A 138,274-nucleotide genomic window follows, 5' to 3' on the forward strand; every position below is an offset into this window, starting at 1 on the left:
TCCCTCCTGGGGATCCCAGGCCCAGGTGGGCAGCAGAGGCACAGGAGGGAATCTGAGGGCAGAGTTCCTCTGGGCTCCTGCCAGGACCACCATACACAGCATCCAACTGTCCTCATCTGTCATGGCTTTGGACATTTTTTCAGCAACCCTCAAAATATTCTTCCAGCAACCCAAACCCCTCCAACCCCCCCAAACCAGCAGCCCTTGCAGGGGAATCTTGCAAAAGGCAAAACTTCCCTGCAGCTCTGCTGCGGGATCACATAAACCAGAGCTGGCAGTGCTGCAGCATCCCTGTGCCATGCCAAAATCCCATCTGGGACATCCCTGGGAACAGGGAGAGGGTGAGAGGGGTGGGAGACCCAGCACACCAGCAGCGCTCTGGTTGTTTTATCAAAGCAGGAGCGATCCCCAAACCCGGCAGACACTGATGTCTGAGCCCCTGGATGCACATCAGAGGGGGTTTGGGAGGGGGCACAGCTGGCAGGAGCCCCGGGAGGGGCTGCAGGAGCTGCTCTGTGAGGTTTTCCTCCAGCAAACAGACCTCTGGGCTTAATAAGCTATTTGTAAAACTGGCTGTGGATAAACAAGAGGCCGTGTGTCAGGCTGAAGGCGGCCTCGCAGGGCTGCGCCGCGCGGGGTGGGACCTCAGCACAGAAATATTTTCAAGATAAACAGAGGAAAATGAGTCCTGGAGGAGGCTGGAGCCACTGGCAGCAGCACGCTGCTCCTCTCCAAGATTATTTCGGGGCAGGAACTTGGCTTTCTGCACACTGCAGCTTTTTTTTTATCCTGCCTCTGAAGGGAACCTCGCGTGCTGCTGATTCAGAGATGAACCCGAGGAGCGGTGGGCACTGCAGGCAGCAGTGAGGAGATGTGCAGAGCCCGGGGCTTGCAGGGCAGCTCTGGGCTGAGGGCGAGGAGCTGGGATGCACAGCTGCTGCTGCAGATCCCCCTGGTCAGAGCTGCCTTCCCTGGAGAACCCTTGGGCTCAGGTAACAATATTGGGTTGGGGGTGTTCAGCTCGGAGAGGAGAAGGCTCCAGGCAGATTTTAGGGCCCCTTCCAGTGCCTTAAAGGGGCTCCAAGAGAGCTGGAGAGGGACTTTGGATAAGGGCCTGGAGTAACAGGACAAAGGGGAATGGCTTCCCACTGATAAAGGGCAGGGTTAGATTGAATATATTGAATATAAGGAAGAAATTCCTCTCTGTGAGGGTGGGGAGGCCCTGGCACAGGGTGCCCACAGAAGCTGTGGCTGCCCCTGGATCCCTGGAAGTGTCCAAGGCCAGGCTGGAGGGGCTTGGAGCAACCTGGAATAGGGGAAGGTGTCCCTGCCCGGGGCAGGAGGTGGAACAAGATGGTCTTGAAGATTCCCTTCAACCCAAACCATCCCGGGATTCTGTGACTCCAGTGTGAGCAGCAGAGCTGCCCTGCCTGGCTGCCGGTGCCTCCTGCCCTCCATCAGCTCCTCTGTTTCCCAGCAAAGGTAAAGGAAACTCCGTGGTGCCCCAGGGCAGGATCTGGGCACTGCCCTGCCCTCTGTCAGACTGGGAAATGAGGTGGGCTCCATCCTTCCACCCCTCTTCATCCTCCCCATCCCCTCCATCCCACCATCCCTGGGGTTTGGTGCTGGTTTCCTTCTCTGTTCTGTTCTGGTCTTTAAACTCCACGAGCGTGGATTGACACCCAGCCTGGGGCAAAGCCGGGCTTGGGGCACCAAGGCTGGGACCAGCACAGCCTCAGCAGCTGAGATCTCCCAGTGTATCTCTCCTTCTCCTCCCCACCCCCAGCAAATTTAATTAAAAGTCATTCAGATTCCTTTGAAAGAAAATGTCATCCGTCGACACAATTACACTTTAACTAACCAAAGCTGTTACAGTTCCTATATATATTGGAATCAGGCTGTCGTTATTAGTTCTAAGTAAGTAATTTATTCCCATTATTGTGTTCAAATTACAGGATATTACCCCCTGGGGAAATAATCCTGTTATTTGAAATGTAAAAAAGAATTCACATGGACAACAATGGATTCCTAAATGAACCCAACAACAGCCCCCAATCCCAGTGTGGCATCACTTGCCTCAGATAGGGAAAATATTAAGTTTCTTTTAAAAAGGTTCTTGTCTCCTCTTTTTCTCTTCTCCTGCCCCAGGTAAGAGAAATTCTCCTCTTCTTCAAGTGCATCAATTTATTGAGGGAATCCTGGATGTGAAGGAATTTGGCGGGGAGCGTGGGGGAGGCAGATATATGTGTGTAAATATATATAAATTTTTAGTATATATTTATGGGTGTCTCCCCTGAATTTGGTGGTGGGAAGGGAGCCCTGGGAGGGTGGGATGTGAGTGCCCAGCACAGCCCCACGGGTTTCTGCTGGAGCTGGGAGCCTTTGCCTTCCTTCGGGAAAGAGCTGCCGAGGTTCTTTGGAAACGCTGTTCCCTAGATCAAGATCTTCACTGAAGACAAATAACAGCTCGTCTCTGCAACACCCAAACATAAGCAACTAATTTGGACCACCGAAAGGAAAAAGGGGGAGGAAAAAAAAAATAAAAAGAAAAAAAGAAAAGAAAGAGAAAGAGGAGGAAGAGGGAGGGGAGGGAAGAAAATCAGATACACTTGTAACCTGATTACAACAGCCAGCTATGTGTGCAAAATCACAATGCAGCTCTATAATTAAATCTCTCTTTCCCCCTCCTGCCGAGCTCTTTCCTCTAACAGGCGCGGTACAAAAACAGTCGTTAGGACATCAAATTCCAGCTCCGACAAGAGGGGACTTTTTTGTCTATAGCTGCTCGGCTCGTCTTTAAGGAAATAATAATTATAAGCCCAGTGCTGCTGGCTGACGAGCTTTGTGGAGCAGAAAGGGCTCGTCTTGTCCAATCCCCCCTTCCCCCCATGCAGAGGGCTGGGAGATGGGAACAGAGATGGGAACAGAGATGGGATAGCCCTGGGAGCCAGCCCTGGACACCCCCTCCTTGTGCTGGATCCAGGGGACAGCAAAGCCTGGGGTCTGACAATGGGCTCAGAGTCACCGAGCCCTGCTGAATCACCTCGTGGGTTTTAGCACCTGCAGTTTGGTGGCACAGGGCACTCCCGGGTGGGTCTGGATGCTTGGGAGTGCACAAAGCACCTGTGAGGGATGTGAGGAGCCAGTGGCTTCAGGGACAGCAGGAGAATTCCTGCCACTGGAGTTTCCCCCTGCCAGATCTGGGCTGGAGGGCGATGAGGGGATGCCATGGAAGGGATCAGGTGAATGAATCCCAAAAGCAGCAGGGAAGGGACCCCAGCACGGTGAATGGAGCAGGGGAGCAGTGCTGGCAGCCTTTCCCCAGCCCAGCCTGTTGATTTACTCCACGTTGGTCACAGAGAGCTATTCCCATCCCTGTGACACCCAGCACGTGCTTTTGCTGGCAGCTGCGGGCTGGATTCAGCCTCAGGGACCCAGTTCCTCGAGGGCAGGCTCCTGCTTGCTTCCTCGGGGTATTTCTGGGAACAAGTCTTGCATCCCATCCTCCTTCCCAGTGCCAGTCGAGGGCAGGTGTGTTGAGCTCCTTGGAACTGGTGCAGCGACTCACAGGCCAGCGAAGGAAGAAACCTGGCACCAGGAAACCCTCCAAAAGGCCCCAGAGTGCAAGGTAACCACCGGTGGGACAGGATTTATCCACCACAGCTCGTCCTGGCAGCCAGCACGTGCAGGAGGGCACGACCGAGGGCGGACGCGGGCTTTGCGACGCACGGCGTGCGACACGGAAACTCAGATGCTGCTCCAATAAAGCTGTGCAGGTTTGGTTTTAATGGCAATTAACAGCTGTTAAAAGGTGAAGGATCTATTCTGCTAACACCCGGTGCTTCTCGTGCCTTTCATGAAGGGATTTGAAAATACGTTTGTGAGTGTTAATTTTAAGCCACCCTAACGTACCCCGGGGAGGTGGATGGGTTTACCCTGCTTTCAGGCAGGGAAGCTGAAGCAGGCCAGGGCACAGCGTGGGGATGAGCACTCAGTGCTGGCAGAGGTGGTGAAATCCATGTCTGGCTCTGGAACAGGGATGGGAGCAAGCCCGGGACCAGTTTTCACCAGCACTTCCCCAGTCTTTTATTTTGTGGGGAGATTAACTTGGTGCAAAACCAAAGGCACTCACGAGTTTAACCTTCAGCAGGACCCTCACGCTGGGGGGGGCACGTAGGAAATCGTCTTTCCCTGGGAGATGCTGCAAATCTGGATTTTCCAGTTCCTGGAGGGCTCTGCTTGTTTAAATTAGAAGCAGATAGGAGAGGTGAATTTTAAGAAGGACAGAGCAAAGGCACACAAGTATGCAGTTAACTTCTAAACTTCTTTCTCTGGCTCTCCTGCTGAGTAAATGCTTTAGGAGCTTCAAACCACAGCTTTTAATATCTCCTTAACATGCCCCGCGATTCCTTCCCCCCTGTCAAAACAGCGAGAGCAGCTGTGAATATTTTCCATTTTAGAATGTTTTGTATGCATACGAAAGTACCTGCAGCTCCAGCGGGCTGGGCTAGGGAGAAATGCTGGAGCCAAGGGTATCTATTTTATATCAAACCTTAAAATAGCACATGCTCCTGCCTCTCTCTTGCTCGTGTCCTGCATCCAGGAGGGTATTTTTGATTTAACTGACAGATCAAGGGAAAAATCCCCAATTTGCTCTGTTGGTGCAGAAGGTCTTGTCATTCCAAGCTCAGCTCACCTGGATGGAGGGTTGTTTTAAACTCCCAAATGCAGAACCTGTAATAGAGGGGTGTTGTATGGGGACTGCAGTTTTGGGGAGGTTTCCCATGCACGTTTCTCCACTAAACCACATTTTTTCCTCTGAAAGGTGTAACTGCCGTTTCCGTGCCTTACAACCAATTTAGCAGCTGATCCGTAGCCAAAAAATGCAGGCAGTAATTACAGCTTTGGGGTTGGTGCTCTTCTCAAAGCTCTCTATGGGTTGTGAATGTCAGCCCTCCTCCTTGCCTATTTTTTCCCCCTGATCTTGGATGAAAAAAACTTGTTATTGGGTAAAAGGGAAAAAAAATAAATCCAGCCTGATGTATCCAAGAAGAGCCAGTCTAGCTGTGAAAAAAGCCCAGTACAAGGGCTTGGTGGAGGTCGTGGAAAGCAAAGGGAACCCAGCATAGGGCAGGTCCCAGCACTGGGGGTCCCGGCTCAGGATTTAGGGTGGAAGTGAGTGCACAGGTGGCAGGGCAGGAAAACAGGGTGAGATTGTGCATAAATACCCACCCTCCTGTGCTAGGCAAGGAAAAAAGTCAGTACTTGGACTGTGTTTGGACTCAAAACCAGCCTGGTTTGGGATATGTTTGGCTTTACGAACCCCAGAGCTGAGGGATCAGAACTGCTGTGAACTGGGGGGAGGGCACCAACCACATCCCTGTGCAGCCCCTGGCCCCTCTCCCCCTGCTCTGGCTGGGATGCTGAGGATGCTGCAGCCCCCAGCTGCTGCCAGGCACTGGCTCCAGCCCCTGGTGGGGGCCGTTGCTTGGGCCCCCCCCTCCATGCAAAGCCCGCTGCCAGGCTGAGCACAAGGGTTATAATCAGCCAGGATTTATGGAGAAAACCGAAATCCTGAGCTGTTCTGGTCATTAATCAGAAATTCTTTGCTCAGTTCCCAAACCGTTTCCCTGGGGATCTCCTCATTGGGACCCCCCCCCCCCCACTCCACAGCCCCCTCCCCAGGGGTGGCAGCTCCTTCACTAGGCACAGGGGCTGGGGTGGGGAGAGATCCTGGGCTTTGGAATTATCCAAGCCCCCCCATGGATAAATAAATCACCATGGATGCATCGGAATAAACCCCCCTTGCCTTCAAATCCCACCTCTGTCCCTACAGGGTTTTATTTGGGGGGGATGGGACCTTGCTGTCAGACTCGGTTCTGCTTTTAAGATGGGGGGGGGGGGAAGGAATGAAATCAGGGCAAAGCTTTGCCGACGCGTTGGGATTGTCGCCGTCCACGTTTTAATGTGATTTATGACTGGATTTCTAAATCCAGCCACTGACTGCACGCTTTAAATATAGCTCCAAAAACACCCTGAAAACGTGTAGTAAGCACGTTAGAAACAGCGGGCGGGAAGGATGCACAGCACCCCCCGGCTAAGGATGGGGAACACAGAGGGGCATTTGTGGGGGGAAAAAAAGGGTATTTCGGGGGTGCCCAGCAGATGGGGATGGGGGTCCAGCAGGGCCTGTGGGTGCAGAATCGAGAGCTGGGTTGGCAGCGAAGGGGTGAGTGTCCCCCATCCCCCACGCCTTGGCAGCCCCCCAGAACGGGGGAGATGCATCGGGAGTGGGGGGCTCGGTTTGCTTTGCCTCCCACGTCTCCAGAGAGCCTCCCCAGCTCCCCCCAGCCCCAGATGCCGCTCCCCCCCGTCCTACCTGCATCCCGGGAGCGGGGGCAGTGCCCGGTGTGGGGCTGGGGGCTGCGAGCCCCGCACCGCTCCGCTGCCTCCTGCCCGCTGCCCTCCGCCTCCGCGGGCACCGGGAATGCCGTGCTCGTCCGGGGAGGGGAGAGAAGGCAAGAATAGAAAAAAGAAAAAAAAAAGAAGAAAAACAAAACAAACCAAACCAGGAAGCCAAAACAGCCAAAACAAAACAAAATGGAGAATAAATAGGTGGGGGCGGGGGAGGGAAGGGAAAATAAAAGAAATTTAAGGAAAAAGCGCAAGGGCAGAGTCGGAGGGAGCGGAGCCGGGCGCGCAGGGCGGGAGGGGGGTGCCCCCTCCCGGGGGGGGCGGGGGGCGGCCCGGGGGCGGGCGGCACCGTGGGAACCTGCCGGGAGCCCGGGGCACCGGGATCGGGACGGGGATGGGATCGGGACGGGAATGGGATCGGGATGGGAATGGGAATTGGGGGCATAACGCGGTGCGGCTGCTCGCGGGACATCCCACCCCCCCCCCCCCCCCTTCCCCGCCCCGATGTTATTTTTAATAAAAATAGGTATTTTTTGCAGAAAGAGCTGTTTGCGGCAAAGCTTTGGCGCGGGGCGAAATGCGGGAGCGGCCGCCGCCCCCCGAAATTGCGCGGGGTACTCGCAGCCCCCCCATTTGCGGTGCTGCAGGGGTGGGGGGATTATTGGGGGAAATAATAGGGAAAAAAGCAATGGTGGCTGGGATTTCATGGGGAAAACGCTGGGAAAACAGGCGCGCCCGAAAGGGAAAAATAATAATAATAACAATAATAATAACAATAACAATAATAATTAGAAAAAAGCGTGTGTTACATCGGAAGGGAGCATTTTTTTTCCCTTTTTTATTTTGTTTTCCGAGGGTGTTTTGCAGCAGCGATGCCCCAGCCGGGAGCTGCTGTACAAGATGGCTCCCGGCCGGGGGAAGGGGAGGAGGAGGAGGAGGAGGAGGAGGAGGAAGGGCTGGAGTTGCAGGGAGGGGGGGGCCCGTCCCCTCCCGCCCCGCCCGAGCCTGCTTTTTCTATTTTTTATTAGCATTTCCCTGATTTATGACATGCCAACCCCCCGGCCCGGGGACAGCGGCGGGGAGGTCCGGGCGTGAAGGCATTAAACATTTATAAAATATGCTTTTAAAGCCACATAAAAGCGATCAAACCATTAATATTTTTTTTTTACCCCTCACCCCCAATTCCCCCGGTTTTTTTGTTTTTTTTTTTTGGTTTACTAAAGGAGACTGGGAAAAGAAGCGCCCTCCCCTTGGAGGCAGCGGGGTTTGAGCCCTCGCCTCTGACGCAGTTTTGCTCTTAAATATAAATAAAAACATAAATATATATTATTGTTACTTATTATTATTATTTTCGCGTTAAACCAGGGCCTTGAGCAGCGTGAGAGCTTTTCGACGAACTCGATTTTGCTTGGAACGTTTAAAAATAAGCAGATTTTTGGGGCAGTTTATCTTCTTTTTTGGCCGATGTCCCGGTGGGCGCCTCGAAACTCCTGTCCGGGGGCTGGGGGGGGGACGCTTTATTATTATTATTACTTTTAATTTAAACCGGATTAAATTAGATTTTTTTCCCCTCCTCCCCTTTTTCGTTATAAAAGCAGATTTTTGTTTAATTAAGTAAAGACGCGGGGAAGGAGGGGGGGTTTTGGCAGCGATGGGGTGTCGTCCCCCCCCCCCACTTCTCCCCGAGGAATGCTGTGCTGCGCAAAGGGAAAAACACATCAAAAATGGGGGGGGGGAGAAAAATAAATTAAAAATAGAAAGAAAAAAAAAAAGGAAAGAAAAGTAAAAGTTGGTGTGGCAGTGCTGGGGGGGCCGCCCCGCTCACAACCCAGAGGGGGGGAGTGTGTGTGTGTCTCCTCCCCCAGCGTCCCTTTTCACCCTATTTTTGAATTTTTGGGGAGGCGGGGCCCGCAGGGAGGGCAGGGGACCCTCCCCCGCTCCCCCCGGCCCTGAAAGGCCGCTTTGTCCGCGGCGGGGCCGTGGGAGAGGGCCCGGCGGCACTTCCCCCTCAGGCCTGCCCGGGCGGGATGAAGGATTTCAGCCGCACAGATAATGAAGGGGTCGCGGGGCGCTCCCCCCTCACGGCCCCGCTCGGCGCGGGGCGCCCGCGGCCGCTCCCCGCCAACCGCCCGCCCGCTCCGGGGGCAGCCTGGAAACAGCAGCGGGAGCGCCGGGGGCGGGGCGAGCGGGGGGCCTGGAAACAGCCGCCTGTTTACCCGCCGCTGAGTGACAGCCCGGCCGGCCAATGGGAAGGCGCAGGGAGGCCGCGGGCCGGTCCCCGCCGCGCCGAGAACAATGCGTGTTTCATAGCCCCGCCGCCGCCGTTTTTCCCTCCCCCATTCCCCCGTTTTTTCCCTCCCTCCCTCCCGCCCCGCGCTCGCGCTCCCCTTTTTTTTTTTTAAATAATTTTTTTTTTCCTCCCTAATTTTTTTTGTATTCCTCTCTCTCTTTTTTTTTTTTTCTTTTTTTTTTTTTTTCCCTCCTCTTCCCTTAAGCGCCGCCGAGCCGCGCGCGCGGGGCCGGCCCGGGAAGGGGGGGGTGTGGAGGCGATGCTGCAGCTCGGCGGGGCCCCGCCGCTCCATGGCGCGGCCGCCACCGCGTCGCTCCCGCGCTGCTGCCCCTGAGGAGCGGAGCGGAGCAGCGGAGGAGCCGGGCGGCGGGCAGGGCGGCGAGCCGGCACCCCCCGCCCCAGCCCCGCACCGCCGCCATGCCCCGCGACCAGGCGGCCTGACCGTGCCGAGGTAGGACCCGCACCCGGATCCGCACCCCGAGCCCGGGGCGGCGGTCCCATCTCCCTCCACCCCCCCGGACCCCCCTCTTCCGCCACATCCCTCCCGCTTTTTGCCCCTTTTTAGCCCTTTCCCCCTTTATTGATGACTTTCCAGCCGGGATCTGGCCGCTCCCGCAGCCCCCGGGGTGAGGCTCGCCCCGAGCAGCCACGCAGGCAGGGTTTAATTAATTTTAAAATCCATTCGAAAATAATTTTTTAAAAGCCCCAACAAAGCAAAGCAGTGAGATTTTTTGGGGTATAATTTTACATTTCTCCTCTTTTTCTCTCTTTTTTTTTCTTCTTGTTTTTTTTTTTTTTTTTTTAATCATCCCTCCCCCGCGCTGGAGCACCCGCCCGGGAGCCGGGACGGGCGGCGGGGCCGGAGCGGCGGCTCCCGGGGCTCCGGTAGCGCTTGGAGAGGGTTGGAAGGGGAGAATCTCCACTTTATCCCCGCAGTGTTTATTACTTCTCGCTATCCCGGTGCCAAATACGGCGGGCGAGTGGAGCCTTTCATCAGGCTGCGAGTACAAATATAGATAGTTTTATATATATGGTTGGGTTGGGGTTTTTTGGTTTTTTTTTTTTTTTTTTCGCTGTGCCGGGAAGTGATAATACGGGTTTTGTTTTCCCGAGTGAAAGCTGCGCTGCGAAAAGGAAAAATAAAAAACCCCAGCCCAAACAACAATCCCAGTCGGTGGTTTAGAGCCGTGGGAATGAGCTCCAAAAGAAGCGAGAAACGGGGCTGCCGGAGAGATGCCGCCGCCGGAGCCCGCGGCGGGGAGAAATAAAGAAAAGGGCGGAAAATAAAAAAAAATAAAGAACTGGAAAAAAAAAGGGGGGAAAGAAAGACAGAAAAAAAAGAGAAATATTTGAGTGGGTGTTGGTTTAGTTGTTTTTTTTTTGGTTGTTATTTTGGGATTTATGTGTTTGCTTTCCGGGGCGAAGTGCAGTGCCGCGTCCCCGCTGGTCGGTCCCGCCGGAGCCGGGCTGCGGGCGGGCGCTGCCCGGCCCGGCCGGGGCTGCGGCCGTGACAAATGTAACTACTCTTGGGAAAAAAAGTTTAAATTCTTCAAATACTATTTTTAAATACTTAGGGGGTTTTTTGTTTTTTGTCCCTGCCTTTTGCCACAAGTTTTCCTTAGATTTTTAAATTTTTTTCTCCCCGCTTCTTCCCCGTTCTCAACCCTCCACTCCGGGAAGGTGCGGGTGGGTTTGGGGGGGTATTTTTGGGGGTGGCTGTGAGCAGGGGGGTATCGGGGCATGTCGTCTCACCGCACCTCCCCCTTCTTTTTCTCCTTTGCAGGCAGCGCCGAGACCGCCGCGCCGGGGCTGGCTCCCTGCACCGCGCCATGGGACGCTTGGACGCCTTATTTTTGAAAACCATCTGATTTTTTGGGGGAGGAGGAGAAGGGGGGTGGGGGGCGGGGGGGGGGGGGGGGCGGGAAGGCGGTGGCGGGCATCGACAGCGATCCGGGAGACTCCGTGAAGCCGGCGAGTGGATGATGGATGGCCGAGATTTCGGGCCCCCCCGCTCGGTGCACGGCCCCCCTCCGCTGCTCTCCGGGCTGGCCATGGAGAGCCACCGCCTGGGAGCCGCCGGCCGCCTGGCCCCCGCCGCCGGGCCCATGGCTGCCGGGCTCCCCGCCGCCCTCCAGCCCGGAAAATTCCTCGCATCGGGCATCAGCCTCCACTCCCACCCGGGTAAGGCTCCGCGGAACCCCCGCGCCTTCCCTGCCTTCCCTCCGCGGCAAACTCGGGATCGGGCTTTACACCCCCCCCACCCCACCACCCCCCCCCCCAAAAAAAATATAAACATCGTCGTGATAATTCTATATTTATACGCTCGGTGCTTTTTTGCTTGTTTTGCCCAAGTGTTTTCTGCTTCGCGTGGTTTTGATTTGGCGAAAAAAAAAATAGGGGAATGGGGGAGAAGTACGAAAACAAATAGGGTGATGGTGGAGAAATAAGGGAATGGAGTAAAAAATAGGGGAATACAGGGAAAAAATCGCGCCTATCCGATAGAAGTACCCCCTTTCCCCTCTTGCATCGTACGGTTTTGTTGGCACTGAGGAAAATCCCCGCCGCGGCGGCTGCGGAATAAATCCGGGGAATAAATCCGATTTTCGGGAAAGCTGGGAGAGGCGCAGATCGGGTTGCGGAGGACGGGACTGCGCTGCCCGGTGCTGCGCTTCCCGAACAGCCAAATAAAACATCCCTGGGCTGGGAAAAAGGGGTGAAATGGGCTCTTTTGGTGATTTCTTGCCCGGTGCAGCCCGAGCCCCGCTGAGGTCCCGCTGCCCCCGGGTAGCGCTGCCGGCACCGCTGGTTTTGATGTTTTTTTTCCTTTTTTTTTTTTTTTTTTTTTTTCTCCGCAATTCTTATTTTTTAAACCCGCGAACAAAGCTTGCATGCAGTGTACAGTGACTGCTCCCTCCTTGAATTTTTAAATTTTTTCCCCCTTCTCGACGCATTTCATCCTCGGGCAGCCCCACGGCTGCATATCCATTATATAAAAAAAAAAAAAAAGAGTAGACGCTGAAATATAAGCAGTTTATTTTTTCCCCACAGTCAGTTTTTAATTTATTTGTTTAAATTACTTCTGGATTTTGGAGGCTTTTCATTTTTTTCCCCTTTTCCGAGCTCCCTTTCCCAGCGGCTCGCAGAGTCCGGCGCTGCTGGGAGGACGCTGCCGCACTCTCCTGCCCACGGTCCTGTAGGAGGACACAAGGGATTTCTGACCGTTTGATTTCCCTCCCTGGCTCTATTTTAATTTTTTTTTTCCGCTTTCTTTCCCCTGGGCGTGGAGAGGTGACTCGGAGTTTACTTTAGGCGTTGGGAGGGTGACAGGTTTTGCAATAATAAACCTGCTTTTCTCCCAGCCGCCCGGGATGAATGACTTTGAAATTTGCAAACCTGATTGCCAACATCTGCAGAGAAGGAAGCAGCCTGAATCGAGGGAAAAAGATTTATTAGTTTTAGACTAGGTGGCAGTGCCAATTTCCCAGGTGCTAAGAGGAGAGGTGTAAAGCGAGCGGGGCTATGAAGCCAAGCACATGGGCAAACACCTTATTTTTTCCTTACCTTTTGTCTTTTTTTTCCCTCCTTTTTTTTCCCCCCCGGTTATTTTTTTCCCCCTCTCCTCCACCTCCTACTGCAGCAGAATATGATCTTTGCAAAAATTCATCTGGACAATCTCAAGCCAATCTGAGTGGGGGTTCTTGGTATTTTTTAAATTATTCTTATTTTTTATTGGGTAATTTTTTTCTTTTTTTTTTTTTTTTTAAGTTTTATTTCCCCTCCCAAAGTTTCCTTTTCTGAAATCCAGGCAGGTCAGGAGGGAGGCACAGAGCTCTGGTCTCTCCAAGCTGACCAAGCTCCGTGATGCCGTCTGGAAGCTTTCCTACCACACTGGGAGAAAGCCTCAGATTTGGGTCCCCTCACAGAGGGAGTGGGGTGTATGATACCTCCAATTCTTTCTTACCGCGTTCTTATTTTATTTTTAAAATTATTTTTATTTTCCTTTTCCTGGGAATTGCTTGAAATCCCCTGTCCCTGCACCTCAGTGGTGCCCGGTCTCCCCGTCCACTCCCCGGCACGATCCTCGCAAAGCTCGGCTTTGTCACGGCAATTCCCAGTCAGGCTAAACTCCATTAAAAAGATCTGTACAATTAACAGCTGAAACTCCCATTAAACCACAGCAGCGGGATAGGCAGGGATATTTTTTTGTTGTTGTTGTTTTTTTACGGCTTTAACAATATCGCCTGAAATGATGATTGCTTCCTGCTACCGAGGGGCCCTTTGTAGGTTTGCGTTCGCAGTGCTGTTGGTGTGTGGTTTTGGTGGGTTTTTTTGTTGTTGTTGTGTTTTTTGGGGGGTTTGTTTTGTTTTTAGGAGGGGTGGAACGCAAAGGCTTGTGCAAGGGGTTAAGAAAAGTGGGCAGGAGGCGAAGCCTTTAAATAGAGCCAGTTCAAACCGATCCTTAAATACCGCCGGGCTGAAGAAAGAGACTCTTGAATCCGTCCCAGCGTCCTCCGAAAATAAATACGCCCCTGTAAAAATAGCACGATTGGCCATATTTGAGAATCCAGTTATGGCCGGCACCGACTCCTTGTTTTTCCCGTACCTTCTGCTCATTCCGGCAGCCGGGCTCTGCCCCAGCGCCAAAGCACGGGCGCCTGGGCTGTGTCCAGTGACCCCTGGACCCTCGGCTCCTCCCGGGGGGATTCCTGCTCCATGGTGGGGATTTCTGCTCCATGTCCCGCTGCCGTGCGGGCGGGGGGGACACAGGCACAGAAGCCCCTTTGTTGGAAGCGCAAGGAGGGAGGAGTGAGCTGGAGGCCAAGGCGGGAGCTGAGCCGGGGATGCCGTTCCCTGTCCCCCCTGTACTGTTGAGCATCGCCATCTCCCCATCCCCGAGGAGGGCAGGGGGTGCTCCCCCGATGGGCTTTGCAGAGGGATAGCGGAGGAAAGGGACTGTTTGCATTGGAATTTCATGCCTGGAGCTTGCTGGAAGGCTTAAAAAAAGGCTGCAATTGATGGAATGAGGTAGCCGAGTCCATTAAAGCAAGGGCTCGCTCTGCTCTGCAGCAGCTCAAAATAGGGAGGTTTATCGTTTTGTTCCTTCCCTATGCCACTGTCTTTGGGTCCTGGTCTGTGCTCCATCCCGGAGGAGCGTGTTGTTCTTGGCAGGCTCTGTGTTTTGGGGAAGGTGGAAAAGGCTCCCTTGGACACAATTGTGAAGGGCTGCTCTGGTACCGTGTCCCTGCCAGGCAGCAGCGGGGCTGTGTGTGAGCAAGGATCACCCATACCCAAAAAAAGACTCTCAGAGTTTAAAATAATATTAATAGTAATTAATAAAAATGTGCTTTTCGCTCTGTGCTGAGGCATCTTTTCTTGAGTGGGGGGGCTGCAGGAACAGATCTGTGTTTGTATAAAAGGATGCTCAGTCTCTTCCATTGAAGTATGCTTCAAAAACACTTTTCAGTGCTCAGGAAAAGGGACACACCACTATGAGCAGGGCTGACTAAATCCAGCTCCAAAGCAGTGGCTGGACGGAAAGCGGGCAGACAGAGGGGAGAGATTTTGGTTTCCCTGCTTTTCTACTTCACATTAGCAAGTGCATTCAAATGCAGGGATTTAAGGCAGATTGGAGACCGTCCTTGCTTCCAGGCCTGCTGTGCCCAGGGAGAAGTTTTCCAGACAGCTGGGCCAGGTAGGAGAATAGGAAAATAAATAAAAATACCCTTCCATCCCCCAGGACAGCGCTGCTGTGCCAGCAAAATCCCGCTGTAGCCATCCTTATAATGGCAAAATGGTGCTTCTGCTGAGCCCGCAGATTTTGCAGGAGGCCTTGCTGTCGGCAATGCCAGTGGAAGCACAATTCACTCATCAAACTGCATCCATGCTAAACTTGCTTTGCTGATAGAGAGGCTGGGATAGCGTGGATTGGTCACTGGAGCAATCCTTACCCCGCTGCTCCGTGTTTCTCTGAGCGGGATGGCTCCCGGACCCACGGCGGGATTTTGCCTCTGGTTTGGCACAGCTCTTTTTGGTCCTGTTTTGATGCTGCAAGGAAAATACCATCGGTGTTTAATGGCCCTTGAAATCGTGGTTCCCCCTCCCTGCCTGCCCAAGGGGTGGTGCAGGGGGTTCCTTGGGGCAGGGGCTCGGTGTAACACCGGGAGGAATGCGGCCAGCCCGCAGACCTGCCTGGGAGGATGCCTCCCCTCCCTTGGGGCCCTGGTGAAACGAGATGCTTTTTGAGACCTGTTTTCAGGCAGAGCAGGGAGTGTGCCTGTCCCGGTGGGGCTCGGGGAGGTGGTGCTGGGCAGTGATGTTGTGCTGGGTCCCGTCACACTCCGCTCTTCACACCCGGCATCCCCGGGGGTGGAGGAAGTGCTCGGCCATGGAGTGATGTCCCTGCAGCTCCCTCGGGCTGGCGGCCAACTCGTAGGCTGTGAGGCAGGCAGGAGCGGTGTTTGGGCTGAAATGGTGGTGGATTTGTGCATTTTTGGGAGTCTCCCACCCTGAGCTGCTGTGTTTCTCTGATGTCCCAGTGATTTTTCCCAAGGTCCTGGTGGGCTGTGGGGTTGCATTTCCATCCTTCAGGAGCAGTGGGAAGGAATGTCCAGCCTGTGCTGCACGCTCCATTGAAGTGCCCATCCCAAGCAGTGGTAGCTGGTAGGGATGTTGGGCTCAGAATGTGGACAAGAGCCCAAGGGCCAATGTGGTGATGTAAACTTGCTCGGAGCAAGGTCCTGTGGGATCCTCTGCAGTGTGAGGATTTCCAACACCTTCCCAGGTGAATGGGCAGGAGTCTGTCCCTGCCTCTGGTAACACAAGGCTGGTGTCATTTATTAGTGTGGTTTCTAGCAGCCTTTCTCCCACTTGGAGCAAGCCTTGCCTCCTACCCTGTACAGAGTCTCCTTGGTAGGGTTGGAAAACCACGGGTCCCATCCCTGACTGATGGTGTGCCAGAGAAAATCTGATCTGGAGGAAGAGCCGGCACTAGAAATCCTAGCCGGGGGTGGCACGGGGCACTGGGCAGGTCCCTGGTGTTGGGGACAAGCTCCTGCTCTTTCCCAGCAGAACAGCTGTTGGAGAAATGGAAATCGCTGGGAATTAATCTCACTGCAGACGCGGTTAGCAGAGCAGGGCTTTCGTAAGGGAAATTTTAGATCTCCTTCCTAGGATAACCCAGGGTAAAGCTGAAATTAGTTTATAATTATATAGTAAATAATCCCCCATCTTGTCATTTCACCATCTTCTGATGAATATGGAAATGAACATTGTTAATGGGAATTAACGTCATTATGGCAGCCTGCCAGGTGAGCGCCTCGCGGTTCGGCCGCGGCTGCGACCGGCGCGAGGGTGTCGGATCACCTCCCCGAGCTGGGGTTAGCGCCCGACGAGTCCAAACAAGGCCCCGTGTGTTTTCACCGTGTACTAAACTGGTCCAGTTAAAGCTCCAGGCAGGAGGTGGTGCAGGGAATCGGGGCCAGCCTGGCATGTGCTGACACGAAAGCTGCCGTGCCGGGACGAGGAGATGTTGGTCTGGGTTAGGTAACGCGATCCAGCATCGCCTGCTCAAGGTGCCGAGGACAAGGGAGTGCTTTGTTCAGCCTCGCTGCTGAAACGGAGAGCACGCTGCGCCCTGAACAACCTGAAAATACAGGCATGATGGAGGAGCTGAGCCCTGAGCTCCCTGCCCGCTGGAGCCGTGGTGAGGGAGCAGTGCCGTGTCCAGCTGCAGAGCCTCTCGCTGGCTTTTCCAGCTGGGGATGCTCTTTGAAATCCAAAGTTTGGGAGGGGACCGCTCCGGTGTGGCTGCCTCACCCTCGCCACCAGGATTTGGCGGTTTCCTCCCATCCCTGTGTCTCTGGCTGGCTTCGCTCCGGGATGCCACAGCTGGATGTCTGCAGGCATCGCCACTCACCCACCGCTACCGTCCCTCTCTGTTGTTTATTTGCTTTGCTTATTGTTTGCTTCTCCCCAGCTCTTAAACACCAGGGGGACGGCAACCACGCAGCCCCTTTAGCTCGGTCCCCACGGTGGGCGCTGGCTGGGGCCGCGTGGCAGGAGCCCCCGGTGCGGCAGTGACAGTTGGGCTCGCTCCCCACGCCGCCAGGATCAACTGCTGGGTGCACAATATGCTCCCGTTTTCCTCTCCAGCTGTTGCTGCTGACGGTTATGGGAAGCGAAAGGTAGTTGAGAGTTTGGCAGCGCTAAATCAGGGAAGTGATGGGCAGAAAGGAGGGGTTGAGCAGGGGGGGTTCAGTGTGTCTGAAGCTGGGTTTTGTTTAAATCCAGCCAGATTGAAATAGTGGCAAAAGGATTGAAGTGACCTTGGGAATAAATTTTATTGCCGGCGTAGCAGTGGCCAAAGAGCCATTTTGAGGGAGCTGGATGCAGGCAGGCAAGCCAAACATGGTGGGCTTGGAGCAAGGGAAGGAGCAGTATTCAGGAGGGATTATGTCTTTTTAGAGGAATAACAGAAATTTTAAGGCACTCAGCTCTGTCTCTCTGGAGCTGTATCCCCGGCAACTTCTGCAAAGGTTGCTGCTGCTTCTGCCTCCATCCATCTTATCCTGATGCATCCCTGCCAGCAAAGACCAACATCCCTTCGGTAGTTGGATGTATTGCCCCTCATTCCCTTCATGCCCCCATCCCTTCTCAGCAGAATTCCCTGTGACTTGAATATGCTTTTAACACATTTGGTTTAATTGCTTTTAATTAAAAAAAATATTTAAAATATTAACAGCAGTGGCCATTGTGCTGGGGAGGAAGGGTTTTGGAGGGGTTGGGCTGCGTGCTGCTCGCAGGCAGCGTGTGTGTGGATGAAGCAGCTCCCGTGTTATCGCCAGGCAGTGTGTGTCATCCCGGTGTTTGTGTCCTGCTTTGCTGGGCGTGGGGACATCCCACACGCCGTGTCACACACAAGCCAGGCAGGCAGTGCTCCAGAGAGGAGAGACCCGGGCGGGTGAGTAAGGAAGGGTGCAGGCGCCTTGCCGGGTGCCTGTGGAGCCCGGCTCCGCTCGGGTGGGCAGGGCACGCTGTGCCAGGCTCCTGGAGTGTGCGGCGTGCCGGGGTTTCCCTTTGCAATCCCGAGCTGCAGCAGGGCTTTCTCCCTAATGAGATTAGTGACACAAAGCAGTAATTCTTCTGCTACTTTTAATGGATGTTCGGGGTTTGTGTGGGATCGGAAATTCCGACTTTCATCAGATGAGTCCTCTCTGTGACTATTTTGTGGACACATCTTCCTTTCCTTGGCTTCAAGGCTGACAGTCATATTGGCACAAGTGTTTCAGGCTTTCCTCTCCTGTCCCCTGGACATGGTGGATTTTATCTGTCCTGCTTTGAATCTCGCCATCATCCCAAGCTGCTTCCATCTTGTAGAGGACACAAAAGCTTGGTGGCCTTCTTTGGATACACTAAATGCAGCTGGGAGGAGGGAGAAGTGCAAAAGTCACTCTTGGACCATTTTTGCAGGTACTCCTTGGTCTCCCTGGTTGACATGTGCAAGCACATACGTGTGTGTATGTGCATATATAGGGCATCCATGTAGTGCCTCACCTGATGGAGGGCTGGCCTTCCTTGCCTGGTGTCATCGGGGCCAGCTTGGCAATTTGTCAAGAGCCCAAGGGCTTCACTTCAATTTGAATGCAGATTTGCATAATTCATCAGGAATTAAACCACACTGCCATAATATTTGCCCATGCATTTATCTCCCGTTATCAGCAGTGGGGAGGTGTGGGGTCCTGGGCGATTGCTGGCCACAGATACACCTTTGCTTCATGGTTCACTGCTTTTTTGGTGCAGAAAAGGTGACATGGCCCAATGTTCAAGAGAGTGTGGGAAGGGCAGGAGCATCTGGAAGGGAAAAAGCTGAGTGTGGGGTCAAGAGGAGAAGCTTGGCAGAGGCTGAGATTTTGAGCCTGGTTTCCCAAGGAAAAGATTATTACGAGATTGTGATCTGTGTGTGGATCCCTTTCTTCCACCCCCAAATACCTGCAGCCCGTCGCTGAATTTTTCCCAGGGTGGTTTCAGTCCCTGCAGGTGCTGTTTAAGTAAGTGCTGGGCTTTGGGAGAGGGATGCATTCACTCCTGTGGCACACAGAGCAGCACATCCTGATCTGGGAGCATCCAGCTTTACCATGCACTCACTGTGTCCTGGCTAGGCTTGTATCCAAGGGGAATCACGAAGCCAGAGCTGATGAGTTCGTTTGGGTCATTGGCAATGTCCTTGCTGCAGCCCTGGGCTGTTTCTCGGAGCTGATCCCCTCTTGCTGCTGGCCCCCTGTGTTGAGCTCAGCGACTGCTGAGCACACAGGCAGTGGTGATGTGGTGCCCAGGTCTGATTGTGGGGCTGTGCCTCAGTTTTGCCTCGCAGTGCCACCCCCTTTGCCAAGCACCCCGAGAGGTGCTGAGCCGCAGCAGCCGCTTTGCAGACGAGAGGGTTTAAAATAAGCAGCGGCGGAGGCTGCGTCTCCCGGGCTTTGAGTCATCCCGGCTCGTGCTGACTGCGCCTGGCAGGAGCCTGGGAGGCAAAACAAACCCACATCCAGCTGCCACCTCCCCACCAGATGTTCGTGGTGGGGTGGCTGGTTGGGTTTCGGTGGTGGGATCCACCAGCGGAGCAGATGGAGCTGCTGCAGGGAGATGCCACCTCGCTGGTGGCTGTGGTGAAACCCTGGTGGAACCCTGGTGAAGTCCCCAGCTTGGGGACTTGCAGTTGGGCCACGGGGAGGAAGGGGTGAGATGAGCAGCACTGGCCTGGGTTTGCAGGATGGAGGGTGCTGAGGCTCCTTCCAGCACTCCTGACCTTGGGTGTGGTGGGACTGTTCTGGCTGTGAGCTGTCGCTGTGCTGGGCAGGAGGACAGGCAGGGAGGAACCCAGGGGGGATCCTGCTGTGAACCCCCTCTCACCACCCCAGGCAGAGGTAGGGCAGCAGTGGGTGTCTGTGGCCAGTGATGGGAAGCAGAGGAGAGGAGCAGGCAGGTGGCATTTACCTTTCCGTGGGCACCTGGTGTGTGTCCAGGGCTGGTGCTGCCCATCACACAGCAGTTTAATTTCTCAATGGGAGGGCAGGGAGATGATGCTGCACAGTCCCATTTAACCTGCTAGTGACCTGATCTTAAGTCATTGTGGCTGAAAATAGACCGTGTTCCCTCCAGGGCACGGCTAATGGTGCTGGGAAAGCTGGGATCTCTCTTTGAAGGCTGATTTAATTGCTTCTGGCAGGCACTCGGTGCAGGTGATGTGGGGACCAGCGCTGGTGCCATCCCACAATAACCTCCCCCACCGAGCTCCTGAAGCTTGCCTGGCTCTGGCAGGGAAGGGTAACAAGCTCTTTTCTAATGAAGGCACGGACAGTGCGTGGGTGGTGCCTGGTTAAATAAGCGGGCAGGGCTCAGGGAGGGGGGGCTCACTTGTTTGTATCATCTTCTGCACTGAGTTTGGGTGATAAAAAAAAAAAATGAAAATGGGATGGGTTAAATTTCTGTGCTTAGGAAGGAGGGGGGAGCACCTGTAATAAAAGTGTGCATCCAGTGCCAGGAGCAGAGTCAGCCTTAGGGCCCCTGTGCTGGACACCAGTGGGTAAAGAATCTTCAATGTGATGGAAGGATGAACCAGAGCAAAGGCATTTTCATGCTGTCCTAGAAAATCAGGAGAAAGGCAAGGCTGCAATCTAGCAGCCAGGTTCTGCATTCCTGGGGATTCTGCTAATCAGTTTGAGAGTTAAAATTATTATTTTTTTCAATTTCCATACGGCATTTGAGTAAATGTGCTGCTGAAGACTCCATGGTGTCACTCCTTTCTGTTTAAGGAGAGCTGTGTGGTTGTGTAGTGAGGACCTGGAGGTTTTGGTGGACCCCTGTTGGGGTGTCAGGTTTAATTATGCCAGTGGAAAAGGAGAGACATCCGATGTGGTGGGGGATTTCAGGCTGGGGGCATGTGGGAGAGGCTTCTGCTGTAGCAGCTGGCAGTGACCCAGGATTGTTGACACTGGTTTGAGTGTCAGGATTAGCGTGGGACCAGATCGCTGCTTCCCAGACCTCGTGTTTCAGGCTGGGTGGACTGGCTGCACATCATGTCGAGAATCTCACTGGGATGGTTTCCATCCTGACCCCTCCAGTGTGAGGAAAGGCCACCTTCACTTTGCCAGAGTGATTTGTGTCCCCACCTGGGTGGCTTCTTGCTGTCCCCATGGAGATGCTGTTAATGGGGAGATGGTGGGTGACCTTTTGGGGGATCTTCAGAGTGTCCTGTTGGTGTCCTTTTCCTGAGGCATTGGCATACCTTGGATTGCCTTTAGTTGGTTGCATGGTGGAAACTAAGTCTCCCGGACATTGGAGCAGAACCAGGCATGAGCACCAGTCCCTTGAGCCACTTCCCATTTTCTCCTCCCCTGCCATCTCCAGGCTGTTGGGGCTGTTCCAGCTCCTGGGTGAGGAGGTGAGCGGCAGAGCTCACCCTGATGTTATTTATTTCCATGGAAGCAGGAAACCCTCCCATGCCCTGTGCTGACACCCTGCCCTTCAGTATCCTGTGGCTGTGGGGGGCTGGTGGTTCACCAGGAGGGTGACACGGCAGGAGAATCATGGCATGGCACGGGCACGGGGGGAATGGCTGCGGGAGGGCTGGTCGGAAAGCTGGCGCGAGCGCACAGTGTTCCTGCGCTGACGCAGCTGCGAGCGATAGTAAATATTGAGCAAGAGCCACTTAAAAATAAAGCAGCCTGGACACAGATTCCCACGTGGAATAAAATAAAATTAAAAGAAACAATAGAGGGATGTGCTGAGCTGGAGGGAGAATTCGCCTTGGCTTTTAAGGTAGTGATTTTTGCAGCTGAAGGAAAGCGGCGCGGTGCTGTTCAAGCCAGCAGAGTCTGGGAGTGTGGACCCCCCGCCTGAGGATGCTGTCTCCGAGCTCACCAGGGCCCTTAGAAGATTAAATGGGGAGTTAAATTGCCCTGGCTGTTCTGGATCCCAGGGATGGGATCGAAGGCTTTCAGGGGATGCAGAGAATTGAGGCTGTAAATTAGGGCTTTGAAGCTACTGCCAGTCCCGTGGCATGGGGCGTAAATACGGCTTTTGGGGCGGTTTTTGGCGCGGAGAGTGGTGGGTTGTGACAGCAGCTTGTGGCTGCTGGGGACAGGGATAGGGACCAGCCACCGCTGGAGTCCAGGCACATCTGATCCCGGAGCTTTGGTTTCAGCCCGGCATGTTCAGGGGCTCGTATCGCTGGTGTCTCGTGCATGGCACAGAGTCAAAGCGGCTCCGGTGCCTCTGGTGTCACTGGAGCTGCCCCGGCAGGCAGGGGAGGAGGTGGCAAAGATTTACACTGTCAGCACTCCAGCTCGCAGCTGTTTGCAGCCATAAATGTGTGCATGCGGAATTGCTGCGGCTGTGCCTCACCGAGCTGCACGGGGCAGAGATGGGGAGGTGTGTGCTGCTGGAGGGGGAGCCCGGAAAGTCTTTCCTGGGAATCTGCTGCTTGTGCAGGGAGAGGATAAGGGATGCACCGATAGCGGTAAGCACAGGCAGCTGTGTGGTGTCCGTCCTGCTGGTGGTGGGAAGGTACTCACTGTGCTTGGACCTTCCCTGCTTTCCTCCCTCCCTCCCTGCTGGGGAGGACGTAAGCGTTTATCCAGCTGTTTGTGGTGTGGACTGTTGTCCCAGTTGGCTGCCTGTGAGGCACTGCGGGCCGGACTGGGGAAGAGGTGATTGTGTTCCTGGCCAAGGGCGGCTGCAGCTCCTGCTCTGTGCTGTGCCCAGCATCCCGCTGAGAACTGGCTGCAGCCGGGCTGCAAATCTCCCTTGAGTGCCCAGAGTTCAAAACATCCCATGGAAATAAACCCAAATTCTCACCGCTGTGTTTCCCAGCCCTGCTGCGCTCATATTGGAGGGTCCAAGGGGGTCAGGCTTTGTAAAAGCTCAGGCTCTTTGGTGGCCATAGCCCCTTGCAGAGCACTGCGTGGTGCCAGCCTGAGTCCTGGCAATGTGTTCATCCATCATGGCCCAGGGAGGATGGGGAGAGATGCTGGCAGTTGGAAATATTTCATAAGTGGCAGAAATGTATAACGGGCAGATGGGGCTGATGGGGGAGAATTACTTCACTTCTCCCGGGGTGCTGGAGGCTACTGGTCTTCCGGTGCCAGGGCTGTGGCTTCTCAGACAAGGATGGCTTGTGCCCAGGGCTCAGCTTCAGGGTGTGCTTTGCAGCCAGCAGTGCACGTGGCCACCTGTTATCCCACACCAGCCAACAGGACTTGATTAAAGGTCTTTTCCAACTGGAAAGCTGTCCCGAGGCATGAGCAGTGGCTTTGTGGATGCTGCTTCTCTCTGGTGTGCTGGTGCTCTTGGTTAGTTTGGAAACATGGAACCAGACTGGGAGAGTGAATTCCCCATTGAGTGGTGTCTCCGTGTTGCTCCCACTTGCTGCCCTTCACCCTTTGTGGGTGTCCAAGTGAGCTGTCCCCTCTATAGCATGTTGGCAGCATGGGGATGCTGAAGGTGCCAGCCAGTCACCTACAGCTGAGGAGGGGTGGAGCAGCTTTCCCAGTGCTGGCACACACTCGAGTCACCTCAGGCGTGTAGCCTGGCTCATTGGCCAGAGCTATGTCCATGGGGGAGGTATGTTCAGTTCCAGCATGTTGCTTCCAGCATGCCCTCCTCCTGTCTGGCTCTTTCACAACCCGGGCTTGACTGACTTGTCCAGCTGGGACTGAATTTTAGGCTTGAAGTGTGAGGGGCCAAGTTGGAGAAAGCCCCACAGGTTTAAAACTCCTGGTGACCAGTGGCAGCCCCTTCTGCTGCAGGCATGGCCACCCGCCTTCTTCCCCCAGCTCTGCCTGGCGGTGCTTTCTGTCAGCTCCCTCCTCACAGGGACCTTTGGCAACCCCAAGCGGGCTGAGCACGTGGGGTCTGTTTCCCTCCCACTTCCCCCAGCGTGACCTCCAGCCTCCAGACGTTTGGTGTGTGGTTTGTGCGGTCACTGCTATCTCATCTCCCCATCGGTCACGTCCCCTCTCGGTGGTGACTCACCCGAGGCCGTACCTCTTCCCCCGAACCCGTGCCGTTTTGGAGAGCTGAGCAAAGATGAAGAAGATGTTTTCAAGTGGGCTGACACATCTGCACCCGCCAAGTTCCTCTAATAACAGCCCTTAGTGATTTATGTCTCAATTGTGCAAAACAGATATGTTTTATAATCTTGGAGCTGGAAGGGAGGAGGGCAGGTGTGCTCATCCACTGCAGCAACTGGAGCATCACAGGGGTTGCATTTTGGCTGCCGGCTATAGGGATAAAGTGGTTTGAGGGACCATCTCTGTGCCCTGAACCCTTTTACCCCCAGCGCTGGGCTGCTTAGGATCGTGTGTGTCCCTGCTGGCATGACAAAAGTTTTGGTGGTGCTTTTCCCAGGCGGTCAGAGGCCGAGCTAATGGGCACACGCATGTGTTTGGCGTGGTGTAACTTGGCAGGGCAGTGGGGGCACAGCCAGTCTGGGCTTGGCAGCGTTGCCAACTCGCACCTCCCTGCCTGTGCTGCGGTGCCAGACTGCCTCTGGGCAAGCGCTCGGCTGGAGGAGCGTGGCTCAGCCTGCCGAGACCTGTTGGCGTGTCCGTGGGCAAAGCGGATCTTGTGCTGCTTCAGCAAACACTCTGGCCCCAGGCAGATGGAGATGGTTGTGGTTTCCCCTTTTCCCCTCCCTTTCTCCTGGCAGATGCCCATGGTTGGGGTGAGCTGTGCATTGCTCACTGCGGTAGAATTTCTCCCCTTGGCATCGCTTTCTGGCACAGAGATCCAAGGAGGCAGCGACTCACCCGCGGCCGCCTCCTGCGAGCGCAGCTCCTCAGCACATGGAGGAGCAGCTTCACCTCCAGGTCCTGCCCAGGGCACTGGGGCAGCAGGTTCTGGGCTCCGTGTGAGTCGTACGCCAGCAGCCTGTCAGCGTGGCTGCTGGAGGGCTCTACGGAGGAAGGGATGTTCTGGCAGTGCCTCAAGGTTGGATTTGCATTGGGTTCATCCCCAGGAAAGCTGTGGGTCGGATTCCTCCTCCCTACTCCAGCTCTGATTCCTGGCAGGGAAGAAGCCAGGTAAATACAGCCTGTGCAGCTTCTTCAGGCACTTTGCAAGGGGAAAAACAGTGTCACTGGTAGACCCGAGGCTGGAGTTCGAGCAGTTCTTTGGTTTTGTTGCTGGTCAGCTGCACGGGGCACCAAGTCATTGCACCTGCCTGTGCCTCAGTTTCTCAACCTGCAGAGCTTTGGAATGTGCTTTGAGCTCCTGTGCTGGGCTTATGCCTCTCCAAGGAACAGCAGCTGTGGGCTTCTGGGTGTTACTGGGAAGAGCTGCCAGGTGTGAGGTGGCTTTGGCGGTTGGCTGGTGGCATCAGCTCAGTTCTGCTGCTGTTTCCCAGCTGGCATGGTGGCACTGCCCTGCTAGCTTCCCAACCTGTCCGTCTAAACCAAGTGTTCCCATCCTGGACACTTTGCATTCCTTCTCCTCCTCCTGCAGCCCCGAGCTGAGGCTGGGTCACTGTCGCAGGATGTGATGATGCTGACTGGGGAGGAAGCCCCAGAACGTTTGGGGCTGGGACTGAGCCTGGACAGGATATGATGCTGAAAGCAGGGAGATGCCCTCATAGGACCAGGGATGTAACTGGTACCAAAATGCCTCTTTGGGTATCAGTAACTTAAGCTCTGTGCAGGTGTCCCTGTTCCTGATGGCAGTATTGGAGTGTGTCCCTCCCCTGGAGCCCTGCAGGTGGCTTCATGTCCTTGCACCACATGCAAGTGGGGACATGCCATGGGCATCTGTGCACAGTGGTGTCTGCAGCACGGGATGTGTCTCACCGTGTTCCCTGTGCTGGTGTTTCCTCCTGCTGGAGCAGCTGCAGCTGGGATTGATGCCTGGCTGGGAGAAGGGGCTCACGTGGGGATGTCTGTGGCCAGAGCCTCCGGGCTGCTATGGCATGGGGTGCTCCAGGGGCTTTGCCATGCTGCAGCCATGTGCTCTGCCAGATGGGACTGGTGTTCCCTTGGAAATGTGTGGCTCCTGCTCCAGATGCTGGCTCATTGCCAGCCCAGTCCTGCCGGAGTGGTGACAGTGACACGGCCGAGGCATATATGGCGTGGAATTGAGCTGCTCACAGCTAAGCTAAGCTGGGTTCTACCCATCTCTCTCCAGCTCTGGAATCAGAAAAAGTGTTTGGAAATGCTTCAGTGTGGAGAGTTTGGGGTTACCAAGGAGAGGCCCGAATGTTGCGCGCACACTTAGCGCCTTTGCAGCGCTGTGCTCAGGGTTAAACAGCAGGTTTTACCTGCTGGGAAAACGAGCTCAGTGTCGAAGAGCAGGGCCACAGCAGCTCCCCTGGTCCTGCTGCTGCAGGGTTGGCGTGTTGGGTGACGCCGCTGGGATCTGTCGGGTGATGGATGCGGGCCAGGAGCTGCGCGGAGCACCGCGGCGGTGAGGCACATATGCCGGCATGCAAACATGTACGCCAAAGAGATCCTGGCTGTCTAAATAATGTGAAATATTGACTAGCTCTCGCAGATGGTGCTCCACGTGCAGCTTCGGGGACTGAACTTCTCCGTCTCCCCTTGGGTTTTGGTGTGATGTTGTTTTGAGGCAGTTGGATGCTGGACTCTTGACAAACTTGTTGCCTGGTTGCTTTCAGTGGGATCGTGGAATTTGGGGGAAGTTGGTTGCTAATGCAGGGTGAGGGGAGGGGAGGAGGGTTGCAGAAGGCTTGACTGGCTCCTTCAGATACTCCTGATGGCTTTAAATCAGTTTTTAAATTATGGCTTGGACTGGGATGCTGATTCTGGTGGAGGGTTGGGTTTGTAGTGTTGCGCGGGTGTCGTTTGGTGGCAGTGTTGGAGAGGAATTGCTGCCTGTAGCCAATAGTGTGTGTTATTACCACTATTATGGTGATTGTATTCACTGAGGAAATGCTGATGAGGACGATTTGCATGAGGGTGTTGCTGGGGACCCAGTGTCCAGGACATTCAGACCACTGGCAGCAGCATCATGAGGATATGCTGCTTTCATATCAGCTCCTGGATGGTTGTCACACTTTCTCTGTTTTGCCTTCCTCTGGGATAAGATGCTGAGTTTGGATATGTGAAACTGTGCATTTTGTGAGCTGCTCTGGAGGATGCTCTCATGTTTTCCCAAAGCCTGTACCCAGTACTGGGCACCTGTAGCGGGAATGAGCTGTGTTGGCAAAGCCGTGCTGGCAAGAAGGTCTTATCATGGCTCTGGAAGCATGCTGGGGAGTGCCCTCACCCACAGGTCTCTGTACTTGTGATAAAACATCTTATCAGCCAGGTGGTTTGGTCACGGAGCCCTCAGGTGTCAGGCTCTGCTCAGGAAGCAGCGTGCTCTATTTGCTGCAGAGTTGGAGCCCCAGGTTGAGCTGCGGGACCTGTAGTGGGGGGTCAGTACCTGAAATGGGGTCCCCAAGCTGGGGTCCCTGCCCTGGGCTGTGTGTGCTGTGTGTCACCGCCTGTGTCCCTGCCGCCACCGCCGCTCCTGGCGTGCGAGGGACCGACAGCCACAACAGTCTGTGCTCCTGCGGGGCTCGTTCCAAGGCGGCGTGCTGCTTGGGATAAAACATGTTTCCCTCTTCTGTTTCCCATTTCCTGCAGGCTTTTCCCATCTGCCTAACGGTCTCTACCCATCGTACATTCCCCTGAGCCACCTCGAACCTCCCAGTGCCGGCAGTCCCCTCCTGGCCCAGCTGGGACAGCACAGCCTCTTTGAGTCACAGAAAGGTGAGTCTGGGACCCTGTGTGCCCTTCCCATTGGTCACCCCCCTGTCCTTTGGGCTTCTTTGGCTGCTGGACCTGCTGGATGCTGGAGTGTTGGGGGTGAAGGAACCGCCTTGGGTGGTCAGCCTGGGATGTTTCCTGGGCTGAGTGGTACCAGGGTTTTGGATGTGGCTGTCCTGTAGGAAAGCTGGCCAGGTTCCTCCTTGAAGCCCCAGTATACATAAGACAGGGCTGTCTTAACATCCCACATGGAGGAACCTGCTTGGTCCCCTTTACCATAGGCATTTTTGTTTAAGATATCTGTGAAATCCATTCTTTCCTGGTTTGCCACCTCTTGCCTGTCTCTGTGTAGGACTGAAGGGGTTGGAAGCCCGTGATAATTTTGGTTGCTTTTACCCTGCAGATGGATTCTACCTGTCCAGCCATGCAGGCCAGTCCGCTTTGCACCCGCAGCCTCCCCTCTCAAGGACCGTGGGCAGCCACACGTCGAGCACTTTGCTCCGGGAAAAGGACCTTGGGCAGCTGCACAAGAGCTCGAAAGAAGGCCTGAAAGACCCCAGTGGGAAGGAGCGGGCATGCCGGAGCGATCTGCCCCTGCCCTTTGCCAAGAAGGAGAGCAAACCCAAGGAGGAGCCCCGACCCCGCAGTGTGGTCGACCTCACACAGGACACCAAGCCCGACAGTGACCGGAAAGTGAGCGTGGTGGAGAAGGCGGCGAAGGTCGGCGAGCGTCTCTCGCCGTTCCTGGCTGAGCACATGCCAAATCGGGGCGCAGGCAGCGGGGAACCCAAGTCCAAGAACCCGCTGCAGAGCTCTTCCCTCAGCAACTGCAATGGCGGCGGGGACCCCATGCTGAAGGTCCTGGGTGCCGAGCAGGACCGCTGTGCCAAGGACCCCGCTCGGCACGATGAGAACATGAGGCCTTCTGCGCACGCCCACGCGGAGCGGCTGAAGCGGGGGGAGCCCCTCCTGCCCTCCGTGGGCGCTTTGCACATCTCCTGTAGCTGTCCATCCCCACACCCCTCGCAGACGGGGAAGATGACGCCAGCCACAACATTCCCTCCGCAGCCCGTCCATTCCAGCATGTACACCATCTTCCCACCGGCCAAGGAGCTGGGGAGGGAGCACAAAGTAATCGCCCCCACCTTCGTGCCTTCGGTCGAAGCCTACGACGAGAGGAGCGGGCCCATCCAAATCGCCTCCCAGGCCCGTGACAACAAGGGGAAGGACAAGGACCTTGGCAAGGTGGGGGTGCTGCAGTCACCCACGGAGCGGTGCCTTGCAGATGCCTCCCGCACACTCTTGTCCCAGGACTTTTCTTGTCACAGTGATGCCAAAAGGATGGAGGTTCTGAGAGAGAAGGGTTCGGTGATCAGGACGAACTCCATGGCACTGAAGAGACAGGTCACTTCAGAGCCCTTCCTCAACCGGCCGGGGCTGGGCTCTCCGGAGAGCAGGGAGTTCCTGGCCTCCAAGGATTTGCTGAAGCCAAGTCCGGAGGCAGAGCATCGGCCCTGCGAGCGGGACCGCTTCCAGCGATCCAGCTCCAAAGAAGCAGCAAAGGTCTATGGCACTTTGGACTCTTCCCGGCAGCACCTGGACCACGGTCAGCTGAAACCGCCCGAGCAGAAGTGGAAGCCCTTTGAGATGGGCAACTTTGCCACCACGCAGATGGCGGTGCTGGCCGCGCAGCACAACCACGTCAGCCGGGTGGAGGAGGAAGCCAAGAAGGTCTACCTTGACCCCAGCGGTTTGCCGCGCTCCTCGGTGGTGGGCTCGCGGGGCGCCGCAGACGTGCTGCACCCCGCCTCGCACGGCGAGGGCTCGGCCATGCAGAGCCTCATCAAATACAGCGGCAGCTTTGCCAAGGAGACGGCGTCCCGGCAGAGCTGCGGCAAGAAGAGCCCCTTCGGGGGCTTGGGCAACGTGAAGTTGGACTCTGCACAGCTGGGAGCCTCCAAGGTGCAGCAGCTGCTGCTGCAGCAGCCTGCGAAGCAGCTAAAGAGGGACCCTGAGAGACCTGAGAGTGCCAAATCCTTCGGCCGGGAGAGCATCGGCTCCCAGGGCGAGGTGGAGGTGAGGCACTTGCCTGTGGGCATTGCTGTGGCTGTGGCCCGGCAGAAGGACAACAGCAGCAGCAGCAGCAGCAGCAGCAGCAGCAAACTGGGGCCCAGCTTGGCAGACCGGGACCGCTCGCTGTCTCTCAGCAGCATCAAAGGTAGGTTCCCTAGGGCTTGTCTCAGGGCTTCCCTGGCGGATCTGTTCCCTGGGAAGAGGAGCCACCCAGTGCAGGCTGGGTGCCATGAACTGAGTTTGACGTCTTCAGCTGTGTTTCCCTCCCTTGCTAGCCAAGGACATGTTACAAACCACAGTGGGAAGCAAAACCCCATATGCAAGAGGCAGTCATTCCCCTGTCCCCACTTCCATCCCCTTTGAGGACAATCCTGCTCCCTTTGGTCCATTAGCAAAGGGAGTGACAGAGAAACCTCTCAAACCACCTTTGTGCTGGTGTTGTAATCTCGTGATTTTGATTTAAGCCATGCTGCTGGCAGGAGGGAGGTGGCACCAGAGAGATTTTGGTTCTCTGCTTGACTTGTATAGCAAGATAACACCCGGGGGCTGCCTGGCACGGGGCTCTGGTGTGCCAAGGAGCGATGCCAAAGCCAGTGGCTGGCGAGCAATGCTTGCCTTTCCAGTTTTAGCCCTTTTTTCTGCCTTTGCCCCCCTCTCCCAAACTTCAGTGGCAAGAAGCAGTTTCCCTCAGGGGCAGCAGCCCCTCTCCCCATTCCCATCGCCTCCCAGAGCCCTCCCCACAGCCGGGAGCTGGCCGAGGAGCTCGTGGGCAGCACAGGGAGCTGTTTGTTCAGCCGTTCAATCGTCCCAGACGCTCCCAGCTTGCGTTAAATGTAATTTACTGAGCCGAACTAAAAGGCTGCAAACAAGGGTTGAATTCTGGCAGGCCTCTGGGCTCGTTGCTAAGTGATGCACTTGGCTTTCAGACAGAAAACAAGACTGCTTTTCTCCTCCTCTCGCCCCCCAAATGCTGCCCCCCCTTTGTGTGCCAGGAGATATTCGTCTAATAACATTAGCTTGCTTGCGCTGAGTGGACGGTGCTTGAATGTTTAGACCTTTTAAGAAGGAGAAAGCAGGCTTTAGTTGGCTAATCTGTAGTATTTGGCAAGTAAAATGCAAGTATTTAGTACTGGGCATTGGTTGTCAAGGGAACAGACCTAAGCCTTTCCTCCATGCATAACTGATTGAATTTTTCTATGCAGTCCGTGCGTCATGTTCATATATATAGACAGAATGATCATTCACTGTCTGGACAATCATCGTTCTGTCCAGAAAAGGGACTGTCCTGTTGGTGGGATGGAGGATGGGCGGGAATTAAAGGTCCTTCAGGGTTTGTGTTTGGAGGGGGGGGGGTGGAAAAAAGATGATAAACTCGTCTAGAAATAATGGAGCACAAGGAGTGTAGAAGGGAGAGGGAGGAGCGATGATAAAATAACAAAATAATGCGTTTCTAATGAAAGGCTGGGGGAGGGAGTCTACCCACCTTCTGCCAAGGAAGGAAGGGAGGCTGTGAGCTCTCCGAGGAATTGCTCCATATTGCTGACACCAAAGAGACAGCTGGGCATTGATTAGGGGAAAGAAATAGGAAAAGAGGCTCCAAAGGGGAAAAACCTGGGACAGGGTGTGGAAAGGGAATGCTAGAGGAAAGGCAGTGGAAGATGTTTGGGCTCCAGAGGGATTGGTGAGCCCCCGTGCTGTGGAGGTTGGGGAGTAAAAGTGAGCAACAGAGGCTGTGTGGGGCATCATTCAGTGAGTCAGGGAGGGGCTGGTTGGGGTTGGCTGGGCTGCACGTGGTGTCCTGGCAGGCTGTGAGGGAGATGTGGTGACCCTGGAAAGTCCTTTGGGAGGGAGAGCTGTGTGCCAGGTTTTAAAGCATCTTTGTTTTCTGCCTGGAGCCCGTGGAAGGAGCCTTGGGGAAAGGAGCTGGGAGAGATGTTGTCTTTTTCCTGGATTCCTTCTGACAGTAAAAGCTGAGGGAATTGTAGACTTGACAGCAAAAAACCCATGGGCTGTCCAGGTTTGTGGAAATACACACTAGAGCTCTCCTTGAAAAGACTGCCTGTCAGCAGAATAGACTTGATGTTCCGAGATGTTTTCCCATGTGCCAAACCATATCCAGACAGGAGAGTGAGGACCCTGGGAAGGGCTGCTGGGGTGCAGTCCTGTGAGGCTGAGTGCTCTCTGCAAGCACGGCTGGGATTTAGGAATGGATTGTATCACCAAAGCATGGCACAGAGAGGGGCAACAGGGAACTGTGTGAAAAATGAGCACGCAAGAAAGAAGCTAAGGAAAAAATTAGGGAAAGGTAAGCTTAAAATCAGACAGCTGGAGTGAAGATCTTGGATAAAGGGAAGGGTGGCCCTGATACCTGGTGCTGGCAGAGCCAAGCGAGGCTCTGCTGCTTGCTCCTGTGAAGGTGCCTCCTTACCTCTTGCAGATGCAGCTGCTGCCATGCCAGGCTGTATTTGCCAGAGCTGTGCTGATTGTGGACAAGTGGTTTCTCCAGCCAAACATCCAGCCCCCCTTTTTGGATTCCTGCCCTCATCTGCCATATGTGTCCCTGCCTCTCAGACCCTTTCTTGTTGCATGTCTCGAGGGGGATGCAGATTCCTGCTAATGGTTGAACTGTGGAGTGGAGCACGCTGGTTTTGTGAGGGTCTGTATTGTTGGTTCTGCCTGTTGCAGTGGGACAGGGATTCAGAGCATACTCAGTGCTCCCAGACTAATTTACAAGATCAGAAGGTGCTTCAGAAAGTGCAGAGATAAAATCCTTCCCCTCTCTGAGATGTGCTAAGCAGGACTATGTGGTTTGATGCAGTATTTAGCTGCATCTCAGCTTTTGCTGGGATGGGGAATCTGCCACTGTCCCTCAGCACAGTGGTCCATTTGGTCCTGTTGCTCCCAGGCTGGCTGTACTATCCTGGGAGACCAACGTGGTGTGGCAAGTAGTTCCTTGATGTCTTGGAGACATGAACCTCAAAACATAGGCACTTGGGTGCTACCAGGAAAATATTGCTTTAGTGAGAATATCTTGGTCACACAGAGAGCCTTGCTTGGTCTTCCAGGATTTGAACCTGGAGCATCCTTGGGGACACTGGTGTTTGGGTGTAGTGGCTCTCAGGTACTCTGCTCTGTGCCCAGAGGAGAGGGGACAGCTTTCTCCAGGCCATTTCTCCTGTCTGATGGTGCTGGGTTGTCTCTTAGGGCACGGGCGCTCTGAAGATGACTGTGGGGACGAGAGGAGCCGCCACCGGGACAGCCACCTCCTGGCAGGGCGCTTGGAGCGGGACCAGGAGAAGCTGCTCAGGTGAGCCTTGGAAGGAGGTGAGATCTTTTGCCATAGTGTCACAAGCTGAGCTCAGGGACAACCAGTCCGGACAGGAGACAGGGTTGCATCCATCCTGGTGTAGGTACCAAACTTGCTGGTGTGGAGAGCGATGCTGAGTGGGGTACATGGAGCTACAGGCATGTCCTAAGTCTTCAGCAGAGCAATCCTAACAGACAGCTGCTGCTCCAAAGGGCTGGAGAGATGGAGTGTTTTATTCTAGACATGGCACCTCCATCACAGCTCTCCTTGAGTGACTGACCCTGGTTTGCAGACACCGGTTCTGCAGGCTGGTCCATGCTCCTGGGCTCGTTCATCACTTGGACCCTCTCTCACTGTCTCTCTCTTGCCTCCTCCATCCCCAGAGAAAGCAAGGAGCTGGCAGATTTTGCCCGAATACACCCCTCCAGCTGTGCCACCAACGGTCTGAACTCCAACCTGATGGTGACGGGGGGCCCAGCCCTGGCGGGCTCCGGGCGCTGGTCTGCAGACCCCACCTCGCACCTGGCAGCCCACCCCTGGCTCCCCAGGACAGGCAGCCCCTCCATGTGGCTGGCTGGCCATCCCTATGGTGAGTGCCCTGGGAGGGAGCAGTGTCCAGAGCGTGTTCACACCTATGAGATCCAGGGAAAGGTTGCTGCAGCCCAGTGAGGATGTTTGATGAGCTCAGGGAAAAGGGATGGAGGTGTTTTGGAGCAGTAGATGGCTTCTTGTGTGGGTAGGAACTGTGTGACCCTGTTCACAGGGGTCCCAGGAAGAGGGAAGAGACAAGGATCTGATTCCATGTTTGAGAAGGCTTGATTTATTATTTTATGATATATATTACATTAAAACTATACTAAAAGAATAGAAGAAAGGATTTCATCAGAAGGCTAGCTAAGAAGAGAAAAAGAGGGAATGATAACAAAGGCTTCTGTCTTGGACTCTCTGTCCGAGCCAGCTCACTGTGATTGGCCATTAATTAGAAACAACCAACCTGGGCCAATCACAGACCCACCTGTTACATTCCACAGCAGCAGATAACCATTGTTTACATTTTGTTCCTGAGTCCTCTCAGCTTCTCAGGAGGAAAAATCCTAAGGAAAGGATTTTTCATAAAAGATGCCTGTGGCAGAGCTGTCTGCATCTCTTGAATTGTGACCTCTGTGTTTTTTCTTCCAGGACTTGGTCACCCTTCCCTGCACCAGGGCATGACTCCAGGCTTCCCCCCTGCCATGGGGGGAGCTCTCCCCTCTGCCTACCAGTTTGCCAGAGATCCACAGTCAGGGCAGCTTGTTGTGATCCCCAGCGAGCACTTGCCACACTTTGGTAAGGATGTCAGCTTGTACCTGAGGGCCATTCTCTGACAGCTGTGGGGAAAACAGACTTTGGAGAGGGCCAGAGAGGAGCATACCTACTTGTGGGGACCAGCAGCCACAGCTGTAGGGTGGGTGTGAGTGGGCCTCTTGTTAGGTGTGTTTTGGAGATGCAAACATGTAATCTTAAGCAGTGGCTCTTCATCCCCTGCAGGACCTTGCAGAGTTTGACTCCTTGGTTAGGAAGATCTATTCATAGGCTCAGGCATGGAAGTCAAACCAGGGGCTGGAGAGCAAAGCAAGTCCATGGCCCTAGGGCACAGGGGTGGTGGGATTAGGGGAAAACAGTTTCTGGTTGTATTTCTGCAAAGCCCAGTGTTTGGCATCCCCTACACTCTGGGACTGTAGAGACCATTGCCCTGAGTGATCCTGAATCCTTCATCCATCCTTGCCCTGCTGCCTCCCTGACTGCATCTCTGCTCATTCCACAGCAGAGCTGATGGACCGGGCACCCCCCCTGTGGCCTGCTATGTACCCCCCAACCAGGAGCTCCCTGCAGCACGCTCACCAGCTCCAGCTGCTCTCCCATCAGCAGCTGCTGAGGCAGCACGAGCTGTACATCCTGCAGCAGCAAGCAGCCCACGCCATGGAGCTGCAGAGGAGTGCCCAGCTCGTGGTATGTTTTCAAAAGCTTCTTGTTTGGCCATGAAACCAGCCTGAAGTTGGAGTGGCTGGGGAGAAAATGCTGTGTGGCAAGTGTGTCTCAAGGGTATGGATGCATTGAGTGATTCTGCCCTGGTCTCTGGGATGTGAAGCATTTGGTGTATCCTGCAGTTAGAGTGGGTTTTGGTGGGGTTTGGTGTAGAGCCTTTGAGCAGTGCTGTCAGAAGAGCTCCCCAGCAGCAGCAGTGTGACCTAGATTCCTTCCCATGGGATGTCTGTGTGTAGTTGAGTGGTTTCATCCCTGGTCACCTCCAAACAAACCTCCTGAGCAGCTCAGAGAAGCAGCTGCAGGACTTGCAGCACTCACACTGGCTCCTGGAGAGAGCTCCCATTCATGAAAAGGTTTTGGAAGTCATGAGCTTTCATTTGGGTGTTTTACACCCATTCGTTTTTATAGTGGTCCTCTGGTTTTCAGGCTTCATTTTACATGTGGGCTGGAGGCTTGGAAATAGAAATGGTTTGTTTTGGATGCAAATGAAAGCTGAGACATCCTTCTCATGATTCCTGGAGCTGGGAATTTGTAATGATGCTTTGGTAAATCAGTATCACCCTCTGTCAGATTGGTCTTGCACTGGGGAATGTGTTTTATTCCACTGCATATTTGATAAGACCTTGTTTCGGTCTTGCTTGGTGGTTGGTCAGTGCCACTTTCCAGATGTTGTGCTGAGTTTGGCGCTGTTCTTGTAACAGGAGAGGTTGAAGGCAAACGAGCAGCGTGTGGATATGGAAGAGAAGGTGACAAAACGGAGCCTGGACAGTGCCAAATCAGGCCTTTCCTCCTCTGCCCCGGGACTGGTGCACCGAAAACCACCTGTGCTGTCTCCCAGTGCCTCCACGTCCTACAGCAAGGCTGTGAGTCCACCTCCCCTCTCTCCCAGGGCCTCACCCGTGTCTGTGCTCAAAGCTGAGGTGATCCAAAAGATGGAGGAGCCACCTTCGCAGCCAGCCTACTCCTACCCCGCCACCCCCAGCTCCCATCCTTCCAGCCCACCCCCTGCCTCTCCACCCCCTGCCCCTGCCATCCCTCCAAAGGAAGAGGCGCCCGAGACCGTGGAGAAGAAAGACCTGGAGCTGGAAAAAGAGGCTGCTGGTCCATATCAGGCCTTGTTCCCAGGTAAGAGAGCCCTGCTTTGGCAGAGTCCCGTTGTGTTTGTGCCTGCCTCCCTTTTTCTCCTCGGCTCTTTCCTGCTTCTGTCCCTTCCCCTAGGGAAAGCCACATAGCTCCTCTAAAAGGCAGGGGAAGGGGAAGGAGCAGGGCTGGTGTGATGGGCTGAGATTGATGCCTGGGTGCGTGGGGCTGTAGGCTCTCTTCTTCCTTTGGGCTGAGCCTGGGTTGGTTCTTCCAGGGCTGGAGTCCCAGTGGGAGAGGATGCAGGAGGCAGATCTCTCTCCAGTTGCATGAAAGTGCTGGAAAGGTGCAAAAGGGACCTCTGGGGTGCTGTCTGTGGCAGCTTGGTCAGGAGAGAGGTGCCCAAAGCAGCTATTGCTTGAGAACAGGAAGAGACCAGAGATGATGGAAGCAAAGGGAACCAGCTCCATGCCTTAGTGAGAGAGAAGGTGCTTTGGAGACCCAGCCATTACACAGTCTGTCCCTTCTGATATCTTGCAGAGATCCCCCCTGGATACCCATTCCAGTCCCTGCCTCCCTCCTTTGGAAGACACTATCCCTACCTCCTCCAGCCCCCCGCAGCATCTGATGCGGATGGCCTGGCTCCTGACGTCCCGCTGCCTGCTGAGGGCTCTGAGCACATGGACCTCTCCTCTGAGGTCAAACCCATCCACCTGTCTCCGTCCAAAATCCTAGAGCCCATCCAAGCAGCAGCAGAAGAGGAATCCTTGGAAGAGAGGGTGAAATCAGAGGTGCAGATGGAGGAAAGCCAAGAAAGCATCTGTGAGCAGGACATGGGGACTCTGAACATCAGCACCTCTGCGGCCGTCCCTGTGCAGAACGTGGACAATTGCAATCTCCTGTTGCACCAGGGCGAAGCCCTGGGTGCTATGGAGCAGGACCAGGAAGACCTTCAGAGCTGCCCACCTCCTTACCAGGTTGTGGCCTGTCCTGCAGAAGCAGAGGCTGAGGCAGAGAGCGGGAGTGGAGCAGAAACGTGCTCCATGCACATGGACTATGACGGTTTGCTCGTGCATGCGGAGAGCGAGCCCCCGGCGATGGACTTGACGCCCCAGCGGGAGGAGGCCTCTGTGGCCATGGATCTGCAGAGTGCTGATGTGCCCCGGGCGAGGGAGTTTCCCAGCCTGCCTCCTGAGGAGGGGGAGCAGGGGCCAGAGATCCCGTCCTACACAGAAGAGGCAATCACTTGCCAAATCCCAGATCTGGACATCAAGCCGGGTGACCCACTGGCTGGGATGAATGCTTTGGTGGCTGCTACAGAAATGCCTCAGGCTTGTTCCTTGTTGACTACCACCACTGTCACTCCACCCCAGATGAAGGTGGAGGTGATAACTGACCAGAGCCTGGAGCACTCCTTCTTGCAAGGGATCACTTTGCTGAGTGAAATTGCAGAGATGGAGCTGGAGAAACGGAAGCAAGAAATGCAAAGTAAGTTGTGAGTGGGGAGTCTGGTCAACTCTGGACCGTGCTGGGTCTCCCAGCTTATGGTCCCTGTGCTATCCTTGTGGGCAGAGGAGTGGAGTCACAGGTAGGATCTCTCGCAGCAAGGCAGCAAGGAGAGCATTGCTCTGAGTTGCAGGAGTGGCTGGTACTTCAGATGGGGCTGGAACAGAGTTTTTGTTGCAGCAGGCTGAGCTACGTGTGGCTTTTGTACTGCTCTCCCTTCCAAAGGCCCTCGCCATGTCTAGACAGTTTGTGGTATGCGTAGCGGAAACGGAGCCCCAGTTGCTGAGAGCTGCCAGGGTAACACCCTTCTGGCAGGCACTGAGTCCACAGTCTGTTGGGGTTTGGCACCAGAGGCCCCAGTAGCTCCAGATGACGCTTTCCAAGAGCTTGGCAGGTCCTGAAAAGAATCTCACCTTCCAGTAACTTCCTGAGGTGAGAAGTGATGGGAACTGCCAGTTACACCATGGCTGAGTACAACAGGAGACCTCAAGTGGGGGCCAAGGGTGGCTGGGGGGCTCCTTGAGCAGCCATAGTCAAGAAAGGACCATCAGCCCCTCCTTGTGCCTGTTGGAGAAGCAGTCTTGGAATGTGATCTTCTGTAGCTTTTTTTTCTGCCCTTCTCAGCAGGTCCAGAGAGTTTCCCTGTCCGGCCAACGCTGGAGAGTTTGCTGGCTGCCAGCACCCACATGCTCATGGAAGTGCTTTCCACCCCCTTTATGGAAAGTCTGAAAACCATCCGGCTGCCTCGAGAGCTGAATCCCAACAAAAAGTACAGCTGGATGCAGAAGAAAGATGAGCCAGTAAGTAGCTCTTAGTGTGGCTGAGCCTGGAAAGCCCCAGTGCACCCACTCACACAGCTCACTGTCCCAGCCCCAGTCTGGGGGCTCATGCTGGCTCTGATGCCCCTCTGCATTCAGCAGAACGAGCTGGCTGTTCCCTCATGTCACATTCCTGGCTGCACAGCACTCAGTGGGCTGCAGTTTAGGTTCTTCCCTTGTGTGTTAGTCAAGGTTCAGCCCTGGAAGTGGTGTTTTAATGTGAAACCAGAGGAACCTGTGTGTTACTGTTTTGGCCAGAGGATAAATAAAAATAGTGGCAGGAGGGTTTTTCCTTGTTTATTTTTAATTTGCTGACCCTTCCCCATGGAAGAGGCTGATAAGTTATTTTGTACAGAGCAAGTAAGTGTTCCAAGATAGGATGTATTGTGATCTGTCTTTTTAAACAAGGTAAAAGAGCATCTTATCCTGCAGCTTCTCTTCCAGGCTTGCAGTCCCTCTGAACTGATGCCATCCTGTGCATAAGCCACAGAACATCTTTGCTTTGGTGGTTTTCCTGGCTGTGCTGGTGTCTCTGCTCCTCTCTCAGCACAAAGGGCTTTCTGCCAGGCTGCACACCTTGGCCATTGCCAGGGCACCCAGTGTGCACCCCCTGGGCCTGTCCTGACACTCTGTTGCCTCCCCACCCCAGATGTACTCCATCAAATCAGCCATTGAGAACATGGATGCCATGGAGCTGGACTACAGGATGAGGCTGGCCGAGCTGCAGCGGCGCTACAAGGAGAAGCAGCGGGAGCTGGTGAAGCTGCAGCGCCGCAGGGACTCCGAGTAAGTCACAGGCTGCTCACCCAAGTCTTGGTTTTTTCCAGCTGGGCACTGCCTCTTGGCCCAGGAGAGAAAACTGCCCTCCATCCCTCCCTGCCTCCTCTCCTCTCTCTCCTGTCTCCTGGTACATCCCAGCAGAGCTTTGCACAGCACACTCCTAGGCTATGTGACACGACAACCTGGTAACTGGTGACTGCAGCTGGGAGACTGTGTTAGAGACAACCTTGGCTTCAGCAGCTCAGTTTAGCAGTTTGGTGGCAGGCGAAGGTTCTGGGTTGGCTCCCGTTCTTGCTTGCTTTCTTTCAATTATTTTCCCTTTTTCTTCTTTTTTGGATTTATTTTCTTCATTTTTTTTCCCTGTTTGTTTTGCTTTTCGGTTGCAGAATTTGCTTTTGCTTTTTTTTTTCCTTTGCCCTTTTTTTTTTTTGGTTTTGGTTTTTTTTTTTGTTGCCTTGGTTAACAGTGAAGCGTATGGTTTTTTTAAAGGGAAAAGCATGACGAGAAAAGTAGAAGCTTGGCGAGAAGAGGCCCTGGAAGGCCCAGGAAGAGGAAACTTGGATCAAGCGCTCTGTCACCCATTAAGGAGAGAGGGAAGAGTGACAGCAAGAGTGGAAAGTAAGGCTGGAATTTGGGGAAGACGGGAACATGGCAGGGTCACTGTGCCAGGGTCTGACTTGGGGAGAGCATCTCGGATGCAGCGGGGGCTCGCTGTGCTGGCAGGCTGGCTAACGTGAGTGTGTCCTTACAGTGGGAATGCAGTGCCAGTGTCCTCCCTCCCCGCAGGCAGAGCACCTGGCTGCTGTTGGGTGCAGGTAGGACAGGTGGAGTTGAGCAGCTGTGAGGTGAGATGGCTGGCAGGGAGCTGTAGGTGAGGTTTTGGAGTTGGGCAGTGTGTCCTCGTGTGCTTTCAGGAGAGCAGATGGTGCAGTCAGGTGCTGTAGAGGCAGTTGTGGGGATGTTGATGTCAAAACTGGGAAGGACAGGGCTATTCCAGGTTATCTACTTTTGTAGGACCTTTCTGCTGTGTTTCTTCTGTCTTCCTCTCTGTTCCCTGAATCAGTGGGAGTTGGTTTGCCTGACATCTCTCTTTGAAGCATCTGGATTATCCTCTACTCTTGCTTTTTTCCCTTTTGCAAGTCCAGCTGTTCTTGTTTGGATCTCACCATTGTTGGCCATCTAACCTACCTTAGATGGCCTCTCCAACGGGAAGGCATTTCCAAGCTGCCTCCCTGTGTGCTCCATATTTCTGCAAATGTCCTTTTCAAGACTGCAAATCAGAGTCAGGTGCCCAGCTCCCACTGACCAACGCTTCTGAAAATCTGTCCTCTTGGTGGCTCCGTGTTTTGCTCTTTGTGTTTAGGGTGGCTGGCCAGGCTGGAGGCACCCAGAGGCAGCTGGAGCCGTGCATGTGTGGGTGTGTGACAGTGCTGTGTGTGCATGTCCCTGGATCACAGGAATGCTGCTCTGGGAGATGGAGGTGCACCCTCAGCCAGTGTCCAGAGCCTGAGGTGTTGGTTTAGCTGTCTGTGCAGGTCAGCAGAGAGGATAGAGGGAGGGGAAATGCCTGGAAGCTGAGGAGGCTGCCCCGTGTCAGTGGCTTTGTGGTCTGACCATCAGGCTTAGGGTGAAGGAGGCAGCATATGAGAGCTTGAAATGGAAGCTTGGTAGGAATCTTGAGGTGTTGAGTGATCATCCATCAGATAGTTACTGGAGATGGCTGGGGAGCCGGGAAAGATGTGCTTATAGTCTCACCTACTTTATTTTTTATTTTATTTTCTTATTCATTTACCCTCTCCTTTCCCCCCAAATCCCAAAGCAAATCCAATGATGTAGATCACAAATGCCTTTCACAAAGGGCCCAACTTGGAGTCTGGAGCGAGCCCGTCCTTGCAGTGCCTTTGTCCCTCCTTGTCACCCCATGTGGCATCTCCTTGCCACCTCCTGCTCATACCAAAGAAACCAAAGTGTCTGGGCAGTGAGGCACCTCCCTGGGCTTCAGGAGTCTCTCTCTGCACCTACTGAATCCATGGAAGTAGAAGTGGGAAAAGACCTTAAGGGCCACCTCAGCTGTCAGTCCTTCCTGTTGCTGCTCTGTACCAAATCAGGCACTTTTTGGTGGCTGTTATCAAAACACCAAGCACATCCTTGTAGAGACCACCTTGCAGGTCTCTGATTTCAGGCACCCTCACCTGTCCTGGTGGCCAAGAGCGTGCACAAAGGTGGAAAACCTTGTCTAAACTGCTGTCACTTCACAGTAGACTTGGCTCCTGCTGAGGATCCCCACTGTCTTGGGAGGAATTTAACCTCACTTTGGAGCTTGGTGGGGGTCACAGGGAGGAAAGCCCCCCCACCTTGACCCATCCTGTGCTTGGCTTGCAGACTGAGCAAGTCCTTGTTGCTCTCTGAAGACTCTGAGACTGGTGAGGGCATGAAGAAGAGGCACAAAGGGGCCCTCCCAGAGGAGGACGAGGATGTGGAGAGCAGCAGTGGCAAGATGAAAGGGAAGAACCCAAGCTGGGAAGAGCACGATGCAGCTCCCAGCTTCTCAAATGAGGTCAGTGCCCTCGTGGGAAACATGGATCCATGGGCCAAAAGCCCATCTCTTTCCTGCTTTGCTGGTGTTGGCTTGGACTCCTGATCTTTCAGTGTCTGCTTTTAGTTCACATGGGTTTAGGTGCTCCTCAAGAGAGGATTGTGTGCAGTGGAGGGGCTAATGTTGGCTTACAGAGGTTGAACCTCCTTGGAAGGCAGCAGAGTCCAGTGCCTTGGAGCCAGCCAGAGCATTCAGTGCTGCACTGGCTCTGAGTCCAGAGCAGGGCTTGTTTTACCCCTTTGCCTATTGAGAGAGCACAGGGGAATGGACCTCCTGAAGCAAGGGAGGAATGGAAGCACAGCCTTGCTATTTCAAATGCAGAGTTTTCTGCTCCTGTTGAGGCAATGAGATATTTACTGGAGCTTTAAGCTGGTGATGAAATCCAAAATGCATGCAGGCAAAGTACTGAGTTAGAGCTGCTGTTATCTAGCTGTAGCACATGTAAAATATATTTGCTTTTTTCAAGAAGCGAGAAAATACTGAAAAGGATGTAACAGCTCTGGCTGTAGTGCAGCAGTGCTGATGCTCATGCTGAGAGGTATTTGGGTTCTTTTGGCATCACAGCCTCTGGAGCTGGTTGATTATGTGGAAATCCGTATTTATTTGGCTGGCTCTTGGGTAAAGAAGATTTTTAATCCTTGTGATTTAGAGAAAAGCTTGTAAAACCAACCCAAACATACCCTAAAAACCAGGTGGTGTAGAGAAAAAAGAGCTCCAAAGTATGTTGTTCTATGAACATATTTCTTTTGGAAGAACATTCAAGTTTTCTAAGTTAATCTTGCAATTTTGTAATGCTCAGTAAGAGTAAAACTACTGTTTGCTGACATCTTCCTCTTCTTCCTCCCTAGAACCATGATAGGTTATGGCAGCTGGGGGGGCTAAAATTATCACCTTGAGACTTTATTAACTCAATTTGGAGTTAATAAAGAGACAATTTGGAGGGCTAGTAAAATCCCTCAGGTCTGCCATGATGTCTGCTCCACGTTCACCTTGTCTCTTCCTTTCACCTTGGCAGTTAAAGCTCAAAAAGAAGAAGGTGCCATCAGATCAGGAGCAGCTGGCCAGCAAGCTTGACAAGGCCCTGTCTCTCACCAAACAAGACAAGCTCAAATCCCCCTTCAAGTTTGCTGAGAGCTCTGGGGGAAAGCTCAAAACCAGTGGAGGTGGCAGCAGGTACCTCACAGCCCATGAGGCTCTGCCAAGCAAGGAGGAGAAGAGCCTGGCCAAGAACCTGGGCCTGTCACTGAAAACAGCCAAGGAAGGTAAAAACAAAGTGACTGCCAAAATGAAGAAGATGGAGGTGGGGTTGAAAGTCAAAAATCAGCTCAAGGTTTCCCATTCACCAGCAATATCTGAAGTTAGCAGCTACTCCTATAGTAAGTAACCTCTTTTTTATCTCTTCTGTCTGTAGGAGGGCTTGTGGTGGGAGTTTCTGGCCTATTGAAAGGGGTCTTGCAGATGGGTCTGGTTTTGCTCATCAATGAAAAGTGACCTCCTCCTCCTCCCAGCAACTGCATCTTTGGGTTGTGTGCCCATCTTGCTGTCCAAGGGGAAGCCATGATCAGCCTGTCTCTTCCTGACCTGTGTTGTATTCATCATCAGTGGGGAAAACACTTAAAAAAGTTGACCCATGTTCTTGGTGGGAGTAGACACTGTCCTACCTGTCAGATGAGCAGGTGGAGCCTCTTCTCTAGGAGGTAGTTGACTGTTGAAGTCCTTGTTGAGTGCAGTGCGCTTGGCTTTAGGATGGTGCCATGGAATCTGTTGGGAAGGAAAAGCCTGCCAGTGACACTGATGTTTTTGAGCATCCTCCTGCCCTTCAGTGTCATGGCTTGCTTCCTGGCTGGCTGTGCTGAGCCTTCCCATGGCTCTCATCAGTGCTTGTCCCCACCCCATCCGTGTGGTGATTGTTAGTTCTGAACCAGGATTGTGCCCAAGGTGAAGGCTCCACCAACTGACCCCTGTTACAGCAGGAAAAATCTGAATTGCTGACAATATTGGGAAAACAGTAGAACCAAACATAGGAGAGTCTTTAACAGTTCAGGCAGACATTGGGGCAGAGTTTATGGTCTGAGACTGTTGTGTAATGGTCTTAGCTCACTTGCACACGCATCTTTCCCCTTGCTTGCAGCTATTTAAAGCCATGTTAAAACCTTTATGGGGTGTTTGTGTGCATAACAAATACATCTCTTGGTGCAACACTAGTTTAGAAATTTCACTAATGGGGAAGATGAGCTAGGGACTCTCCAATGGAACAAATGTTTGGCATGAAATTAGCCATTTATATGGCAAAATAGGAGTCATTGTGTCCACTGGACTTGAACACAGCCTTTGGCTTGTTGTGCTGTACACACTACCCAGCAGTTCTGTTCTTGAGTGTGCTTTACTCCCAAGGACAGACACGTGTCTCCTGAACTGTGAGCTCTGGAGATAATGGGAAGAGAAAGGACGGGCTGTTGGTTGAGCTAAAGCCTTGGCTCATGGCAGAGGGAGCTTTTACAGTGCCTTCCCACTTGGCACTGTGGTTTCATGAACAGAAACTCCCTCCCAGACCTAAGAGAACTTCTATCTGACCACTGTCCAGTGAGTCTCCTGGTGTAGTGTTTCCCTTTGTCACTCAGGTCTCAGCTCAGGATTGTTGCAACTGAGGAAACAGCTCAGCTTTGGTTTTTCAGCTGTGTGCAGGTTCAGGGGAAGGGCCTCAGCCTGTCATTTGGTCACTCAGGCATGGTGAATTTGGGGAGGCAGGTTGAGCATATGGCAGCACCTCATATGATTGCTGGGCTGCTCATGTGGAGAAGGAGAAGCAGGACTGGCGCCAAGTCCTTCTGCTTCCTGACCTCAGGATTGTCTACCTGGAGTCCTGAAAACTTTGGGCATAGATCCAAAGGGCAAACTGAGCATCTTACTCCCACAGATTTTAAGAAAAGTTAGGTGTCCAAAATAATTTGTGTATTTGGGCTTCGAGCTTCCTAAACTTGCCATTCTTCATGTCTTCCTCTCCACAACCCAGTGCAGTGGAGCTGGGGAGTGATGGCACAATGTCTGTAATGTTGTGGAGCTGAGGGGATGTCCACAAACAAGGAGGTGACAATTTACACCCCCTTCTGTTGCATCCAGGGGTGCCATGTTCTTTTTGTCCCTCTCATCAGCTGCCAGAGGGGATATCTGGATAGCTTCTCACCACCCACAAGGCTTAGCAGCTTTGCAAAGCCATCCTTCACAGACCAAGGAATGTCTTGGTCCCTGCTCCTTTGCGGCGTACGCCGTGGAGCATCTGGGGCAGCGTGTTTGGAGTCAGACATTTGGAGTTAGGCATCCTGCCTCCTTGGCAGCTGGGCTTGCTCCAACCACACGTGTTGAAAGCCCTCTGTGAGAGCTGGTTCATGTAGAAAAGGAGATTCAGGTCAAGAGTGTTGAATATCACCATAGCCAAGACAAATTCAGGTTGATGGCCCAGTTGTTGACGGTGCTGTTGCCTTCAGTGGACATTCTCATAGTGGAAATGTTTGCTTTATTTTTCTGCTGCCAAGCTAAAAACGCTCCTTCGATCTTAAGGGAGGACAAGGAGGTGGAGAATGTCCATTTGTCATGGAAAGAGGGAATTTCTCTGTTTGTTGAGCTCAAGGCTTATGATGGAGCACCTGGGCAGGGGTGGACAGTGGTGGCACCAAAACCCCTCAAAATCCCCAAACCCCATTTGGTGATGTAACGCTCTTCCCACCCGCTTTGACCACAGATACGGACTCAGAGGAGGAGGAGGAGGGATCCCTGAGGGACGAGTGGCCGGCGCAGCCCCCGTCCGCCGCCAAGCCGCGGCCGCCTGGCCTGTACAGCTCGACGGCCAGGAAGGGCGGCCGGGCGGCCGGCGGCCCCAGGGCGGCCCCGCGCAGCGCGGTGGCCCCAGGGCGGCCGCTGAGGCCGAAGGCGGCGGCGGGGCGGAAGCAGCCCTTCTGCCTGCTGCTGAGGGAGGCCGAGGCGGGATCTTCCTTCAGCGACTCCTCGGAGGACTCGTTCGATCAAGGTTATTAATTTCTAGCAAACGCACCCCCAAGCGCAGCCCGTGTGGGAGCGGGGCGGGGCCGAGGGGCCTGGCGGGCCGGGGTCAGCCATTTTGATGGTCGGAGCCAGGGCGGCCATCTTTGTCCTTGGCAGCGTAGCCTGCTTTATCACCCCAGTGGTTATTTTTTATCCTTTTTGTATCTGTATCATTGTGATATTTTTACTGGCTGGCTCTTTTAGAGCTTTTATATCGACTGGGTTTTAGTGTCCGCCTCTCCCTGCTTTCCTGTTCCCTTCCTCCCTCCTTCAGTTTTAACCTCACTTCCTTCCTTGCTGCCACCACCACCATTATATTATTATTATTATTACTATTATTATAATTTTAATTATTATTATTTTATTTTGGCATGAGCCTTGTCGAAGTTTGAAAGGAGCTTTTTTAATTACTTTCCTCCTTTTTTCCCTCCTTTATTATTTTCCCCTCCTTTTCCTTTTTCCCTCTCCTGTTTCTTACCCCTTCTTTTTTTTCTCCTCCTTTTTCCCTTTTTCTTTTATTCCCCCCTCTTTTTTTTTATCTCCCCTTTTTTTTTTCTTTTTTTTTTTTTTATTACCGGGGTACTGTTGTGTGGCCGTGTGACTTGATGTTTGTACTGTGATTTGGTTTACCAAGCTTTATTAAACATACCGAGTTCATTTTTAACTAAACCTGTGTACCTTGTCTCTCTTGCTGTGTCTCTTATCAGGCGATTAGGTTGCTGCTTCACTCCATCCTGCTCTGCATCCCCCTCCTGCTCCCACTCCCCATCAGTAGAACTGGAATTAACCTAGTCTGGGGTACTCTCTATTATTCAAATATCCCTGCTGCCTTTGTCCAGATAAAGCCTAGGCTTCTCCCTTTCCCCCCCAACCCCTTTGAGTTAATTTTTTTTTTGTTCACCCATTTTTAGTTTTGTCTTTCTCAGTTTGTGTGCTGATAGACCCTCTCCAGGCAGGCACATAAAACATGGAGGCACTGACTCCTTGTTGCTGCTGCAGGAGGGTGCAGGGTGTATTTAACAGCCAGAAATTTTTCTTTTTAATTTTTTAAAACATAAATGTCAAGTTTTTGTGTCTCTTTTTGGGTGGTAAGTTTTTTTTCAGATGCCCAGACGTAACCCACAGTGCTCAAGGATGTGGCAATTACTGCATTAAATTTGACTCTCCAGTTTCCCTCCCTCACCCTCAACCCAATTTTTTTCTTGCAGCTTTTTTTTGTCAGCCTGTCATTAGTACTTCAGTGGGAAAAGAGATTACTTGAGACTTTTCCTCCAGAGACACAAGGGGTTTCTGTTTTAGAGCGCACTCATTAAATAATAATCATGGGGAAAGGTCATTTTAATGAGCCCTCAGCTCCCGAAAGAAACTAGCTTGGCTGGGCTGAATGCAAAGCAAGAGCATCCCCAGTTGTTATCTAAGTTACATGGCAGAGCTGGATGTAGCCCAGCAAAAACCTTTTAGTGTTTTACACTGCTCAGGGCTGTTAATTGAAAAACAGGGCTAGATAGTTTGGCTTTTGTTTTGTTGGTTTTTTTTTTATTTTCTGAGTTTTTTGATGTTAATTTCCTCTGTGCACCTGTTTGTTTTTTTTCTTCCCTCCAAACCCAACCTCCAAAGAAAGATAATTAAAGCTAAAAATGAAAAAAAAAAAAAAAAAATTATCAAACATGGCAGAAAGATACAGAATGTTCATTTGTTTTGATGTGGCTCTGGGCTGGACCCACCAATGCATTTCAAAGAAAACCCAAAAGAGAAATACATATGTCAAAAAAAAGAAAGAAAATAAAAGAAAAATTGTTCTTCAGAGAACCCAAAAAGTTGTGGGGATAGTGAATTTTATGTAAGGCTGAGATTGCCACATTTCCATGAAGAGTCTGCGTTAACTTCCATTCGTCCCTTCCTTGTTCCTTCCCGCATCTTTTCTTTGTTTGTTTTGTTGCTGTTGGAAATTTTGAGGATATCAATCCCTTTTAGGTGCCAAGTTCTTGAGGGGGGTTTTGGGTTTGCTTTTTGGTTTTGCTCCAGGTAAGCAGAGAGGTAACTTGTCCCTTTGACTATTTTTCAAGTAACCTGTCTGCTTTATTACAAGAAATGAACTAAAAATCCCAGTTTTATGGGATAAAATCTGGGGAGGGGAGGGGGTATGGGAGGAGGTTGGGGAATCTGGAACAAATGGGGAAATGCATTGTAAATCCCATTGGGGTGTCATTTAATGGTGGGGAAACCAAAGATGCAAAACCCCCTGGGGTGGGAGGTGGGTATGGAGAGGGAGGTGGGAAGGGATTATTGATTACAATTTGGGGTTTTTTTCCTGCAAATGAATTTTTTTCTTTTTCTTTTTTTTGGTTGGTTTTTCTTTTTGGTCAGAATCATTTCTTGAAGGGATATTTGGGTAATAGGGTTTCTGATGGCTTTCCCTGAATACTAAACCGATTAATAACCTCAGCTTTTCTAGAAGTGCTCGCTTTCTCCTTGCAGCTGCTTGACCAACCCTTTCACCCCTGCCCCTATCCATGATGCTTTGAATGTCTGTGTCGGTCTCTTGCATTTGCTCTCACGCTGCACTAAAGAAGCAAAGTGGTTGGCTGGTTGTAGGGCAGACACTTCTCAGCGAGGGTCACTAGCCATGAACCTGAACCTTGACCATTGTTATGTAGGTAGGCAAAATAACTTTTCTTTATGTCATCTGTCAGCCTCAGACGTTTCGATGTTGCCTCCATGAATAATGACACGTAGCTCTTTGCGTTCTCTTGGTTATTTTAATTTTGAAAATGATTGCTGTCCGCTTTCAACTTTCCTCTGTCCGTGAAGAGTCTCACATGGAAGGTTTGCACGTGTGTGTCTGAGGACTCCAGAAATGCTTTGCTGCTTGCAGAACTGCTTTTGGAGAACCCTTAGCCCAGCCAGAGCAAGGATTTGTAGATGAGTCTGAGATGCAAACCTTAAAGGTTTCTGGACCGTGGTGCAGAAATGTCCCCTTGTCAGGGATATTGTCTGGCCCTGGCCCTGCAGTATCTGTGTCAGAGATGGGATTAGATGCAGGAAGACCTGTTTTCTGTCATCTGGTTAGACACAGATGAGAGGGGGATACTCTACTTTCTTACAGACCAAACATCATGTTGCCATTCTGATAAGAGGCAAAGTTTGTGGTTTTTAATCCAGTGACCTTGAGGAGGAAACTGCTAATGTGGGCTAAAGCCCATCAGGATAGGTAATTCCTTGAGCTTTCTGAAACCAAAGACCCATAAGTCCTCCTCCTCCATACTCTGTTTTCCTTAAAAATTTAATACCTTATTCTCTGTTCTCTTTTTCCTGACTTGGAGGATGATTTTACCCCAATTAAAAAAAAACAAACAAACCAACAAACAGTGATGGGCAACCAGTTCCTTACACATTCCTTTGTGATAGTTGTAATATTTAAAAAAATTTCATAAGCACTTCTGGAGTCAACAGCACAGCACATGTGGAGGGGAAGAATCTTCCAATGATGAGAATTGGCTTATCTGGAAAAAAAAAGGTACAGTCTTAAATTGGACACTCAAAAATAAGTAACCTCCAGAATTTGGACAGATTGCAGAAATCAGATGTTAATGACCCAGTAGCTGTCTAAAGTCTGCCTGTACTTAGCCTGCTTTGTATGCTGTAGACCTGCTTGGTGTTATGAGAAAATCATGCTGTTTATTTTTACAATGTGAAATGACTGTTTTAAGTGTGTGTTTTTGCTCCCTCCCTTCCCCAGCCTTTCCTCTTCACACCCCCCTCAACCCGTCTTGTTACATACATCAGTCTCTAAAAACCAAATTGCTTAACCAATTTCTGTTCATCATTAACAAATCTTCATTTACTGCTCTCCTACAGTAAAATATCATGGCAGCTTAGCTGTCAAAAGCAATGAGAAAACTTATATTCTTAACTGGGTTTGGGTTTTAATTCAGTGCAGGTAAAAATTGAAATAATCTTTGGCTCCAGTTTATGTGGCATCAGTAGCATTTAAATATGAATGTATTGTTTGTTTTGGCTGTGGAGTTGTGTATGTACACGTGTGGTTGTGTGTGTGGGTATATACACACATATACATGCTCTTAAAAATGTCAATTAGAAAAGATATTTTTAACTTAGAGCATTTTTTTCCTTTACCCTCTCTCAGCGTTAACAAAATTACCATTGAAGGAAAAAATTATTTTTAAAAAAATGTCTTTTTCCCCCTTGCTAGCTAAAAATCACCTTTTCAGGACCAAAAAAAATTGAGGCTTCAATTGTGTGAAGGCATCTGTGCATAGTTAATTTTAAACCCACACATAGTTTGGGTATAGTAGGGATAAAGCTTCTGCTTCCCATTAAATACAGGCACCAGTGTCTCCAAGGAGCCACACAGATGGACAGAGAGCACCATGCCACCATGGCCAGAAGTTTGGGGACTTACTTTAGAAGCATGTGGGCTTGGAGCAGAGCCCCAAATGTCTTCTTTTTGCTTCATTTGTTACTTTTTGTCCCTTGGAAAATCAGAAAGAAGAGAAGCAGGGATTGTGTTGTGCATGTGGAGTGGGGTTAGCAAGATCTATCCTCGCCATGAGAGGTGGAGGAGGATAGATCTGTGCTGTGAATGTGTTAAAATGGGGTTATTTTCAGGCTGGAAATTGTATCTCCTGCAGATAAAAATGTAAGTGTTGTGGTAAAAATGCTGACAAGGGACTGTCTTCAGTTGTCTTTCTGTAGTGTAATGCTGTGTATGAGAAGGAGGTAGCAATAACCACCAGGCACCTCATTGTGTTCTGTATTTTCTGTAGCCTGAGGAGCAGGCACTGCCATCCTGGGTTTTAAATCTGTTTTACCTGAGTGCCTCTGAAATACTGGAGCTGCTGGGCACCCTTTTGCCCTTGCACATGCAGCGTGTAAGTGCTGAAGGAATGGTGCTGCTGGGCAGTCCATGTGACTGAACCAGTGGGGCTGGACTGGTCATGGGTTTTCCTGCAAACTTTCCCCTTTTTTTCCTCCACATTTTCCTCCCCAGCTGCTCACTGAGTCACTCTCTGCTCAGCCAGCTCTCAGTCTGGCAGGAGGGGCTGTACAAGTTGATTTTTAATTTTTTTTTCTCCTGTTTTTGCTGAAAATTGCTGAATTTCAGAGCTAGATGGGATGGATGGAGAAGGTCTTGCTACCCCACCGGGTGTCACTGAACTCAGGCTCGGTTTTGCTGCTTTTCAGGCAGGTGGTTTTCACGTCTCAGAATAAAGTTCATCTGGATTTGTTTTCTCTTTGGCAAAATGTGATGTAAAAACAGCAGTTGTGACCCGTTTTCTGGAAGGGGAAGGAATCTGATCCCAATTTGCTGTGGATTTTTTTTTTGCATGTGGTTTTTATGCAAGGAGTGAACAGGGTTGTGGATTTCTTGCTATTAACTGCAGGACTGTAGGGTTAGTAGCATTTTTATATCACAAGGAATGAGTCTGAGCAACTGAAATGGGGAAGGAATTTTTATGCAGTTAAAAATTAGTATTCTCTGCCTATCAGATGTATGCTACAGAGATAGGCCATCCATGTTAAGAAAAGGCCAAAAAAGCTGCCAGTTACCTCAGTTGATAAAATACAAGAATGAGAACATTGTTTTCTGATATTCCTGTTCTTTCTAATATCATGGAAAAATAACACTTGTGTTATTGTATTTTTTTTTTCCTGAGCAACCAAGTGTTGAGGACGTTTTTATCTATCCCAGAGGGCATATGTGAAAAGAAAAGGATTTTCATGTTCATTCCAGCTCATTTTGAAGGGATCTTGTTTCTCATTTGGCTGGATTTCAGACACAACGGTAGTGGCTGGTAGGAGCTGGGGAGTGGGCTCAGAACAGGGCTCCTGCTAGTGGTGGAAATTTTCCAGCAGCCTCAATGATCCTACTTAAGCCCTCAATTTCAAAAGAAATGAAATATCTTTTTATCTTTTCCAGACCCACTTTTTGCAGTTAAATATATATATATATTTATAGATCTGTGTGCTCATATATGTGTGTGTATAAGTGTGTGTGTGTGTGGTATATGTGCATTTGTGAAGTGGCCTGCTCACCAGCACTCACTGGATGAGATGCTGTTAAAATTAATTGCCTCTGAGCTGCTGACAGACTCTTGGGAAGCGCTGTAGGGAGGGAGAGGTGCCACTCTCGGAGCATCTACCCCCAAAATACCTGCTGTGTACACACCCTAGAGGAAACCCTCAGCCCACTGCTCTGCAGGTGTCAGCTGAGGCAGGCAGTGAGGCTGATTTTCTTTGCCAGAATTAGATTTTGGCTGTGGGCAGCTCTTCCTGCCTGTGCTGAGCCGGGCTTCCCTATCCTGAGCTGTAGAGAGGGAAATGAAAGGCACGGAGAGAGTTCTGAGGCAGAGGGTTCAAACACTGCTCCTTGTCTCCAGCACTACCTACACTTTCCTCCCTTATGCATTCCAAATCCATTGCTTTCAAATTATTATTTCTCCCCCCCTCTTTGCATTTTTGCTTCCTGCCCCTTCTCCTCCCTGTGTTCCCCTTGCCTCCCGCCATGGCACAGGCTGCTCTCTGGTATTCCCCTTCCCTGCTGATCTCTGGTTCTGATTACACTAATGGATTTCATTATGGAGGAGGCGCTGGTGGGCGGGAGGGGAATCCCACAGCTCCCAGGTCGGGATTTTCAAAGGAATTAAGCTTTTAATTCCTCCTGAAAGCTGTAGGGAAGGGGTGCCTGGCATCCTTTTCAAATCTGCCAACACCCTGCTCTTCCCTCCCTTGCCCCAAGTGGGTCGTCTTGCCTTACCCTGTATTGCTGTGTCCTTCCAGGGTGGTGGCAGGCAGGGTGACAGCGGCTCTATGGCTGCAAGGACACATGTGTGCCCGTGGCCAGCATCTTGTGGCTCAGTCCTGGGTGGCTCAGTGCCACTTTGGTGGCCACAGAGCAGCAGGAGAGTTGCGGTTCAGGTTGGGGATGCGGCTGGTGCACAACTCCGTGAGGTTCGTAACGTGCTCCCTGTGTTCTGCGTGCCAGATTCCAGCTCCGAGGAGGAGGATGATGATGAGGAGGAGGAAGAGGAGGAAGCAGAGGACTATGGCACGGATGGCACAGACAGGCTGTCTTCACCTGCCCTGGATGAGAGTGGCCTGGGCCTTCTGGCCAGGTTTGCTGCCAGCGCCATGCCCAGCCCCATCGTTCCCCCTCCGCTTTCCATCATCCAGCTGGAGGCCAAGCAGAAGGCCAAGAAGAAGGAGGAGAGGCAGAGCCTGATGGGTGAGTTCCTTGGTGTGGGGGGCAAAGTGAAAGGTTTGGAGGGTCCCAGCTGTGCTGCAAGAGAGCAGGTTGTGTACCCAGACACTGACCCAGACACTGTACCCAGACACCTGCCCTTTCTTTGCTTTGGCAGCTTGGTTCTGATGCTGAAGGTGGAGAAAGTGGCTGATAGGGAGACAAAAGCCAGTCGTGGACATGGCAGGTTAGCAGCTGCAGGCATGGCTTCCCTAGGGACAGCTGTGCCTTTGTCAAAGTTTCCTCTTTTCCTACTTGGCAAATTCTCAACAAGACATGCTGCAAAGGCAAGCAGGGGGATGCTGCATCCCCTTGGACAGAGTGCAGAAGGCAGTGAAGTGCTATTACATTTTAGAGAAGGAAGCATGTGCTAAATGCAGCTGATCTTGGATACCCAAGGGAAGCACAGACACCCAAGCAGAAGAAAAGCTCTTTCCATCAGCCCATCCCATCAGCTTCCTTATAGAAACCAGCCAGAGAGACTTGAAAAAAATATTCCTTCCTCTGCTCATATGTTTTCAGTGCCAGAATCTGGGTTTCTGCCCTGCCTCTGTCTCGGTTTCAATGTGTTAGGAGTTTCATTTCTTCCCCTCCCTATGCCCTGCTGCACAAGTGCCCATTCGTGACATTGTTCCTGGTCAGACAGATCTATATGGGTTCCATTTATAAATTCTCTATTAATATTTATTAAGTGATAATGGAATTTATAGCATGCTTCAGAATGGAAAATGATGTCCTCCTCAGGAGCCTGGCTTGTTTTAGCACTGTTTCCATGCTATATTAGGCTTTTGCCAACTTGTTCCAACAGCCTCTGCTAAGAATTTATTGTCTTGTAATCTGCCCTCCTTGAAACTGGAAGTATCTAGAAATTACCTCATGCAGTACTCAGAGAGGAGAAGGAGTGTTTTAATTTCCAATGGGTTTTTCATTTTGAGCTTTGCCAGCTTTGTTTTTGACATGCTGGCTCTTTTTCTCTCCATGCTGGGGCTGTCTCAGGGGAAGAGGATTGGGTAGAAGATGAGAGCAGTTTCCTGCAGAATTTACCCAGGAAAGTGAGTGTATTTGAGAGAAGGACCAAGAGAAGATGCTTTCCTTGCTTGTGCCATGTACATTTTCATTTTCCCACGTGAATGTTGTTTGCCTACCTCCTGCCCATGTTGCTGGGTGTGTAGGTGCTGCCTCAGTTTCTCTTCTGCCCCTGAAAACCTGATCTTGCTTTCCTTTATCAGGTTCAGGGGAACACAGTGAAGGTGGGGAACATCTTGGCATTACTGCAGTATTTCAGGCCTCTGGGTACTGCTGTGCTCATGGTGCTGAGCAGAGGCCAATGTGAGGGGAATTCCATTTGCCACAGACAAAAGATCATTTACTTCTCTTGACTTTAAGGCGACTCCTTGAGCCAATAAAAGGATCTGTGGTGTCTGTTGGCCAATGGGAAAAAATAAGCTTGGAATTTGGGTTTATTCCATTTGTTAAAAGACATTGTTCTCCTGAAACAAGGTGAAACTGGAGAGGGCTCCCACCAGGAGAGAAGGAGGGATCAGCTTGTGGGGTTTTTGCTTGGTTTTAGCTGAGCAGCTCCTTTTTGAGGAGGGGCATGTTAAAGTATATTTTCTCTTCAGAGCTTCCCTGCAGGGTTTTGCCTGTGGGAGAAGGGAGAAAATGGAGGCAGGGAACACACTGAACCACACTGCCTGAATTGTTGGCCTCTGGTTTGGAGCAGGGCAGGCTTACTTCCAGGGAATTTCCACAGTGTTTTATGGGTCAGAAATGGAGGTCTGAGGGATGTGAGGATGGGAAAGAGGAACCAAGCAAGAGCTTTATCAAACAGGCACAGCACCTTCCATGGAGCCCAGAGGTTTCCAGCAGGATGTGTCCCCTCTTGGCTCAGCCAGGGCTCTGACTGATGGTTCAATCCTTTGCACCTAGGGACAGAATTTGAGTACACGGACTCGGAGAGCGAGATCAAGATCAGGAAGAAGTCTCCGTCAGGGCTGCTGCGCGGCAAGAAGGGGCCGCTGGAGCCCAGCAGCATCCCGCCCAGCCAGGCCCCCAGCAGCCTGGACTCCGCGTCCGGGAGCGCCGACAAGGCCAAGCTGGGCTCTGAGAAAGGCCGCAAGCTGAAGAAATTTAAATCCCCTAAGGACCTGAGCTTTGAGTTCGGGCTGGAGGCCAGCGATGACGACCTGTGGAACCGGCGCCGCAGCGAGCGCATCTTCCTCCACGACGCCAGCACCTCCTCGGCCATGCTGACATCCACGGCTCCTGCCAGCTCCACCCCCGTCCCCAAACCTGGGCGCTGCGGCAAGGGGGCCCCCATGAGCCCCAAAAAGGAGGGCAGCAAGGGGAAGGACAGGAAGGAGCTAAGCAAGGTGAGGAATGTGCTGGCCAGATTGGTTTTGGGACGCTTGGGAGCTGAGGGTGAAGGGAGGGAAATAAACTCCACGAAGGTAGAGGAGAGTTGAGTCCTGTCTCAGCAGTTGTTTGGCTGCCCCTTGTCACCCCTGTCAACCCATACACACCTGGAGGCTCTGTCAGACTTGGATCTGACTTGCAGGGGGTAAAAGCCATGTTTGAATGGAGCTGGTTGCTTCTGTCACCCTCCATGTCCCAAATCCATTCTCTTTGGGTGGCCAGAGTTGATGATCCTGCATTGAAACAGACCCTGTGAAATCTCTCTCCCACTTTCTGCATGAGGTTGTCCTCTTGCTGACCTGTGGCCCCCAGACTGGCCTCTAAGGCTGTTCCCCTTTTACATGGTGACTTCTGAGGTCTGTCCCTGGCTGGGGGTGACAGTGGTCTCTGGGTTACTGGCTTTTCATCTAAGCTGAATGCTTGGCTCCCTCTGGCTCCAGTTCAGTTCATGGCAGTGTTATGGAAGAACACTCATGGGGAGAGTTAGACAAGTTATTTGTGACATGAGGCCAACTGGGATCTTCTTGGAGCTCTTTGGAGGAAGATTTGATGGGCAGGAGTTGCTCTCCAGTGTAATGAAAAGCTCTTCCCAAAATGTGTGAAGCCAGAAAGCAGAGCTGGGAGATGTAGGATGTGATATGGGCAGTGAACTAACTGCTGGCTGAACATAATCCTACCTGTGCAGAGCTGCCTTGCTCCACCTTTGCCCTCTCCTTGAACCCAGATCTTTACCAATCTTCTCTTTACTGATGGAAGTGTTTTGTTTTTATTTTTAGCAGCGGAAGAAGGGTAAAGAAACGCCCTGCTGCTCCTCCTCCTCATCCATGTCTCCTCCTGGCATCCCCAGCTCCCCCTCGGATGTTCGGGTCAGCCTGACAAGTGCCCTGGGCTCCACCAAGAAGAGCAAAGCTAAGGTGAAAGCCAAGGAGGTGAAAAAAGAGGTGAGGGACTGGTTCTAGTGTGGCTGGACTGGAGGGTGGCTGGCAGAGCACCTGGACTGTTGCAGTGTGAGGGAGGGAAAGCAGAGGTGCAGGTTTTGCTGGGTGTGTTACAGGCAAAGGTCTGGTTTGAAAAGCCTAAAATCCAAGGAAGACTCTCTGATAGTACCTGCTGCTACCATCTGGTGTTCATTTGCCTTCATCCCCCAAATTAGTGAGCAGGCAGGATTTTCTCCAAGGCTGCCGTGGGGTGGAGGGAGAGCTTGCAAGGACCAAGGAGATGGTGATGGAGTAGCCTTGCTCAGCACAGGGTCACAGCTGGTTCCTGCTCCACTGCTGCAGCCTGTCATCTCTCATAACACACATTGCTGCCTTCTTACATGATTTCTGTGTGATGCTTATGGTCTGTGTGTAACAGCAAGGAACATATCATGGAGACTGGAGAAGAAATAGGGAATAGTACCTGGTGCCTGTTCAGGGAAGGCAGAGGCTCAGGAGCACTGTGGTGATGCAGAGCAAAACTACAGCTCCACAGCATCTCTCCCAGCCTCTGACAGTGAGGATGTGGGGAATAGCTTTTGGTTAACTGCTGGTGATGCTTGGGGGATGAAGGCAGCAAAAAGTCTGGGTACACCCACTTAACTCTCCATGCTGAGGATGGAGGCAAGTTTGTCCTGATATCCTCAGGTTATTTTTTGCTGGAGGGAGGTGAGATGGATCAGGCTGTTTCCTGTGGTGATCCAGCTGATGTGCTGCTTGCTGTCCTGCAGAACCGAGGGAAAGGAGGAGCTGTCAGCAAGCTCATGGAGAGCATGGCAGCAGAGGAGGATTTTGAACCCAACCAAGACAGCAGCTTCTCAGAGGATGAGAACATCCCACTGAGCATGCTGGTTGAGAGGCCACCCACACCAGGTAAGGGCAGGATTTTATAGGTAGGGAAAAGCTGGGCAGGTTTCCCAGGGCTGCTCAGAGGACAACTGTGCTGCTTTCACACATTCCTCATCCAAAGCCATGAGTCTTTGGGGTGGAGATACCACTTTTTCAGTCAATTCAATAAAAATTAAGCCTGATCAGCATGGCTCACTGGGACATCTTATTGAAACCCAGTCTCTGAGTTGCCCTATTTTCATTACTGGTACGTTATTATTACCAAGAGAGAGGACAGTGATGCTGGGAATATGAAGTTTCCTTCTCCCCTCACTGTCCCTTTCTCATGTGGTTCTCTCTAATCCCCATCACTCTCCCACACCTCACAGCTCCCCGCTCCTGCATCATTGACAAGGATGAGCTGAAGGATGGCCTGCGTGTCCTCATCCCCATGGATGACAAACTGCTCTATGCTGGGCATGTCAAGACAGTGCATTCACCAGACATGTGAGTGGAGGGGCTGCTGTATCCACCTGGGATCTGCCAGAAAATGGGGACATAGCTGCTGTATGGATCAGTTTGGGGGTTGTGTAGAGCTGGCTGCCCAGAGACTGACAATGTCTGGCAGGGAGGGAAGGAGAGTCCACTCTGGTTTATCAGCACTGAAGGAAATCCAATTATCTCTCATGAAGAGCTCTCACATCCTCTCCCATCAGAGGAAGGTGTTACCTGCTGGGGGTGGTGTCTCCCATGTGCTGTGTCTGACCCAGCCTTTGTGTTTCAGATACCGGGTGGTGGTGGAGGGCGAGAGGGGGAACCGTCCCCACATTTACTGCCTGGAGCAGCTCCTGCAGGAAGCGGTATGTGCTGCCAAAGGCTGCCTGTCCTCGGTGCCATGGCCTGCTCGGGGGTGGGGGAGGCTAGCTGGAAGCTCTCTCCTCCAGCTGCAGGGATGTCCTGGTCCTGCCCCCATGGGTGGGACCAGGACCAGGAGCTCACTGTGGGCAGAACTCCCCTTGGTGTGCTCACTGCCCCACTGGCAGCTGGCACTAGTCCTGTTTTCCAGCAGGGCTGGTCCTTCCTTCCTCCTGTGAGCACACAGGAGGCCGTTCCCCAGCAGGGAAACTTCCCTTGCCATCCATAGAGCTGTTTTGCTCCATGCCAGCTGTGGAGGGATGGTCTGTGCTGGTGCCAGGGTGGTCAGTGATTGCCTTCCTCTTGCCCTGAGCAGATCATCGATGTGAAACCCCCCTCGGTGCGGTTCCTGCCCGAGGGCACGAGGATTGCAGCCTACTGGAGCCAGCAGTACCGCTGCCTCTACCCGGGGACAGTTGTCCGAGGTAAGGCCACCCTGCCTGCTCTGTGCTGTGAACCTGGGATGTCTCCAGCCCTGTGTGTCCTCAGGGATGTCAGGCTTGTCTGGGGAAGCCCTGACCTCTGCTGTGAGTGTCCTGGAAGTCAGAGCCTGGCTTGTTCTCTCCTCCAGGTCATGCCCCTCTCATTAATGATGCAGATTTAGTAACATCCTGCAGGTTCAGGAAGAGGTTCGAACAATTTAGGAGCTTGAATATATCAAGGACATTTAATACATTTCAGAAAGTCAGAGTTTATTCCAGTCATCAATTATTTCTGAGGCTGTGGAAGTTTCTAAATCACCTGGACACTCACAACTTTGCTCTGACATGAAACACCAGTCTGGTCCCATTAGAAAGTTGGTGAATTGTCCGGAGTGGCTCAGGACAATTCTGCCATGGCTGGTCTTGTTTTTGGGACCTTGGTTATACCACATGTGTAAAAGGGAATAATTGCTTATGATGTATAAACCAATAATGCTGATGCAAGAAGAGAGGCTGAGAACACAACTTATTTCTCTTGGAGAAAGTGAAAAGCAGCAGTTTATGATGGCTGAGAGTAGTTAGAAAATGCAAGTTTAAAAAAAGATATTTCAATGAAAGGAGAAAAGTGAATTTCTGCAAGAATAAAGGGAGATAGTGGAGAGAGGTGGGAAGTCAAACTGGAATGGCTGTTATGTTCTGGAGCAGTGCTGTTGATGGGGAATTTCACCCTGAGTGGGCTGGTTCAGTGTTGTCAGGGACTTTCCATTGCAGAGTGAGCCTTCTGTGCCCTCCCTGCACAGCCTAGGAGAGGTGAAGGGGGTGCTTTGCAGCTGCTGCAGCACCCGTCTTTCCCCATGTCCCCACTTCCCTTACAAGGGGTTTGTACTCTGATGTTTGTTGCTAATCCCATCTGCTGCTCCCCCATCCCACAGGAACCCTGGATCTGGAGGAAGATGGTGATCTCATCACAGTAGAGTTCGATGACGGGGACACGGGACGCATCCCACTGTCTCACATTCGGCTTCTCCCACCCGACTACAAGATCCAGTGTGAGTCTTGCTGTTCAGTTTTTTGCAAGACACTTCCTGCTCTGACATACATGGAGTTTTGGGCTGCTTTCCTCAGATTTTGGGATAATTTCACAGACTTTCAGTCACAAAGATTGCACCATCAATTACAGAACACAGAGCTGGGGTGGGATATCACCCATAAGGAAAAAGGCCCAATCCCTATTGCAGATTTGGTTGGGATACTTTCACTCTATCACATCTCTGTTTTATGTGTTATTTGACAGCATTTGAACATCTCTTTGACCTGTTCCAGGTGCTGAGCCTTCCCCTGCCCTTCTGGTGCCCAGCACCAAGCGCCGTAGCCGTAAATCCAGCAAAGACACTGGAGAAGGAAAAGAGGGATCTGCCCTGGGGTCAGAGGAGCCTGTGTCAAAGGGCAAAGGGCGAGGCAGAAAGCCAAGTGTCAAGGCCAAAGCTGGTAAGTTGCACACTGCCAGGCCTGGAGCTGAGGGAATCCTTGCACAGTTCCTCACTGTTCTCCCCAAGTTAAGGTTGTTGCTTGGAGCAGGATTTGGGTGAGGATGGACGCGTTGCTTGAATGCAAAGCACCCATGCATCTCACTCTGCTGTGGCTACAGTTTACAGGAGGCTGGCTTGGAAGCTGGCCTGTGCTGTGACAGCCTTCTTCTGTCAGTCAGGGATGTGGAGCATAGAGTCCTTTTTTCATCTCTGCAGCTGTCCATAGAGCCAGAGGTACAGGAGATTTGTAGTTTGGTTCTCCTGAAGTTGAAGCAGCACCCCTGGGCATTGTCTATCACTTCTCACAAGTACTGGCACCAGGCCAGGCTGTTCAGTGAGCAGTGAGGACACCCCCTGTGCTCCTTTGGGGGTACCTAAGCAGGCAGGAACAAGCCATGCTTGGCCAGAGACCAGTCAACACTGGTGTCTGGTTGTGTCTGAGCTAATAAAGCCCATCTGGAGGGATAACATCATGTCTTTGTGTTTCTTCCCCTCTGCAGAAGAGGCTGCCTTGCCTGAAGAGAAGGACCAGGTGGAGTCTTCACCTGTTACCTCCTCAGTCCCAGAGAAGCCGGCCTGCTTGAGCAAGCCAAGCATGAAGGGCTCACGAAAATCGCAACCGCTGCCGACTGGAGGCTCTCCTGCTCCCACAGAGGAAAAGCGCTCAAAAGCCAGCAAAATGAAGATCTCCACGAAGCTGCACAGCCCCCCCCAACCCTCTTACCAGCCTGCTGTGTTTGGCAGCATCCTGGGCACGGAGCCCTACAGTGATCTCCCGGGAACGCTGGCGGCCTTTGGCTCCAGCGAGGCTTCAGTGTCCAAAGCCAAGGCCAAGAAAGGACGGCCCACAGAAGAGACACAAGAGTTTGGCACCATGGTCAAGGCTCAGAGGAAGCATGACAATGAAATCCTGATCAAGCTGGACCATGAGGGTGTGATGTCTCCAAAGACAAAGAAGATGAAGGAGGCGATGAGGATGCTGGAGGACTCGAACCTGGCCAGTCGCAGAGATGGGAAGAGTCTCTTGGGGCTGGGCTATTCTGCTGCAGTGAGTGTGGAGGGCAAGCAGAAATCTTCCCGAGCCAAGGTGGCTGAGGGAGACCCTTCCCCTGCCAGCTTTGGGGGAAAGTTTGATGCCTCAGCAGAGGGCCTTGCTGCCTCAAAGGACCAGGAAGAAAAGGCAGCAGCTCCAGCAGGTGTGGAGGAGTCTGAGAGCAACAGCAGTGACAGCAGCTCGGAGTCAGAGGGAGAAGAAGAGGCTGAGAAGAACCAAGGGGAAGCCCAGGACAGCAGCTCAGCCAGCTCAAGAGCATCCACCCCTCTCTCTTCCTCCAACTCCTCCTCTTCTTCCTCTTCTAGCAGCAGCTCCTCTTCATCTTCATCTTCCTCCTCTTCCTCCACCTCATCAACCTCTTCTTCATCAAGCTCCAGCTCTTCTTCCTCCTCCACTACGGATGAAGATTCCTCCTGTAGCTCTGACGACGAAGTAGCTGAGGCCCAGCCGAGTTCCTCAGTGCAGCAAACCCTCCCACCCAAGCAAACCAAGCAGGCAGGGAAATCCCGGGCGTCCTCCCACCCGCAGAGCCAGAAGCAGCCTCAGCAGCAGCCTCAGCAGCAGCCTCAGCAGCAGCCGGCAGCGCCGCCGGGCGGCAACAAGAGCCGGCCCAAGAAGCGCGAGGGCATCCACCTGCCCACCACCAAGGAGCTGGCCAAGCGCCAGCGCCTGCCCTCCGTGGAGAACAGGCCCAAGATCGCTGCTTTCCTCCCGGCACGGCAGCTGTGGAAGTGGTTTGGGAAACCCACGCAGGTAAATGCTCCGTAGTGCTCGGCACTCAGCACTGGTTTTGCCTTCTGGTGCTTCTTCCCTTTTCCTGGGGTGGTGGAATTGCTGGTGTGGTGTGTCCAGTGTGCAGGGAGATAGGGGTTGGCTTTCACTGTGTTGAGGAAGCCATTCTGTGTGGTGCATCCCTCTGCCCCAGTTCCTGTGGGAATACTGCCAACAGAAAAGGGATGCATGCAGCACAAACAGGGCAAACAGTGGTGTGCAGGGAAAATGTGGGTGATCCCTGGCTGACCACTTGCATGTCCTCTCTTGGCAGAGACGAGGAATGAAAGGGAAGGCCAGGAAGCTGTTCTACAAGGCCATCGTGCGGGGCAAGGAGATCATCCGCATCGGAGACTGCGCCGTTTTCCTCTCCGCCGGCCGCCCCAACCTGCCCTACATTGGCCGGATCCAGAGCATGTGGGAATCCTGGGGCAACAATATGGTGGTCCGAGTCAAATGGTTTTATCATCCAGAAGAAACCAACCCTGGGAAGAAACTCAATGAAGGCAAGGTAGGCTGGTCTCCTTTGCTGAGAGGGCTGCAAGGCTCCTTGCTGCCTTTTGTTTCCAATGAGGAGGAAAACACCCAAAGCCCAGTTTTTTACTGGTACCCCCCATTCTTCCATCTTGTGGGGGCTGCCTGTGGTGTGGGCAAGCCCAGTATTGGCTCCTTGAAGAAGGGAGGGGTGGGTTTCTTTGTATTAGGAAATAAAGACTTTTGTGTGGGTCCAAAAGAAGTGTAAAGAGCCAGATCAAGTCTTTAAAGTGTAAGGAGGATGGGCTTGGTGCTCAGAAACAGTGAATTTTGCACATGTGCAGCTGGTTTACAGCAGGATTTATTCCTAGTGGCAGTGGGCAGGGGTTGAAGGTCCAAAAGCACATGTGGTGGGCAGGAGATGATGGCATGGAAAGACAGCAAATTCACCAGGTTTTCATTTCTGTTTCTTCTTTTCTTCTTGTGCACAGCGCTGGGATCAGAAATCAGGCAGGAGTCTGGCCACAGCTTTGCAGGCATCCAACCAGAGGAAGGACTTTATGGAGGTTGGTGAGACTGAGAGAAGGCTGGGAGGAAATGCTGGGTACCCTGTAACAAATAAATACTGGAAATGCCCCCCAAACTTCTCTGGCTCTTGATTTTTGCCTTGGCTGTCAAGTCTGCAGTGCCCAGGACTTGGGATGGATATTTCTGGGAGGGTGGAGTAGCTGCAGGTGCTGGGTGTGGGGAAGAACAGGGAGCATTATGATGAGTGTTTTTCCTACTTACTGAAGATGATGCTGTAAATGCTGTGATCTAATGGCTCCTTTTTTCCCCACCTCCTTCCTTCTCTTCCTGTTGTGCAGAGAGCCCTCTACCAGTCCTCTCATGTGGATGAAAATGATGTCCAGACCATCTCACACAAGTGTCTTGTTGTTGGTCTGGATCAATATGAGCAGATGCTAAAGACAAAGAAATACCAAGACAGTGAGGACCTCTACTACCTTGCAGGGACCTACGAGCCCACCACGGGCATGATCTTCAACACTGATGGGGTCCCTGTCATCTGCTGACCGCCCAGGGGACACATGCCACCCCCTGGGAAGGGATGGGACAAACCTGAGGACGTGCCTGTTCAGACGACATGATTGTTTCTTTCAATGCTCATTTCTGTGTCACACTACAGACAGGAGAGCGCGAGAGACGCGAGGAGGAAGGAGAAGGCTGAAGAAAGGGGTTGGGGAAGCAGTTACAGGACTCGAGGAAGATGCCATTGGGGTGGTGGTGGTGGTGCTTGAACCCCGAGGCTCTTCTGGAAGTGGCTTTAAGTACGGTGACACTTGACCAACTTCTCCCTTCCTCCTTTTGGTCCAGGAAAGCACATGGGTCTCGTGATCATTTCACCAGCGGGACCCCCCGGCAGGAGGGATCCCTTTTGTGTCATTTTTCCCCATCAGTAACTCGGAAGCCGCCCGCATGTGGAAGGACCCTCTTGCCTTCTGCGTGCGCTCCTCTCCGTCCTTATATTCCCTTTCCTGCTTAGTTTCGCATGACCCTTTATAGGAAGGACAGGGTGAAAGAGAAAGGAGATGAGTCTCTCTCAGCGCCTCGTCTCGATCCTCTCAGCGCCTTTTTGCCGTTCCCTTTCCCTGGAGGCCCCTCTGGCAGCGTGTGGAGCACAAAAGGGCAGGGCTGGCTCCAGCACAGAGATGGCAGAAGAGAATCCTCTGGCCTGGGAGGAGCCAGGTGGAAGAGGAGCCAGCATCCAGTCTTGGACACAGCCTTCCCATTGCCTTGAACAAACTGAACCCTCTGCAGCTCTGCACCCCTGCCCTGTGAAGGTGCTAGAGGGAGCAAGCAGGTGGCAAGGGGGGTGACACGTGGCAAACTTGAGACCTCATCTTGGAGCATGCAGTGAAGGAGCAGGAAAAGACTGGGAAAAGCTGCAGTGAAGGAGCAGGAAAAGACTGGGAAAAGCTGCAGTGAAGGAGCAGGAAAAGACTGGGAAAAGCTGCAGTGAAGGAGCAGGAAAAGACTGGGAAAAGCTGCTGCTTTGTGCTTGGAGGAGAGAAGATCAGAGGCCACTGGATTCTGGCATCCCTCACCCAGCTTTACCTGCCATGCCTTGCCTGTGCTGAGACGTGGAGCTGCTGGGAAGCCTTGCCCATGGTTTGAAGGGAATGGGGGCAGTGTGTGAACCCAGCTGTGCCTGCCCACGGCGCTCCCACAGCCAGAGCCCCGCTGCCACCTTGGGCTCAGGGACTGCACCCTTCAGCTTCCTCCATCCACGGAGGAGCTGAGCTCCCCTTGGGCACACGCCGCTGCTGCTCCAGGGTTACACCTGGCAAGAGGGAACACTGGAGGAGAACCTGAGGAGAACAATGCACCATCCTTGCACTTAAACAAAACTCCAAGAGACGCACTGATCTTTGCAACTCCCGACTCGCACTACGGATCGCCGGGACGCGGAGCAGGGGCGATGCTTAAGCCAAGGACACATTGGAAACTCTCCACCCTGGCTGCGTACCAGAGACTGGAGGCCGGGGCTCAGGGGTGAGGGACAGCCCCACAGAGTTACCCCTCGTCCTTTAAACAAACCACATGGTGCTGAGCTCGTACCATCTCCACCCCGGGCCACCGGCGCCTCGGCACGGCGGACAGTGACGGTTCTAGCCTGTACAGTTTTAATGTACCAAAAGACTCTTTAGCCCTCCTGTATTATAAGTCTTTAAATGGATTCAACTTTTTAATTATAAATATAAATATAAATATATATATATAAATATAAACTTTTTAAAACTGTGAAAAAAATTATGAAATTATAAAAAACAAAAAAAGAAAAAAACCCACAACGGCAGAAATGAACACAGTCTGACGTTTAGAATATTATTTTTTATTTCCTGTTGGATTGTGATTGTAAATGATCTGGGAACAGGCACACCCCCCACGCTCAAAGTGTACTGTACTTCTAGAAGCAAATTGTGTGAGCATATTTTAAAGAGCGAGAGAGAGAGCGCGCGAGAGAGATTTTATGCTAATGTTAAATAGAAAGCACTTAAAACCCACTGCCTTCTATGGAACACAAGGATATTTCAGACAATCGAGAGGAAAGGAGAGCCAGGTTTTTGTCTTTTTGTTTTGTTTTGTTTATGTTTTTGTTTAAAACAATTTTTTTGGCATTCTGTTTGTTGGAGAACTCCGTGTGATCTTTTTTCATAAAAAAAAAAAAAATCTAATTGAAAAAAAGCAACCCAACAAAGCATCTTTCTTTGTCTCGCTTGTCCTGACCGCAGGGTGTTTCTCCCCTTGGTGGCAATGATGGCTTTTTGGCTCAGCCCCTGCCCTGAAGAAAGACACAACCCAGGTGCCTGGTGGCTTTTTGGGGAGAACCCATCTGTGTGAGTTGGTGGCACCGATGGACAGGACTGGACACTGGAGTAGAGGTGTCTGCTGCACAGGGCCTGGAAGTGTGAGTCCTCCCCCTGCCACCGTGCCCAGGGCACCATGTGCTGAGGATGAAATGCTGGATTTGCTCTTTTTTGGTGTGAGCTGCACTTCATACAGGCAGGAGCTTGGCACAGTCAGACCCTTCCATGCTGCGGGGGCCGGGTCAGGGCCAGGCCTGGCACTCGCTGGCTCCTTGGGCTTCCCTGGGAGGTGGCACCTGCCAGTTGGCACAGCGAGGTGCAGCTGGTCCCAAAACGTGGTGTTGGCACCTTCTCGTGATGTTTTCTGCTCCTCTTGGCCTGTTCCCTCTCCTGTGTGCTGCCCATGGCTGGCGGGGGTTTGTTGTAACCCGGTGACATGTTCCACCACCCCAGGTGACAAAGAGGGCCCTGAAGATGGAGACAGGCACAAAGGGCACCCCAAAACCCAACAGGACAGGCAGCAGGCACCATCCTGTGTGTGTTTTCCAGGCTGGCCCATCACCAGCAGTCAAGTGCCAGTGGCACAGCTAAGGACCAGTCATTGTTGCAAAGACATTTAATTATTTAATCAGCTTCACTTACATCCTGTGCAATAAATCTTGAAGCTCAGCAGTGGCACAGGCAGTGCTGCAGCCTTGGGACCCCCCCCTCTACCCCTTGCAATGGAGCAGATTCACAGTGTGGGGTGGGGGGAGGCAAGACCCTGCCTCTGTTGCAGTTAGGGGGGGTAAAACAAGATACAATTAAAAAAAAAATCTTTTTTCCCCATCCATATGATGCACATATTTAGGGAGGGACTGTGATTTTAAGCCATTCCTGGTGAAAACCTGCAGCACCATCACTGGAAGTGAAGATGCACCTTCCCAGAGCCATGGGGGACTGAAGGAGTGCTTCTTTCCTCTCTTGCTCCTCTTCTTCCTCACCAGCCCTCCATCACCCTCCTCCCCAGTGCTGGTCCTATTCCCTTTGGGATTTGGCAGTATTTTCTTCCTCCTGTCAATGGCTTGGCGCAAACAGCAGATCCCCAGCCTTCCCTGGAGAGCTGCACATTGCTGATGGGGAGACCCCCAAAAGCAACAAGACCTGTCCCCTGGGGTGGGAGGAATGTCACCCCAAGCAGTGGCCCTGCACAGTGCCTGGCTGGGAATGCCACAGCCCTGTGCCAACAGGATACCAGTCCTTGTCCATGCTGGGGTGGCTTTCAGGCTCCAGGCTCCCTCCTTGAGGAGGGATGTGGGGCGCTGGGGACCACGGTGGGAAGCAGGTTCCATCCTGTCCCCATTGCCCCACCCCAGGGCTCAGTAGCCCAAGGTAAAGGAGCCATTGGAGGTTTCAGTGTAGAAACAGCTGCTGTGGGAGGTACTGGTGAGGCTGTAGGCAAAATAGGCCACGGCCGAGCCCAGCGTCAGGCCCGTCATGTAGGACACGGTCATGGTGTTCCCTGTGGGAAGGGACAGGGGGGGTCAGGGTGCTCTGGCCACACCACTGGGGTTCCCAGGAGGGCTCAGTCCTACCTGCCAGCTCCCGCTGCTCCGGGCTGACCTTGCCCGCGGCCAGGATCATGGGCACGCTGCCGAAGTAGCCGTTGGTGATGCCCATGAGGAGGGAGAAGATGCAGGGCCAGGCGGGGTGGCCGAAGGTGGGCTGCCCGTTGGGGTAGACACACATGATGAAGAGGGGGATGAAGACCACGCGGAGGCAGGAGTAGACGAGGAGGTGGGTCCCTCTCCAGTCGTAGGGCAGGGCAGCCAGGATCTGCAGTGAGGGCAGAGATTCTGCTGGGGGGATGAGGAGGCTGGGGAGGGCCCTGCTGTGCCCAAAGTGGGGTAACAAGGAGATGAGATGGTGGAAAGACCAACTGCTGTGAGAACCCAACCTTGGCTGTGCTGGTGAGCACCAGCCTCACACTGGTTAGACCCCCGTGGGTGGAGATGACCCTTTGGTGGAGGCAAATGGCTTAGAAAGAGGGCACCAAAGGAGGACAGACCCCCCCTGTGCTGGCTCTGGCCTCTCTCCTACCTTGCCGACGAAGTCAGAGAGGTTGAAGATGGCCATGATGAGGATGGGGAGCCATTCCCCCAGCGTGCAGTTGTGGATCTCCGACTCCAGCCCGGGAAAGAGGCACAGTGTGATGAAGTAGGTCATGGCGATGGAGAGCATGTAGGCCCAGATCAGGCGGGACACGACGTAGCGGTAGAGCAGCATGTCTGGCAGGGACAGGCAGCACAGCTCAGCCAAAACTGCAGCCCAGCCCCCTTGCAGAGCCTGAGAGCTTTGTCTGACCCCCAGGGATGCCTTCCAGAGATGAGTTTGCCCCATGGTTATGGGCACATAGTTAGGAAAGGGATCATAGAATCATAGAATGGATTGGGATGGAAGGGACTGTGAAAGACCATCTAGTTCCAGCCCCCTGCCATGGACAGGGACACCTTCCACTATCCCAGGTGGCTGCAAGCCCCATCCAACCTGGCCTTGGACACTTTCAGTTGGACAGCTTCTCTGGGCAGCATGTGTCAGGGCCTTCCCACCCTCATAGAGAATTTCTGGATAATATCCCATCTAATCCTGTCCTCTTGTCAGTTTGAAACCATTTCCCTTTGTCCTGTTCTTCCATACCCTTTTCAAAAGTCCCTCTCCAGCCTTGGGGATGATCCTCCCCCATAACACTGGGTCACCAATCACTTATCCCACCCCATGGGCATGGCTTTCCCCCGAGCCCACCACTCACCTCGGAAGCTGGGCCAGCTCCTCTTGATCTTGGGCCGAGGCACATCAAAGCGCATGTAGGTGCCACTCCCAGCCAGCTCAGCTTCGGGGCCGGGGCTGCCCCGCGGGGAGCTCGGCTGCCCCTGCTCCCGGTTTTCCTGCACGAGGGAAGAGAGGACAGCAGCGCTGAGACGCAGTGGCCAAGAATGCCGGGGGACAGCAGGGAAACCCACGCTTGGCTTACAAATCTGACATCCTCGGAGGTGACGTCGTGGTGGACGCGGTAGCCGGAGCTGGGCTCGCCGGCCCCGCGGCTCTCGGGGAGGCCCTGGCGGGAGCTGTCGGTGTAGTAACGCACGAAGCGCGTGCGCTTCACCAGCAGGTGCAGGATGAAGCACGTCAGCTCCATGCCGATGGAGATGAAGAAGAAGATGACGGTGTTCTCCTTCTCGTCCGACAGCAGCAGCTTGGTGAAGATGCGGCTGAGCGAGATGATGACCCCGGCGGTGCCTGGGTGGCGTGGGGGAGCTGTCAGTGCTGGGCCCCTCTGAATCCCAGCTCAGGGATCCTCATCACCCCACACCGTGTGGATGGGATGCTTCCCCATATAGAGGAGTCACCAGCAGTGACTTTGGGGTGATAAAGCTCCTGGCTGGCATCCCCACCCCCAGCCTGGCATTGCAGTGCAGGGACTTAGAAACCAGTAACCTCCCTGGTTTGCTGGGGAGCACCCTGGGGTATCCCTGATCTGCTGGCTGTGCTGGGGCCAGTGGGGACCCAGGTGTGGCTCACTGGGCCCCCAGGAGAAGGTGCAAGTCCCCGTGGTGGGCTGTGGACACGGTCGGTGGCTGTGGGTACTTACTCTCACCCGTCATCACTCCCTGCGTGTAGCGCTTGGGCAGCAGCCCCGTGTAGCCGTAGAAGCTGGATTGCTGCACTTCAGGAGAGAGGCACAGAGGGGAGAAGGAGGGATTATTGCTGCAGATGAAACTCCGGGAAGGGGGAAGAAACCACAGAGGGAACCCATGAGCTGTGCCAGCTGGGAGCTGCTCCTTCCAGCAGCCTCCTTGCTCCAAAAGCAGGAGGGCCTTTTTTCCCTCCCTGGATGCTCCACTGTGTTTGTTCCCACCCAGAGTGGCCACCAGGTGTGGGGGCCCAGATCAGTGGTGTCAGTGAGCAATACACAGTTTGGTGCTGGTGCCCCTGGCCAGTCCCACAATGCCTGGACAGAGGTGGATGGGATGGGGCAGGGACCTGAGGGTTACAGGGAGCAGAGCAGGAGGTTTTCCCAGGAGAGCTCAGGGATGGGGCTGTTTCCCTCCCTTCCCTGCCACGTCCCATCCCAGCTGCTCTGCCACATACCTGTGCAGCCAAAGGCCACCACCCCGACAGCCACCAGGTTGATGGCGTAGGCTTGTCTGCGGCTGAACAGCTCCAGCCACACGTCGCAGATGCTGACGAAGAGCAGGGGCCCCAGGGCGAAGAGGTAGCCTGTGGGGAGGAGACAGAGGTGGTGGCAGGGGCACAGCACGGGCACAGCACTGCCTGGGGCTGCAGGGACCCCACTCACCCACGGAGATCCGGGTGTGCAAGCTCAGCAGCTCCACCAGCGCGTTGTTGAGGATGACGGCCACCAAGGCCACCAGGATGTAGGTGAGGCTCATGTCAAAGACAATGGAGGTCCCTGGAGAGAAGCAGGTGAAGGGGGGACAGGAGTTCAGCTCCCTTGGAAGTGGGATTGAGCTCTCTCCAGGTTTGGGGTGTCAGGGAAGTGCTGGAGCTGCTCCAGACCTACCTGGGTATTTATGGTGCAGGTAATCCACATCAGTGATAAAGCTGTTGTAGGGCAGGAGAAATCCCACCCCAGCCAGCAGCATGGCAAAATAAATCCCATGGTATCGATCCTGGGGCTCAGGGTCCTCAGAAACTGCCCCAGAAGAGGAAAGAAAGAGAAAAAGACGTGACAGTGGCACTGCTGCACTCCTGGGACCCACATGAGACCTCAGCCTTGAGGCAATGAAACAGCTCAGCTCCCTGTAGATGTACAAATAAACAGCCCCAGCTCTGAGAAGTTCCTTCCCTAAATAAAGACATTTCAGTGGAGACCCAGGAGGCAGGAAAACATCTGGGTTTTGGGGGTCTGGTGGGTTTTAATTGCAGCTAAACAAGCTGAGAGCCAAGGCAGTGCAGGTAACAGCACAAGTCAAGGTGCAGGAAGGGTCAGAGGTGGCTGTGGAGGTGGACAGGGCTGCCTCAGGAGGTGGAGCAGGGCTGGGGTGAATCCCAGGAGTGCCCCTGAGTCCTGCATGGAGAAAGATGAAGCTGCAGGCTCGGGGTGAGCCTGGCAGGACAACCAGGGCACCAATCCTCAACTCCTTACCAGCCTGCAGATCCCACTGTCACGGGATGTGCAGGTGGCTCACACGGGTACAAAAAGGGATGAAAAAGGGTAGTGGGCAATATTGTGGCATTTCAGGCTATTTGTGGCTATTAAACCCATCCCAGGAAGCTCCTAAGGGGGTGGGAAGCCAGCAGGGAACCTGGCTGTGGGTCAGGTTGGGCCGTGCCTGCCTCACCTGGCTCCATGAAGGTGAGGACACCCTTGGCCTGGCTGCCCCGCTGCAGCTCGTCCTCCTCCAGCTGGTAGCTGTCGAAGCTGAAGCTCATCACCACGTTCCCCTCGGGTGTCACTGCTGGGCTCAGCTCCTTGAAGCGCTCGGCGCCCACCGAGCCCATCCCGGCCACCTGAGAGGAGGGACAGCAGTGACAGGGACACCCCCAGGGTGCACAGATGCCCCCGGGTGGTGCCAGGGGTCTGCAAGGGACAATGACACGCGGCTGGCCCTGAGCCTTCTCTGCCTCGCAGTTCTGATGGGTTTTTTCCACCTGGAAAGATGATTCCCCCCGGGCAAATGGGATCACCGAGGTTCTGAGCAGAAGTTTGGCTTTGGGGTGCTCGTGGGGGACCCCCAGGAGCCACCCCCGAGGCACAGCCGGACTCAGCACCTCCCTGGGATGCTACCAAAGACAAATGCCACTGTGATTTCCAGAAGCAATTAGGGAAATTAATGGATGGAATCCACCCAGGGAAGGAGGCTGCGGGGAAGGTCCCGGCTGCCTCGGGGAGCCCTGGCTCCCTGCAGGCTGCACATTTGCTCTGCTTTTTGCCCTTTTCAGCATCTCTGGTGCCTGGGGCTGGGGCAGAGCTGCTGGCCCGGGCAGACACACTCCTGCAGCTTTCAGAGAGGGGATGGCATTTGACTCTGCTTTTTTCAGATCTGCTTTTCTGGGAGATCAGAACCAGCACGGACCTGCCAGAGAGACCCCAGCATCACACCTGAGGGGCTGCACCAAATACATCCCAAAAAGAGCTCTCCAAATACTCAGTGACCCCACCAGAGCCATCCAAAACAGGGTTCATCCCTGTGGTACAACCCCAGGGGGCTGCTCTGAATTTCTTGTCTGTCTCCAGCCCACCTCCTGCAGATCTCCCTGGCATCCAGGGGTGCTGGCGGTGAAAAAATCTCCTCCAAGGCAGCAGGTTGAGTCAGGCAAGGGAGGAAAAATCAATGACAGTGATTTCTTTGGTCTCCCTGCCAGACATGGCGTTTGCAGGAGCAGAGAGGTTTTCCAGCTGCCAGCATATGATGGAGGGCCCTGAGGAGGGGACAAACATGGTGCCCACAGACCCTGAGAGTGAGTTCCTGGTGCCTAAGATGTTTCTCTTGTGCAGGGATGGGTGCACAGGGCAGCACTGCCCCAGCCCCGAGGCGGTGCTGAGGTCACAGCGCTGCTGGGGGGCTGGGATGGGGTCCCCCTCCCTCCCTCCCCATGCTGGGGTTCACCCCAACACCCCCATCCCAGAGCAGAGCAGCCCAGCAGGGCCCATTGTCGTGGGGGCACCGCTCCACCCTGCTCCTCCCAGGGGAGCTGCCTGCAATCCCCTTCACCCGCACCCTCCTGCGCCTGCTGCCGCCCCAGGCAATAAAACCCAGTGGGAAGCATCTCCCGGGATGCCGGAGAGCCTGTTGCAGGGTTTTTCCATAGCAGAAATCCCAGCTGGAGAAGAAACCAGCTGGAGAAACCTCTTACGTACTGTGTGTGGCCCAAACTTGCCGGGGCCGGGAGCGGAGCGGGATGCGGGGTGCGGGATGCGGGATGCGGGGGTGCGGGATGCGGGGAGCGGGATGCGGGGTGCGGGGGTGCGGGATGCGGGGAGCGGGATGCGGGGTGCGGGATGCGGGATGCGGGGTGCGCTGCACGGCCGTGGCGCTGGACCAGCCTCCGGCGCTCTCCGCCTCGCTCCCCCGAGCATCCCTGCGCTGCCGTAAATTGGATTTTCTCCTCCCGCTGGATTTACATCCGTCTGCCCCTACGGATTTACACCCCGCCGCCCCTGTGGCCCCAGCGTGGGGGTGGGAGCGTTTCTCCATCGCGGGCAGGGGTGGGAGGTCTCACCCGAGAGGAGCCCTTGCCCCGCTGCCCCCCGGCTCTGCGTGACCCTCGAGCACCGCAGCCCTCCTGTCAGGGCACAAAAGCGCTTTTTGCTCAGCCAAAAGGGTACCCCGACATCTTGCCAGCGGCGAAGTTGCCACAAACGGGGGGAATTCAGTGACCCACGTCCCCGGTGTGAAGGAGAAGCTCCCGGCCGCGCCCGGGGGATGCTCGGCGGGGCCAGGGCGGGCAGGGGCTCGGAGCGGCCGCTTCCCCTCCTTGTCCCCCGCTCCCCGGCGGTCCCGGCCGAGCACAACAGGTCGGTTCTTACCTCTGTCCGCCGCGGCGGCTCTGCGGCACCGGCGCTGGCCCGCCCCGCTCAGCCCCGGCGGCCGCCGGGCCCCGGCCCCGCCATAGCGGAGCCTCCGCCGGGAGGGGGCCGGCACCGAGTGCGGCGGCGGCGGCGCGGAGCGGGGGCGGCCCCGGCTCTGCCTCCCCCCGGCCCTGCCTCCCCCCGGCCCTGCCTCCCGCCCGCCCCCCGCTCCTCCCCCGAGCCCCCCCGGCCCCGGAGAGGCTTTCCCGGTGCGCACCCCCGGCCATGGGCACCGCCTGTAGGCGCCGCCTGCAGGTACCGGCTAGAGGCGCCTTGGAGGGACCGCGGAGGTCCGGAGCTAATTGCCAAGAGAGATTAATTAGGAAGAAAGCCCCGGTAATTTAGTTCAGGGCATGAGCTTTTCAGGGAGAGGGCCATTCGTGCCCTGTGCAGGGTTTTGTCTAAGAGGGGCTGATGGAATCTGGATGGATGGATGGACAAACGGCGGGATGGATGGAGGGATGGAGGGACGGATGGACGGATGGCAGCTCTGGTTAACAGAACACAGCAATCCGTCAGCTTTTTTGAGGAAACAGCCAAGAGAGTCTCTGCTCCCTTCCAAAACCAGGGAATGAAAGCAGAGGAGGAAGGGAGCCAGCAACATGGGGCAGTGTGGATACTGTCCAGGGAGACGACATGTGTCCCCAGGGTGGGTGACCCAGGCAGGGACCTCGTGGGTGTCCCCACCCCTCCTGGGCTGGGTGAGCTGGCCCAGGCTGCAGGCTCCATCACGGGGATCTGGTGCTTTTCTCGAGGAGCAGCAAGGCACAGAGGCAGCGAGCGGGGTGAGAGCCCTGCGGGACCATCCTTGGGCTCTGCCCCCGGAGTGTGTGAGGATGGAGGCAGCAGGAAGGAGAGGAGGAACCATCCCTGCCCCAGGCCTGGCTGCGCCGCGCCGGGCTGTGAATAACAATCCCCTCGCAGTCAATAAACGCTGCTGCGCTGTGTAAATCAGCGTGTGGGGCCGGGGATGCGCTGCTGCTGCTGCTGCTGCTGCCGCCAGAGGAAATGAGAGACACAGCCGCCTGCACCACCTCCTGCTGCCGGGAGCGGGGCTGGGGAAAGGGGCTCCTGCAAATCCATCACAGGGAAGAAAACAGGCCAGGTGGAAATTTCCATCTTTTCTCCTTGGCCGAAATAGCCGGAGTTTGGCTCAAAGAGCACCTGACTGCTGTGCCAAGCACGGCCTGGAGCTGGGGCTCAGCCTTCCTTGCTCCCCTCTGAGCTGAGCACCTGCACAGCTCGGCCCTCTGGTGCAAACAGGGATTTTTTGGGCTCTTTGCTTTAGCACATTTGTTCAGCTCTGATTTCATAGCGTCACCGTAAAATCTCAAAGCACCTCACTCCCCTTGGGGTACACCCCCTTGCTCTACACCAGACTCCATCACCCTCTTCAGGGAACCTTAGAAATGTAAAAACCCACTGGGGGGTGAGTGTGGTGGGGTTCCCTGTGCGTGTGTGCGTGCTGCTGGTTGGCACCCAGACAGGGAGAGTGCTCCAGAAAAGAGCAGAATGAGCTGCAGCATATGGGCACCCGCCTTTCCCAGTGCTCGCCAGGCAGCATTACTCACCACAGGGATTCCCCCCAGGAGCTGGTTCTCCCCATTCCCAAGCCTCAGGAACAGAAGCAGGGGTGGTCCTTCAGAGATGACCAAGCTGAGAGGGGGACCTCAGCTCCCAAGAGGATGTGGTGTTCTCCAAGCCAGGGGGAGATGCTGCAACCAAACGCCTGGTGGCAAAAATCAAGTTTTAGCCTCCTCTCTAAAACCACACAATCAAGAGATCCCAATTTCAGGGGACAAGGGGGTTCCCTTCCAACTGCTCCTGCTGTAGGTGTGACAGAGCCATGCTGGGACACCCAAGGAAACTGCTACAGCTTGGAGCTCTGCAGGGAACACAGGGAGATGAATCCACCAGGGTGAACTTTGTTGGGTGCTTTCTCTCCGTTTTCCCCAGCCCCAAGTGCAGTGTTAGGCACAAACAACGCTGTCCCCCCTCCTAAAATGCCTAAGGTGCCCCCTGAGGATGGGCAGGCTGAGCTGCCTCTGCCTGACAAGGGTAGGGGGGGTCCCATGGGCTGCGCTCTCCTGGAGTTTTGCTGGGCTCTTCAATTTTTTAAGCTGGCCCTGAATTATTCAGCTTCCACATAGTTGGCTCAAGGTTGGCGAGCTCAGATGCTCCTTGGGTTTCTGCTTGACCCACTTTAACAGCCAGGCATGGTGCTCCTGGTCCCAGGCATGCTGGTCCCTGTGGCATGAGGGGTATCCCTTACACACAGCCCCAGCCTTGAGCCTTTCCCCCACATCCAACAGCCTCATCCTTCACCCACACTGCAGATTTTTAGAGGTATTTTTCTGTTCTCCCCTTCTCCTGCCTCTCCCTGCTGCCCCGTGGCTCCCAGCACCAGTGGGTGCATCCCAGCAGTGTTAGGATTACAAGCAGGGATTTGCTTGGCTCCATGAACCAGCCAACACCCTGTGGCCACCTCTCTCCTTGCTATACAGAGCCTCACCTCACTTCCAGGAGCCTGGATGAACATTGACTGATCCTGCTGGCAGAATAAGAAGCTGCTGATTCATTTGGCTCCGAGATGCTGGATTAGGACCATCTCCAGAAATGTCCTGTATTGTTGTTTTTCTCCTTGCCCTTCCAGCCGAGTCAGGTTTTATTAATCATTGCTGTTGCAGAGGGGAGAGGAAGGAGAGACCTTTCAGTTGTCTGTGCACCAAAAGCCTCAAGCCAAGGTTTTAAACTCCTGGGGACCATGGGAATGGGCTGTCCCTACTGTCCCCATCCCTGTGGGCACAGCCACGAGCCAGGAGCTCCTTAACCAAGCCGTGCTCACCCTGCCAGGCTGCCCTGGTTATTCTGTGCCCAGGGGTGTCCCCTCTGCACCAGCTGGGGTGGGTGACACTGAGGGGGGGGGCAGGAAAAGAAATTAAACATCTGCACCCCCCTTCCCACCCTGCTGGCTCAGTGCTCCCAGGAGCCCTGCACATCCATCTTCTCCACTTCAGGGGAAGAAGAGGCTGCTCTCGAGGCTACAATCCCCTCTTGGAAAAGCTCCTTTACACAGCCTTGCATCCTTTGCATCCTTCCCGGGGTCTGCTCCCAGCGCGGCCGAGCGTGTCGTGCCAGCCCCAGGAGCATCCTCGGCAGCAGCGGCTTTGCACGGAGACGCCAGGGATTAATCAGGGATGCTGCCTCTTGGCCAGAGTCACACTCAGGGGATTACTGGGGCCTGCAAGGAGCGGGGAGTAGCCAGGGAATTTGTTCAATGCAAGTGGAGGGGTTTGTCACAATCCGATTGCAGGCGAACAGAAATCCCCAGCGCTGGCAGGAGCTCAGCACTGGAGGCCATGGGGATTAACTGGTTTTTCCCCAAGATTTGCAGCGAGGCTGGGGTGGGAGGAGATGCTCTAAGCCCAAAGCTCTGGGTTTAAAACCTTCAGTGAGATGCAGGGGCTGAGCTGAGCATCAGCTTTGGGGCACCCAAACCTTGTCCCAAGGCCAAGAACCAAATTCTTTCACGTGGATGCCCCAATTCTCCTGCAAGGCATTACTCTGCATCCCTCCTGCCCTCAAACGAGCCTGGGAGAGCTGGAGAAACCCTGGGAGGGTACCCATGGCCTTTGCACTCCCCTCGCTCCTCTTTGTTGGAACAGATTTGCATCCATCACTAATTAATCCAAGATGAGCTCCTAATTCAGCTCCTTGATTGCAACTTTGCATAATTGCTGCACGCACAGGCAGAGTGGCAGGACGGGGTAAAAAAGGAGATAAAAAAGGAGACAATCAGTGGTGGGCGTGGAGGAAACAACGCCGGGAAGGGCCGGTCCAGCCCGCTCCCACTCACCGGGAGAGTGTTTACAGACACAGGCTGAGAGAGATTTTTCTCTGGAAGGAGAAAATGGTGATGGTAACACTTGGAGGGGGTGTTTTCCCCGTGATGCGTTCACTAAGGGCTTCACCAGCAGCCACAAAACCCTCAGGCAGTGGGAAAACCAGGAATTCCAGGCCAACCCTTTTTCCTATTCCTTTCATCAGTGCTGCCTGCCTCCCCAGGCTCCCCTTTGCCCAGATGTCAGAGTGAACATTCCACCAAGGTGAGCGGGCAAACAAACACATCCCCCTGAGCCGGGCCCCAGGCCTCTCCCCCAGTACCCAGGTACATCCATCACACCCTGTGTCTGCAAGGGCTGTTCAACCCCCCAGAACAAACCCCAGGGGAAGCAAACCCACAGCACGTTAGGGTGAGGTGACCTCAGACCCTGGTGGCACAAAGAGTGGGCAAACCCCTGTTTTTGCTGCCAGCGATGCCCAAGCCATTCCCAGCAGGCACCCTGAGCAGCCCCTGCCACACAGGCTGGACTGAGTGTGCACAAACCAACCCTGACACCGGCTCAGGGGCTACTTTACCTCCTTCCTCTTCCTCCTCTGCTCACATCCCAGCCACAGCCATCCCCCTGTGCCGGCAAACACCTCCACAGAGCCCGAATGTGAGCGACAGGGCGGCAAACAGCGGCGGGCAGGTCAGCCCCGCGCTCCCCATTCACCCTGCAAAAGAAAAGCCACTTTCAGCTCAGCCTTTTCTCCGCAAAAATGCAGCTCCCAGCGCAGAGGCCCCACGGTGGGGGTTGGAAGGGGGTTTGGGCCGCCAGGCTGGCCCCACCACCCCTCTTAATCAGCCGGGGCATGCATGAAGCCTAATGCTGCCGCCAAGATTTGGGCACTATTGACACACACGGAGCATTAAACGCCTTACGGGGGGATTTGCATAAGCTCGGGGAGGGAGGAAGAGCTCGGAGAAAAGTGTCGACAATGGGAAAGTAAATGCATTAAAGTGCTTAGGGGGAAAAAAAAAATCTGATAAAGGAATAAACCAGTTAAGGGAATATATTACTCATAGCGCCGTTATTCAAATCCTGCCTTATAGGAAATCCTCTTAAAGCGATCACCTGATTGTGTGTTAAACTCCTAATTGAATAATAAAAGAATTATGTATTTCTTCCATAAAGGCACAAAGATGGGAGCCCACGACGATGCTCGGTGGCAGAGGAGATGAGGGGAGAGGGGCCTTGGGGCAGCAGCAGCAGCATCCAGGAGATGCAGTGGGAGATGTGGGAGCTGGGAGGGAGGGCTGGAAAAGGGGAAGGTTGCAGGGCTGAGTGCCTGGGGGTGGTGGAGAGCTTTGCTGGGATGGGTTTAGGAATGGTGGTGCCTAAAGAGAGAGAAAGACTTGATGGAAATCCAGGAAAATGGAAATCCAGGGCTCCTCCAGCCCCACTGGTGCAAGAGCTGAGAGGAGACACCAAACGTGGCCCCTGGCCTGGAGCTGCTGGAGCCCCCCAGATCCAGGCAAAGGAAATTCCAGGGGGGCTGCAGCAGCTCCTGGAGCTGCTGGGGAGCAGAGGGAGAACCATGTGCAGCCCCAGATGCTGCAGGAGAGGCTCAGCCCCTGCTGCCCCCTCCTTTCCCCGGCCAGGACCCAGGGCGATGCCTGCACAGCCTCTCCTGATGCTGCTGCCCTTCCCCCAGCTCCCTGCTATAAATAAGATGCACAAAAAGGAGGGGGGAGAAAAAGAAAAAGAAAATAAGAAAAGAGCACATCACCTGGCACTCAGGAGGTGAGGGAGAACAGCGGGATTGACATGCACCAAACCCTCAGACTGTGCAAGGAGGGTGGGGGAGGAAAGGGGGGGGAGAAACAAAAGAGCTAAAAATAGCCCAGGGAGCTGCTTTCTTCCCGGAGATCATTTTTTTTCCCAACCCAGCTGTTTCATTTAATAAACAGGATTATTTATTTATTTCTCCTTCTCTTTACTCCACTTTTTACTGATGTTTTTATGACACTTTACCCGTCCTCACATCTCCTTTAAATGCAAGGTAAAAAACCAAAACAAAGCACTCGAAACCAAGGAAAAAAAACCCTGAAACCAAGGAAAAAAACCCTGAAACCAACAGCCTTGATGCCTCCAGCCATGTCTTGTGTTGCTACAGCTTTTTATAGGTAATTGAATATCCCAGAGCTGCACCTGCTAATGCAAACTCTGATATCAATAAGTGGCAGCAGTGAGGGCAGAGGCAGCAGCTGAGAAAACAAAGCTCCAGTGCCCAGCAAGCCCAGTGAAGCTGCCAGAGGGTTTTTATGAGGCAGGATTGGGTTGTTGGAGCCAGGCTGAGTGTGGGAGCTGGAAGGGAGCAGGGCTTGCAGGGAGCTGAGTCTGGAGCTCTCCTTAGGGACCTGACCTGGCTAAGCCAAGCTTGTGCAGGGCAGGGGGGTGAAAAACCTCCCCCAGTTCCCAGGGGAGATCCCCGAGCCCTGGAGCAGCTCCAGCCACACCGAGGAGCTCGCAGGTTTGCTCCACTCACGTCTCCAGCAGTGCCCGTGCCTCCCCCTCGATCCCGCATCCTCCAGCAGCAGCCAGGGAAATCAGGGATGACAGGAGCAGTTAATTTGAGCCTGCAGAGGCCATCTTCCCGTGCATGTGTTGTTTTGTTTCCAAATAGACTTTGAATAACGAATTTCGGATGGTAAAGAGAAAAAGCTTCGTCCTGACCTCTTGAAATGCAAATTGCCTTTCACCCCGGGAGAGATGAAAGGCTGTTTCCTATCTGAAACGGTAAAAGGGGGTGAGATAACGTCCCTGGCTCTGTCTCCCGGCTTTCATTTCCAAAATTGTTTTCGGGTGAGGAGAGGAGAGATGCTCTGCACGATTTCTCTGTGCTTGGTGCCCACAGAGAGCAGGGGAGCAGAGAGCCCTGTGCCCCACGGTGCAGAGAGAGGGGACACAGAGGGTCTGCATTTCCCTTCACACCAGCCCTGCTCCAGGCTTCAGCCAGCAGCAGAGGTTGTGGGGCCAGGTGAAGCCCAGAGCTTTGCCCTCCCCTGCCAGAACTCAATTTTTGGGCCCAATTCCAAAAGCTGCAGCATTATTTGCTCAGGAAAACACAGCAGAGCAGCGGCACAAAGGCAGAGCCACTCTGCTCTGGCCCCAGCACAGTCCCCTCATCCCAGCATGGATCAAGCTCCAGGCAGGAGCCCGTGGCACACAGAGCAGCCAAGCACCCTCTGCCTCCCCCAGCAGTTCTGGCTCAGGTGAAGGCAAACACAGATCAGTATTTTTCCCATCTCACATTTTGCTCTGGGCCAAGGAGCACAAGTGGTGCCCTCAGCACGCACAGAAGGTGCTGCAGAGCTGCTGAAGAAGTGGAGGAGGGATGATTTGGGAGTAAACAAGGGAAGGAGCATGGATGCACCAAGGGGAAAAGGCTGGGATGCTGCCAGCAAAAGAGTAGGGGGGTTATGGGAGGAAAAAGACTGGGATGCTGCTAGGGAATGTGCAGGCTGGGAGCTCCCAGGGGAGGAGCAGAGATGGATGTTCCAGGAAAAGAAGATTGGGATGGTACCAGAGAAGGGCAGAAAGAACATGGATGCTCTGGGGATGGAAGGCTGGGATGGTCCCAAGGAAGGGACAGGGACCTTCTGTGGCCCCAGGTCCCTGCAGCTGCACAAGAGCAGAGCACAGCCCCCAGTGCTGGCCCCCAGAAACCTTCCCTTCACCAGCCACAGGCCCAGGCTCCTGGCCCATCCCTCTGCCTGCCCTCCTCAGATAAAATAAATTATCTCAGATAAAATAAATTATCAGCCCCGATCTGGAGCGGCTGAGGAGCAGTGGCTGATGGTGTCACCAGCCTTCCTCAAGCAGGGAGGAGAGGACAGCAGTGACAAGGGAGATGCTGAGGAGTTACACACACCAAGCTGGCACCCAAAAGTGACTCTGTACCCACCGTGTGGCCAAGGGGGATCTGATCACATGGACAAAGTGCATCCGTGCCCCTGCAGCACTCAGTGCTCCCCAGCCCCAGACTACACTTGTGGAGAAACAAGTCCCTCCTTTGCTCCTGCAAAACAGTATCCAGAAAATCAAAATACTGCCAAACCCTCTAGCTTACTTTATGGACTTACCCAGATACAGCAATCTCCAAATCCTTTATTAAAACCTGTAACTTAGTATAACTCTCTGCTAAAACCCCCAACCCAAAACATAACCCAGTGCTGGAGGAGCCAGCATCAGATGTCCTCAGCTCCAGCAAGCTGGGCACAATGCCCTCAATTAGCTCATAGCTCATTAATTAGCCAAAAAAGCCTCTGCCAAGGGCCTGTCTGAGACTGGTGTGGGTTGGATGTGGCATGGCAGAGGTGAATGCTCACAGACCAGCTGAATGTGGGTGCTGCAGAGGGGGACAAGCTGCTCCCAAGCCTGGGCAGGATCAGAGTGGTGCTGGTGCTCATCTCTGGCTCCAGTTCTTCCTTTCTGCCCACTGGCTCTAAAAATGAGTGATGCTGCATCCACCTTGCACAGCAGCCAGGTCAGGGACAGTGTGAGCTGCTCTGCTGGGGTCTCACTCCTTCCTCTGCTCCCAGCAGCGTGTTCAGCTCAGCCACAGCCCAAGTGGGGCTGTTCACACCAGGATTGTGTTTCTGCTCAGTTGTTTCATCTTGGACTCAAGCCCTGCATAGTGAAGGGTGTCAAGGCCTGACCTCTGGGCAGATCATCACAGCCAAAGCCAAAAGCCTACTCAGCACCAAGAGAAAACAAGGAGGAGCAGAGGATGAGTCCGTGTTTACCGTTGTAATAAGATAAATAACTGGACATGGGCTTGCTCTGTCCCTGCCCTGGAAACTCATGCTCAGTGGGCCAAACTCAGTACCAGCAGACAGAAGTGAAACTGCTGTCCTGAAGGCAACCACAGCTGCCTATTTCAGAGCTGGGTGTGACCCACTGCTTACAATTTCCCCTGTGCTTACTGGAGAATTTTCTGCTTTGCTTCCCTAGGGCAGGAGCAGAGGAGCTGCTGGGCCTCCCAAAGCATCAGTGGGGCTGGATGATTTTATCCACCTGGGACACAGGGGACAGAGGAGCTGTTGGCATCACCACAGCAGATGGAAGTCACCGCCACTGCCTGAATCCACCTCAGATCTTCAGTTTGCTCCAGGCAGGAGCCAGGGAAACATCATCAGCAGCCGAGTGAACACTTCAGAGACACTCATCAGAGCCAGCAGAGCCGATTTTGCCTGGAGCAAAGGGAGGCGCAAAGCAGCAGCGACAGGGCAGCATTGCCCTCCAGAGCTGGATCAGGGAGGCGGCGCCTGCAGCTCCTCAGCCGAGGCTCCACCATGAAACGGCCACAGGAGAACGGGGAGAGCCTCACCCTCATCTCATCCCGCGTGCTCCAACACTGCCAGCAACAGCAGAAAGGCTTTTGCTCCTCTTGTCCACCCCGATCAAAGCTCTCGTCGCTGCTTTGCAGGAGGAAGGATTCAGAAGCAGGAGCTGCCTCCTCTCCCATCTGCAAGAGCTCGCTCCACATCTTCCTCCAGGGCTTGAATGAGAGAAGCAACAAGCCTGGAGCGACAGCACAGGGAGTGGGCTGGGTATGAAAGCACTGCTTGAGATGCATCCCGTGGAAAAAAAAAGAATAAAGGCACTTATCAAACTCACCTGAGCAGCATGAGAAAAATACACAAATGCAAGTCCTGGGAAGAGCTGCTTTAAAGAGGAACAAGAGGGAAAATTACATTTGCAAGCAAAATGTGCCAGGAAAAACTCAGCTTGTCCTTTCCCAGTCCCTGCAAAGCCCAAGCTGACAGTGTCTGTGCAGAGCAGCTACAAAGCACTGCTGAGACTGAGGGCTCAGAACTGCTGCTGTTTTGTTTGGGCCACGTAGCCTTACCCTGATCTTATCCGGCCCCATCTCCAAGTAGCAAACAAAAGGAAGAAGACACAGAATACTTATCACAACACAGATTTAATTTCTTAGGCAGTTATAAAATTACAAAGAGCGACGGGCTAGCAGTGAGAGCCAGACACTTGGTGAGGTGGAATGTTAGACAGATTTTTCCACTTATCGACACAGATACCAAACAGTCAGTGAGCACTGCAGGATGCAGGGTTTTCTCCAGGTAAGGAAGCAAATGCAAGAGCAAATAGATCCAGGTAGACCTAGGGCTGAGTCAACACCCCACAGAAACCCAGAGCTACAGGTTTGGGGAGAACTCCCCACTCCTGAGCTGGACACATGCAGGGTCCCTGCAGCCACAAGGGCAAAGCCACAGCACTGACACCTGTAAGGAGCACAACGGCAGCTGTTTGCAAGCCAGAATTACAACTTCTTGCCCGTTATTTTCAAAGCAGTGTAAGATGAGATTTGCCAGTCAGAAGAGCATTAAAATGAAGGCATGTCATGATTAGAAAAATAGGAATTTGCTGAATTCCTTTGGTTGTACAACTGGAATCTGAAAGGATTTATTTACAGTCAGAGCCATGCTTTCTTCATTGCAAGCCTTTCACAGGCCAGCAGATTCCAGGAAAAGAAAGGCCTGCTCTCCACATGTGGAGAAGACACTCAGGCCTTGCTCTCAGATATTAACAGGTTAAATAAAGTTGACTGTTAGCCAGGACAGCTGGAGCACAGAATAAAACTACCCAAAGCTCTGCAGTGATGAATCCCCACCAACGCTTTGGACAAAGACTCCTGTCGCTCTGCAAACAGCAGTGGAGCATCTGCACACACCAGTGGGATACTGAACAGCTCAGCAACCCACAGGGAAAGAAATCCTACTGTCCTACTGCATGCTGGTTGGTGCTAATGCCATTATTGGAGCCAAGAAAGCACAGCATGGGATGTAAGAGAGAGTGCTGTGCTTGGGCTCCGCGCTCACCCAGCCCGGGGCTCCTCTGCTCGCTCCTCCCTCTTCACTGTTCCACACGGGTCAGACCAAGTTCCCTCCGTGCAGACACCTGTCACTGCATTAAAGGTCTTCTCAGGTATTTATTTGCATTCAAGCAGACTTGAAAAGCCACCACCTCTACCCCCACCCTGTGCAGAACACAGCCAAGAAACTCGCCGTGCAGGACCCAGAGCAGCAAGGTACAAGCACACACCTGATCCCAGAGGGAGCACTCACTCGTGCCAATGTCTCGTTCAACAGGGCACCAGAACAAACAGCTTTTACCAACCCCTTGATGCTTTCTACTTCCTCCTCCTCCTCTGCCAGGCCCTGTCTTTTAACTGCTAGATTGGTATCTATCGCTTGTATTTTGGAAACAGTGACATAAGAAGAGACCAGGGCAGATAAAAGCTTTCTGCCTCAGAACTTGAATACAGAGTAAACAGACAGATGTCGAGACAGCAGCGAGGACCTGCACTCGCTGCCCATTTGCACATCAAGAGAAACAGCTCCTTCCCCACGGTACTCACTGGGAACTGATCCCACTGCAAGCTAAGACCTGAGTTTAGGATTCCAAGTTTTTCAGTGTTCCCCCCTCCCCAGCTTTGGTTGTTTCAGTTCTCTGCCTCAACCCTCCACTGAGTTAAAAGCTATCAAGAAGTGCAGCCCATATGGGGAGAGAGAGAGACAGGCTGTACAGAACAAACACTGTCCTTCCAAGGAAGGTCAGTCTGAACTGAGGGACTGCACAGGTGTTCCCATATCCTGTGACCAGGAGCTTGTGGCCACAGCACAGGGCTCGAGCCTCCTTGGCTTGCCCTGGGTCTGTCAGAGCATCAGAACAGAAATGTTTAGACACCACCTGACTCACAGAGAACAACAGTGCAATCACATGCTCCACACTCAGGAGAGGATACAGCTGCAAACAGCATTTCTGGTTATGTTTAAAGAAAAAAAAAAAAAAAAAAGAAATACATCTTTGTGTCACTGGGATAAACCCTCAACCTGAAAGGCTTCTAGCTTTGGTAGCACACCACAACAGGGTGGTTACTGAGGGCCTAAGGCCATCACAGGGAAATTACATCAGTCATGTTTTATCTGAGAAAAGGTTTATATCCTCATGCAATTAAACTACTGTCACCACTCTTAAATACACAGCCAGTGGGGACCAGAAACAAGCTGCTCCACCCTACTAGCTGGTCACTAGCCTCAGAACATTAATATTTTTGCTCTACAAAAAGATTTTCTCAGTTACAACAGCAAGAAGGTACTTTTAACTGGCTTTCAGCTTCTATTTAAGAGTGAACCACGTAGGGCACAGCAATTCCACAGTGTGTGGCTCAGGAGCAGGAACACACTACAGCATATGGAAGACACAAATGCAGTGAATATGGGATCTCCTACTCACCCGTGGAAAATAAGGTAAGGAAATTAAGAAGGGAAAAAAATTAGTACAATAAATGATCTCCATTTTAACAGTAAAGTTAGTAATTACATTTAGGGGTGTAACATGGCCTTTGCCACACTCAGGAGTTGTAAGACTTGTGTGCTTAGCAGACCTGTGTTGCTGGTGCATGTTTACTGCTAACTGTGCTTGTGGAGTCTAGGCCAAACCTCCAAGGATGTTATCAGGAATGTTAACCAGCTTTAATCTGGAATGAGAAGACATCTCCTGGGTGGTTCAGTTTGCCAGCAAAGCTCACTGAGCTTATATTTACTTCAAGACTTGTATTTCACTCTGCAGCTTGGAACATCACAGCAAAGCTGAGAGCAGTAAAGCAGAATATAAATAAATAACTGCAGACCGTGGAATTGAGTTGTCAGCCAGACCTTAAAGTCAAGAGACCAAGTGAGGCTTCAGCATGACTCAGGGGTTTGCTGGGAATGTGCTGGGTTCTGGAGAGGACACCACAAGCCACTCCAACCAACTACTTAGGAGACAGTCAAGGGTTTGCAGTGAATAAACAAGCCTGATCCCTTCTCTCCCACACACACTTGTGTACAAACACCTTCCACTGACATGGGCCCACTGCAGCCTCCCTGACAGAGCTCTCCTGGCAGGGGTTGCCTCCTTCTTTGTACTTGTAGAGGCAGGGGAAGCCCATTTGCCCCACTGCCTGCTACTGCTCCAGGGAAGATTTGCTCATGGTACCAATGCTAAAAGAACATCACTGCCTAGTAGTGGTAGGGAGTTCACACAGAGCTGGAGCACTCAGCCTCTGTCCTCCTCTTAAGATTTGCAATTTCCTTGCCTCTCCTGGTATTTACTTCTCTGCAAGCAGTCAGTAGAGAGAAAGGAAACAACCCACATTGCTACACAGAAGGCAAAGCAGGCTCGTTTTGGCAAAGGGAAGTAACACTCACCAAGTACTTCACTAATCACTTTCTCAATAACTGTTATCCAAGACTTAAGAGAAGGCACATTACAACCCTAAAAATAGTCTGCAGCACTGCTCAGCCTTGAAAAGCCCTAGTCAGTGTCAGGGCAGTCAAGGATTTATTCCAAAACTGCCAAAGAAACTACCAGTCCTTGAGTGTATCTATAAGAGGTACTCTGATGAGAAGGGGAATGGGAAAAAAAATCAGAAAGAAAAGCATTGTTATGTAGCAGTAGAGAACCCAGAAGTAAATTAAATTTTCAAAATCATTTATATTTACATCAGAATCTGAAAAAAAAATCAAGAACTTCCACTATTAGAGCAGGATACTCAGCCCCAGACTGAGAAGAAGCAGGAATTGAGAGCCTTCTAGCAGGAAACCTTAAGGCTGTTTATAGAGTGGGGCTGCCAAACCCTACAGGGACTTCCCTCCAGCCTGAAAGAATCCTTGCTTTGGATAATTCAAAAAGGTATAAAAAAAGGTTATTGCTACTCTGCCAAGAAAACAGGACAATCTACAGGAAAGAAAGAAAGTGCTTTCCAAGTCTTTTCTCAAAAACCCACAAGCTTATCAGCCACCACAGGCTACAGACACCCAAGTACCAAAGGTGTACAGACAACATTCTCCAACAATCCTTCCCTCATTCTAGCTCTTCTTCCTGCAGCAATTCCTTTCCTTCCCTGTAAAGGCACTTTCTAAATTCTATATCCTTACGCAGGGAAACACTTCCAGTTTTCCATCTCAACAAACAGAACAGTCCCACAAATACACAACATTCAGAAGGAATTTTAATTAACAAAATGGTCCAGGAAAGGGAAGGGAGAACCCAAAAAAAACAGGCCATTGCATTTGAGAGGTTGCATGTCAGTCACTAGGTATGCCTGCAAGCCCATGCACAGGAAACCATTTGGACCTTTGTCAGTGCAGAACTAGTCTCAGCTTCCAGAACCACTTCTCTACTCCTTCCTTATATAGGCTAAATATTATATACATATATAAAAAAAATACAAACTTGAGTTTGTTATAAAGTGGCTTCTCTCTCTCTCTCCCCCTCCTATGCTTGCTTGGCACATGAATGCATGCAAAGCTAAGTAGGCTCTGAGGGCTGCACAAACAGCAGGTTTTGGCAACAAAAAAAAAATAAACACAGCTAAAATAGATAAGCAAGATTAAAAGCCACTGAATTGAAAACCATATATTTTTCCAATTGTATAGAATTAGAACTACAGCTACGACTTAAAACTGTAAGAGTCTGTCATCCTCTCTCCCAACTCATGTCAAAGTTCATAGCAGCATAACACGAGATTCCTCAAGAAACATCAAGCCAGTGTTCTCTGCTTCAGGAGTGAGTTCACAGGTCCAAGTTTAGTCTGTCCGAAGGATCATGGGGGGATGCTCACTGTCTTCATCCAATCTAAGTGAGCTGGTTTCATCTTCCAGGCAAGCTCCACCCACAGCACCCAGGTCATCCGTATAGGCTGGAGAGAAAGGAACAAGGAGTTGGGGAATCAGCAGCAACAAACTAAGGCTTGGATCCAGAGTGAATGCGTGGAGCTGAAGTACCAGGCATTACTTCAAATAGTTTCACTGCCACCCTATGTTTGTTTTTATCATGACTCTGTTTCACGACTGTGTTTCTCCAAGCCAAGAGCAGTTCATGATCAAAATTAAACTCCTGTGTGTGTGCAATGCATACTGGAGCTTTGGGCAGCTGCTGTTTTCAGCCTCCACTGATGCAGTGCAGTGCAGAGGTTGGCATGTGCTGACCGCCCTCCCTTTGCAGCGAGGCACTAACCTGGGTGCCAGACGTGGCAAAAGCTCCACTGACTTGGAGAGCTGCAGCATTAACCAAGTTCTCATCCTCTTGATTTATCAGAGCAGTGAATCAGGCTAAAAGGTCGCTGTTCCCATAAAGGAACAACAGCAGCATTTATTAACCTTTCATAAAAATTTTTTTAGAAAAGGGAGCAGTGCTATAATTCAGATGCTTTGCACAAGGTCTGGGTGCAGAACTGCCTCAAGAACCATGTGGCAACTACTGAAACTATCACTACAGCCATCAACCACAACTCAAGCCAAAATTCTACCCAGAAAGCAGCAAAGACAAGTGGCCCATCTACAGAAAGCTACTGCACACCACGAGTGCTCTTTTCCTACTGCTCACCGAGGCTCCACCTCGCACGCGCGGTTACGCAAAGCTCGGTGCGGACGTGGACCAGCTCACGCAGCCATCTAGAAGGAAGCAACAGGCAGAGGTGCTCCCTGCCCCATTCCCAGCCTTCTCCTTACCATGCCTGCTGGGTGAGGAAGGCACATATGTACCTTTAGTCACAGCGGCACTGTACGTCTGCGCTACCAACGGCCGGTCGTGCGATGCAGACTCCAGAATTTCGTTGGCGGGCTCCATGCTGCCATCGAGCCTGCCAGGAAGAGAGGGGTTAGCTGGAGAGGTGATCTGCCTGGGCACAAGACAGCTTGAGCTGGCAGCTACAGCAAAATATTTCATCTGATGAGCAAGAATAATATATGTGGAAATGCAACAGGAGGAACTTGGTCCCTCTATTCCAGAGGCCGGGCTAGAAAGCACCTGACAACCCCTGGTATTTTTCTGAAGACTCATCAGCATCAGGATCTAAATCCTAGTAGCTCATAGCAAGAAAAGAAAACCCAAAACCAGACTGCACAATTAAAAAACCCCATCCCAATCACCAATATTGTAGGTTATCTTGAGCTCTGTAACAACACAAGCAGTTGCTTCTTACACAGATACTAGAAAGCCCTTTAGAGCATTTCAAAGATTAACAACTTGGTAAAGGCTTCCCTCTATGAGGCTTCACTTCATCTCTAAGCAGAGGTCATGTCTTTTCATGTTCAGATAAATGTATGATTTTTGAGCATAATTGTAGGTTGACCAAAGCTGCAAACCTGAATTATCATCACAAGTTATTATCTTTAATTCCATGATTGATCAAGTAATTTGACTGTATTACCCTGGCTTTTCCTGCCAACCCTTATTGAGAAACTGCATTGTCCTATTTCTCAAGTACTATTACAGAACACCTGCCTGGCCTATATGCAGGGAAGTTTAATAAGGACACCAGCAGAGAGGGAACAGGGATAATTTCACAGGCCAGTATCCCCTCTGTGAAGTCAGAGTAAGATCTTTCTCGTGTTTGTAACCACTTCATTTATTGATGAAGAGGATGGTGTCACACGTTTCAAATTCTTGTTTAAGTAACTCAACTCAAAGTGCCAAGATGAAACAGGAGCACAGAGAGAGCAGCGACTGATCCCTCCCTGCACTGGGACAGGGTTCAGTTTCTGCTGGTAAAGCGGTGCTTGGTGTAGGGGATATCTGGAAGGAAGGCTCAGGGGGATTCTGAAATTACTCATTCATGTCAGAGGTCTGGAAAAAGATCACTTTGAAGAAATGTGCTGTTTTAAGTTAGACTTTTCCCAGAACAGAACTAAGTTTGAGAAGAAACTGAATTTTGAGAGGAAATAAAACACAACAGTTCTCAGCAAACATGGACTTACTTGTGCTGCTTCATTAGTGTGCACTCGCCTCCTTCCTGGGGGTCTAGGTTGTACATGTAGAGATACCCATCAGCAGCTCCCACCAGCAGACGAGGGATCTTCTGGATTCTAGAAAGGTTTAGAGCAGAAGTTATTAAATAGCAGATTATTATATAACATAAGAAAGCATGCTCTCCTCCCTTCCCATGATGTAATGGTTAGACTCAGTCTCAGAGGGTTTTTCCAGCCTAAATGATTCTATGACTTTAAGGCATTATTTTCCACGCTAGCTCCTGGACAAGGAAAGCTGTTAACAGTTAGAGCACCCAGGAAAGAGCGTGTAAAAGATTTATAGCATCACCACATTTTGGGGCTAACAGGATGCCACAGGAATCAAGCAATTACATATAACTCAGTAAAACAGATTCAGAAGTTACCATCCTGTTATCAAGCTTTGTGCAACTCCAGAGACAAATATTCTAACGGGAAGGATTTACTTATTTGAGAAATGTTACAAAGCTTAATTATTGCTTAAAGGGTGCTTTGAGATCAGAGGAGTGAGAGTACAGACATTAAGTCAATTTAGCATAAAAACTATAAAACCCCCACAAAGTAAGTTTACTACTGCTCAGCTTATTACTTTGGTAGCTGTGCCAAATGGGACCTGCCTTTGAGGAAGACAGCATAAAAGATTAGATTTAGTCCTCAAAATTAACTTTAATGAATGCTACGCTGTTTTAGAGACAAGAATTATATGAACTTGCTTTCAAAGACTTCTTTAATGGTTAAGCTGGATTGCCTAATTTTGCAATTCACTAACAACATACACCATCACTCCCCATAGCACTAATGGAAACAAATGCCATAGAAGCCCACGGGTCTGTTCTCAATATTCTTGCTTCAAAATTAAAAGACATCTTTAAACAACACTTAGAAATGGGCTATTCCTATCCACATATATCCAAATATTATGCCCTTTCCTCCTTCTCTCACAGGACTGAGAGGTGCTGGCTCTGCCACATTGCTCTTACACTGGAATGATCACAGGTGAGCAGTGCTCTTCTGCAGATGAAGCTGTGTTTTCCAGTGGCAGCCTCTCCAGAGCCCAAACAGCCCAGCAGGGTGGGCAGTGCAGGCTCCCTCTCTGTACTCACGTGGCAAGTGCACAGATGTTTTTGTGCCCACAGAAGGGCAGACGGACTGTAGCAAAGGCTCTACCCTGGTTGAACATCTCTGTTACTTGAGAGGGCAGGTAGCTTGTTGAGGCCATCAGCACTTTTCCAAAGTAACCTGTCCAGGTTGTAGGCTCTTCCTGAGGTCTACAAGTCAGAAGAGAAAAGTCACTCACTTTGCCTTCACCTTAGAGAGAAGGCAAAACATTGAAAACATTTGAAAAAATTTTATTTTAAAAGATATTAAGCAGCTGTTTTTCTTCAGAAATAACTAATACCCTTGAGAATTCTAACACACTTCATTTATGCAACAGGACAAAATGTGTCCTCCAATACCCTCAGCCTGTTATTTAAGCATGTTTGATTGTAAACTGATACTTCTGCATATAAGACTGCATTTTATAACATTCATTATACAAGAGCAGAATCTACTGGAAAGCACTATGCTTCAGGATTTTATTAATCTGTTTATCACTAAGCAAATCATCGTTTCCAATAACTTCCACTGAAATGGAATTAAGACTGTCCTCTCAAATCATAAATAGGAAGATTTTATAACTTGGTGTCTTTTAAAGCTCCCCATATGCCACTGGAAGGCGTTGATGACATAGCTCTTCCCATATGGATGTCAGAAGAGGTGAAACAAACGTAACTGAAAATGTTAAAACTGCTCCACACTCCTCTGTGAAGGATGGCCAAGTTCTCTTTGGCAGAAAAACACCTTTTCTACTCAGTGGGAGAACAGTACACAGCTCAGCTGCAGTTGCTGATTCATAAGTGACTTCTTATGCCCTTTACTTTACAGTAGAAGTTCAAAAGAAGTCTGTCCACACTTTTGAGAACCCATTCAGTTGAGTACAGAACTTTTAATCCTTTTCCTTGAAAAAATCTAAAACACCTTTGAAACCTACTTTTCTTTCACAGTCTCAAGTTTGAAGATATGCACTGTCTCTGTGTTACTGGATGCAGACAGAAACATGCCATCCATGCTGAAAGCCAATGAACAGATGCTCACACACCTGGCAAAAAAGAAAAAAGAGAAGAAACACAAGGAAGTCAAACTATTTGGCTTAGTTAAGAGGATTTCTAAAGTCACCACTACTTTGCAAGTAACAAAAAACACCCTTCAATAATTAGCATTTTGAATTCTCTGATAATTTCTTGAAGCTATTCAAGCATAAGACTAAAGATGCTCAGCTCTGATGTTTACCAGATATGGGATCAATTAGTAACAATCTGAACTCAGTGTTACCCTCTATAAAGTACAGCAGAAGCACAGAGTTACTGCTGCCACAAACCACAACACCATTGCACAATGGCTTTCACTGGCCACAGCATTAGAAGGATTTAGAAGAGAGTAAGAATATTAGATGTACTGCCTCCAATTTCCATAAGAATCCAATATATCTTACAAAAGGTGACCTACTTTAAACAAGTTCCCTCACCAATAAATTTTAAAAGGCAAGAGGGAGTACAATTCTGACAGGATTGATTTATAGAATAGTCAAGTCCAAAGGAAGGAAATTGGAAAACATTCAAGCTGAAAGTGTTATAAGCATACATGCAGGGATGAATGAAGATGAAAACAGGCAAAAAAAAATCAAGATGCCAGCTCAATTGCTGTACATACTGGAAATCAACCATAAGGAATGAGCACCAGGTAATTAACCCAGCTGAACTTTACCTCTTCACTCCCCTTCGGAATTCAAAGAGTTTCTGTCCCTCTGGAATGGAAAACACTCTTATTACTGTCCCCTGCAAAGAAAAAAACAGAAATAGATCATTTTCCATTTCAAGTTCATTCATGTTACTAGCTCAAGTGAGCACAACTAGAAGCAGCAAACCACTTTGCTGTTAACTCATTGCTGTGATGCAGCCCAGATACTACATGAAGTATTTATGGAGCCTGTTTGTAGGATGTGTTTGAAGAGTACAGAAACAAGAGGTGGGAGCTACTAATGCAGAGAACAAGCTGTGCATCAAAACCAGCCCTTCTTATCATATTTGATCATGAAAACCAGCACACTAGACAAGTACCACGAGTGCAATCACTTGGATGTCTTTGTGCCTTTATCAGGTGCAATCAGTTATACCTTTATAGTCTAAGCTTATTACTCAAAGAGCAGAGGCTTCAGACTCTCTAATTTACACACATTACATGAACAATTTGTCATCACATGCCAAAGACTAGCAAAGCACTTCTCTCTATCTGGATTTTAACTGTCTTGTTTTCATTAGGAAGACAGAATCAAAACAAGACAACTAATTTCTATTAAGTATCCTGCACTAAAGGGAGAAACACTCAGAGGACTGCCCTAATTACAGCCAGATTAAAATGTTTTATTTAAATAACCTTATTATCCAACATTTCACAGCATGGAAATTGTGTCAAATATCATTAACAGATCTTAACCTAGATTTCCCATTTTAAATGTAAGCCTTCTTTCCCAGCACTTGCACATGGAACTGTGCACACTTAAAATACCTAATGACAAATTTGATTTTTATCACTGTTAGCAAGGCAATCAAAAGCTCCCTTACCTTTTCTGAGGCTGTGGCAAGTTTAGTACCACTTGCATCAAATGCCAAAGCAGCCAAGGGACTATCATGAGCTGGGATCATATTGGCAGCTCTCTGCAGTGAATCAATAAAATAGAACCTTAGAACAGCACAAGTTAAAAGCTACTTCTGACTGCATATTTAAGCAGATTCAAGGCAAATATGGTTCTTAATTTCTGGACAACAGCTTCAATATTTTTTTCAGTAACTAAGTACATAAAATTATCACTGAAGCATATACATAGAGAGTACAAGCAGCAAGAAGACAATTCAAATAGTAATTACTTGGTTCCATCCATTTGCCCAATTCTACTCAATCAAATCTAGTATCAGCACTTGCATTTTATTTGCTAACATTCTGTGAAGCAAGAGATGCTGCAAACTGTTCCACAGAAACCTAAGTGTCCAGTAATTCCCCTCTGAGCAAGTTAAGTCATGTTCAAAACCTGCATCTTTAGAGGTAGAAACAGCATTCAAGGATTCTTACCAGATTGATGGTGTCAAAGACTTGTACTTCTCCAATAGTTGCACTTCCTGGATAGGCCAGGTAGCAATTATCATTGTTTATTGATAAAGCACACAGCCCTAGAAGGGATGCAGAAACAGGATTAGAAACAGGAAAATTCCAAGACTTACGCAGTAAAACTTCCTGATTCTGTGCTTGAATGTCCCAAAAATAACTCAAATTATCAACAGAAATAGAAACAAAGATAAGTAATCTCAGAGTCAATCTGCAATATATGCAACTATTTAGCATAAATTTGTTTAATATAATACAGAAAAGGAATAATACCAACAGAGTTACAATAACTGATTAAACAGTAGAACTTCCCATGTCTGCCATGATTCCTAAAGCATTAACCTGACAAAGTCTTTAACTACACCAAGTGCTGTCAAAATCCAGCTTTTATCTCTCCTGTTCTTTTCTAACATTTCAACACATCCACTCCAGGAGACCAAATAACTGGGAAGATGCAGTTTAGGGCAGAGCCTGCTACTTGTTCTCAGCTGGATCCAACATGTAGGCTTTCAGACAACACTCATATTTGTTATTGTATTTGAAAGCAGAATTAACAGCACCACAGTTCCCTGTAGAGATCCTCATACACTGACACAGAAAGCACTTTTCAGAGTTCTGCTGATCCTACCATCACATTTACCTGCAGGATTGGGAGGTGTCTCCCTGATTGTATGTAATACCTTCATGTCTCGTATGTTGTGGATATAAAGAGACTCTTCCAGACATACTATCAGCCTCTAGAAAAGGGAAAGAGGACAAAATGGTGATGTGGAAATGGAGTTCATATGGAGCTATCAATCCTAAAAAAATTCTATCCCAAAATGCAGTAGGGACCTTCCAATAGAGAAGAGGTTGTACCCACCTGATGGGGAGAAGTAGGAACCTGACAGAAGATACACAAGATCCAGCTCTTGACACAAGCACTGCACCCCACTTCCCTCAACCTCACCAGGGCAAACTGAATTCCCATAACTAGTTTAAGGCAGCAAGCCAGAAATCTTCACTTAATTCTTATTCTGTACCAATTTACATGTGGAAAAAATGGAAATTACTTTCTGCTTTGCTAAACAGAGAAAACAGACAAGACTTTCTAACCATTCATAAAGCCTATAACTTAGCCATAATCATTTGTGAATGGTCTTTCTTTTTTAACTCTTAGCAAGTTCTTCATCATCTCATTTACTTTGTAGACTACATGTGGATGACTAATTAGACATTACTCATTTTACACTAACTCCCTGTGCCAGAAATCAAATTACCCACTCTTTCTCTCATGACTTTAAACAGGAAACCCCTCCTCCCACGCTCATTTTTTGGGGGCAAAGTCAGACATTAAGGTTTTCTCCTCCAGATGCCATTCTCTCTAGTTTGAATGAACTGGTTAAAGACACAGAAGTCTGTACTTGCTGAAGAGCCTACTAATGATTTAGTGAGACAGCAAACTATGCTTCCAGGTGCTTAAAAAATTCACCAGTTGCGTGCCATGTTTTAGATTTGATTTTTTGAGAGGAATTCAGCAACAGCACTTAGAACCAAAACAATTTAATAGATCACTTTAAATTTTGACCTGAAGAGAAAATGTCAGTCTCACATACTTTCACATTTAGGACGAAAGGATGATTCACACTGGGAGGGACCTCAGGAGGTCTCTAGTCCAACCTCCTACTCAAAGCATGCCCAGCTTACTCAGGGTATTTCCCCAAGTAAATATATGAACACAGAACCAAAAATACTTGACCAAATAGAAGTACTGAGATGCCATACAGAAGGCACACTTGGAAAAGTACTGCTAAATTTCAAATAGCAATTCTGTCACTAAAGGAAGAGATCAATCAGCAGAGGAAGGGCCAGAATAAGATCCACAAACCCCTTTCCCACATTTCAACTTTGGTAAAATCACTACTTACCTGTCTATTGAGTTTGACAGCCAAGATGGTGTTGGAGTAACTGTAGTTGCAAATCTCTGTCCCCTTCTTAAAGTGACAAACTTTGAGCTTGCGTGGAGCTTTAAGGCTGACTATGGCCACCAGGCTACTGGAGAAGAGCCTCTCCACAATGCACACATCTTCTGTGTCAGCTGAGCAGCCACAGGAAGGAGGGAAAAATACACAGGCACATTTCAGGGGAGAAGAATGATGCACATCAACAGGAAATATTGTCTAAGAAAATCATGGAATCATAGATTCAGTCTATGCAAAAATACAGTTTAACACCACAAACATTCTGCCATGACAGCTCAGAGTCAAGGTGGGATAGGCTGTTAAAGCAGAAAACCTACACAGTGAGTGATGATTTCCAAAGATTTCCTCCCCCCTTCCCAAGGTGTCACACAAGTTTATGTTTCTGAACAGTGTCTACTCCCCATGCCCAGAATCCAACAGAAAAAATCCCAAAGATACAAAACCCAGAAAACTGTTGAATTGCAGAATTTTACAATTTTCTTTTATCACTGCAGAAATCTAGGAAAACAAACATTTTTTGGGCTTTTTTGTGTATGTATTTGGGTTTTGTTTTTAAAGCTGTATTATGCTTCAAAGGGTTGCTGATGACCCAAACCCTTGGCATTTCCATTTACCCCTCTATGGAGAAAGAAAGGTTACAGAACTCAGAGAAGCTGGTGAAACTCATTTACCACAAGACTGCTGCAGCCACCAATTAGCATTTCCACACACACCATCTTTTACCTGACAGGCCCTAAGAGCAATTTGTGCAGGAATCACTGATGCCCAGCATTGATGCAGAGCCATAAAACATCAGATTTGCTAAATGTTTCTACTATGGGAGCACTGAAAGCAAAGGAGGAACACAAATCCCTGTGTGAGGAGACAGCAGGAGGGAGGAGAGCCCAGGATCTCTGGCAAAGATGATTTCAGAGCATTTGATCATAGCACAGCACTGGAGCATGCTGGCAGGAGGCCAAGTCCCAGCACCAGTTATCCTGGCATCTGTGCCTCCCCCTCCATCCCACAAACTCCTCTCCAAAACCCCAGGAACACAGTGCTCACAGTTTTCATGGCAGTGAGAAGCTGGAGAGAGTTTTACAATGCTCTGCAGCTCTTTCACAGCCACTGGCTACACCTGCCCTTTCATTACAGAACCCAGTCAAGACAAGTGACTTGAGCCTTTGGCCTCGATCCATCAAAACAAATTTTTCAGGAGTCAGCTTCTGGATTAGCTCAATGCTTAACACATTCCAAACCATAAAACTGCCAGTAAAAAAAAAAAACCCCAAAAAAACAACCCAAAAGAGCTTGTTTCTGAAGGCTTCTGTTTTGGCCAAGAGAAACATTACTTAATTAATTTGCACTGTTCTCATCAGCAGTGACAGAAACTCCATGAAAAAAGTTCTGTTCAACATGCTCAGTATATGACACTGCCATCAGTGTGGGACATGTCTGCTTTCCAAGTGATTTTTCTGGGCAGTTATTTCAAGAAAATGAACACAAAATATTTAATGTCCTACATTTTTTTGAGAGAAACAGCCTACTTATGAAAAAGGAGCAGGTTTACACTCTGCATTTTCAGTACTCCATGCTACATAATTGACTTTTATCTACATCTTGTATTTAATATGGTACTTTTCCAGAGAAGACATAACAACTCACAGAGGCTTTGAAAATTCAATTTTCTCATGCAACAGGGATAATGCATTTTAGTAATTACTTTGTTTTCAAGGAATTGTTCTCCATTTTTCTGATACTACACAAAACACACGAAAAAGAAATACAGAAATCTGCTTCAATAAATGTATGCAGAGACTTTGAAATGCAGAGGTCCATGTTCCTTGAATCAGAGTAGCTACATGAAAGACTCTCAAATATTTTACAGATGGAAAGCTGATAACCCATCCTAAGCCTGGAGTCCTTCAAAATGGTGACATCCTTTTACAAGAGTCAGAAGATCAGCACTCAGAGACCCAAAACCCACAGTCTGACTGCTCCCAGCTCCAGGGTGGGCACAGCTTCTTTCCCCAGCAGGGACAAGTGTGCAGACACAGCTCCTGGGAATTGTCATCCTCCCAGGCAGGCAGGAAAACTGGTGTTTCAGCAGAGGAACAGCAGCAGGGATTCATATGGAAATAGTGCTGTCCTATGCTGCACTGATGGGAAGGGTGGGCAGCAGGGAAGGTACACAGGGAAGGGCACAATTAAGCCACCAGACAGAAGAAAAAATTTTCAATAAGCCAAATGCCTCAAAGGTATTGATAATCCTTCAGTCTTACCATACAAAGACTATAATACAGACAGTTACCTTTAAAGAAAGGCTTTGTGATGGGCATTTAATTAAATTCACTTTAAAAATACAGGATGCACCTCTGCTCCTTTGTCTTCCTTGAACAGGAAGAAGAGATAAAATCTCCTCACAGCTGCCAAGTAATTTATGCTTCCCAACAGCAACTATTCAAGAGGGTACCAGGCTATACTGCCCATCCTATGTTCAGCTGACCTGAATTAATCATATGTTTAGCAGCAATAAACCCTATAGCAATGCTGTTACTCAGGTTTTTTTTTTTTTCTATTAGTATTATCTCCTTTACACCACACAACTGAGCATTGCCAGAAACTCAGATTCAAAACAGAGTAAGAACAAAAAGAACTGCAAAACAAATTAAGTATCAGCAGCGAGGGGAGAACAAGCAAACACATAACAAGATTAGTTTCATAAACACAAGCATGTAGCATCACAGACAAGAGCTGGTTAGAGCCAGCTAGATTATGATCAGCTGTGCCTTTATTCCATTTTTAATCCAAGAACATGAGCATGTTAGAAGCATTCATTAAGCCTTAAAGCACCCTCCAATCTATGCTTGTTTTTACAGTGGGATCAACTGCTCAGGGAGTCAGGAGATTTGCAGTCACAGCAGAAGTCAGTGATGGGAGCAGCCACATCTCCCATCTTTTTTTTGTATTTCTCTCAAACACAAGACAGCTGAAGCATATTCTGCAGTTTAGTTTTAACACCTACACAAGAGTTGGCAGATCAGTCTTCCAGAAGAGAAGGAGGGGTCCTTAACAGTGCTCACTCAACACAAGAAGTCTTTAGACTCACTTAAACTAAACTGGGAAGTGGGAGGCACTGGGTTTGAGAGGCCTCAAGACACCTTTCCTTGAGGAAAGGAGGTACCCAATGCACAGGAAGCCCTCCACCCTCATATCAAGTTGGTTTACAAGTCCAAGACTGAAAATTATTTGACTCATACAAAGAAAATGAAGGCTTGTCAATATTTCTATCTGCTTTGAACCAAGACTGTCTGGCTTTCACAGGCCAAACCACTGGATTTTTTATAGTGAGAGGACAAAGAGTAATGGGCTGAAACTCACAGAGGGGAAGTTCAGGTTCAGTATATGGAAAAAATTCTTCCCTATGAGGGTGGGGAAGCCCTGGCACAGGGTGCCCAGAGAAGCTGTGGCTGCCCCTGGATCCCTGGAAGTGTCCAAGGCCAGGTTGGAGAGGGCTTGGAGCAACCTGGGATAAGGGAGCTGGGATGATCTTTAAGGTCCTTTCCAACCCAAACCATTCTACTAAATGTTACCTCATACTCTGTGCTCAGCTTTCACACACTTAACACTCAGAAAACTTTAAATACCCAGGAGTTTAGGTCAATACAAGCATCCCAGAACAGTATGAAGACAAGACTGGAATCAGCAGGTCCAAATTCCAACTCCAACAGCTTTTATCAGCTTTTGCAAGATGTTGAACAAGGCACTTTTTATTCAATCTGTACTTTTTCTCTCAAGGCCTACCCAGAAGATGCAGTCCTGCCCAGTGCAGCTGACCTCCCAGGACATTTTTCAGTGTCTCGTGTAACTCATCTGCACTGAGTCTCCTGGGGTGACACCAGGCCAGACACTGCAAGTGCCTGACATGCTGCAGAGGTCAGGTACATAAACTCCATGTAGAAAATGGAATCTAAGCCATTTACTAACCAGTACAACCAGACCATGACTCAAATAGGAAAATGTAGCTACAACACAATTTAATCTGACCACAGGTGCCTAATTTGAACCTCCCAATTACTTCTCTCCATTGACTGTGTACAGAAGCAGGCTGTCATTGCAGGTAATGGGTGCTCTGAATCACACCCCATTTCCAAAGTCAACATGCCACAGGGTCAGGTCACTTTGGGCATGGAGTGTGAGCACAGCTCTGTCATGGGATCCCACTGTAAGTGCTGACATCACAGCAACTGGTACCACCTGCTCACATGGAGTTTACAGGAAAGCAAGGATACTCATGCATAGCACTCATAGCTGACTGATTAGCATCTCAAAAAAGGGAAGTCTGTGAACTGCTGACAGAACAGGGGACACCACTTCTCCCCCAGGCCTCCCTCCATTTCACCTCAGATCCTAAATAACTGTGATCACTGTTGAGAAGTTATGGGAATCTGAGTTATTCACCCTTTTGGATGAGCAAGCCTGCAGCTATCATGTTAAAGAATAATTTTCTAACAGAAAATATTAGGATAAAGAAAATGTAATTAAGGCTTTATTTTCTTACTTGATAAAGATATATCAGTGCTTCCATGCCCCAACAGCCAGTATAAAGACCCAAAAGACACTCTCACATGAGTAAATTATTATTTTTATACCCAGCTGCTATGGAACCTGCCTGGACATTATTAGAAAAGCAGAGTTCTCATAGCTACTACCAATTTTGTACCTTACCAGCAAAAATTTAAAATAAATTTAAAGTAAATAAAATTTAAATACAGAACATAGAATCATACTTTTACCCTGCCTGCAATTACTGTTTTGTGTTTGTGTGATATTTACACTTAAGGAACTTTTTATGCCAATTTCAAGCAACCTGTGAAAAAGTGAAACATTTCTTATTCTTCCCACATTAAGCCAACTAAGGGGATTAAAAACATAAAAAAAAAAAGAAAAAGAAAAAGATACTCACTGCATTCATAGATCTGCTCTAATTTGTCCACAGAAGAAAGAGAGAAGAATTTGTAGCCTGATTTACTGCCAACTGCAAGGGATCTGCAAAAGAAACAAGCCAGTCAGGAACATCAACTCCATCAGCTGTGATTACCCTGGGACAGATTCTTACCCAGTTCTAAACCTCCAGCTGGGTTAGCTCAGTAAGGAAAGTGATAAAAAGTTTGTCCAAAAGAGCCATAACAGACACAGCCAGCTTCCTCAATTCTGATTAGACCAAACAGCTTCAGAATTACAGAATTTGGGTGTGGAATTCTGCTTCACATTTATGAAATGAGAGTTCACAGCCTAAAGTAAACCTACTGCCCAATTCTCACCGGTGATTTCTTCACACAGGCTAAAAGCTTTAGAGTGGAGGGAAGATGATGACTTGAATAATGTAATGCAAACCAATTACATCATTGCCTCATCATTAGAGGTGACCTCCAGGACCTTTTAAACTGGGCTGTCTGGGGATTTTTGTTCTTTACAGTGTAACCATCCCCAGGCATCCCAGAAGAGTTTTCATATTAAAAAAAAAGTAATTAAAGACTGCCAACTCTAATTTTCTCTGGCTTTACATGATGATGTTATAGCACCACCACTGTCAGGTCCCAGTCTTACAGATACTGCATCTGTGATCAGAGGCACCCTCTAAAAAGTGCTAGGGACTGATGTTAAACAGATTGAACAATAGCAGAACATTAAAAAACTGACTAAAACCCCTTCTTTCCTCCATTACTCAATTTTCACACTTAGCTCACAGACCATTTAATTGCTTTTCCAGACAGAGTCAAAGGCAGGTCTTAAATTTTAAGCTAGAAAAACCTTTAGCCTGTCTTGCAGGTCTTTACACATCAAGGCAGCAGACAATGGCTCATTCTTGTTTCCCCTCCCCATCTGCAGGATGATTTTATGCCACAGATAAAGAAAATTAACAGTCAATACAGTTTTACAGAAGTGCATTATTATGCTTATAGTTCATATATTTTTTACTGCCAAGACACATGGAGGAAAATTCCAATAAAATACACTTGGATACCCTAAATTGTGGCAAGTCATTCAACACAGGGCTGTAATCCAACCGTGCCAGTCAGGCTGCCAAAAATGCCTTTCTGAACTCAGCAAGATGATTCTCTACAGTTCAGATGCACTAACAATTAATACAGCATTTGGAATACAATGAAGATTCCTAGATTTCATGTTCTTTCTGTATTTTCACTCGTGGCTCCAAAGTGAGTCTTTTTTAAATTTCAGCATACCCAGAAGATTAAAAATTGCTGCTCATATAGTTCACCCCCTGAAATTAAGCTACAAAATCAACTTCTGTAGGATGGTATGACCTTCTCTTCTAGAAGAAAATACAGCTGGCACAATCTGGTTAGGAAATTATGTTTGAGAAGGTTTAAACCTTCAAATTAAAACATGAACCATGCAAGCAAGAGATTCAATTCCAGAGATTCAATAACCAAGATATTAAAAAAGCATATTAGGCTTAAAGATAGAGAAGCAATCATAAAACAAAATTTTGTTGCTGCTCCTCTAAGTCACCCTAGAAATACTGAATTTAATTTTCCTTCAGACAAAATCAGTATGTTCAGCAGTCTCCATCTGATTAATCACCAAAGACACTTCAGTGGTTTTGCTCAACTACTTTTGTACAACTCAACAAAAACTCACATTATGAAAAAAAAAATCCCTGAAAGTCTAACTTGGTAAAACAAAGCAATGAGTCAGCTTTTCTTATATCATCTACTGTTTTCCTCAGAAGAAAGTTTCACAAAGAATGACACCAGAACTGTCACTTTGCAAAGGTAAACAAGCACTCCACAGAGTTAAAAATAAGTGGAGTCACAAGACTCCTTGCAATATAAACGATCCACAAAAGACACAGGATGATTTCCTCACAGAGAACCCCACCAGCAGCTATTTGTATTTCTAGGCAGAACTGATTCCTGAATTGTACTTACAGCTTTAAATACAGAATACTGCTGAATCACTGTTTTACTGACAGCATCACTGAAAGCAGCAAGGAAACCAATTTTTCTTGTCCTACGACTATACCTCATTCAAATGAGCTGTAGACAATGGCAAACCTGAATTGTGTACATGATAAAAATCATTAGACTGAGTAGAACCCAAAATGCAGAAACACAAAATGGACCTTTCCATCCATGACAACTGCTTTTTGTTATTTATTCCAGGATCGAGGTGATGGAAGTCACAAATTATTTGTTTACACAGAGCACTTCAAGTCAAGATAATTAAACCCATTTCAGTGTACAAGTGTAACTGCAAAATAACCCCTTTTTCTTCTGGAACAGCAGTCTTGCTTTTGGAGGGTTTGCTTTGTTGGTTTGGGTTTTTTTTTAATGTAATCTTAAATTACTTCTTATGAAACTACTGGAAAAAGGCTTTTTATATGTAATAAGAACCCACTAGGCTGAATTATACCAGCATAATCACAGTGATTTAAATCTCCCATCTTCCCCTGCACTGATATTACACTTAAGCCCTTAAGACACCCACAGCCATCTAAATGGCCAAATCCACAAAACAAGGACCTAGCCAAAATTACCTCACCTCTGCAAAAATGTGCAAGCAGATGGGCAAGAAATATTATCAATAAGCCATTCAGCTCCTGCTCAGATAGACAGTGGCCAACAAGAAGCTGCTGTGGTTTATTAGAAGCTCCTTTTACAGCATAGGTGTTATGCTTTATAATCACTGATTTTCAGAAGCTGATGAGAGACTGAAATTGAAAATAAAATAAATATTCTCTAAAATGGCTTTTTTTTCCTAACATTATGCTATACACATGTGGGTTTTAGCTCTATTATGTGCAGCCTCTATTACACACTTTAGACTGTGGACTCTGAGCTCTTTCATCATGAAGGTTGTCTCCTCAGTATAAAATTATCAATATAGCCATGATTTATGGAACTGTGTTTATCCACTTTTTGCAGAGATAATGCTGCAGACTGATCCAAGGCTACATAAATCTTGATAGTATTTTCAAGAGTGACTACCATAAATAATTAAAACTATCCTCATCAAGCAAACAGTGCTGGGAGATTTCACACATTCATTGGAAGATGCTGACACTTGCTCTAAGTGCACTCGCCTAAAGTGGGAAATCAGCTGCTTCAGTCTCTCTGGCTCTTTAAAAGGAACAAGTTTTTTCAGCTGGGTTAGAATCCTAAGGTTTTCTTTTGTTTCTTTAATATACATAGAGAAGGAAGAAAACCAGTTTTTTCCTTTCCATATCACAGAGGACCTTAACTATTAATCAGAAATATTCTACATTAATCAGAAAGTTCCTAACAAGGGCAGCTCTTTCAAAGATTAAATCAATTGCAGCTGCAGCATAAACATGACTCTAAAAGTCATTACTGCTTTAAATAACTGGTTAATTAAGCCTACTTTCATTATGATACAGTCTCATTATACTAATGTTCCATCTCATTTCAAAACTAATGTAAATTTCCACAGACAAAACATTTTGGCTTATGATGAGGAGAGGGAAAATAATAATAATAATGAAAGAAAAATCAATGAAGGCATAAGCATTGCTAAGGAATTACTAAGGAAATGTACCTTGCTTTATTTCCCCCTCCAAAATATCTGCTGTAGCACATCTCATGGGCATGTCTTAATATCAAAGGTCATTATTTTGGAAAAGAGATACAGAACTTCATACATTCAATGTTTTTGCCAGCAACATTCTGACAACCCACAAGAGATTTTCCCATTTTTCTTGTATTAAAAGAAAACTCCAACTTAAATCTGCTACAGCAAAAGGAGACCACGCCTGCTCATCACTTCACATGCAGGCTGGGACAACAGCAAGTCCATAATTCAGTATCACTATTCTGGGGCCAAATCCCCATCCAAATGGTCACACACTGAGGCACAGTTCCTCTGAGCAGCCCCCCTCAGCTGCTGTGCCCTGTGCAACAACAGCAAGAAACACAACATACGCTTGTCTGTCTCAGCTTGTCTGTCTCAGCTATCCTCCCTGAGTGTGGGAGCTACGGGGCCGCTCTGTCCTTCCTTTTTTTGGTCTGTGTTTAGCTTTAAATTCTCCTTGGAATAGAGAGCTCTCCTGTCCTCAAGGATCACGGGTGAAGGACACCTGAACCTAGGAGAAACAAAGGCAGAGGAGTGAATGCCCAGCACCTAACCCTTGTTCCTCCCACCACAAGCAGTTTACTACAGACTTCCAAACATCACAGGATAAGGGAATGAGGATACAGCTTCTGGGACACAAAGCATGCCAGGTGCATACAGAGACAGCAGCATTTGCTCACAATGTAGAATGAAACTGATTTATTTGGGAAATAAAGGGCAGAATTAAATTGGAAAGAAGAAATATATGGAGTGATACATTTCAATGGTAACTCCACACATAAATGAATGCAGAGCCTGAAGAAATCCTTGCCAATAAGGCACACACCAGTGTTTTCCATAGAAGTCCAAACAAAAGGTTTCCTCTTCCCCTTTCATCAGAAATCTGTTTTCAAAACTGCAGTGACTACTTTGTTTCCAAACGCTGTCCCACAATTACTTATTTAAAAAAAAAGATGACTAAAACTTCTCTATTTTGCCCACTTGCACTATTGCACAAGCAGGCTGTTTGGTGGGGTCATTTTTTGTGGGTGGGGTGCAAACTGAATCTGAACACCATTTGTGAGTACTTCCAAAGAATACCTGTGCAAGAGTTTAAATACTGAAAGTTTTACCTATTATATAAATACCTACAAGCTTTGGGATCCTGAAGTTATGCTTTGCTTTAAAAGTCATAAACTTCTAATCCATTAGCATTTCCCTTATGAGACCTAAAGCTTCTATGGGTTTGTGAGGTGTTTAATTTTTCATAAACCTATCTATGCTCAGTTTCAGCAGTTTTCCCAGAAGTGATACAAACTGCACTTGGGTCTTTCTCCCCAAGTATCTATCCACTGTTCAAGATTTACAGCTGTAAAACCTACCTAGCACTGAGGCCACCCACGAGCTTCCACTGCCTGGTTTTGCTGGGACACCCGAATTCCGATGGGTTGCTCCACTTTGATCTGCAAGCTGGAGCTTCTGCCTCTCAATCAGGGAATGCCACTCATGCCAAGTTGTGCAATGATTGATTCACTGGGGAAAAGGGCTCAGTCCAAAACAAGCACACTAAGATCTTCTGAAAATACCCTTCTCTGGGTTTTTACTTAATGAAAACATTATATCAAAGAGAAGCCACAAACCAACTGCTTCTGCTGCATTATAGGTGAAGTGTTTTCAGGCAGAGTTCCAGTCCCAGCCAGTAATTCAAAACTCTCATGTAAATAAAGCTTGGGGCAATGTGGCATAAACAGGCAAGACAACACTTGCAATAATGCAGATACTATTCCAAGAGACAATGTCACTACACACAGCATCCATGAATGAATATTAGCCAAGTCTGGGAAAAGTGAGTGACAAAAAGCAGGATTGAGGATATCTGCTTCAGTCACCAGGGATTGCAACAACTGGGAACAGCAACTTGTGTGATGACAACATTCTTCTAACTACCAGCAATCCAATTTCCCAAGACTGAGAGCCACCATGAAGCTCATCTTCCTACAGGAGAGAGTAACTAATTAGCAAATCATAAAACCAAAGAAAAGGTAGCTTGATATTTCTTTTCAGCAGCAACAAGCCCCATCTTTTCCAAAGACAAGGAACTGGCTCTGCTGTGCAGGTAAGCAGGACAGTTAAGCCTGAGTGGAACTGACACCTTATTAGGGTGAAGGTAAAAGCTTTAAATGTAGTAACAACAATAAGCCCATGTCATTTATTTTCCAGTTTTGTCTGTCAGCAATTTTTCTAATTACTGAAGCACCTTAAAGCATGATGTGAGCTCTACTGACTGGGCAGACATAAACAAAGCTTGTCTTTCATATACTGCCTGAAAGAATATACATTTGTTTACCTTGCCTGTCTGGAGAAGGGCTTCAGTTACCTGTAAAAGTTGAAAACAGGTGAGCTTTCTGAGGCCCAGCATGGGAAAGTGTCTTGCCTAATAAGTTCTTGTCAGCTCCTCTCACTTGGTGAACTGTGATCTCTTAGATACATAAAATATATAGTATATATATTCTATATATAGTGTGTGTGTATATATACACACTATAGTATATGAAACAGTATATAGAATATGTAGTATATATATTCTATATACTATAATACTGTATATATATTATATATTTATAGTATACTATAAACTCTGCTGCCTTCTTGTTCCTCCACTCAAACAAGAAACTAGATCATGGGTGGGAAACAGGAGAAAAAATTAAATAAACTTCTGTTTAAAAAATGTACACAATCACTAAATTCTACTCAGTTTAGGAACTCGAATGCAACTTGGTTTTTGGGCCACTTCCCACATCACACAAGTGTTTCACTGAGAAGCTGCTCACAAAGGCATCTGCAAGACTGGTTTTATACTTACTGCTTGTCTTGGGGAGTTTTATTTAAGACACTGTTAGTAAGAAGAGATTTTTCCACCTCATCAACCACCCCATTTTATCTCAAATTAAGTGGCCTTTTAAATTAATTTTAGAGTTTTGAGACAAAAATATGAACAGGAGCCTTTTGATATTTCTGTCATTTCTACATCAGATACCTGAATTCATAAATATTCAAAAATGACACAAAAGATCTAGTAACCCAAAACTTAGAATTGCAAAGATCTATGGGCCAGGTCTGCCTCACATAAAAGATATATCACCAAAATTCTCATCAGCTAATCTCAAGGTGATTTATATATAAATCATATGTTTAAAAAATATAATTTATTGACACAATGGATATTAGAATACCAAACACAAAAAGAAACCCCAAACCAGCTATCAAAGAACATTTTTTTGTTATTTACAAAAATGTAATGGGAAAAGTAGTGCAGTAGCACAACCAACTGAGGAATGAAATCATTGGCCAGGTGTCCCTTTTCTGTCCCTATAAACTCGAAGTTATAAAGGGATCACCTTTATGCTCCTTGAAGAAAGATTTCAAGGTGTACAAGCCAAAACTAACTTAGATAAGTTTATGCTGTATTTGCTTTCTTGCTATTTCTGTCCTGGTTTTGTTCTCAAGCCAACCTGCAACTCTTGTTCAAATTAACTGGGTTTTTTTTGGTCACAACTCAGTGATCTTTAGGTACATAAAGGTCTGCACAAAGCTAAGGTGCAACTGGAAATGCAGAGGTGCCATACTGGAGAACAGAGCTGAACTTCAAAAAGTTATATATGATCCTTATAAACTGCAGAAGAAAGAGGTGACAAATCCCCTAATTATTATGACTTGGGTTTTTTTCCCAGTAATAGGTAAAAAATGAATGGTAGCTGAGCAAAACTTGGGCATGTTTTATATGGACAGAGTGAGCTCTATATGGCACCCACTGAAAAAATGTAAAAAGCAGTTGCAAAGTCTCTGCCTCGAATCAATATAGGGATAATGATTTACTCACAAATACACAGAGCACTACTGCTCCCCCCATCATTTACCACAACTTATTTACTGCCAGAGTCTCTTGTCTCAAACCTATCCAGCTCCAATTGCCCATCTCTTCACCCCCAACAAAGCCTACAAAAGCAGAGACTCTCCTCCTGTGATGTAACTGTGCTTGGCAGCCAGCAGAAATAACCTTCACAACTCCCATATGCTGCAGGACCTGCTGACGACAGGCACAGATCTCCCTCGTGAGGACAAGATATTGTTGCTTGCAAAAAGAACAAGTCGTTAAAAAAACAAACCCTCCACCACACACGTGGGCCACACTTTGTGATGCCAACCTGAGATCATTTCCTCTTACTCACTTCCTAAAACAAACCCCCTTTCTCGAGTACAAGCTCTTTCAATTCTTACTCCCTCCCCAGTTTCATTTCTCAGGTATTTAAGACAATCAAATCCTTCTTTAAATTAACTTCAGTGCTCCAATCCCAACTAATAGGGGGTTCCTAAATTAAAAATACTGCTTTATAATACCCCATATAAAAACTAATATGCACTAATTGATCTAAATATGCTGCAATGATTAAGTAATTTGTGAGACGTGCAGCTTGAGCCATCCCAAGCCCAAGGAAGTGAAGTTTCAAGGATCAGAGAAAGGCCTCTTCTCTAAATCAAAACCAAAAGTAACATGGGCTCATAAAATCACCTTCAAGCCTACGTCTCACTGCTTCTACATAGCAGGTGACAATAAAATAACTGTGTGAAAAGAAAGCTGCGAGGAACTTTTGGATGAAGTCTTTGCACGTCCTGGAATACTTGGGGCTCGCGTCAGGCCCTCCTAGGGCTGAACATCAGCAAGGAGCAGCAGGACCCCTCCTTCCATCCCCTTCCCGAGGAACAGCGAGCGATGCTCCCAAGCAGGAGCTCAACTTCCCCGGGGAGGGAGCGGCCACCAGGCTGCCGCCACCACCCCCGAGCCGCGTGGCCCCGGCAGGAGCGGCCTGTCCCTGTCCCCGCGGCTCCCCATGCAGCCGGAGGGCACCGGGGGCTGTTCCCAGCCCTCCTCCCTGCGGGGGATCCCGGCCCCGCTCCAGCCCCGAGGCCCCGGCACGGGCCGGTTCCAGCGGCGCTCCCCGCCATGGGAAGGGGCGGCACCGGGGAGACCCCAGCGCGCTCTGCCCGCGGCCAGGCCCGCTCAGGGTCCCCCCAGGCCCGCTCAGGGCCCCCCCGGCCGCTGCCGCTCCCCGGCCCAGGCCCCCTCAGCCCGCCCCCCTCAGCCTCCCTTACGTGTTGTCCTGGTTGAAGTTGGCGAACAGCAGATGGCCGCTACCGGCGTCGCCGCTCTGCCCGGCCAAGTTCATGGCGGGACAGCCCTCGCCACCCCCGTCCGGCGGGGGGAGGACGAGGAAACACCTCCGGAAGGCTGCGCTCCTCAGCCGCGGCCCCCGCGGCCGCCCCGACCCCGCCGCATCCCCGCCGGGCCCTTGTTTACGCGGCGGGCGGCGGAGCGGCCCCGCGCCTGCGCCCTCCCGGCCGCCGTAGGGCCAGCACGCATGCGCACGAGCGGCGGCGCGGAGTGGGTCGTGTTGCGAAGCTAAGCAGGGCCCGGCGCGGCCGGCGCTGGATGGGAGACGCGAAGCCCCGGTTCGTCGCGTCCCCGCTGTCCCCGGGCTGAGCGCGGCCACCGCGGTGCCGTCACGGTGGCTCGGCGGTGCCGTCACGGTGGTGGCCACACGGTCCCGGCGGCCCCGGTCACTCCCCTGCGCTGTGCCCGCCCGCCCGTGCCTGTGCAGTTCCGCTCCGTGCCACGAGATGTCCCCGAGGCTCAGCGGATGAGCGGGCGGCGGCTCCGCACTTGGGGAAAAAGGAAAAAAAAAAATAAAAGTTGGGGCTGTTCGGGATGGAGAAGAGAAAATTGCGTGGAGATATCAGAGCGGCTCTCAGTGTCTGAAGGGGCTCTTGGTCAGGATTTGTAGGAATAGGGAAAGGAGGAATGGGTTCACATTGAAAGGGAAAATAGATACACAGAGGAATTCTTTACTGTGATGGTTTGGTGCTGGAACAGGTTGCAGATGCCCTCCAGCCCTGGCAGTGTCCAAAGCCAGGCTGAACTGAGCATCCTGGTTTAGTGGGTAACACAAATTGCAGGGGGAAAAATGAAAACAAAACCCAAACCAACAAACAAAGAAAAACCCCAACGGAAACAAAATAATAAAAACAAACGAACAAACAAAACCACACACACACACAAAACCCCAAAACCAAACTCACACGCACACACACACACACAAAAACCCCAAAAAAACAAAACAAAACAAAAAAAAAACCAAACCAAAAAAACCCAACCAACCAACCAACAAAAAACCCCACCAAAAGCAACAACAAAAAAACTCCACTCAGAACTGAAGAAGCGATTTTTGGAAATGGGATCAACATCAAGAGATTAGTACAGAAACGGGTAAATCTCACAAATATGAACCACCAGGTGCTGGGTTTGTGCCTCTGGGACCATCTGGCTCCAGAGGGTTCACAAGTGGAGCACTGTGGAGTGATGGAGCCTCCCCCTCATCAGCCTGTGAGGCTAAAGGACCTCCAGCTGCTGGCACAGAGACCCCTCCAAATGGCTCAAACCCAAGTGCCCCAGCTCCCTGCTGCCCTGTGCCCACCCTGCCGTGTCCACCAGAGCCAGTCCTGTCCCCCACTGTCACCTCTGCCTCTGCTACCCCTGCTGCCAACACATCCACGTGTCCTGTAGCTCTTCCTACCCATCCAGAGCTTCTTTTCTCCTGGGGAGACTTCCCCTGCTGATGGCAGATTTTAATCTCAAGTTGTCTCTTTTTGTACCTGTTGGCTCTGGCAGTTCCATGTGCAGGAAAAGGTCCCTCCCTGGGGAAATGGGATCCCAGCGTGTGCTGCCAGGAGGGCCCAGAGCTGCCATCCCTGCAGGTGTGGGTGCTCACACTGTCCGCTGGGATCCCCCACCCTTCCTCAGGGGACAGTGCACAGAGGTGTCCAGATGTGGGAATCCTGCAGGGAATCACAGAATATCCTGAGATGGAACACACACAAGGATCAGAGCCCAGCTCCTGGCCCTGCTCAGACGCCCCAACAATCCCACCCTGTGCCTGGGAGCGTTGTCCAAACCCTCCTGGAGCTCTGGCAGCCTTGGGGCTGGGACCATTCCCTGGGGAGTCTATTCAGTGCCTGACCACCCTCTGGGGGAAGAATTTTTTCCTAGTATCCAAACTAAACTTCCCCAGACAGCTCCAGCTGTTCCCTTGGGTCCTGTCACTGGTCACCAGTGAGAAGAGATCAGAACGAAGGAAGAAAACATCCCTGGGCTTCATGAGCCATTCCTCATCTAAAGGAAAACTCTGCAAACTCCACCCTGCTTTGGTGACATTAAAAAAAAAAAACCCAACTGTATTCAGGGCACCCCAGAATATTGGAATTTCTCCTTACAATTACTCAGATCTTTGCAAGGTGGGGAGTGCACCAGGAATGGGAGAGGAAAGAAAAACAAGCTGGGCTCGTGGGCAGAGTTGAGGGGAGCTGCTGTGCAGGGAGGGGACACATCCCAGTGGGGTACAGGTGCTGTGAGCATGGACACCTCCCCACCCCAGCTTGGAGCAGCCCCTGTGATTCCCTGTCTGCCAGGTTTGGAGGCATTGCTGGGGCTGGAGCCATTCCCCAGCACGATGCTCCAGGCTTTGGTTGCCATAACAACTGGATTCAGGCTTCAAAAATAGTAACTTATTTTTCATTCAATTTGCCTTTTGCCCTCTGAGATGGATCTATTTTGGGATGGATGGTTTGCTTCAGGTGTCCCTTGCCAGCACCCTCAGCTGTGGGCTGGGGGCTTTGGGGATGGGGCTTATTTTGGTAAATGTGATTTATCATCCTTTCTCCTTCCTCTTTCTTCAGGCCCAGAGAACAGGTACAGCAGGGCACAAGAACCATGACATAGGCTCTGCCAGAGCTCATCATCTGGGGAAGGAATTTGAAAAAACTCTTCCTGGCTAAGTGGCAGAGCGTGGGAGAGGTTTTCAGAGATGATCTCACTCTGCATCTCAGCTTGGACCTGCCACTCTCAGCCAGGCCTTGGCTGTCCCAGATATCCTTCTGAAAATGGGGTTTATTTGCTGCCTCTGCACCTCCTGGATCCTGGCTGGTCCTCACTGGTGTCTTCCATCCACAGTGGGAATCGTGCAGGAAGGCTGAACCTGCTGCTGAATCCTGGGGTGCTTCTGGTGTGCTTGGGGGACACCCCACAATGCAGCTGCACCTGCAGCACCCCCTGAGGGATTGAGCTGCTGTTGGAAGGGCTTGCAGAGGGTGCCAGGATTAATCCATGCTTTGAATGAAGGGATTCCTTCCTTTTGGTCTGCTTTGGCTTTTGGAAGAGCTGTGTGTGCCCCATTTCCCATGGAAGTGGCCATACAAGCACAGTCCTTCTCTCCAGGATGTCCTCAGCTGCCCCATTGCCACAGCTCCAGAAGGAGAGGTGCTGTTGGGGTGACCAAGGCTCTCCAGATGTTGCTGACCTCTCCTTTCTTGTCCCTCAGCTGCTGGCCTGAGGCTGCCTGCAGTCCCTGTGTGAAGGATGACCCCCATCTGCCCCCAGACAAGCCCCCATCACCTTTTGTTTCCCCCCTCTGATCTGCCCAACCTCAGACGTTCCTCGGATGTCACCTCCTGTAGGAGCCTGCTTGAGTGATGTAGAGGAGGGAGGGGTGAAGGCTTTACCATGGAGATGGGCTGATTTTGTGGTCCTTAATCCTTGCCTTGCTGTCGTGCTGCTTTATCCCCCTTCTCCCCAGCAGGGAGGGGTGGCGGGGTGCTGGAGCTGTGCCCCCTCCCAGGGGCACCACGCAGTGATGGTGGCAGAGCCACCCACCCCAGCCTCTGGAAAATAATGGGGAAAAAAATCGTTAAAACCTAATAAATAAAAACAAAGCCAAACAAACCAGCTCCTTGGGGACGGCGCTGCCCCCGGGGTGGGCAGAGATGCCTCGGGGGAGACCCAGCCGGGGGGAGCAGAACCGGGGAGAGCGGGTGGGTACCGGGGGGAGCGTCTGACTGCCGGCACTCGGCGCTCTCCCCCTCCCCGATGCTTTAATCACATTTTCAATTCAAATCTGCTGCTATTTGATCCCCCGGGGGTGGCAGCGGGGAGGGTGGGGGATATTTTTAGCTGTGCTTAAAGCTGCCGGGGGGCGGAGGGAGATCGCGCAGGTTGCTGTGGCCGGGAAGAGTTGGAAGGGATTCCCCCCCACACCCCCCTTTCTTTTTTCCCTCCTCCTCCTCCTCGTTGCACATCTGAGGGCGGCAGCGGGGCTGGCTCCCCTCTCCCGGAGGTCGCCTTTGTTTTGCCCGTGTCGCTTCTCCCGAGCGGCCGAGGGGGCGGGAGGGGGCCGGGGCCGGGCTGGGCTGTGCCGTGCCGGGCTGGGCTGTGCCGTGCCGGGCTGGGCTGTGCCGGCCGCCCCTTCTCCCGGTCGGCAGCCGGAGCTCGCCGAGCTGGTGCCGTTCCCCCGGGCCGGGGCTGAGCAGCCGCCGCTGCCCGGGACCCCCATGGCACCGCCGCGATGTTCGTGTCCCGGCTCCTGGATTTCCAGAAGACGCGCTACGCCAGGTAAATCCATCGGCGCGGCGGTCCCCGACCCCCGGTGCTCCCGGACAGCTCCCCGAGCCCTCCCCGGGCACGGCTCGGCGGGGATGGAGCCCGCAAGGATCTTGGAAAGCTGCTGAGTGCCTCAGAGCACAGGGCAGGTGCGGGCTGGGCTTTCGGCTACCTGCTTTTTTACATCCCTAAAGGATTCTCGGCATCCTTGGGAGCCTTCGCTGGCTCTAACTTCACCGCGGCTCTCCCGCGGCAGGATCAGGATCCTGCCCTCCCGAGGGAACAGACCCTAACGCTGGCTCCAAACCCCCATGGAGGGAGCGATGCGATCCAGGGTCCCTCTGCACCCCGGTGAAACCCCCTCGGGGCGGCTCTGCCAGCCTGGACCCGCAGGCTCAACAGGGTCCCCATGGGATGGCACGGGCGGTGGATCCTTCTCTCCCTCCATGAAATCCCCAGGGAGCTTTTCCAGCAGCAGCCGGGAGTTGTTTGGAGAGCTCAGGTGTAGCAGGAAACCTCCCGGTGTTACCTGTGTGGGGGGGAAACCTGAGGATTGCTGAGCACAGGGTCAGAGGGCGCTTGGCCACACGCGCGGCTGCGGGCTCAGGTGTGGCCTTTGTCAGGGAGCTGGCAGGTGACGTGGGGACAACACCTGCCCGGGATGAGGCACCGGGTGCTGCACAGGTGGGGACAGCGGCTGCCGGGGGTGCTCAGCCCCGCTCCGAGGACAGGCTTTGCTCCCAGCTCCCTGGGGCTGTGGTGGGGATGTTTTTCTGTCTGTGTAGGGTCCCTCGGGCTGGCACAGCCCCTGAGGGCACTGAGCTCTGTGCTGCCACTTCCAGACTTCCCGTGGTCCTGTTAGGGGTAGATACCAGAGAGAAAGTTGTGTGGAAAGAAGCGGTGATGGTGTTTCTTGCTTGCTCCAGGCAGGATAATCTCTGAGGGATGTTTGTCTGGGCTGGGTAAGGACAGGAGACCATCCTCCGACTTCCTCCAGCCATCAGCTCCTTTCCTTACAGGTATCCTGTGGGGAAAATCCATGCTTACATCTCCAAAACCCTGCCTGAAACGTGGCCACTTGCTCAAAGACCCTTTTGAGGCTGTGGCTGCCTCCTGATAACCTTTGCTTGCTGAAGAGGCAGGAGGCACCCAGCAGATCTGCACAATGTGCCTGGTACAAAACCCTGTGAAAAATGGAGAATTCAAGACTTTCACACCCCCACCTTTCACTCCCCCACCCTGCTGGCATGCAAAGGACAGAGCTGGGGGAAATGGAGCTGAGCAAAGCTCTGTGCCCCCAGAGCAGGAGGAAAACCACCCCATGGCAGGGGTGCAGAGGCTCTTTGGGAACTGGGCAGCAGATCAGGGGCTGCCCCACTGACACCAGTTCCCCCCCAGCAGAGCCCATCTGCCAACCTGTTGCTTGATTTATCCTTTATCAGCCTGCTCCAGCCTTGTGGTGGTCCTTTCTGGAGACAGCTTGTTCAGTGGGATGAGGCATTACAGGGATGGTGCCCACATGCAGGGCAGGGGCTCTGGGGCACACGGAGGGGCAGATCCACAGGGAATCCCCCAGCTCTCACTGTGTGCCAGGGCTGGGTGGGGAGCAGCAGGAGACGGGAGCTCCCTTGGCTTTCACCCCAAGAAAGTCCCCAGCACGTGATGCTAACCCAGGGCTTCCTGTATCATCACAGAGATCCTCTTAGCCCAGTGCTCAAAAATAACAGTGGGATAATCCTTGTCCCCCCTCCCTCTGTGTACACCAGCTCTGCTCTCCATGGAAATGCTCTGCTGGGCCATGTCCCAAAAGAAACCCTAAAGCTGCTCCTTCCTTTGTGCCTGGGATGCTCTTTCAGGGAGTTTTGAGGTGGGAATTGGGGTGAGCAGAAGCCAGGGGACTCATGGTGGCACATATCCTTCAAGGCAGCAGAATCAAATCCTGTGCTCAGTTTTCACTACAGGAAAGGTGTTGGGTCTGAGCAGGTCCAGAGAAGGATAATGGAGCACAAGTCTGATAAGGAGCAGCTGAGGGAGCTCAGCATGGAGAAAAGAAGGCTTGGGGGGACCTTCTCAGTGACCACAACTCCCTGACAGGAGGGTGCAGCCAGGTGGGGTTCAGGCTCTGCTCCCAGGGAACAAGGGACAGGATAAGACAAAATAGGCTCAAACTGCACTAGGGGAAGCTTAGATTGGATATTAGGAAAGATTAAACCAGGCTGCCTAGGGAAGTGGCTGAATCACCATTCCTGGAAGTTGTCAAAACCACATGGGGATGTGGCACCTGGGGAAGTGGTTTAGGGGTGAACATGGCACTGCTGGGCTCATGGTCAGACTCCATCTTAGAGGTCTTGTCCAACCTTAACAATTCTGTGATTCTATCTTGCAATATCTTTTCAGAGAATGTGGCCTTGCTTATGGTGTTCCTTGAAAAAAAAAAACCCAAAATATCAAAGTTTTCCTTGTGGAGGAAAAGCCTGAAACAGGCTTCATTTTTCATGTCATTTTATCTAATTTTGAGCCAGGACCAAGAAAGGAGGAACTTGGCCATTGATACACCCAGCAAAATGAATAAATGAAACACAGTGTGGTGATGAAAGACCTGTTGTGTGAGAACAAAGAGATGAAAAGCCGTGATCAATGTGGGAACGTTCTGTGAACTGCCAGGAGAAAACTCAGGGCTGGAGGGACACCAGGCTGTCTCTAAATCCCTCCTGGCTGGGCTTTGGAGATGCAGAGCTGGGGCAGAGGGGAAGGATGCAAAGGGAGGAGCTGCCACCGTGGTGGAGCAGGGTGCAGGCGATGCCATTTGAGGTTATAAATGACAAACTCGGTGGTTTCTGCTCTGCTCTGGGGCCCGGGAGGCTCTTTCATCACTGACACGGTGGGGAAATGGAGTTTCAAAGCTCGGTTGCTGCAAGGCTTTCCCTGTCACTCACAGCCCTGGCAGGCAATATCCATCTCCTGCCCCACGGGCCAGGTTTAACCACGACACCAGCACAGCACCAAGTGTGAGCAGATGTGATTCCTCCTGCTTTATCCAACCACCACAGGGTTATTCCTCCCTCCCAGCTCACCAAAACGGTGCTGGGTTCCTCCCAGACCAGCACATCAGACCAAGCTGCATCTTTATCACTGGGCTCATTGGTCAGGTTACACTGACCTGGTAACCAAACCCTCCTTGACCCTCACCACCAGCTTTGACCCTCTTTTGGCCCAGTTTTAACTCAAACGTGGTCTGGTCCTTCCTGCCCACGTAGCTGCCATGGGGCTGAGTAGTTAGTTCCCTGAATGCTTCCCAGATCTTGGCCACTCACAGCGGTAATTGGAAGGAAATGTGATTAATCAGGGAGCTGCTGTACCCAGCCAGCTTCAGCCTCTCTGGAGCAGCACTGGAGAGGGCTCTGCTGGGAGCTGCAGGGCACTGAATCATCCTCACAGACTGATAGCAGCTCCTTGGGTTTGTCCATGGTAAAGGCTCTAAATCTTCCTGTGTTTGCTTGGACTGCCTTGCATGGGTAACACAAAGAGAATGGGAAAATCCACATTGAGGTCTCAGCCCAGGAGCAGGGGCTCTGTAGGTGCATGGTCCAGGCTTGTCCCCACCTCCCTGTGCCTGCAATGCAGGCATTGCCACCTCCTCACCAGCATGAGGGGATGGAGGTCTGAGCTCTACACTTGCTCAGACCCAAATCCTCTGAATGTGGGGAAAGGCAGGTGGAAAGACCTTCCTTGTTTCTCCCTGCACCTGTAATTGTTAAGCAAAGAGATATTAATCAGCTATTCCAGCACCTCTGGCCAAGACAGGAAGAGGAGAACCAGCAGGAATAGGAGAAATAGGAAATGTTGGGGTGCTCAGACTCCAAACACAAGGAAAGCAATGTCAGGCTGACAGCCTGGACAGAGCAACCACATTGGGAAGACCTGTTCTCCATTGCTTTGCCATGAAAACATGAGCAGCCCTCTCCTGCTCCCACACACTCCAAGATGCTTTCCAAGAGCTCAGCTTCCCCCACAGCCCATGTGGGATGGAGCAGTGAGAAGGGAAACGCTTTCAGTGTTGATACCACAGCCTGAAGCTCCTCCAGAGGCAGGGGCTGCTCACCTTGCAAGCACCAACCCCATCAGGACCTGTCAGTCTGTCCCCAGCTGAGCAGACAGATCCCCCCAGATGCAAAAGGCACTGCTCCAAGAGATGGGGAGGCCCTCAAAATGCCTGGGAAAACCAGGATCAGCTGCTATTACCAACCAATTCCATGCTGGTTGCTTTGTGGGGCCAGCTTGGCTCAGATACCCTCTTAAAATGGCACCAGTAGGAGTTACCTCAGGGTGCATAATGGGAGCCAGGTGTTTGGAAGGCAGCAAGCTCTCAGAGCAGCATTTTTGATGGGATATCCGCTCAAACTGCCCTGTTCCAGCCTCTGCAAGGGCTGGGGCATCCAGCAGGACAGGCTCAGCTGGGGACCAGCACACTGAAGATGTGCAGGAGTGGGCAAACCAAGCCCCATGCCTTGTGCTTTTGGGGCAAGGACGGTCTCTTGGCTGCCTGGGAAACACATGATCCTTCCCCTCCTTCAGCTGGTGTTGGATATCAGCCTGATGTGATTCTTTGGCACAGTCTGCTGTGTCCAGCTTCATGAGGTAGCAGCCAACACCACCCATGGGAAATTCAAGCCAGTGCCCAGCCCTGCAGGTCAGTGACTGTGAGAAATGGGGCTCTGCCAGGGCTGGCCTCCCCCCCTCCTCCTCCTCCTCCTCCTCCCTTCCCACACCCCCAGCTCCACAGTGAGACAAAGCCATGCCAACAAGTACAACTCCCAAAGAAAAGAAGGGAAAAAAGCACAACTTATTCCAGCCCTTCACTCCTGAGGGGTGCCTGGCTGCAGCTGCACGAGGAGTTCTGTTTGATTTCCAGAGATGCTGCTGCCAGGGGCTGGATCTGAGAAAGGCAGAGCAGACATGGCCAAACACACAGATCAGGTCTCTCCAGGTGTGACAAACGGAACATTTTCATGCAGAGGGAGTCCAGAGGGGCTCTCTGTGATAACACTGAACCTCTCATGATAACATGATACCACAGGTGTCATATTCCTGCTGCATGAGTCAGAGACCACTGAGCTGAGCCAAGCAGTGCTGACCTTCAGGAGAATTTGGAGTCAACTCTGTGCTCCTGTTTGAGTTTACAGCCTGGGTTTGCTGCTGCTGAGGAAAGGATTTTGTGCAGAAAGAGATCATCAGGTCAGGGAAAGGAGCTGGCTCCTCTCTGTGCTGAGCAGCAGCATTAGACACAGCCCTGCTCTCTGTTGTAAGTAATACTAATGGAAATCTTACTATCTGCCTGCTTGGCTGGTGAAATACATGATTTTCCTTCTCTGCCTTTGCTGTCCAGAGGCATTTGCTGAATAATTTACAGATATGATTTGTACTTGAGCAGCATCTGGGAATCCCAAGTGAGAGCCTGGCTGTGTCTCCCAGGCCATGCTGTGGGGAGGTTTTATGAACCTGGGACTGCTCACCTGCCCATGTATTTCACAGTCACAGCCAGGGTTAGAGGCTGGGAAAGCTCCAGCCCTCAAACTATCCAAATCTTGTGCCAGCAGGCACAGGATCCAGTGGTCACACTCACTCCTGGGGCTGCTGCAGTTAAAGAGGCAGAGCCAGCTCAGGATTTTTCCCACTGACTCCTTGCTCAAGGCAAGGCAGCAAGGAACATGCACAATGACTTTCCAAACAAGAAATTAATGAATAATAGAGGATTTGCAGTTCTGAAAACAGTCCTTCCAACATTCACCAAACACCTGGGACATCAGAGTCATTTTGTGACTAATCAGCTGTTGTTGGATGTCTCATGAGTACCAAATGAAACAAGAAGTCCCAGCTCAGAAAGTAATTTGGGAAACACTCACCAATCCCATCTGTTGTGAATAAACAAACAGCTCTGCTGTGGTTGCAGGGTCATGAATTACCTTGGAAGAGTTTAGAGATACCATCCACATAGAGAGCTGGGGAGAAAAAGAAATATCCCTGCCCACAGGAGGGGGATGTGGACAGTTGGGAATTACTGCTGAGTTTCCACCACCAACCAAGCCTTGCTGGGTGTACGTGGGCTCTGGTGGGTGCAGAAATGGTCAATGCCTGGCTTGGAGCATCCCATGGTTGTCCCTGAGTAAAAAAGGAATTTTGGATGCCCTTGGTACTGAGGGGAAGAGCAGCACAGTCCCTCCTGCATCCTCTGAGGGTGTGTCAGGGGTTGCCTCCTCTGTCCCTCCTCAGGGAACACCTGTGCCTGTGGCTCAGAGCCAGGGACAGCACGGACCTGGCTGAGCACGGGCCCCTCTCTGGGAGCTCCTCTGAGTCAGCAGCAGCCCTTGCTCATGGGTTCTCAGGGTGTGCAGGTTGTGTAGTGCCAGGGCATGGTCCAGAGCCAGCCCAGGGTGCTCAGAGTGCTGGGATGGGAGGAATGAGGACATGGGTGATGATTTGATCTGCTGCCCCTTTTGACTCGCTTTGTGGAAGCAAGGCTTGCACCAGGGGAATCTGGGTGGGTTACTCCAGAAATCTGGTGAACTTACCCATGAGAAAGGTGAGGAAATGCTGGCTTAGATAAAAAACCCTTTAATTTCTTGCTCCATGCCCAAGCTGCCAGCTCCTTGTGCTAGGAAGTGTGACAAAAAGAAAACCCTGGGTTATCCTGCTCTGCTCCATCAGCCTTGCTGCCCCTCTCCCATGGGATGGGAGTCACAGGAGGGGCCCAAGGCCAGGCCCAGGAGCTGCTTCCAACCCAGCTTTGCAAAGCAGCAGAGCCATATGTGAGCGTGGGAGCAGGCAGGCTCTGAGGAACGGGCATGGAAGGGAGGCTCCAGCCCCCAGCAGGTGCCTCCTGTGCCCATGTGGGTGGCACTGCAGATGGCACTGCTGGGCAGTGCCAGCCTTGGTGTTTCTGCTTCCCAGTGGCAAACATTCCCACGTCAATGGGTAGGAAGGAAAAGCAGGGTTTAATAAGTGCTCCTGGGCTGGATAAAGCAGTAAATTCTGGGGGATCTCCTGGGCTCCAGGTGGGCCATGGGGGTTTCCTGCTGGTTCTGCACCTTGTGGGCCCTGTGGTGGTGAGCTGGGCACAAGCAGCAGCCAGGCCCCACGCCAGCACACGCTGCTCCCCAGGACTCAGCTGACAAAAACCACACAGCAGCTCAAGGGATTGAAGCCTCTTACCAGGGATGCAGCTGGAGCCTGAGCAGATCCCAGATCAGAGGCAGGGCCCCTGCCAAGCCCCAGCTTAGGGGATGCCACCACAGCAGCTCCCATGTGAGCCCCAGGACCAAGCCTGACATCTGTGCTGGGTGTGCAGCCTCAGGGCTGTCAGAGCAAACCCAGGCCAGGCCCTGAGGAGTGAGAGAGTGAGATCTGCCCTGCAGGGACACGTCTGCTCCATCACTGACACCTCAGGCATCATGACACTTGTTCTACCAAGGGACAGCCCCAGCAGGACTTCCCTCCACTGCTGATCAACATCCAGCAAATCCTTCCTCTCTGACCACAACCAGGATCTTCCCCCATTGCTTTAAAAGCAGCTGTGACATCCAGGCACAAAAGGAGAAATCCTCTTCCTTTGCAGCCAGATCCCCAGAAGTGCCCAGCAGGGAACAGAGCTTGGAGGAGCCCCAGCTCCTTGGGCAGGAGGGTGGATGTGCAGCAAACCCATCTCCACAGGCTTCAGGCCAACTCCTGAGCAAGCCCAGCCCTTTTATAATCCATCTGCAGGTGAAACCTGTAGAGGTGAGCTGCACTGGGGAAATTTGTATCACCTGGGATGACCTTGGACCTGCTGACTGCTCCCTTGTCCCCATGGCACCCAGCCCACAGTGCACAGACACACAGACACATGCACAGCCTGATTTATGGCAGGCCTGGGGAGGGCAGGTGTTGGAGCAGCTCTTTCCAAGGGCAGAGGCCCAGCTCACACCTCCCCATCCACGTCTTTGGCGTGATTTTACACCCTCCTCACATTATCCACCACTGGCTTGCCTAAAGGATGTCAAAATTATTATCCTCACTTGGAGAGAGGGGAAAGGGGAGTGAGAGGGACATGAAGAGATGTGGCAGAGGGCAGCCAGGGAGTTGTGTCAAAGGCAGGGCTAAATCCCATCTATGCCAAATTGCAGCCTGGCTTGGGCCTCTTTTGAGGCCTTTCCCCTCATGTGTGCAGGGGACAGCTTTCCTGAAAGTGTCCCATGGCTCTGCTTGTGTGAGTGTGTGGTGACCATGGAGTGACTGATTCAGGTTCTCTTGGTGCCCTCAGGAGAGCTCAGAGTCCCACATGAGCCCTCCTGAGGAAAAATTTCACTATATCCCTTTCTTCCCTTCTTCCCACCCTGGTGAAGCAAGAGCCAGGCAGATCTGCACGATTTTGGAGGCTGGAATTTTGTTGGTGGATAAAAGTCTTTTAAAAACTCAGTAAGAACCCCTAAAGCCATATTAAAAAAAAAAAAAAAAAACCAGCCCAAGAGAGTGGGAGAAAGAGCAGGAGAAAGGAGCAGGCCTGGGAAGGCAGCTCTGCACTCTGCCCAGGGACAAGGGGCTCATTGTTTCCCTGGCCAGAGCCTGCTGTACTGGCCCTTTTCAGGCTCCCTCCCTGGGAAAGGGGCCAGGGGAAAGCAGGCACAAGTAGGGCAGGCAAAAACCCTGGGATTGCAGTGAATAACCCCTGGGCAGACCCTCAGCAGCCCCCCCTCTTCATACAGCAGTTGTAGGGGTGTGCCAGGAGCAGCACCAGGAGGAGAAGGTGGCCGGCAACCCTTTGGTTCCCTGCTTCCCACACAGCATCCCTGGGAGTGAACATGATCCTGACCCTGCTCCTGCTCTGTCTTTGAACTTCTCTGTGTCTTGGATTTGCCATCCTGAAGCACCTGCTGAGTGCAAATCCAAAAATTCTTGGATTTGCACTGGGAGCACCCAGTGGTGTGTGAGCACTGCTGGTGGCTTCCTGCACCCAACAATCACAAGTGCTGCTTCCAAGTGTATCCATCTGTCTGTCCAGCTTGGAGCTGTGCTTTGGGGCTGGTTCTGCACACTGTCTGCAGGCTGGGAATGTTGCAGAGCTCCCCATGCCCTGCATTCATGCCAGTGTACACAGGGATGGCACAAGCTGGTCCATAAAATCCTGGGAGAGGAGGGGAGGAAATGACCTCTGCACCCCTGGGAAATAAGGTGCAGCCAGGGACTTATCCTGCCTTGCCAGGGGATGTGCCAACACCAGCTGCTCCCATTTCTGCAGAGGGAGGTGACTGTGGAGTGACTGATTCAGGTTCTCTTGGTGCCCTCAGGAGAGCTCAGAGTCCCACATGAGCCCTCCCGAGGAAAAATTTCACTATATCCCTTTCTTACCTTCTTCCCACCCTATGCAATGCAATTCCCCTTTGCTATGCAAAGCAAGAGCATAGAGGACCACAGAAATGTGCCAAATTAACTCCAAAACACAGTGCAGGTGCCAAAAGTGGGGCTCAGGCTGACCCCCCCCCCCCCCAGCTCCCACTTCCCTGATGCTCCATTTCCCACCATCCATAGGATGATGCTTACTAGAAAGCAGGAAAATAAGAACAACCTCTCCCCAGCTCAAAAAAAAAAAAAAACCAAAAAGGTTCTTCCTCAAGGTTATTGTCCCTCTGGGAAAAGCAGGAGTTTGTGGTGCCTCTCACCACACTGTTCTGGGCTTCAGGAACATAAATGCTCTCCAACCTTGTTACATAGACATGGTTTGGGTGGTCCTTCCCAGCTTCTCTACCCCTGTGCCAGAGCTAGGGAGGATATTTACACCCCAGGAAAACCTTCCCAAAGGGTCTGGGGAGGGGGCTGTGGAATTGGATCTGTTTTGCTGTTGTGATCAGCACCAGCCAGAGCAGAGGGAAGATGGAGCAGGCTTTGTTAAAATCAATAAATCGGAGGAAAAGGCCTTGAATGTGTTTCCTCAGCAACTGTGACGTCAGTGTCTGTCTGTCCATCCATCCTCTGTGTCCTATCACAGAATCCTGTGTTTGAATGGAATTTATGCATCATGGATGAAGTGTATGACTATGCAACAGGCTATTGCTTTTAAGGGTCAATCCTTTGTTAACGTGGGTTCTTTTTTGGGCTCATGCTGCCCAGAAAAAGGTACCCGGACGTCCATAACTCTTTGTTTTTGTTATCTCATATTGTCCTAATTCAAATTGTCCAATTTATTATTACTCTAATTGTATTACTATTTTTATAACCATTTTATTACTATTAAACTTTTAAAAATTTTAAAAACAAGTGATTGCTGTTTTCACAGCAGTCTGTTAGTTTAAAATTATCAAAAGATTTTTGTGAGTTTTCTAATTTTGGCATTAATGCTGGCGATTTTTCAGGGTTTAGTGTCTCCTTTTGGGTCGAGAAATCTGTCCCAAACACTGGGGGGACTCTGGGGGTGTTTGGTAACAGTTCTTTTTCGAAATTCTTTTGTGTTGGGATCAAAGGGTTGGCATTTGCAGGGGCGCAATAATTCTCTGTCTGTCCTGTATTTATTAAAGCAGCTGTCATATTCCAGCCTCCTCCTCCTCGTTGCCCGGTTTGTGTGCATGGATGTGGCTGTGCAGACGAACAGTGACACAAAGTAGTCCCAGTCGGTGCTAGGGGTGTGGGAGGCGAAAACGCGGAGGCACATTCGGTATCGGTTGTGCACGGTTACCGGCTGCGAGGGATCCCGCGGTGCCCGGCAGAGCGAGAGACGCGGCAGGATACATGCAAGGGGCTGCAGTTTTCGCCTGCTGTGGTGCCGTGTATAGGCGCGGTGGCGGCAGAAGTGGCGTGACAGGGCACAGGAATGCCGGCTGTGGCCGGACAGCGGCATGCAGCGGCTCGGAACCGGACCGGGCTGCACGAAAGCAGCGGCGAAAGCAGTGGGGGGGGCCGCGGCGAGGCCGCGGCGGGGCTGCACGAAAGCAGCGGCGAAAGCAGCGGCGAAAGCAGTGGGGGGGGCCGCGGCGGGGCCGCGGCGGGGCTGCGCGAAAGCAGCGGCGAAAGCAGCGGCGAAAGCAGCGGCGAAAGCAGCGGCGAAAGCAGCGGCGAAAGCAGCGGCGAAAGCAGCGGCGAAAGCAGCGGCGAAAGCAGCGGCGAAAGCAGTGGGGGGGGCCGCGGCGGGGCCGCGGGGGGGCCGCGGCGAAAGCAGCGGCGAAAGCAGCGGCGAAAGCAGCGGCGAAAGCAGCGGGGGGGGCCGCGGCGGGGCTGCGCGAAAGCAGCGGCGAAAGCAGCGGCGAAAGCAGCGGCGAAAGCAGCGGCGAAAGCAGCGGGGGGGGCCGCGGCGGGGCTGCGCGAAAGCAGCGGCGAAAGCAGCGGCGAAAGCAGCGGGGGGGGCCGCGGCGGGGCTGCGCGAAAGCAGCGGCGAAAGCAGCGGCGAAAGCAGCGGCGAAAGCAGCGGCGAAAGCAGCGGCGAAAGCAGCGGCGAAAGCAGCGGCGAAAGCAGCGGGGGGGGCCGCGGCGGGGCTGCGCGAAAGCAGCGGCGAAAGCAGCGGCGAAAGCAGCGGCGAAAGCAGCGGGGGGGGCCGCGGCGGGGCTGCGCGAAAGCAGCGGCGAAAGCAGCGGCGAAAGCAGCGGGGGGGGCCGCGGCGGGGCTGCGCGAAAGCAGCGGCGAAAGCAGCGGCGAAAGCAGCGGCGAAAGCAGCGGCGAAAGCAGCGGCGAAAGCAGCGGCGAAAGCAGCGGCGAAAGCAGCGGGGGGGGCCGCGGCGGGGCCGCGGCGGGGCCGCGGCGGGGCCGCGGCGGGGCCGCGGCGGGGCCGCGGCGGGGCCGCGGCGGGGCCGCGGCGGGGCCGCGGCGGGGCCGCGGCGGGGCCGCGGCGGGGCCGCGGCGGGGCCGCGAAGATAGAACTGCGCATGCGTGCGGCTGATCCCGAAAGCGGCGCTGTACTTGGATGAGTCGGCGCGGAGTGATATCGCTGGTGCGGGGCTTGTAGCAACTGCGCATGCGTGGGTTCCGTCACTCGGTCAGCGCGGGCAGTCATCATGGCGGCGGGCGGGCCGGGGGGTGCGGGAGGTGGCGGAGCCGCGGAAACGGCAGACGGGGCTGCGTCTGCGGTCGTGGAACGGAATGCCGGGACGTCCGTGGTTGCCGGAGGCGGCGGAGCCGCGCCGTTCAGCTGCTTTGAAGCGGGAGGGTGCGGGGGGGAAGGCGCGGCGCGGCCCGCCATGCAGCGGCGGCGGCGGCAGGAGCGGGGAAGCGACCACGGACGGCACTGATGGGAGGCTGGGCTGGAGCGCCGCGGCGCCGGCACGGGGTGGCTTGAGTGGCTGGGGCGCCCAGGTCCCAGCGCAAGCGGTGCTGTGCCGGGGCCAGGGGATTGCGCCGAAACGCCGGCAGGGACGGGGTTTGTTGGGGGCGTTTCCCCTGCCGCGGAGCCCGTGGGCAGCTCGGAGTGTGCTGCTTGCGCTTAAACGCCGGGGTGGGGGGGCGGCAACGTGCACAAGGGGCGCTGGGGACGCAGCGCGGCCGCGCCAGGCGTACTCGGCACTGCAGATCCGGGAGCCGCAGGGGACTGCAAAGACGCGGCAGCGACGGGACTTGGGCCACCACCGGCCCCGCTGTGTCGGCAAAGGGGGCGAGGGGAAAGCGGGGGGCGGCAGGAGCGGCCGCACTCGCGAGTAACGGGGGGGGGGGGGGGGGGAAGCGGCGGGATCGGCGGGGGCACGAGGGGGCGGGGCCGCGGTGACGCCGGAGGGCGGGCTCGTAGAGACGGGATTAGGGGGCGGGGCCCGCGGTAGCCGAGACAGCAGGGACCAACGGGATGGGAAAGGCGGGGATGGCGGGAGCGGTGGCAGGGGCCTCGAGCTCCGGAAGGGTGGCGGGGGCCGGGCGCCGGGACCGCGAGGGCGGGGGGCGGGGCGCGGGGCGGCAGGGGACAGCGGGACTGCGGGTGCCGGAGCTGTGCGGTCCGACGGGGAGGTGGGGGGCGTGTCCCGTTCTAGACTCGCGGCGGCAAGGGGCGGGCTCGCGGCAGGAGCAGAGCTCGGCGAGGCAGGTGCTGCAGGCGTCCCCCTTGCAGCAAGGAGCTCAACCACTGCCCTGCAAGCTGGGACCAGCGAAATCGCGGCAGCAGATACTATTAAAGTGCTTCTCACTGTGTCCCGAGTCTCTTTATGGCAGTCGCGGTTTACGACCGTCTTTACGACAGTTTTGCTTTACGGCACCTTTTACGACAGTCGCGCTTTACGGCACCCTTTACGACAGTCGCGCTTTACGGCACCTTTTACGACAGTTTTGCTTTACGGCACCTTTTACGACAGTCGCGCTTTACGGCACCTTTTACGACAGTTTTGCTTTACGGCACCTTTTACGACAGTCGCGCTTTACGGCACCTTTTACGACAGTCGCGCTTTACGGCACCTTTTACGACAGTCGCACTTTACGGCACCTTTTACGACAGTTTCGCTTTACGGCACCTTTTACGACAGTCGCGCTTTACGGCACCTTTTACGACAGTCGCACTTTACGGCACCTTTTACGACAGTCGCACTTTACGGCACCTTTTACGACAGTTTTGCTTTACGGCGCCTTTTACGACAGTCGCGCTTTACGGCACCTTTTACGACAGTCGCGCTTTACGGCGCCTTTTACGACAGTCGCGCTTTACGGCACCTTTTACGACAGTCGCACTTTACGGCACCTTTTACGACAGTCGCGCTTTACGGCACCTTTTACGACAGTCGCGCTTTACGGCACCTTTTACGACAGTCGCGCTTTACGGCACCTTTTACGACAGTCGCACTTTACGGCACCTTTTACGACAGTCGCGCTTTACGGCACCTTTTACGACAGTCGCACTTTACGGCACCTTTTACGACAGCCGCGCTTTACGGCACCTTTTACGACAGTCGCGCTTTACGGCACCTTTTACGACAGTCGCACTTTACGGCACCTTTTACGACAGTTTTGCTTTACGGCACCTTTTACGACAGTTTTGCTTTACGGCGCCTTTTACGACAGTCGCGCTTTACGGCACCTTTTACGACAGTTTTGCTTTACGGCACCTTTTACGACAGTCGCGCTTTACGGCGCCTTTTACGACAGTCGCGCTTTACGGCACCTTTTACGACAGTCGCGCTTTACGGCACCTTTTACGACAGTCGCGCTTTACGGCACCTTTTACGACAGTCGCGCTTTACGGCACCTTTTACGACAGTCGCGCTTTACGGCACCTTTTACGACAGTTTTGCTTTACGGCACCTTTTACGACAGTTTTGCTTTACGGCACCTTTTACGACAGTCGCACTTTACGGCACCTTTTACGACAGTCGCGCTTTACGGCACCTTTTACGACAGTCGCGCTTTACGGCGCCTTTTACGACAGTCGCACTTTACGGCACCTTTTACGACAGTTTTGCTTTACGGCACCTTTTACGACAGTCGCGCTTTACGGCACCTTTTACGACAGTCGCGCTTTACGGCACCTTTTACGACACTCGCACTTTACGGCACCTTTTACGACAGTCGCGTTTTACGGTACCTTTTACGACAGTCGCGCTTTACGGCACCTTTTACGACAGTCGCGCTTTACGGCACCTTTTACGACAGTCGCGCTTTACGACAGTCGCACTTTACGGCACTTCGTTTTATGGAACTTTTACAGCATTTTACAGCATTTTACAGTGCCGTAAATATTTTTATTTTAGTTTATTTTTCAAATGTAAATTAATAAATGTAAATAATTTATTTTTAATTAATTTTTTAAAGTTTTTTTATTTAATTTTTATTTTATTTTTCTATTTTTAAAGCTTTTTATTTTATTTTATTTGTCAAATGTAAATTAAGAAATGTAAATAATTTATTTTTAATTAATTTTAAAAAGTTTTTTTAATTTAATTTTTATTTTATTTTTCTATTTTTAAAGCTTTTTTATTTTATTTATCAAATATAAATTAAGAAATGTAAATCATTGATTTTTAATTTTTTTTTAAGTTATTTTTTATTTAATTTTTATTTTATTTTTCTATTTTTAAAGCTTTTTTATTTTATTTTATTTATCAAATGTAAATTAAAAATGTAAAAAATTTATTTTTAATCAATTTTTAAAAAATATTTTTTATTTTTTATTTTATTTTTCTATTTTTAAAGCTTTTAATTTTATTTTATTTATCAAATGTAAATTAATAAATGTAAATAATTTATTTTTAATTAATTTTTTAAAGTTATTTTTTATTTAATTTTAATTTTATTTTTCTATTTTTAAAGCTTTTTATTTTTTTTTATTTATCAAATATAAATTAAGAAATGTAAATAATTTATTTATAATTAATTTTTTAAAGTTTTTTTAATTTATTTTTTATTTTATTTTTCTTTTTAAAATCTTTTTTATTTTTTTTATTTATCAAATGTAAATTAATAAATGTAAATCATTGATTTTTAATTAATTTTTTCAAGTTATTTTTATTTAATTTTTATTTTATTTTTCTTTTTTTAAAGCTTTTTATTTTATTTATCAAATGTAAATTAATGTAAATCATTGATTTTTAATTAATTTTTTCAAGTTATTTTTTATTTAATTTTCTATTTATTTTTCTATTTTTAAAGCTTTTTATTTTATTTATCAAATGCAAATTAATACATGTAAATCATTGTTTTTTAATTAATTTTTTCAAGTTATTTTTTATTTGATTTTTTTTTTTTTTTCTATTTTAAAGCTTTTTATTTTATTTTATTTATCAAATGTAAATAATGTATTTTAATTAATTATTTAAAGTTATTTTTTATTTAATTTTTTTTTTTTTCTATTTTTAAAGCTTTATATTTTATTTTTTTTATCAAATGTAATTTCTTGCCACAGTACGTGATGAGGTTGTGAGGGATTTAAAAGAAAAAACATTACCATGTCTTTGTCAGTCTTCCATGCTCACTTAAGCTGGCCGTTGGTGATTTGTAGTATTTTTTAAAATAAAAACCAAATGCTTTCCCTTTGTAAGTAAATATGCTATGAAGAGGGCTTCAAAGGAAAGGTGATTAATTACTATCCAACTGTTGCTTAATTCATTGGTTGATGGTCCATATAGTGCATTTTTTAATGTTACTGATACCTGATACAGACCATTCCCAAGCCGTTTGATAATTATTTATCAGCCATGTGCCTGCATGGGGAGGGCATCCCTGGTGTCCCTGGGGTGGAGGTGACAGTGCTCTGGGTACAGCCATGTCCCCAGGGATGTGGGGGGACATGTCCCCCAGCTTCTTCCCAGCCCTGCTCAGCCCCATTTACCCCCTGTGAGCCCTGGTGAGCGTCTGACCTCCCCTCTTCCCCCTCCTTCTGGTTATTAAAAGGGAAAATAAAGGGAAGCAGACAGTGGAGGGAAGCTGGGGACAGTCTCCTGGCAACGCTGGGGACAGAAGCCTCCTCCTGCCAGGGGGACATGGCTCCAGCACAGGCAGCCCTGGTGAACAGAGCAGTGGCAGCTTGGCCCCTCCATTCCCCCCCTTAATTCCAGACATTTTTTGGTGATGAGGACCATGAATTTCTTGCCACAGTGCCAGGGTCTGGCAGGAGGCAGGGCAGAGGCTGGAGACAGGACCCCTCTGTGGGTTGTCACTGTCACCTGCTGGGGCTCCCCTCACCCCACTGTGGTTGCACAATTCCCCACACGCCAAATCCTTGTCATTTGAGCCATTTAACCATCCTGGCTCAGTTTTAACAGGCAGTGGGGCCAAGCAGGCAAGAGATGCCAGAGTGGGTGGGTGGGGACAGGGAGAGGGGACATTTCCTGCCTTTCCAAGCATCCCCGGCCTGAGGCATCAGCCTGTGCCCAGCACAAGGTCGTGCCAGCCCCTGAGCCCCTTTGCTGGGCACAACTCAGCTGTGAAAGGCCGCAGATGGTGCTGGAGCTGGGGGCGAGCAGGGTCACAGAGCAATTAGCCCAGGTCCTGCCCTGCAGCTCAGCTCAGCCATCCTGACCTGGCCACAGCAGGAAGAGTCCTAAAATCCCTGATTTTGAGGAGCAGGGAAGGAACCCTCTCCATTTCCCTGTTTCTCATTCCCTTTGCTAAGCCTCCAATGCTGTCTCCTGCCAGAAGAGGGTGGTGGACAAGGCTGTGCTCAGAGCTGTTATATATGCACGTTTAATTTGTTGTTGCACACCTAGAAATGCAGTGACACTATTTTTTATCTCTGTCTGTTGGTCCAGCCGGGAAATCAATACATTCCTGTGAACACCAAGAGCAAGCTGCTGCCTCCTAAGACTAAGAGAAACAGAAATAAAGATGCAGGTTTCCATGGAAGGGCAGTAGGCTTTCCCCCACAGCAATCTCTGTTGGGATGTGCAACCCTGGGGGTAGCTGCAGGTGGTACCCAGAAACCAAAGGCCTTGCAGGGATACCCTTTTTGGAGCTGGCCACGCTGCTGTGACATGAAGGTGTCACCCCTGGATGGGTTGGGGTCCCACAGCTCTGCCCTATGTTCCCTCTTTGTTGCTGGTGCTCTTCCCACCTCTGCCCACAGCCACTGGCAGAGCTGACTCCTGCCTTCTTCTCTCCAAGCAGCAGCAGCAGCTCCCAGGAGCTGCTCCAGCCTCATCCATGGCTGAGCAAGACCTGGGCAGCTGGGGACAGCCAGATGGACAGGCTGTGCCCTGGTGTCCCTTCTGCAGGGCAGCTGGAGCAAAGCTGAGCCATGGTAGGGCTGCAGGCCCTGTGCAGATCCCTCCAGAAGGGTTTTGCTCCATCCCTGTCCCCTGAGTGTGTTTCTCTCCCCACTTCTCTCTGCAGATTCATGAATCACCGTGTCCCATCCAACTGCAGGTACCAGCCCACGGAATACGAGCACGCAGCCAACTGTGCCACCCACGCTGTGAGTCCCTGTCCCTGGGAGAGGGAGGATGGTGCTCATCCCTCTGGGGATCCACTGAGGAACCTCAAGGGACACCCAAAAACATCTTTGTTCAGCTCTGGGGCAGTCACTGCGAGTCTGAGGCAAATGTGCCCTGTGTATTCCTGGGGATTGGGATGTTCTCCCTCCTCTGCCCTGGGAATTTGATTTTCATCTCCCTTGCTCTCCCCCACTGTGGCCCCATGTCCCTGGGGAAGCTGGCTGTGGGCTTGGTGGGGCAGAAGTATTTTCAAAGCTCCCTGAAAATGGATTGTTTCACAGCAAGAGATGTGACAGGTGCCCATGGGGCTGTCTGTGTAGCAGTGGGAAGGACCTCTCCCCCCACCAGGCTTTCTTTTGGAGCTGACAGTTCCCACTCTGAGTCCTGAGAGATGACTCAGACACAGTCATCCTCCTTGTGCCTTCCTCCTCCTCCCTACCTTCTGGACAAACTATTTTGGAGCTGCACCATGCAGGGAGGGACCCTGCCTGCCCCTTAGGGGTGGTACCTTTGACCAGAAGCTAAAGAAACACCTGAAAGGAGAAGTGGAGGCTCTATTGTAGCTCCTTAATGGAAATGCAGAGAGTCAACAGCAGGTTTGCTTCCCCTTCCAGCTCTGGATCCTGCCAAGCATCCTTGGCAGCTCCATCCTCTATATCCTCTCTGATGACCAGTGGGAAACCATCTCAGCCTGGATCTATGGCTTTGGCTTGTCCAGCCTCTTCATTGTCTCCACCATCTTCCACACCATCTCCTGGAAGAAGAGGCATCTCAGGTACCATACCTGACTGCTTGGGAAGGGGGAGAGGGTTCAGATACCCCCAGTGCTGTGACCCATCTGTCTGTCCTGCAGGACTGTGGAGCACTGCCTGCACATGTTTGACAGGATGGTGATCTACTTCTTCATCGCTGCCTCCTACGCTCCCTGGTGAGTTCCTGGTGCCTTCACCTGCCCCCGCTGAAGGGGAAAAAAATCATCCTGGTTCCAACAAAAAGAGTTTCCCTCTCTGGCTTTGCTTCTTCTTGAGGTTGTACCTCACCCCTTTCCACAAAACCTTCACATCCTATGGATTCCAACCTCTTGAAGTTACAAGATGCTGTCGTGGGACAGCCCCGGGGGTGAGGGGCTGAGCCCAGCCCAGGGTGCTGCCCTGGACCCACCTCACCACAGCCCTGGGTCTTGCAGGTTGAACCTGCGGGAGTTGGGTCCCTGGGCCTCCCACATGCGCTGGATCATCTGGATCATGGCATCCATCGGCACCATCTACGTTTTCTTCTTCCACGAGCGGTGAGTGCCTGCACCCCCCGGGCTGGAGGGCGTGTGGGACCCGGGCCAGGAGCAGGGACTGCTGCCATGAGTTCCTTCCTCCATGTGGTGGCACCAAATAAAAAGCCAAAATCTCCAGATGTCACCCCGGAGTCCCAAGTGTCAGGTCCCAAGCCGGTCTGCACATGAGGACATGGGACCTGCTGTGATGGCACTGCCACCCCTTCCTCTGTAGCACTACTGTGGAAATGTCAAGCATAAAACTCAGCCTCCCTCTGTCCCTGCTCCAAGCTGCCTCTCTGTCTGTCTGTCACAGGTACAAGCTGGTGGAGCTGGTGTGCTACGTTATCATGGGCTTCTTCCCCGCCTTGGTCATCCTCTCCATGGTAAGGCCCTACTTGGGCTCAGACTGAGGGACAAATCCCTCAGGATTTTCCTCAGGATGGATTTGAAAATTCAGAGCAATTTGTCTCCTGTGGGCTGGTGCAGTCTCCAGGCTGGGTGAGGGATAAAGCCATCCCTGATATGATGTAGCTCACCTTGGTTCTGCAGGTGCTTTGGCTGCCTGGCAGCACCACGTGCATCTCTCCCAGATCTCCTTCCTGGGCACTGTGGTTTGAAAATTATAGGATCACAGAATCATAGAATGGTCTGGATTGGAAGGGACCTTAAGGACCATCTAGTTCCATTTCTCCCAGGGCTGCTGGGTCCCTGCTGCCTTGCTGGGGAGGAGGGTGTAGCAGAAGGCAGAGAAGCCCAGAGCTGCAGCTGGACACCACTTTTGGTCTCAGTGGGGTGGTGGGGAGTGGTCAGACTGCCTTGGCCTCACTGAGCATTGCCTGCTCCCAGCCCAACAGGGATGGCCTCCTGGAGCTGGTGGCTGGTGGCTTCTTCTACTGCCTGGGCATGGTGTTCTTCAAGAGCGACGGGCGCATCCCCTTCGCCCACGCCATCTGGCACCTCTTCGTGGCCATGGGAGCTGGCACCCACTACTATGCCATCTGGAGGTACCTGTACCAGCCCGGGGCACTGGACACCAAAACCTCCCCTCGGTAGAAGCCTTAGAGATGTTGTTTGTGCCACCTGGCACGTGGGGACACAGAGGGCACTGGTGACACAGTGGGCTCGCCCCAAACCAGCCCCTCGCCCCGTGGACAGCAGCTGTTGGTGCCCTTCCTGCACACACAGGAGAGCCTGGAGGTTGATTTTAAATGTTTTTCTTTTTTAAGCTCGGGAACTGTTTGTTTTCTTAGGCAAAAGTTTCAGAACACAGTGACTGACTGGGCTGTGGGCTGACTCACAGTGACCACTCACTGGGAGCTTTGCTCACTCACCTGGTCTTGAGCATCCCACAGGACTGGGAAACTTGGCCCCACATGCCCCAGCTATGACACCCTGGGTTTGGCTCCTGGAGTCCTTAGAGTGTGCCACTGAAGGGACTGGAGGAGTCAGGGTGAGGGGAGAGACCCAGTGGTGGAGGGGGATGTGGTGACAGCCCTGCACCACCTGGTCTGGCTCCTAAATCTTCCTGAGCCCTGCCAGCATTAACAGCTCCATCCCAAGCCCTTGAGGGGATGGCCCATACTCAACAAGCCTTACAAGAGATTGAAACTTGAATCTCTTCCAGGGCATCCCAGTCCCTGAGCACTGGGAAACCCTTTCTCTAAGCCAATATGAAGTGCACAACTCATCCACACATCCCTGGGATCCCCTGTGGACATTTTCTCCCTGGAGTTCTCAGTTTTCCTCTCCAGCCTGGTGCCAGTGGCAGACTGAAGCACAGCCCAGCTCCCAAGCCCTGCTGCACGTGTGCCTTCAGCAGGGAGCAGAGCTGGGATCCAGCTCCTGGCATCTCCCTGACTGGGGTCAGCCCAGGGGAGTCCCTTTCTCCTGGAGGGAGGGCAGAGAACCTCCTTGGACTGGGATCACGGGGCTACCTGCCTTCTCTGCTCCCATTTTGCTGATGAACCTATTGCTCATCAGATTTAATTCCACTTTTGGAAAGATTTCTGGCATTCCCAGGTTGCTGCAGGGCAGGAATGCATCCACACAAAGCCTGGGTGTGAGCTGTAATGGAGAGGTCCCATTGATGCTCAGTTTTTAGATGTCTAACCATGGCCACACAGTGGGACATGGGACATCCATCCAGCTGCTGGGAGCAGCAGAATGGCAAAACCACACCTGATCCTGCTCTCCAAATGTTGTTGTTCTATTATTTCTAGAGTCCTATATTGTTGTTATCAGATTTCTAAAGTCCATACCTCTTCGGTGTGTTCTAATGGCTGCAGATCTTCACAGACTCCTTCTTCTGCACGTTGTTCTCTCTCAGGCCAGGGCTCCTCCAAGGCTCTCCCTGACTGGCTTACCCACCCCCTTTTATCCCAGTCATCTTCATTGGTCACAGCTGCAGCCCAGTTAAGGACATTGCAGCTGCAGCCCATCAAGGACAACCGGGACCTCTGGGGCAAAGCCTCTATACAGATATTCAAATACATTTCCTCTACTATACCCAAACACCCTGGCAGAGCTGCTGGAGCCAGGAGGGTGTGGTGGTGTGTGCTGGGCTGAGCCTGCACCTTCCCCATCAGCCCCAAAGGAATCAGTTGCCCATCACCTCTTTTTGGCCTTTGATTAATCACAGCTGCAGCCTCTGGCACCATGTGGCAAGCGAAGGAGATTTGTGGCCACCATCCCACATCTCCTGTTTCTCCAGCAGCATTCCAGGGAGATGAGCAGAGCTTAGGGCCCCCCAGCCCGTGGCACCCCAGGACTGGCTGTCCAGGGCTGTGCCACTGTGCAGCACATCACCAATGTGCCCGGTTTGTGTGCATGGGGGTGAACGAGCTGGTGTGAGCCCAGACTCTGTTGCTGCTGCTCTGCCCAGCCCTGGCCCTGCCACCTGCTGCAGGTGCAGAGGTGGAAAAGGATGAGCTGTGAGTAACCAGCAGCTGATGGAGCATATCCGGGGCTGGAATAGCAGGATGCAGAGATCCCAGGATGGGAGATGCCATATTTTCTGTCTGGCAAGTCATTACCCTTCTCTGTGCCTCAGTTTCCCCATCTGTAAAATGGGGGTGCAGACCCTGACCTACCTCACAGGGCTCGTGTGAGGACCCCGTGAAGCACTTGGAGAGCAGCCAGAGCTCACAAACCCCTGCTTCACTTTTCCCTGGCTCTGGGGGAGCAGGTTCCCAGAGCCACCCTGGGGCACGCTGGCAGCTTCAGCTCTCCTCGCCCTCTGTCCCTGATGCCACGGGGAGCCACGCTGGGGTCAGAGCAGGCAAACAGCGCTCCCAGCCCCAGGCCACTGTCCCCTGGCAGGGCTGAGGGTGCCCAGGGGATTTATCTCAGAAACTCTTTTGCCATTTGTGGTCTTTTGGCCCTAAATCTGTCCCAAGGGCTCCTGAGGCACAGGGAGGTGCCAGAAGGACCTTTCTGAGGCTGCTTCATCTCAGTCTCCTGCTGAAAATCCAGGGCAGGACACCCAGCAGGAGTGGATGGCTGGGAACAAAGCCACCCTGCCTTCAGCCTGGATTTGCAGAGTGGGCTTCTCTGTAAGTGAGAGGCTCCCCCTCTCCTCTTGCTCCTAAATCCTCCCCTTGCAAAGCATGGGGGACACAGAGCAAGTTATTGGATTGTCCTCCTGTTTTATACTAATTTTAAATGATTCGTAACATTCAGGATGTTTGTGGAGGAGGGCTCGAGGGATCTTTTTAGCATCTCATGTTTTTCACCATCCATCCTTGTTCAATCAGTATTTTATATTTAACACAGTATTGGGTCAAATACAAACAAATGTAAGGAAGATAACACTAGTGGATGTTGTTTCCTGTGGAGTAGGATCGAAATAAAAACTCAAGATACCTCACTCTTGCCTGCTTATTAAATCAAAATTAGTTCCCCTGCAGCATCTGGAAATAAACTCATTTTCTGTCTGACTCATCCCACGTGGCTTTGCTCCCTGGTGAGGAGAGGAGCCACTCAACCAACTGCAGGGATGGCACTGGGGTGCTGAGCACTGACTCACCTTGGTGCAGGGATGGCACTGCCAGCTGCTGAACAAACAAACAAACAAACAAACAAATCAATCAATCAGTGAGTTTGCTGACAGAGCCCCTGTGCCCAGCGGTGCTGGCTGAAGACTCATCAGCAGCATCTCACCATGGCAGCTTCAGCACAGCCTGCTCCAGCCCTGCCATTTCCCCTCCTCGTGGCTGAGTCAGAGGCTGAGGTGTGGAGGGAGCCCCAGGGCTGGCACTGAGGGGATGAAGGATGCCAGAGCCATGGAGGAGGAGAAAATCTGTGGCAGACTGGGCAGGGGGCAAGCACAGCCCCCTGCTGACCCCACCAGCCTCTCCTGTGGGCACTGGCTCCTCTTGCAGGGGGAGAATTTGCTCCTCTTGGAGGGGAGAATTTGCCCCCACGCTGGAGCTGCCTGGCCTGGGCTCTGCACAAGCACTGTCTGCCCTCTCTGCCATAATTACAGTGCTGCATTCCCCCAGGCTGCCGTGCTCAGCAGCTTTCCCAGAAAGCCAGGGAGGGTTCCCTGCTTCCAGGGGCAGCTGAACTCACCCCCAAACCTGACCCACAACTTCCACCTCACCCATCATTCCTGTGCTGCTGGCAATTGGGCTGGACTGGGAGGCCTCCTGAGTCTGCTTTGCTTTGGTGCTGTCGTTCCCAGAGGGTGTCTGGGTGGCAGAATTGCTTTCCCAGCCGGAGCACCCCTGGACAGGGAAACACCCTTTACCAAAAGGAGACATTTTCACCAAGGCAAGCAGAGCATGGGTGACCATCTCAACCTGAACAAGTGGTCCATCCATCCCTCACCCCTGTCAGGCACCAGCCTGTGTGCACCCCCAGCGGTCTCCAGGTCAGCTCTGGAGCTGCTTTGATAAAACCTGTCTGGCCAAAGCCAGCCTGTGCAGCTGAGGTGCTGCTGCCTGCAGAGCCCTGCCTGGCTTGCTCCTGGCATTTTCACAGAA

General features: G+C 51.4%; 4 protein-coding genes and 1 long non-coding RNA gene across 12 annotated transcripts; 2 read left to right on the forward strand and 3 right to left on the reverse strand.

The window, feature by feature from the left end:
- Positions 1 to 10,619: 10,619 nt before the first annotated feature.
- Positions 10,620 to 65,578, forward strand: TNRC18 (trinucleotide repeat containing 18). 4 transcript variants are annotated; one of them, XM_071443907.1, is made up of 28 exons: positions 10,620 to 10,885; positions 27,337 to 27,462; positions 27,863 to 29,677; positions 32,737 to 32,839; positions 33,223 to 33,428; positions 34,019 to 34,165; positions 34,644 to 34,828; positions 35,566 to 35,989; positions 36,485 to 37,432; positions 38,075 to 38,250; positions 38,918 to 39,054; positions 39,538 to 39,666; positions 41,431 to 41,605; positions 42,660 to 43,020; positions 45,384 to 45,668; positions 52,689 to 52,928; positions 54,873 to 55,315; positions 56,135 to 56,299; positions 57,067 to 57,208; positions 57,553 to 57,670; positions 57,948 to 58,023; positions 58,395 to 58,503; positions 59,433 to 59,549; positions 59,824 to 59,988; positions 60,530 to 61,836; positions 62,129 to 62,365; positions 62,820 to 62,894; positions 63,195 to 65,578. In XM_071443907.1, the coding sequence occupies exons 1-28, from the start codon at positions 10,684 to 10,686 to the stop codon at positions 63,399 to 63,401; spliced, it is 8,820 nt and encodes a 2,939-aa protein (XP_071300008.1). In that variant the 5' UTR covers positions 10,620 to 10,683; the 3' UTR covers positions 63,402 to 65,578. The 4 variants fall into 4 exon arrangements, with proteins under 4 accessions (XP_071300008.1, XP_071300009.1, XP_071300010.1 ...); XM_071443908.1 differs by having other exon boundaries at positions 38,078 to 38,250; XM_071443909.1 differs by having other exon boundaries at positions 34,647 to 34,828.
- SLC29A4 (solute carrier family 29 member 4) lies at positions 65,201 to 73,391 on the reverse strand. The gene is made up of 11 exons (XM_071443917.1): positions 73,228 to 73,391; positions 71,039 to 71,207; positions 70,258 to 70,389; positions 70,033 to 70,146; positions 69,825 to 69,953; positions 69,325 to 69,399; positions 68,707 to 68,972; positions 68,485 to 68,620; positions 67,776 to 67,963; positions 67,271 to 67,511; positions 65,201 to 67,197 (listed from the first exon to the last, which is right to left on the reverse strand). The coding sequence occupies exons 2-11, from the start codon at positions 71,196 to 71,198 to the stop codon at positions 67,055 to 67,057; spliced, it is 1,584 nt and encodes a 527-aa protein (XP_071300018.1). The 5' UTR covers positions 71,199 to 71,207; positions 73,228 to 73,391; the 3' UTR covers positions 65,201 to 67,054.
- A 78-nt stretch (positions 73,392 to 73,469) lies between these two features.
- On the reverse strand, positions 73,470 to 82,451 carry LOC139598042 (uncharacterized). Its single transcript, XR_011681794.1, has 4 exons — positions 81,061 to 82,451; positions 77,689 to 77,826; positions 75,782 to 75,947; positions 73,470 to 74,998 (listed from the first exon to the last, which is right to left on the reverse strand). It is a non-coding gene; the product is annotated as an uncharacterized lncRNA (long non-coding RNA).
- Positions 82,452 to 83,063: 612 nt separating this feature from the next.
- WIPI2 (WD repeat domain, phosphoinositide interacting 2) lies at positions 83,064 to 110,109 on the reverse strand. Of its 4 annotated transcripts, none has more exons than XM_071443919.1 (12): positions 109,837 to 110,109; positions 101,057 to 101,139; positions 96,058 to 96,227; positions 94,791 to 94,887; positions 94,118 to 94,215; positions 93,613 to 93,705; positions 92,756 to 92,826; positions 91,983 to 92,090; positions 91,054 to 91,218; positions 89,921 to 90,028; positions 88,548 to 88,803; positions 83,064 to 87,861 (listed from the first exon to the last, which is right to left on the reverse strand). In XM_071443919.1, the coding sequence occupies exons 1-11, from the start codon at positions 109,908 to 109,910 to the stop codon at positions 88,572 to 88,574; spliced, it is 1,299 nt and encodes a 432-aa protein (XP_071300020.1). In that variant the 5' UTR covers positions 109,911 to 110,109; the 3' UTR covers positions 83,064 to 87,861; positions 88,548 to 88,571. The 4 variants fall into 4 exon arrangements, with proteins under 4 accessions (XP_071300020.1, XP_071300019.1, XP_071300021.1 ...); XM_071443918.1 differs by having other exon boundaries at positions 88,673 to 88,803; positions 109,837 to 110,106; XM_071443920.1 differs by having other exon boundaries at positions 88,706 to 88,803; positions 109,837 to 110,105.
- A 3,655-nt stretch (positions 110,110 to 113,764) lies between these two features.
- On the forward strand, positions 113,765 to 134,517 carry MMD2 (monocyte to macrophage differentiation associated 2). Of its 2 annotated transcripts, none has more exons than XM_071443924.1 (7): positions 113,765 to 114,181; positions 131,922 to 132,003; positions 132,637 to 132,797; positions 132,876 to 132,950; positions 133,209 to 133,310; positions 133,606 to 133,675; positions 134,139 to 134,517. In XM_071443924.1, exons 1-7 carry the CDS (start codon positions 114,135 to 114,137, stop codon positions 134,343 to 134,345), a joined length of 744 nt encoding a protein of 247 aa, XP_071300025.1. In that variant the 5' UTR covers positions 113,765 to 114,134; the 3' UTR covers positions 134,346 to 134,517. The 2 variants fall into 2 exon arrangements, with proteins under 2 accessions (XP_071300025.1, XP_071300026.1); XM_071443925.1 differs by lacking the exon at positions 113,765 to 114,181 and adding an exon at positions 129,103 to 131,829.
- Positions 134,518 to 138,274: the final 3,757 nt, after the last annotated feature.

The sequence above is a fragment of the Agelaius tricolor genome, unplaced genomic scaffold (assembly GCF_023055355.1).
Source record: "Agelaius tricolor isolate 1412-34295 unplaced genomic scaffold, bAgeTri1.0.p SCAF_19, whole genome shotgun sequence".
Lineage (NCBI taxonomy): Eukaryota > Metazoa > Chordata > Aves > Passeriformes > Icteridae > Agelaius > Agelaius tricolor.

What these genes read in the sequence shown, in the direction of transcription:
- TNRC18 (XM_071443907.1), top strand. Translation starts at nt 10,684, where the DNA reads ATGATGGATGGCCGAGATTTCGGGCCCCCCCGCTCGGTGCACGGCCCC. An exon ending in GACCAGGAGAAGCTGCTCAG is followed by an intron (nt 32,840 to 33,222) that starts GTGAGCCTTGGA and finishes CTCCATCCCCAG; the next exon opens with AGAAAGCAAGGAGCTGGCAG. An exon ending in CTCCCAGCTTCTCAAATGAG is followed by an intron (nt 41,606 to 42,659) that starts GTCAGTGCCCTC and finishes TCACCTTGGCAG; the next exon opens with TTAAAGCTCAAAAAGAAGAA.
- SLC29A4 (XM_071443917.1), bottom strand. Translation starts at nt 71,198, where the DNA reads ATGGGCTCGGTGGGCGCCGAGCGCTTCAAGGAGCTGAGCCCAGCAGTG. An exon ending in GGGAGTGATGACGGGTGAGA is followed by an intron (nt 68,973 to 69,324) that starts GTAAGTACCCAC and finishes CACGCCACCCAG; the next exon opens with GCACCGCCGGGGTCATCATC. An exon ending in GAGCTGGCCCAGCTTCCGAG is followed by an intron (nt 67,964 to 68,484) that starts GTGAGTGGTGGG and finishes TGTCCCTGCCAG; the next exon opens with ACATGCTGCTCTACCGCTAC.
- WIPI2 (XM_071443918.1), bottom strand. Translation starts at nt 109,910, where the DNA reads ATGAACTTGGCCGGGCAGAGCGGCGACGCCGGTAGCGGCCATCTGCTG. An exon ending in TCTTTGACACCATCAATCTG is followed by an intron (nt 93,706 to 94,117) that starts GTAAGAATCCTT and finishes GATTCACTGCAG; the next exon opens with AGAGCTGCCAATATGATCCC. An exon ending in TTCCTCACCCAGCAGGCATG is followed by an intron (nt 87,862 to 88,672) that starts GTAAGGAGAAGG and finishes CTTTCTCTCCAG; the next exon opens with CCTATACGGATGACCTGGGT.
- MMD2 (XM_071443924.1), top strand. Translation starts at nt 114,135, where the DNA reads ATGTTCGTGTCCCGGCTCCTGGATTTCCAGAAGACGCGCTACGCCAG. An exon ending in TGGAAGAAGAGGCATCTCAG is followed by an intron (nt 132,798 to 132,875) that starts GTACCATACCTG and finishes TCTGTCCTGCAG; the next exon opens with GACTGTGGAGCACTGCCTGC. An exon ending in GCTGCCTCCTACGCTCCCTG is followed by an intron (nt 132,951 to 133,208) that starts GTGAGTTCCTGG and finishes TGGGTCTTGCAG; the next exon opens with GTTGAACCTGCGGGAGTTGG.